At 46.4% G+C, this 144,179-nt stretch overlaps 1 protein-coding gene across 1 annotated transcript; it reads left to right on the plus strand.

The window, feature by feature from the left end:
- The first annotated feature begins 47,880 nt into the window (after positions 1 to 47,880).
- On the plus strand, positions 47,881 to 105,737 carry VSTM2A (V-set and transmembrane domain containing 2A). Its single transcript, XM_054992109.1, has 5 exons — positions 47,881 to 47,959; positions 50,049 to 50,215; positions 54,807 to 54,857; positions 78,285 to 78,618; positions 105,649 to 105,737. The coding sequence occupies exons 1-5, from the start codon at positions 47,881 to 47,883 to the stop codon at positions 105,735 to 105,737; spliced, it is 720 nt and encodes a 239-aa protein (XP_054848084.1).
- Positions 105,738 to 144,179: the final 38,442 nt, after the last annotated feature.

Below are 144,179 nucleotides of genomic sequence, written 5' to 3' on the forward strand. Positions count from 1 at the left end.
GATAAGAGCTTGTGTGCTGATCTGTGTGAAACCTGGGCTGGTGCTTTACTCCTGTTTATAGCAAGCCGTTTTGAAAGTTTATAGTTTATTCTAACCAGAGCATTTTTGGTTAAGATAAAAAAGGAGTAGTGCCAGTACCTTTCTACATAAAAGGCAAGCTGTATTGACGACGACTCGCTTTTTATTCTGGTCCACCTGCACAGGAGCACCAGGCTAAAAACTGAGTTGTCGCCAATATGGCCTCTGGAGGGCGCTACCGCAGCAGGAGGCCCAGTATTCCTGTGCTATGTTTTCTAGGGCCCTTTTTTAAAAAAACAGGCTCTTTTGCTAGTTCATGTATAAGTTTGCACCAATTTCCACCAATTCATCCTCAGGACTTGGGAGAGGCTCCCCCTCCAAAATCAATTCCTTTCGGTTTGGATGAGTCAAATATTCTCAAAATATTTTCTAAACACTTGAATACATGTTGAATAGTCAGTTAATGTTTAACATCCATTTTTAACATCCTATGCTATTTGAGCTCAGTATTTTATGTTTGAGTAACAACAACAACAACATTTAATTTATATACCACCCGTCAGGACAACTTTACGCTCACCCAGAGCAATTTACAAAAGGTGTCATTATTATCCTCTCAATCGCCCTGTGAGGTGGGAAGGCTGAGAGAGCTCAGAGAAGCTGTAACTAACCCAAGGCCACCCAGCGGGCTTCAAGCAGAGGAGTGAGGATTCAAACCCGGATCTCTAGATTAGAGTCCTGCTGCTTTTAACCACTGCCACCAAAAAGCTCTGATATTTGATGGAATCTCATAGTTGGCATGTAATGATGGTTACTATTTTACAGCTGAAATCATAGGAGGATTCATATTTGGTGTCTGCGAAAACAAGTAAGGTAGTGCTGCACTGAATGCTCACCCATTTCACTTTTGAGTTCAAAACCAGGGCCGTTTCCACACAGCTTACCTTATTCTGCAAAATAGCGAAATCTCATGATAAATCTCGCGAGAAGACGCTGTTATCACATCTTCTCGCATGATAACAGCGTCTTCTCGTGTGATAACAGCGTCTTCTCGCGAGATTTCACGCGAGATTTCGCTATTTTGCAGAATCAGGTAAGCCGTGTGGAAACAGCCCAGAGCTTTTAGAAAGGCCAAATATTTCCCAGAGTGGCTGTATTCTACCAGTTTTTGCAATGGTGCAAGAAGAGTCCCCTTTTGAACCACAAAAATTTTACCCTGTGCCAGTTCCAGGTTTTGTTGGGCCCTGACCGAGGGCCAAGCTACAAGTGACAAATGACACTTGAATGGCAAGTGTATTTCTCCCTGTTCACTTGCCCTCCACACAATCCACTTGCCATTCAAGTGTCATTTGTCACTTGTAGCTTGGCCCCGAGAGAGTATAACCAGGTCCCCTTTCCCCTTTGGTGTAACCTCTTTCTCCTCTAACCACCCCCTTTCCATTTGGCCCTTCCCCCTTTTTTAAACACTCCCTTGTCCATTTTAATTTGCTTACTCTCATAAAGGGCAGGCAACTTGCCCCTTGGTGCCTGGATAAGAGCTTAGCATCTGTCTCCATGAAGTAAGAAGGATGCCATTCTCCCTTTTATTGCAATAGTGTGAAGTTTGAAATGTGAAGGGGAAAAACACAAATAATTTCACAGCAGGGGTGGGCCTTGGCATCTGCCCCACTCCATGCACTGCTGACGCCAGCACTGATCTTATACTAGAGATCATGAGACTGTGTGAACAATAAGCTATGCAGGATGGGCTGAAGTGAGAAGGAGAAGAAATGAGTGAGGCTGCATTTCCTCCCTCTTGGTCTGCAGAAGAATTTAGTAGGATCCAACCCAAGATCTTTTCATTTCAACAGCCCTGCAGTGATTTTACTTCCTGATTTATTATTGGCATTTTTGACTGTAAAGATTTTCTTCTTTCAAGCGTGCTTTTTATTGTTTTATTGTTGCAGCTTCTTATGCCATTGTCAGTCCCTGGCAGTTAGGCCCCCAAGTTCTCCACAGTTAACACACCTGTGTTCCAGTTGAAGTAACTTTATTAGAGATCCATTCAGTACAAGGTGCATAGATGTGGAAATTGGCAGAAGTGACATATGTTGGGCTAGCAATGTTAGTTATAGGGAATCTTCATGCCTTGGGAAAGAGGACTGTTAATGGGGGGTTGGGGTTGGAGTGAGACATTGTTTTAGAGTAGATGGTGAGAAAGATGAATTTCTCTTTGGTTCTCAAAGAAGGATGCATTTGAGCCAGTTTCAGCTGGCAGTCAAGGACACTGGCTCAGCGGAGCAAGAAAGAGAAAGTAAACATTTGCGAGATAACCTACTGGCATTGCAGCAATAAAGAACTTCCCACACTCTCAGAGACCAGAGGCAGAGCCCATATACATTCATGGTAGATATGCAGGAGGCATATATGACAGCCATTTTTGATGGTGTGTGGTATAAATGATCCTTACGCAAAAACATACTTCTCAAAGGAAGTGACAAACCCGTGACTGGACTGGTCCATGTTAGATTGGGTGGGGGGGGGGCATCCAAAACATTTCCTGTACATAAAAAAGTCAATAGGGTTGTGAACCTTCAGGTGGGGATCTCAAGGAATTACAACTGATCTCCAGGCTACAAAGAGCAGTTCCTGAGGAGAAAATGGGAGGTCCCTCCCTTCCCCAAACCTTATCCTTCCCATGCTTAACAGCTAAATCTTCAGGAATTTTCCTGACTTCGACATGGCCACCTTGGAGGTCAGAGAAAAGCGCTTCATGCTATTCATCTCTCTCTTGCTCTCTTGCTCTCTCTTTTTTGACATGGTGTCAAGATGATGATAATTGGTTAAGTTTTTAAAAAGACCTCATAAAGAAACAGTTCTTGACCAAAGAATGGTGTGGTGTTCACCAGAGGCTTCAGACCAGGCAGGACACCCTCTCAGTTCCTCTTTGGCCTTTCATACCTAGTACTCCCCACAGAACTATCCCAGCGCCCCCTCACCTGCGGTCAGTGGCTAGCTGGCCACGTCCCTCTCCTTGCAGTCCTTTTGTGGTTCTCTAGCTGTATGGGAGGAGAGGAGGAAGGCCAGGCCAGGCCAGGCCCTTCTTTGGGCTGTCAGCTCCCAATTGAACCTTGCCCAGCATACCCCACCCTCCGGGCAGCATGCCAATGCCACTTCTGGTCTGGCTGTGTTTACATCTGGCCAGGCTGTTGGAAGCTTGGTGATGCTGCCTGGGACCCATAGACCATCATGGAGGGTCGTGCTGCCTCAACAGAATTCATTGCAGTGAAGAGCCAGTTTGGTGTAGTGGTTAAAAGCGACAGAACTCTAATCTGGATAGCCCACTCCTCTGCTTGAAGCCAGCTCTCTCAGAGCTCTCTCAGACCCACCCACCTCACAGGGTGATTGTAGTGTGGATAAAAATAACAGACTTTGTAAACCGCTCTGAGTGGGTATTAAGTAGTCCTGAAGGGCAGTATATAAATCGAATGCTGCTGCTGCTGTTGTTGTTATTGAAGAGAGTTACACAGAACAGGTGCTACCACTGAAAGGGCCCTGCCTAGTATCCTACCAATTTTCACTTCATGTACAAGATGAACATTGAGCAGAATCTCAGGGGTGTGTGTGTGGGGGGGGGGGATCTGATGACATGTGCCATTCCACACTTTGAATTGATCTCAGGATTTAGCTGGGCAGGCAGGACTGCCGTGCCAGAACAGTTGTAATATTTGCTCTGTTATAGAATTATGTCCCAGCAGAAGTTTCAGAACTAACTTTCAAGATAGTCCCACACCGAAGTGCATCCCATTCATCCTAGCTGTGTGTGTGGTGGGGTATTCAGCAGGCTGAGTGTTACTAGGTATGAAGGAACGGTAGAGGCGAGGAGAGTGGCTGCGAACCAAAGAGTTTGTTTGAGAATGGAAACCCCAACGGGGGCAGGAGGGCAGATGGGAAGAAAGGGGCATTTCAGCCTTTCCTTTCCTTGCTCACTTTCTTTTAGCCAAGCCCTCCTCCCTTTTGGCATTTCCCCTGGTGAGATTACAAAAGTGTGTTGTTAGGGCAGAACCTACAGAAGAAACAGCACCATGGGGGTGGAGAACTGGAGAAAAGGTGGGTAAGGCAAGATTTATAAATGCCACAATGTATGCCTCTCCCACCACTTTTAATTGCTCCTCTCAAAGGTATTTTCCATTTAAAAACCGGTTCAGGGCTCAGTTATGTATCGTGAGTAGGCATATAAATTAGTTAGATATTCAGTTAATGGGTTTTTAAAGAAATGTAGACATCTAAAGGCAATGAGAAAGGCACAAGTACCCCTCTCCTACCCCAGTAAAGTGGTGAGAACAAGTACCCAGCACAGTATAATGATAGGTTCTCTTGCCTCGTATGTGGGCTTGTGAAAGACTCTTTTGTGGCTTGGGAAATACAATGTGAAATCTTTCCTGGCCAGTGAGGAACTGGCGTAGTTACAGAACTGATTTAGCAGGATTTCTTGCTGTTGCATCTTTTACTCCCCTGCTCAGAAGGAGGACATTGGAGGGGACTCTGAAAAGGCAGGAGGTCTGCAGAAGAAAATCGCCTCTGGCTCTGCTTCATGCAGGCTTGTTAATTTGGTGTCACTGATGCGCTCTCTCTCTCTCTCTCTCTCTCTCTCTCTCTCTCTCTCTCTTCTTGTTTCCCTTGTTCAGTCCCTGGGAAGTTCTGCTCTCACTGCAGAAGAGGTGAAAAGGGTTTCGAGTGTTCTTTACCCTCAAATTACCTGGAATTATACACTCATTGTTTATTAAGATGTAGGTTGGGGAGCAGATCATCACAGCAGTGGCCAAAAGCAGTACACCTACATTTACTTGTGGGGTGCTCCTTCTGTGCACAATGAATTCTGAATTCTTAAAATGAGACCCGCACAGCAAGTTGGAGTATGTTGGGGTAAGCCACAAAAAAGACATGCATCTTTTAAAGGGCTTTGTAACATTAGACAACACACAATAGTTCTACTTTTTATCACCTAATTAAGTTTGGCCATAACTTCCAAGCTCTTAATCTAGAGTTCTTCACTTCATGTTGGGTCGTGAAAACAGCATAAACAACTGACAGTTCAGTCCTTCCCCTGGCGTTATTTATTTGTTACAAAAACACTGTCTGGATGAGGGAGGACTGCCTTTAACTAGCAATAGAAAAGAATTAAACTTATATCATGCCTTTCAGTGTAGTCCACCAGTGAGTCTTTGAGTCGACAATGCCACACTCTAGCTGCCTGGAAGGACTGCAGCAATTATGGAATCACAAATGCTGGAAAGCTGTTTGACCTCCGTAGTGCTGGCAAGAAGCATTCTGATGGGGAGAAATGCAGCAAGACAAAGCCCTTCCTTGAAAAGAGCAAGAGCCCAGTAGCACCTAGAAGACTAACAAAATTTGTGGCAGGGTATGAGCTTTCGTGAGGCACAGCATGCCTCACGAAAGTTCATACCCTACCACAAATTTTGTTAGTCTTATAGGTGCTACTTAGGGTTGCCAGCTCCAAGTTGGGAAATTCCTGGAGATCTAGGGGGTGAAACCTGGAGAAAGAGGGTTTGGGGAGGGAAAGGACGTTGGCATGGCATAATTCCATAGAGTCCACCCCCAAAATTAGCCATTTTCAGTTGTAATTCCGGGAGATCTCCAGCTACTACCTGGAGGCTGGCAACCCTAGTGCTACTGGACTCTTGCTCTTTTGGGCTGCTGTAGACAGACTAACAAGGCTACCCATCTTGATCCCCTTCCTTGAAGAATGGCAAAGGGAGGGGGTGTAATTGTTCTTGCCCCTGTTAAAAAGGGAACTCGGCACCTGAAGGGCAGGACTGGGTTGGATGCCTCCTGAAGCCCAGCCAATCCTGTGGGGTCTAAGAGTGTTCCTCCTCCAAATCAGCATGCAGCCCCCCCCCATTGCAACATGGGAGTAGCCCATCGTCATTTGGCACCAAGGAGGAATGTTTGGGTTGGGGTCCAATTGGCTTGGAAGGGGACTTTGTTTACATGCTTTTCATTATGGTAATGGTTTGACTCTTACTATGTTGATGGGAGAAAAGAGCAAAAGTCCAGTAGAACCTATAAGACTAAGAGAATTAGACCAGCAGGAATACTGTGGGCAATTGGAAGTTGTTTTGCTATATTTATTGATGTTGTTATCTGGTTCAACAGGTTGCTGTTTGGATTCTGCAGTAGGAAATGTATAGGCTGCAGGATTGGAGAAATCTATGATGCTCTTGAAAAAGATGGTTGTTCAAAACAGGATAAGAGCTAGCAACCTGTTGAACATGGTGGGTATTTAATTTGAGAGACAACAACTTGATGGCTAAAGCATGGTTCCTTGAGACACGAGAATTGAAATTCATCTGGTCAACCTGGAAATTCAGGTGAATGGGGGAATCTGAAAAGATAAATACGTAATAAGGAAAGTTTTGAAGGAAACATAAATTATTCAACTTAAATTTAGAAACTGTTGCAGCATATTTATGCTTTTTTGTTGGACGTGCTTTCAAATTGATGAAGACAAGCACAGCATATTATGGACATACTAGCAACAAAGCACATTGTGGGAAGAAAGACAACGGGCTCTAGAAAGGGAAGGGTAGGGAGGTGGGCATTGCTTCCTCCTCCATGACTGATCCCAGCTGGGAGAAAGTGGGGAAGGGGGGCGGCATTGCTGCCTGCTCCGCTTCTGATCCCAGCTGGGTGTAGGAGGGGGGCACTGCCACCTGTTCCACTCCTGATCCTAGCCGAGTGAAGGGGGAGTGGGCATTGTCTTCTGCACTGCACCTGATTCTGGCTGGGTGAAGATGGACAAGCATTGCCACCTGCTCTGCTCCTGATCCCAACTGGGTGATGGCAGGGGGCGGGCATTGCCACCTGCTCCCCTCCTTATCCTGGCCTGGGCTTCCTGCGTGGCACGCTCTCTGGAGTGACAGGCTGCTTCACTTGGGCTTCCCTCCATGGCAGTGCCATCTGGTGGCGCACCAGGATAGGGAGTCATCCGGAACATGCTTACTCTTTTATGTAGTAGGATGAAGGGTTTACCTAATACTTAGTGTATTTATCGTAGTATTTATGATAGGATTATTTATTCACTGTAAGCACTGTGCACTTTATTAAACTGATTAGATTATAAATTACTTCTGTTTCTTTGCCACAGAAGATTTACATCTTACAACTGGTAGCTTGAATCCGTGGAACCCCTTTATTATTTGTGACCATACCCGGAAGATGGCAAAAAACCTCTAGGATCCCGAGCCATACAGAAAACTGCTTCCAGACTCCAAAGTGGTGATCCTTACCCTGGGCGTGTAAGAAGGGGCCACGAGAACTAAGCACTGATGTAATCCTTCCTGCCCTCCCTCTCATGATCTGCCTAGGTTTACATTGCTACCAGATGGCCATCTAGCCTCTGCTTAAAAACTTCCAAAGAAGGAGAGCCCACGACCTCCCGAGGAAGCCTGTTCCACTGAGGGTAATGGTTGAGAGGTGGGGAACAGGGATGGGAAAGGAAGTGTGGGAACCTGCCTGGTCAGATTTTGAGCATTAGAAGACAGAGCAAACCTTTCCCCCCAGCGTTCCTGGGTGATGTTCATTATTTGCACACAAATTGCCATGCAAATAAAGGAGTGAGCAAGCAGCCCTGATCTGGAAGAATTTCCTCCCTCAGGTGTTTCTGAGGGTGTGATTCCATAACACCCCAATCCTGCTCCGTTCTCACCCAGTACATATATCAGGCCAGACCGTGTGGATACAAGGAGTCACAAGTATCTGGAATGTGTGGGAGCACCACTGAGAGCCAAGCTACAAGTCACGCCTTACACAGGTTGGACACTTGTCAGCTTCCCCCAAGTTTTGGTGGGAAATGTAGGCATCCTGATTCTACAGCTTGGCTCTCCATTACAGCTGCAAGACCAGGATGCCTGCATTTCCCATCAAAACCTGAGGGAAGCTGACAAGTGTCCAACCTGTGTCAGGCGTCACTTGTAGCTTGGCTCTGAGCCATGCCAGAAAAGATACATGCAAATGCTACATCGTGGATAAACAAATCACAGCAGTCCTTTTGGCTTGGCACCCAGGGCCAGATCTCTGCACAAGCGATCAAGCTACTAGCAGCACTGATGTGGCCAGGAGTGTGGGAGAAGGGAAGAGGCATGGCTTATGCCCATCCTCCCCTCCCAGACCTGCACAACCATCAGCCAAGTCCAAGGTGAATGCACTGCTGGGGCGTGGCTTGCTTCCAGTGTATCCTGCCACTATTACCTTTGTCTCCTCCCACACCCACCCTGCCCCCATTTTGTTTCTGGCACACCAGCGTCTTCACAGGTAGGCATTCTGGGGTGGGGTCAAAAAGGTTGCTCTGTCCTTTGCTATATGACCTGTCACAGACAGGTGAAAATCAGCCTTTAATTCACCCCTTTGCGTTTCTCTTTGAGCCCCTTCACATATTTTTGCCTAGTAAATTGCTCGAATGTGTCCCTAGACTATTCCTGAAGTGCAATCTAGGACACAAGCTAAATAAAACAAAGAGCAGGAAAACATTATAAAAACTCATTCTGTTAACTGCCAGGCACTTTCAAATTGCCTGCAACAACAGAAAACATGTTTATGGCTTCTTTAGGAGGCTGCACTGCTTAATGCTGGGAGGTCAACATACAAGAACTTTTTTCTTAAAGGCAGTTTAGTGCAATCTTGTTTTTGCCAATATACCTGTCCAAGCAGGAGCACAAAATACAAAATAATCCACCAAAAGGTAGACTCCCCTTCGCATATTTTCATCTCAACCAAGGAATGGGAAATATCTTTTCACTTAAATTGTGCGAGCCTTTTTGAAAAGTATGACACCCATTCATTCCCTCTTGTGGTGAACCAGGCCTATTTTGGAAACAGGTGCTTTCTTCCACCACGTGTAATGGGAAATAGCTGGTGCAGGTCTCAGTCCAATAGACCTGATTGTGGAATCTGCCTCTAAAGCTTTCTCCCATCTGCCCCCCCCCCCAAAAATATGAGTCCCACCAGTAAAAAATGAATAGGGGAAACATCAGTCTAGTTTTTTTCTCTCTCAAAATATTCTTCATCCAGTTAAGAACACCAGGCTTTTCCTAGTCAATGACTCCCAGTTACTGTGGATGAAAATTGGATTTGAATTGTTTGCCAAGGTGGTTTTAGGTTAACCTTGGAGTGTAAATAGCCTGTAAGGTAAAAATGTTCCCTGTCCAAAGATGTGGTGTTTACACAGATTATCTGTGGGTGAAGTGCAATTTCACTACAGAGATGAACTAAACCTTCCTGGAAAATGGTCTCATTGAAACACTTCTATTTTCCTTCCAAATTCCTCAGATGTTTCACCTGAGAAGAGGCCTCCGGAAGCTCTTCAATTTTGCTGAGCTGGGCAAACTGAGTCCCCTGCCCCCCCCCCCCCGCCCCTTTCACAGCATGATTGGGTGTACAATCTGGAAGCCTCTCCCAGAAGTCTTCAGGCCCCTCCCAACCAAGGTGTGCAGAATCCTTGTGCTGGGGAGAGGGCTGGATGTTCTCAGCAGCATCCAAAGAGCCTGGGGAAAAACCGGTTCTGGCATAGCAGAGGCTCCTGTTGCAGTCCGAGGGGAGGTTTAAATTCTGAGCCTAAAAGAAAAAAGAAAAACTGTCCTTCTGTGTACGTGGGGGGGGGGGGGGCTGCTTCCTATTCTGTGGCAGGTACCTACAGAATCTGATACCCTTACTAGGGGAAGGCTAGGAATGCAGAGAATTTCTCTTAGAAAGTTCATAAATCTATCACCTCTCTTGTGGATACTCACAAAATGCCTCATTTCCACCAGCTGTTGCTTTGACTGCAGTTTTTTATTTAGTTAATATTTTGTTGGCAACTCCAGAGAACTGGAATTTCCACATCCAAAGACAGTCTATCTCTGAATAGCAGGCACAGGGGGCAATAAAGATGGGAGGCCACAGTAAGGTCTGGAGATTTCTTGAGATTACTGATGTCAGACCAAAATGACCAGTTCCTGTTACCTGAATTGGTCTCCTTGCAAGTAAGAGAATGTGGGGGAATTAGCAGCAAGGAGTAAGGCTATACGAGAGGGGTAACTATGGGAAATCTCCACCAATGTTTATGGGCCCTTTCCTCAAGATAGCAGAAGAGACTGGTGCTTTTATGGTTTAAAGAGCAATCTTTTAGTCAAAGAGGAAAATACCCACGCACACAGGAGTAAATAATTAAAATGGTTACACACAGAGAGAGTCCTAGGAAGCTAGGCAGAAGGTAGAATGGAGGGAGGGAGGGGAAGTATATTTACTGATCCTGGAGACTAGAGTAGTCCATGGAGGAAGAGAGCTCCAAACTCCCAGTGTTCTCGGCCAGGAGAGAGAGAGAGGCTTAGGGAAGTGACCCCAAGGGTACGATGCTCAGATCTGGAGGCACAGCATGCCCAGTTGGAATGGGGCTAGAGCCCTGGTTCTTATAGGACAAAACGTGTCCTAAGGCTGTGAGAGTCCCCTCAGCCGTTGGAACAAAGACTGAAAAGATCCATCTCTGGGAATTACAAAGGTTTGATTACCTTGATTACTGGCTGCCAGGGTGTGTGAAAGGAAATGCAAAGTCTCTCCTAGAGCTGCACAGAAGGGGCAGTTTGCTAATGGTTCTACCAGAGCTGAGTTGATGAATTTAGATATGAGAAAATATAGGCTACAAGAGAGAAATTAATGTATTGATGCTGATTGATTGCTCACAAGCTTGAGGTAAGAAATGTAATCATGGGAAGAGGGCATTGGAATGTGTTAATGGGATGACACAGCAAAGCTGTAAGTGGATAACTTGAATTGCTGCTATATGCCAATAAAGGCTAACTTGACTTGACTTGACTTGACACAGCAAAGCCCACTATTGTGATTATCTCATTCCAGTTGCTGAGGAGATAGTCAATCCAATCACCCTCGTCCTTTGCATTTATGTGCACGTTCCTGGCATTCCTGAATCTCTTGGGCTGGGTCCAGCAACATTCTGCTTACCTGGCTTGGAATTTCCCCCTGAAGCAGACCAAGCTGCATTAATCCAGGGGCCCTGTGACCTTTTATATCACAGGCCTGTATTAAAGTTGTATCAAATATGGCGAAGGCCAGGGCGGACAGCTTACATTCCCCTGGAGAAAATGGCAGCTTTGGTGGGTGGTCCCTATAGCATCACATCCCTGTTGAGCTCCGGCCCCATGGTCCACCCCCCCCCCAATCTTCAAGAATTTCCCAAGCCAGAGATGGCAACCATAGGCCTTGGTGCCCTGCGCGCTGGATACAAAAGGTGGGGGACCCAGCAAGGCGTATCTTGAAGGCATATCTTGTGTTCTTGCAGTGAGTAGGGCCACAGTATGGTAATTTGGGCTGCCATTATCCTCTGCACCACTTTCCCTCATCTATCCTATGATTTCCCCACAGTAAGAGCTGGCGTGGGAGCAGCGGCAATGCAATAAGGGGAGATTTGGAACCGAAGCCGCAGGTTCTAAACACTGGTAGCAATTGAGAAAGAGGGAGAGAGACCGAGACAGAGAGAGAAGGTTGAAAATGTCTTGTGGAAGTTGTCATTTCTCCAGGGCCTATTTGAAAATGAGGTGAAGCCACCCAATTCATTTCCGTTTAAAGCTTTGCCCAGGCTCTTCAAAGGCAGCGAGGCCAGAGTCATTGTCCTTTACTCCATCGTACTTCCCAGGCTCCACAGTTGATGGTGAATATTCCTCCCTTGGCTCTCTCTAACAATGTGGAGAACTGCGTGAGGCTTCCTTTGAAATACATTTTCAAACCACCTCATTACTGGAAAGATTCCTGCTGGTTTCAGTGTCTCTTTCCCATCTTAATTAGACTTTATTTGCAGCCTACATGTTTGTATCTTAATGGAGGCATCTCAGGCTCCGTCGCTTTGGAAAACGACTCAGTTCTGAAAACTACACACACACACACACCCCACTGGTCCGCCCAAGTGCTGTGAAAATGTTGCACTTCTTGGAATGGCCCCAATTTTAAAGGGTTTTTTTTTGGGGGGGGGGAGCAGCATTTTAAAGACATAAAAATGTTCACAAGTTTGTTTGTAGTTATATTTACTGTCCCTGTGGAAAAATAATACAAATCTCAATGGGAAAAAAGAGCAGGCATTTATGAGTATCAGTGCCCCTCATTCATGCTTTTAATAAGAGCGCATGAAGTGCTGCACTGCTACACATTCCTTGGTTGTTTAGTAAGGGTCTTTTAAGAGGCCTTGGCACACAACCTGGTGGCTTTACAAAGCAGGATAAGGATGGCCTGTCAAGTGAAAAAAGACACAAAACTGGCATCGTATCAAGGAACCATGGCTGCAAAGCGCACACAGATGGCTGGTGGGGTGGAGGAATTGTGAAAGAGTTGGAAGAAAGATTTTTTTTCACTGTAGCACAGTGGTCTGGTTGCAAATCAGCACTCTGCTGGTTCAAATCCCACTCCTGCCATGAGCTCAGCAGGTGGCCTGGGTCAGCCACTCCTCTCAGCCCCAGCTCCCTAGTTGAATTGTGGGGATAATAATGACACGAACATGTTCATTGCTCCAAACCCCACCCTCCCCAGGCCCCGCCCCCCAAATCCAAGGATTACCCAACCCAGAGTTGGCAACCTACACCTGAGGCTGGAAATAAGACAAGGTGACTTCTTCAGGCTCTCTCTGAATTTGCCAGATTGCCAGTCTTCCAAGAACAGGGATTTTATCTGCCATACTCAGCCTAGAGAACCAAGGGGGCCACACAACTCCACAGGATGGGTTGGTGAACTCTGGGTTGAGAAATTAATGAAGATTTGGGGGCAGAACCTGGGATGGCAGAGTTTGAGGAGGGGAGGGAGTTCAACGTGGTCTGGAGACGCCATTTCCTCCAGGGGAACTGATCTCTGTAGCTTGGAGATCCGTTAGAATCCTGGGAGAACTTCAGTCCTCCCACCTCCAGCCTGGGAACCTTAACCCAAGAGCAGAGCCTGAGTGGAATCCCCCAGGCTTGCCAGGGAGCAAGAACCCCTGGAAGAAAGAGCCAAGCAGGGGGCACAGTGAGAAGAGCTGGGGGCCCTTCCCTGGGCCATCACTTGGAGGGGAAGGGGTGGCCAAACCTCCTTTGCCCCTCCCCTCTTCTGCCATCCCCTCTTCACCTTTTTCTCAGCTGTGCCTATTTCACAATGCCCTTTTTCTTAGTTTTGTAATTGTGTTTAAGAAAAGAATCCACTCAAATATCAAACATTGTTTGAATGTTTAAACATGAACGAGTTCAGAGTCCATCTGGCCCAAACACACCCTCTTATCCAGGGGTCATTTCGTAAAAAAAGAGCTGCAGGAACTCATAAGCATAACTCATTAGCATAACTCATTAGCATATGCCACGCTCCTTGACCAGGCTGAAATGGCCAGGATTCGGCTGCTGCCGGCGGGGGCGGGGGGTGTTCCCCCACCTGGCAGTGGTCCGATCAGGGCCATTTTAGCCCCAATCCAGGCTGACAGGGGCCCAAAATGACCATTTGGGGCATGTTCTGGCCTGGATCAGGCAAAAAATGGCCTGGATTGGGTCAGTGCCAGGCAGGGGAAGGGTTCCCCACCAGGCACCAACCCAATCCTGGCGGTTTTGGCCCTGAACCCAGCTGAAACAGGCCTGGAATGGCCATTTGGGGCCCATTTGGGCCTGGATCAGGGCTGAAACAGCCCAGACCAAGCCAGTGCCATGGAGAGGAGGGTTCCTTCGCCTGGCACCTACCTGATCCCGGCCATTCCAGCCCCAATCCCAGTGGGAAAAGGGGCCAAAATGGCCAAAAATGGCAATTGTGGGCCTGAATCAGGGCTGAAATGGCTGGAACCAGGTCGATGCCAAGCAGGGGAGGATTCCCTCTCCCAGCACCAACCCGATCCAGATGGTTTTGGCCCCAATCCAGGCCAAAACGGGCCCAAAATGGCCATTTTTGACCCGGATTGGGACCTAAATGGCCAGGATCGGGTTGGTGCCAGGCAGGGGAGTGTTCCCCCTACTGGCACTGACCTGATCCATGCCGTTTCGGTCCCAATTGAGGCCTAAACGGCCCAAAATTTTTCAAAGTCTGTTGGGCGGGGCCGCCTGACTGTTTGGGGAACTACTGGAATGGTGTTCTGGTGCGTTCCCGCTCCAAATGAGCCCTGTTCTTATCTATGATCAGTTCTGCTGCTGGTTTGTGTTAAGAAAAATGAACCTGTCGACATGCTCCAGCATCAGGCAATGATCCGTAAGACCAGCCTCCGAAAAGACAGGTTCCACAGGCAGAAGTGATCCTGGAATGCACAGGCCATGCCGTGGAAAACACTTGAATGTTTACAGCAATGTATCAAGGGTTAAAAAAAACCCAACCTTTGCTGGATAACCATTGAATTATTTGATGCTTTACAGCTCTGCTTTCTTTACACTCTGGTAGCCCACCTGCTTCTTCTTCCTTGCTGACAAGCAGCTTCTGCTCTTCAGGAAAGTCTTCAGGAGTCCCCCCCTGCCTTTGCAATGACGTTGTTCATGAAGATTATCTGCTGACTTCCCCAGTCACTGGTACAACTCCTCTTCTTCTTCCTCAGTTCCGATAGTTAGGGCTGGCTGCTCTGCAACCTGTCAGCCTGCCAGGGTTGGGGAGACTAATCAGATTGCCTGCATACGTGGGCCATAGAGCATGGGAGACATTGATATGCATGTTCTAGGCCTGCTGGCTCCTGCCTACATTACAGCAAGTGTGGAGAGCCAGTTTGGTGTAGTGGTTAGGAGCGTGGGACTCTAATCTGGAGAGCCGGGTTTGATTCCTCACTCCTTCATTTGAAGCCAGTTGGGTGACCTTGGGCTAGTCACGGCTCTCTGGAGCTCTGTCAGCCCCATCCACCACACAGGGTGTTTTGTTGTGGGGATAATAATGACATACTTTGTAAACTGCTCTGAGTGGGCATTAAGTTGTCCTGAAGGGAGGGGGTGGAAAGATGCAAAACTTTATGGATACAGAATCTAGGAAATAACATTGACTCAGCACAATGGAGCAAAATATGGAAAATGAATGTAAAAATAACTAAATCTGTTGTGTTTAAAGAGAATTTATACAAGATGTTTTACAGGTGGTATCTAACACTGGATAGATTGGCTAAAATGTATAAAAATGTATCAAATAAATGTGGGAAATGTGGGAAACATACAGGGACATTTTTTCATATGTGGTTGTCCTGTAAGGAGGTGCATAAGTACTGGATAATGCCTTGATACAAACTGTGTTACAAATTTCAATTGCTCTCAAACCAGAGAGTTTTTTGTTAAATTGTACGCCGGACGTAAACAAAGAACAGATGCATTTTACTATTCATGTAGTAACTGCAGCTAGAATTCTACTTGCGTCCTACTGGAAACAACAAGCAATATCTAAACAGGAGGAACTAATAGAGAAGGTAATGAAAATTGCAGAAATGGACAAACTAACTTCCATATTGAATGGACAAATCTACAAACTCTTACTTTAATATCATATAGAAACAGAATAAATTAAAATGTTGAAATGGATCCAGAATTTTGGAGAAGAGATAGCATTTCAAAAGGGAACATTTATGGATGAAAGATAGAAAATTTACTGCAAGTCAAACATTAATAGAAAATTGGTATCAGATGTTTTATCAATGGCATATTACCCCAAAAGATATTGAAAAAAATGGATGAAAAATACATAGGGATGTGTTGGGAGTGCAACAAAACTGATTTTGCCATGAAAGCTGAGACTATGCTGTTGGGAATTTTGCCTGAAAATGTTGAAAGAACATTACATGAACCGTTCAGGTACATGTTGACAGCAGCCAGAGTAGTAATGGCAAACAACTGGAAAGAGCAAGAATGTCCAACTAGAGAAAACTGGAAAGACAAAGGGGCAGAATATGCTGTAAGGACAAAATTAACAAATTACATAAATAGAAGACCGATTAAATAATTTGAAAAGAAACGGGAAATTTACTATTCCTATTATGGATAAAGATGGGAAATAAGTGATGCAGGCTAAATTGGTTATGAGTTTTGAATTGCATAAAGTTATAGAAATGATGTTTGTTCTAAATTTTTGATACAGTGTCAATTATAGATATATATGTTACTTAACTGATCAGTATAATACAATAATTTTTATGATATAATATCTTATATATAACTAGTTTTAAATGTAAGATAAGTTTATTAGTATACCTTTTTGAAATATTTTAAACTGCATTTCTTATTGTTTCTGAACCAATAATCATAAGATATAATTGTCATTATTGTAAAAATATTTCAATATATAACGTTAAATATTTTACAATTTATAATAGTTAAAGATAATTGTTTTTACATTTTAAACCAGTTTGATTATATACTTTACTAGCGTGATGCCCGTGCTTTACTACGGTATTTAACTACTTATAATACTTATGGGTATGTAATATTTTTTGGTTTTGGTTTTATTGAGTTGGTTTTGTAGTGTAATAGCATAGTACCACAGCTTCACAAAAGTGTTTGAATAAAGCAAAAGGTGTTGATGCCGAAAACTGATGAAGTGAATTTTGAAATGTAACATTTATTGAAGAGATTTTAAAAGGAAAAGATTGTAGTGCAATAAATAAAGTGAAAAATACGTACAACCATATTTTTCTACAGAAGGACCTATTTGTAGACTTCATTGGTGGTTTTCCACCACTTTGGAGCCCCCACTTTGAGGAGAAGCTTGTGGGCTGGGAAGCCAGGAGGGTTGAGCATGTTGAGGAACTCCTCAGGGTAGTGGACTGCATCATCCATTGGCACCACTGAGTCCTCAGATCTGTACTCCATTTCTGCCCCTTTGAGGGAGTGACGTTTCATTAATGATGGCAGCCTTGTCTTTCTTGGGGGGGGGGTCAGAGTGGTACACTTGCACAGCCCGTCCATGGACTTCTTCGTGATAGTGATGATATCAGAGTATATCGTGGCTGTTAGGTCTGCTATGGCGGTCACTACTGTGCCCAGGCCTGCAGGGATTGCCACCTTACCCTTGGACTCAGAACTTGCCCACTGCTGCTCAGTGCATTGCAGGAGAATGATGTGCATATTTCTTTGCCGCATCTCTAATTTGCTTCCTCCTTTTAGTATCAGTATATCTTGCACAATGTCTGCCAGGAGGCTTCTTGGAGGCAGTAAGTGGTCATAGCTGCAAGAGGTGTGAGGTGGAATTGGACTCAGGGAGGGGTAGTATAGTGGGCCTTTCAGCAGGTTCTCATTGAAATGACCCCTAGAAAGGTCATGCACCATCTCCCCATGAACATAAAACTCAGCTGCCATACTGACTTGTATACAAAATCTCTTTTCAGGAGTCTTCCACCGTCTTTCTTCAACTGTCAGCAGTTTCCTTGACCTAATTTTTACTTCAGAACACAGTTCCACAGCTGATCCATCAGCCTGCCAGCCACACAGGAAAGCCAGGCCCCACAGGGAGATTGGCAACCCTAGGGGGGAGTTGTATTTTTACCTCAGGACACATTCAATGACTGGGAGTCATTGAATGTGTCCTGAGTATATATATATATATATATACTAAAACTTGCTAAAACATCTCAAAATACAGATGATGGTACAGTGCAATGACCAACACAAATAGACCAAGGTACAGTAAAAACTGACCAGACGCGTTTCAGCCCTAAGGCCTTCCCCAGTGGTCAATTGTAAACAATTTATGATCAAACACACCCACACATATGGAAACCAATCATGCAATGCTCCCGGTGTTTTATCTAGAGTTCTAGTATTGTAGGATAAACTACAAATATTGCAGTAGATCCAGGACTGCATTCACACACTGCTCTTCGTTTATTGTTGCACTCTGAGGCTTGGTTTCCAGTGTATAGGAGTGTGTTACATCAATCTGCAGTAAAGATAAAATGGCACTTTAACCTAAGAAAGTTCAGCTATATGAAAAGGTAGAAGGGTGATGCAATGTCTCCCATGTGATAAGAAGATATGCTCTCAAAGGAGGGGGAGGGGAGGGGGGAAAGGAGAGAGACAAGGAAGGGAACACTGGAATGGCAAAGACACAGCACATATTCAGTTGGGGCAATAGTCCAAATCAAATCAAATCCATCTCAGACACAGCAAGTCCAGTCCACCTCTTCATTAAGTCCCCAAGGCATCAATGTGTGGAGGTGGTGAATCCAAAACACTTCTCTTTTCTGCAGGAGTTTGTGAGAGCCTGAAGATGTGTTCTGTATAACTTCCACAGCCCAAAACTGCAGCTGTTTCTCCGTATGGCCGGCAGTGAGATAGGCTTTTTGACCATCTTTGATAAAGAACTGAGACGGGACCTGTAACGAACCGGTCAACCCATTAGATGGTTTCCTTTCCATCCTGCACACCTTGACCTACAATTGGTATTGATGGACTTTATGTACCTTATATCAAGAATTGTTTACAAAAAGCAATATTGAATGTTGTTAAATGGCTATTCATCCATTGTATTGAATGCACTAGCACTTTGTGTATAGGTCTGAAGGTGGGAAGATCGCGTGTACTGGTATGTTGATGGTAAATTGTGCACAGATGAAATAAGAACAAGTTAATTATTTTGTAATTATCTTGTTAATTTTAAGAAATTTGTAATTGTAGTAGTACTTTATATCGTTAGAACATCATGACATTTTGATTTTAAGAAATTTGCCCCCTAAGGGGATAAAAGGGAGTAAAATGAGTTTTCCCATAGGGATACAGATCCCCCCCCTCACCAACTGCCACTCTTCCCTGAGGTAATTTGCATACGTGGCCTTGATTGGTCATCTCTTCAACATTCTAAAGAGTATATGCTTGCTATTGGGAGCCACTGAATGTGTCCTGAAGGAAAAATACACCTCCCCTCACGGGTTGCCAATCTCCCTGCGGGGCCTGGCTTTCCTGTGTGGCTGGCAGGCTGATGGGTCAGCTGTGGAACTCTGTGTTCTGAGGAAAAAAATCAGGCAAAGGAAATTGCAGACAGTTGAAGAAAGACAGTACAAGACTCCTGAATAGGGATTTTATATAAAAGTCAGTATGGCAACTGAGGTTTTTAAATGTTCATGGGGAGATGGTACACAACCTTTCTAGGGGCCATTTCAATGTGAACCTCTCACAGGAGAGTTATGCTCAGTGCCTCGAAACACCCCTTGTGCGCCATGGTGCTCTCATCCCAAACAATAAGCTTACAGTTCCACAGCACTTGGGCCATGTTGCTTTGTTTTGAGATGCTGAACAGGGGTATTTCTGCATGGATGAGGTTAAGAGGTAGCTTGAAGGTAGTGAAGAATCATCTGCCATGCCTGAGTGAGTCTTGACCTTCCATGGAAGTGAGCACCTCTCTACTTGTCTTCCAGGATTGGTTTTCTCATAGACAGACGCTGCTGCTCTGTGCCCTTTGGAGTGATCTTACTGGTACTTGGCCACTGCTGTTTGGTGCACCACAGGAGCAGGACGTGCATATTTCCTTGCCACATCTCTAAGTTGTTTACTCTTTTTAGCGTCAGTGTATCTTGCATGTCATCTGCCGGAAGTCTTCTTGGTGGCAGTAAGAGGTGATGGCTGCAAGAGGTGTGAGGTGGAGTTGGACTGAGGGAGGGATGGTGTGGTGAGCACTTTGGCAGGTTCATGTGAGAGGTTCACATTGAAATGGCCCCAAGGTATTTTTACCTCAGGACACATTCAGTGACTCCCAATAGCAAGTATATACTCTTTAGAATGTTGGAGAGATGACCAATCAAGGCCACATATGCTCTTTCCTATTCCATGCAAAAACCATTTTCTACCATATTTAGTGTGCTTTTCATTGCATCATTCCAAGGAAGTGGGGAATAGTGATAGAAGATAATTCAACTCCCTGAGAATCACAGTTTTCATTTGAAAACAGAACAAAAGTGTGTTTCTAGCCCTTATGCTCACGTAAGATACGCTCAGCAATCCCTTAGCATAAGCAATGCTTGCTGCAGTCTGGGGAGTTTTGAATAAAATGCCAGTGGGTGGAAATCCTGCATAGCTCCTTGTCCCTCTCTATGACTAATGAAACCAGAGTAAGAGAAAGCGCGATAATGTGCTCAAATTACACAGTTTAGGCAGGATGTGGGATCCAGCTTTTCTTGATGCAGAATCAGGTTGTCTTTCACATATTTTATTTATTTATTTTAGCATGGAATACTCACAGCTCTATAGTTCGGTAATCTCTGCTCCAGGATGGTGGTAGAAAAGGAGAAGAAAGAGGAAAGGAGTTTTCCTTTATTCCTTTACAGTGTTTATCACAATCCTTAGCACTAACCAGTAACTAAAGTAAGCCAACGCACCAACCTCACTGAATTGTGTAGAATTCTGCCCTCTAACATATACATTGGATTTTACATATGCTATGCATCTGATGAAGAGAACTTGATTCTCAAAAGCTTATGCTGCAATAAAATTGGTTAGTCTTAAAGGTGCTACTGGACTCTTTTTGATTTTGCTACTACAGACTAACACAGCTAACTCCTCTGGATCTACATATGCTAAGTATCCTGTCTACTGCAGTGGGGATGCAGGTCAGTGTTACTGCAGTGGTTTTAACTAGGGCATAGATAACTACCCAAGTGAAGAATTTAAATTCCTTTCAATGCACCGTGCATTTTAATCATCTGTATCGGTTGTCTCTGTTACTCTAGGACTGTGACTGTTGAAAGAATCAATTCTTACCCTGGCAGAGGGTCAGCCCCTGCACTTCGCTTTGCAGCAGGGACCGTGATGGGTAGTGATGGGCTTACCTACCTCTAATGTTAAAGACAGAAGTAAAAGAGCAAGGAGAAGATCCAGAGGAGAAGCCACTGGCCAGTGGGTGTGGCTCATTGAGTTTTTGTCTGGCCAGGGGTGGAGTTTATAGGTTTTGACACGTCACTATGTGGACTATGAAAGGTTAAGCTGTATAGGCTCAGAACACCAGGTTTCTTCAACGATACACCTCATACAGAAGAATCATAGACTCATAGTGTTGGAGGGACCTCTAGGGTCATCTAGTCCAACCCCCTGCACAATGCAGGAAATTCACAAATACCCCCATCACACATACACACCCAGTGATCCTTACTTCATGTCCAGAAGATGGCAAAACATTGTCAGGATCCCTAGCCAAACTGGCCTGGGGAAAATTGCTACCTGACTTCAAGGTGACAATTAAGAAAGGGCCACGAGAACTAGGTACCGATGTAACCCTTCCTGTCCTCCCTTTCATGATCTGCCCAGGTCCACAGAATTAGCATTGCTGTCAAATGGCCATCTTAAGATATCAAAAACACATATGAAATACCTGGCAACATGGGGAGAAGGATTGTAACCAAATCAATACATATTTTTACCTTATTGCATTGTTTATTGAACATCCCATTCTTGTTGATTTAAAATGTCCTGTGCTGCGTGATTCACCTAGAGTTTCAATATGAAAGCTGGTCTATAAATGACTGACCTAAATAAATAAATATTCATTAGCTTGGCGTCATTCATTAATATGCATTTGATTTCCTTTTGGGCCAACATTTACAAAAAGCCACAGTAAGTACATTTCCTTTGTCCATTGACTTCTAAGAAGGCTATAAAGGGAACTATGCCCAAGTACCAAAGTGTGCATTTGATTTAATTCTAAATATATCATGAACGTTTGCTGATGGAAGTGAGGCTACAAAATATATATGACCAGGGGTCATTTTGTAGAAAAAGAGCTGGAGGAACTCATTAGCATAACTTATTAGCATAACTCATTAGCATATGCCACACCCCTTGCCATCACTGGAAGTGTGTCATTAGCATGACTGATCTGCATATGCCACACCCCCTGACATAACCTATCCTGGCCGTTTTGAACCTGGCCATTCAGGGCCGAAATTGGACCCAAATGGCAAAAAAGGGCTGAAAATGGCCGAAAAGGGGCCCAAAATGGTCAGGACCGGGCTGTGGCTGAGCAGGAGAGTGATCTAAGACCCGTCAGAGGCCCGATCCAGGCTGAAACGGGCCCAAAATGGCCGAGAGTCAGGTGGGCGGGGCCACCTGACATGTGACCTCTTTGGGGAACAGCCGCAACTGCATTCCTGTACGCTCCCCCTCAAAATGAGCCCTGTATATGACTATTAGATGAGATCCGAGGCTGAGGATGTGAATCTGTTAGGGCAGCTCTGGTGGATGCCCAATCAGCTTGGAAATCGGGGCAGTCAGCAAATCTCATGAAGCACATGAGTGAGGCTTTCTTAGATCCGCTGCCGCTGCTAGGACTCCTCTTTTAATGCGTTATAATCAAAAGCTTCTGTTCAGACATCCACGTTCATCATACCCTGAAGGTGGATTCGGGTAGGTAGTCCTGTTGGTCTGCAGTAGAACAGCAGGCTCAGAGTCCAGAGACCACCAAGACCATTATGTAGATGAATGGAGATGAGCAACAATAGATCCGTATCATCACAGTTTCCCACTTCTTGTCCCTCACATTGGAAACACCATTCCTTCCAGTGGAGCCAGCTCACACAGCCGGTCCTCCCTAACCAAGCCAAAGCAAAATGCCTCCCACCCTAGAATCCATCCCATTAGAACTACGCTCTGCTCATGAACTGGAGGCTGGCTGCCAACTTGTAGCTGGCAGAAAGGAAGGGGCAGGGATGAGTGATGAAGCGCCAAGCAAAGGCAGCAGGACAAGAGGCACCCCAGGGAAAGCCTAGACTCAGCAGATCAAAGGAAAAATCCACACCTGCGGGCATATGGTAAGGTAACTCTCAATAACTGCAGAAGACAATGCATCCAGGTAATCAAGCTTTTAATTTTTTAAAAATAAGTGCTGTTAATTATTAAAGTATCTAGTGCATACAATGAATACTTATGCAATAAATAGTTATAATTATCTTAAAACATATACAAAAGTCCTATCCAATTTCATCAGTATAAATCTGTACATTCATAATGGCATTTAGAAATATATATGATAATAATCTTCTTTGTTCAATAGTCCACGGTCGTGCAGAACCGTGATGAATGGTAGCAGGTAAGTCCTGTATTATAATTAATCGATGTCTGTTTCTTTTCTTACTGGTATGCCATAGATGAACTCTCATTCAGCCATCCATAGAACAATGGTAAACAGACTCTTGATACAGACTCAAAGGCAAGAGTCTAAAGTAACACTGTTATATTTCTTTTCCAGAATGGACCATTATATTATCAGGGGGCATGAAATCAAGACTCAGTGGCCCCCAGCCCAACGAGAAGCTAGCTAATATGATTAGCTCATTTCGGATTACTGCTTTATCAAGGGCATCAAGATGGTCCTTTTATTTCTAAACCATGTCCAGGAAAAATTCAAAGTTTGAACTGGTGAAACACCAAAGGACGGCTGTACACTGCTGTTGTGGCAGGGCCCCCAGTTTAAATCTCTGCATATCTAGGAGACACGTCCACAGCTGCTTCTCAAACTTCATTTGCCTTAGGAAGTTTTGCCTCCATGTACAGCCTTATGGGTTGTTGGGGTTCAGGTTTTGAGCAATATCAGCTCATTTTATGCAAGTAATCAGTGTACAAACCCGTCATACTCTGTGGGGGACCAAGAGATCTCAGGGCCCAGTGGGGCTCACAGAGGACAAGTGCCCAGTGATAACCTGTTTAAATCGAGAAACAGGGTACAGGAAGATTGCATAAGATGGGCCACAGACTATACACCATATTCCAATCAAATTAAACACATTGTCCTCAAACATTGGCACCATATAGAGGACATCCCAGGATGTGATAAGCCGCCTGCCACGGGGTTCAGAAGGACTAAAAATTTGAGAGACCTGTTGATACATTCTGACCAATATAAACCTGAAAATGAATCTTTAGGTGTTATTGGACACCCTGCATGTGGTCATTGTAAAGTTTGTAGGCTTGTATATCCTGGTGATACTGTGTCTTTAAGAAATGGAGAGGTGTCTGTTAAAGTGAAACATTTTTCTACGTGCCAAACAGCAGGAACTGTGTACATGATTATTTGTGATTGTTAAAAATGCTATATTGGCAGTTCAGGTCATCCTGTCAGGGTAAGGATCCTAGAACACATCTCCAGAATTAGAAACAGATTCTTAGAGGTACCCCAAGTTGAACACTTTATAAGGAGGATACTTTTAAGTTTACTACATTGTTTATTGCAGCCAGTGTAAAAAGTGATAGAGTTCACAAGACTGTTTCAGAAGGACGCATTCTGGATGAGCCATTTACACACTTTAGAACCGAATGGATTGAATTATGAATGTAATCTTAGTTGTTTTTTGTAAACAAATATGACTTGACTGTACCTTTAATACTTTGCATGTTACTTGACTGTACTTTACTTCTTTGCCTGCTACAAGATATATCAACATGACAATGACTAAGCATTTTGCGCATGGCCAAAGCATAGGTTGCGCCTTACACTGCCACACGAGAAGGTGCATGTGTGCCAGTGGGTGAGTGTTCATTATTATATTATGAAATAAGAGTCTTGCTTGTTTTTCAGAATGTTTATTATATTAGCTTTTTGTTACAGATGCATGATGGATTATTTGTATTCCCTGATGAAGTTAATTAGATGCAACAAGAAACTGATTAGCCGGCTCCTTGTTGGAATGTGATGTCTTCTTTCCTATACCCTGGCTCCACCTGCAATGAAAAAAGAAATATAATCAAGATTTGTATGATTATTGATACCTTGAGAGATATTTACCTGACAGAGACTCTTTGGAAGTTTCTTCTGTTGTTCTGTCTCCACCTATAGAGAGAATACAGAGATATCAGCTTAGACTTTACTGCGTTTAGTCATACATTTGGATACTCATCACTTTGAAGATTGTTTATACATTTCTTGCTCTAACCTGTTGAATTTCCGGCTGAATGACTTGACTGTATTACTATTTATTGTATTTTTGGCTGTCTTACCCATTTTGGGACTATGGTAGTTTTGTATATGTCTTAGATATTTATTATACTATTTCTTAGAATTTGATATATTACTAGTAGCACCTTGCACTTTTTCACTGATTAAATTATTACATTATATTACTATATCTCCCACTTCTGGGATACCATTCTTGGTTTAGGTTTGTTTGTCTGGGAGAACTTCTCTTTTTTTGGGATCAGGAGCAGAGCAGGTGGTAATGCCCATCCTTTGCCATCACCCACCCATCAGTAGCGGGGCAGGTGCAATGCCTGCCCACCCCTTCACCCAGCTGGGATCAGGAGCAGAGCAGGTGGCAATGCCCGCTCTCCCTTAAACCTTCCGGAATCAGGTGTGGAGCAAGCAGCAATGCCTGCTCCCCCTTCACCCAGCTGGGATGAGGAGCGGGGCAGGTGTCAATGCCTACACACCCACCCCTCCACATTCACCCGGCCAGGAACAGGCATGATGCAGGAGGCAATGCCCACTCCCCTTTCCCCAGCCAGGATCAGATGTGCAGCAGGAGGCAATTTCCACCCCACCCCACCCTTCACCCAGCTGGGATCTGTCATGGAGGAGGAGGCAATCCCCACCTGCCCACCCTCCCCTTTCTAGAGCCTGTTTTTTTCCCCCACAGTGGGCTTTTTTACTAGTGAGTTAATGATTGCCAAACTTCAAAGAAACAAAGGAATATTGCAAGAGAAGGAAATCTGCACAATTTCCCCTACATCTAGATGGCGCAGCCATGGAGGACAGACTGTCCTCTTGTCCTCCTGAACTCAGCTCCAGACCATGTGATGCTAATGTGTTCTAAGCATCTTTTGCTACCCCGAGTACCTTCTTCCCATGCCACCCTGGTGTGTCCAGGGAAGAAGCAGCATGGGCTGGGAAGTGTCTGTTCCTGTGCTGCCTTTGTGTGGTGTAGGTGGGCTTTGGAGACCATACCTCTGGACCGGGACTCAGGTAACATGGGGTTTCCCAGTCCCCTGCTACAGTGGGAGACTCCTGCCAGCCACACACCGCCACCTGCCACCCCGCCACCTGCTGCTGCTCAGTAGGCCAGTGGGAAGTAAAAATAAAGGGAAATTGCCATTGCATTGATGGGGTGGTGTCATTTCTGAGCTGTAACCCAGCAATGATGTCACAGTGCTCTAAGATTCACTGTAAAACCATAGAGTTTCTACTGAATCCTAGAGTTGCATGACATCACTTCCAGGTTCAACCCAGAAATGACATCATGTTGTTCATGTGACAGCACCTCCGATGTTGCTTCCCCTGGTCTTCCACCAGGTACCAGCCACTGGCTAGCAACCCCAGGGCAGCAGCAGCATGGGCTCTAGGAGGCAGTGACAGGCACAAGCCATGAGAGAAAAACGCCTCTGGAAGAAGAGTCTCAGCCGCAGATCCACCCCGATGGATGGGGCAGCAGAGTAGAAGAGCAGGCCACTCACCTCACACCGGGCTGCAAGTGGCTGCTGCAAGTGGCCTCACAGATTGCAGTGGCTCACGTCTGGCTTGCATGTGGCAAGGACCACAAGCTCATGGTGGCTTCTGCTGGCCCTTTGCAGAGCTGGGGCTGCTGACCTTGCCCTCCTCGTGCTAGGCAGTGGCTGCCAGTTTGCAGCAGTGTCCAACACCTGCCTTGCATGTGGTGAGGCTGCCAACCTGCATTGGACCATCCTGTGTAAGGAGAGTCTTGCCTTGCTCAGGGCTGGGGCATCCCTCCAGCCAATCTGCTCCCGCAAGCCACACCTAACAACAACAACAACAACAACATTTGTTTTATATACCATTCCTCAGGACAACTTAACACCCACTCAGAGCGGTTTACAAAGTGTGTTATTATTATCCTCACGACAAGCACCCTGTGATGTGGGTGGGGCTGAGAGAGCTCTGAGAGAGCTGTGACTGACCCAAAGTCACCCAGCTGGCTTGAAGCGGAGGAGTGGGGAATCAAACCCAGTTCTTCTGATTAAGGTCCTGCTGCTCTTAACCACTACACCAATCTGGCTCTCTCCCTATTGCCTCCACTCCCGTCACTTTCCATCCACTGACTTGGTGCCCGAGTAGCCCCTTGGGTCAACTGGGCAGTGGACTGGCCCTGCACACACACAACACCGCAGAGGAGCTGGTTAAGGAAGTGGGGCAGGGTGGCATCACCAACAGCGCTCATTCTAGAGAAATCATGTTTAGAAAAGAAGGCGTGTTTTGACCTCTCGCTCTGCCCAGGCCAGTGGCCTCAGTGATCAACAGGGGAGCAGGAACAAGACTGGAAGCCATCATCAGGACAGCCTTTTTGTGCCAACTTTCAGGAAGTGGGCAGGGAGGGGCAGTGCTGGCAGCAAGCAGCATGTTAGAGGGAGCATATGAATGCAGCCCCCCCCACACACACACACACACCTCGTTCCTGCTCACCACTGCTGGTGTGAACTGAGAGTGGGTTCTTAACAGAGCAAATTTCTTTCTCTGCTCAGCTGAGAGTGGTACAAAATCTTTGCACTGTCAGGTTCCCAGAAATACACAGTAATGGCCTCAGTCTAGGAAGATCACCATTCTTGGTCTTCAGAACAGCCTTCTCCTTTGCAAGCAAGAGCAAGACTTCTGCATGAAGGCTGCTTAGCTTCAGGCTGGCATTTGCACCAGGCCCTCTATGCTGCGGTGACATCGTGTACAATATGATTTCCCCGGTGGAATATCTAACTGTGCTGGAAATGATTTTTCACTTCTTTGATTTTCCAGGTGCTGCATATTTGCAGCTTTGTCCCAAAGAGTCAGCAGTTTGGGAATACTGTCAAATCCTGAAAAAGAGCTGTATATAGATATGTAACCTGATGCCCATATAAGGGAATTGCAGACTCGACAGTGCGCATGCGTAGGCATTATTTGGAGCTGCGTTTCAAAAATTACACAGTAATTTTCAGTGCGCAGTGCCAGCCTCTGGAAAGGGCAACAGAAGAGTGTGCGATTTGCTTGTCTCCAGCCTCAGAGTCAATCTGATGCATCTCCTGATAAAAGGCTCTAGTATTGTCATGGGGTGACAGATTTCTTTTTTTCTGAAATCCACTTCTTTAGTTTTAGCCATGGATTCCTCTTACTCTCTCTTTTTCCTTTCATTTCTCTTCAAAGAGATATCAAGGCACCCTTTTGTATGTTCGGCCTTGCAGTTTTCTGTTACAGCCCTCCGGGTGGTTCTTTAGCAGAAAGATAGGAAAGCTTCAGAAGACATTGCCTCTGAGCATCTACAGAGTGAAATCCTGCAGACCCTCCCTTCCTGCCCCTCCTCTCTTCAAGTCTCTCTTTGCTCAAAAAGGAATTGATTAGAAACAGACTCCAAGTTCCTAAAAAGAGGGAAGGAAAAGCATGGTTGGATTTCAGGGAGACACAAAGTAAAGAGGAATTAAGAGAACTTCTTTTATCAGCCCTAATGATCTGTGCCAATGCTTGGCAGGCAGGCGGTTCCAACTTCCGTCTGAGTATTGGCAAAAAAGGGTTCTCAGGCTGTAGAGCTCCCAAAGACCTGCTGCCTGTTGGAGAAGCATCAGGGATGCTTTAGGCTGATCCTGCACTGGGCAGAGGGTTGGACTAGAAGGTCTGTATGGCCCCTTCCAACTCTGTGGTTCTGTGATTCTGAAGCCAGCACAAGCCTCAGGTGGATCAATGGCCTAACTCACCCTTGGCAGAGGCCCAGACCTGCACACTCACTCACATTGAAAGAGAATGCCTAATACTGTAACACTGAGAGTCTCTCAAGACACCTCAGTGCATATTCATCAAGTGCAGGGAGATGCAATGTTAGCCAGGAAGTGTAGTTTAAAAAGACAGAGCCAATGGAGATCACTCCTCAGAGGGTTTGTTAATTTTAAGGCTGAAGGCTCTGTCAATTAAACCTCCCCAGTCTAAAATGGTGTGGGATCACAACCAGAGGGTAGCAAGGAATGGAAATGCGCTGGAGCTGCCTTCTAGAGCCGGGCTTGGACCTGAAGAGGTTATCATGGGCTGAATTTTCCCTTCTGGCATTTCACAGCCCCTTCACACAGCTCCAGTGTATATCAAAGCCTTTGCCCTGCTGCTGGCTCTGTCATTTTAAACTACCCTTCTCAGCTAACATTGCATCTCCCGAAATGTGTTCTTCATGTGTCAGATGTCTTCTGTAGAGAGACTCTCAGACACTAACAAGAAAAGGACAATAAAACGAGGGTGAAGAAAATATACGAGCTTGCCCTGAAGAGGGAGGAAGTCTTGGAAGGTCTGAAGAAGGAAGTGGAATGGCACACGGCAGCTCTTTGGTGCTGGGTGGTCCTGGGTGGCAATCAGGTGCAGAGCGAAAAGGAAAGCTGGGCGGAGGCCAAGGGCCACTCAAAGTCTTTGAGGATCCTGTGCAGAGTCACAGGGGCAGCCGTAGGAGAGTCCAAGAAAAATATCTGCAAAGTGCCAGGGTTTCAGGGGCTATTCTTATAAACCATAAGTCCTGGGAGTACGAGGATCTGGGTGCTTCAGGACCGGATCGAGTTGAGATGGAAAGGATTTAGGTTCTAACTTCTAGGCAGGAAAGGTTCGTCATTGGAGTCAATAAAATGCTGAGAGTCCAGAATGACAGCTGGAGCCAGAGGATCCAAAGGTAACAAAAAATTGGGAGCAAGATTCAGGTCCAGTAGCACTTTAAAGACCAAGTAGATTTCCAGGGGATGAGCTGTCAAGAGCTGGATCTCAAAAGCTCATCCCCTGGAAATCTAATTGGTCTTCAAGGTGTTACCGGACCCGAATCTTGCTCTTCGACTACTCCGGCATGGCCGTGTGCCTGAAAAGACGGCGAGTGTCTGGTGGCTGTTGCTGAAGATGCTGATGGGTTTATGATCAGAGTGATTGCCTGCGGGATCCTTCTATGGATTAGGACCATTATTCAGACTCATTATTGAGACATCACGATCGTTTTGGTTTGGCTGGGGAAGGGGATGGAGTGATGTGATTATCTCTAGGCAGACCTTTCAATACAACGGGCCAGATCGCTGGCCTTTGGAATCCCATCATTAATTTGCTATACATTTTAATTTGCTATGCATTTTATTCCAAAGCTCAGGAGAAACAAAATTAAGAAATAAATGTGCCGCACTCTCTTGGGGTTCCTGTATTGGGATCTAGGCAGCATGCTATCCGTAGTTGGGGAGACTTGCATTCTTTTTGTTTGTTTGGCATTCTAGCCGTTTTATACACAAAGACTCAATTTTCAAAATGTCAGCAGTCCTTGTATATTTCAAAGGCCAATATGGACGTGATGTTAAATGTGCAGCTGCCACTGAAAACAGCAGCCAACACCCCCCTTCTCAAGTGTAATGTACAGTTCAACTTACCCACGTCCTGAAGCCCTGCTGTCTCCTGCCAATGCTCCCTTACTGGTGTCAGGAGTCATGTGGGGATGGGGGTAATGAAATTCTGCATGTCACGATGCCAAAACATGGGAAAGTTTGACTAGAAATTTCAGAGGACAAACCTAGACAAGCAGTTGCCACTGTGTCTAGTCTGGATCTCAGAAAGAGAAAAAACGTCTCCAATTTCCATTTAGCATGTCCACTTGAACTTGGAAGCTTTTAAAATATGTTTTACTGAACTATCTATACTGTATTGCGTTTGTGGTGATGGAATGTCATTGGTTAAAAAGATATGATGGCACAGAATGTTCATGAACATCCCAGCTAGTGCAGTTGTAATGTACTGTTCTGTGAGGGGAGAAGAGGTACAGTCTGGATGGGAGTAAAATCCGACATGCCGACCAAGTCCCATGAGGGATGGTTGAAGGAGCTTGGTATGTTTAGCCAGGGCCGGTGCCAGTGTTTCTAGCCCGCTTCCCCACTCATCTCCTTGCTCACTGCTGGGGTGTCCGGCTTGCCGGGAGCTGAGCCAAGGCAGGCAGCAGCAGCAAAGGGGCAGAGAGGCGAGTGGGGTGGCCTGCTTCCCCACTCACCTTCCCACTCACTGCTGTGCCACCAGGGTGCCCGGCTTGCTGGGATCTGAGCAGCAGCGGTGAAGTGGGAGAAAGGTGAGCGGGGCAGCCCACTTCCCCATTCACCTCCCTGCTCGCTGCTGCGCCGCCGGAGCACCTGGCTCGCCGAGACCCAAGCTGAGGTGAGCAGCAGCAGTGAAGGGGCAGAGAGGCGAGCGGGGACGGCACCTCCTTCTAAGTTCAGTGCTCGAGGCGGCTGCCCCCACTGCCACAATGGATGCACCAGCCCTGTGTTTAACCTGGAGAGGAGACAACTGAGAGGTGATATGATAACCTTCTTCAAGTAGTTGAAGGGCTGTCATATAGAAGATGGCATGGAGTTGTTTTCCGCTGCCCCAGAAGGTCAGACCAGAACCAACAGCTTGAAATTAAATCAAAAGAGTTTGCAGCTTGGGGACTTCCTGTTTGGGATCCATGGAGGTCTAACGCAGCTCCACTTGCGGAGCTGACCGGACTGCCGTTTTAACCGGCCGGCGGGGTGAAAATAGCCCGCGGCCGACTGCTCTCAGGCGGGGAGCAGGCAAAGAACGCTCAAGACCCTAGGGTGAGCTAGATCTCGGACGAGGGGGGGCTCTACACAACGGGTCCCCTCCCGATCCTTGAGGTCCCACCTTGCGACGGGTCGGCTATAATCTCTGCGGCAGTTTTGGGGCCAATTCGGCTGGCATAAGACCTACATACCCAAGCTTCGATTGGGGGAAGAAGCTGAGAGGAGAACTTAAAATCGAAACAGCGATTACAACCCGAGAAAAGTGAAGAGAAGGTAAAGATCATTATCTTCTGAGACGGGACAGATTGATAAAAACAGAGAGGAAAAAAAGTAGATTTTTAAACTGCAACAGACTAGTGAAAAGGAGGGGAAGACTCGGCAGGAATTGAATTTAAAAAGAGACTAAGTTTAAAGAAGTTATTAAAGAAATGGGACTATTGTTTTGAATACCTGTGGCTTTGGAGCTGTGAGAAAAAGACACCATCGCGAGATCTGCTGTGGGAAGACGGGAGACAGGAAGTGCGTAATAACAATAGAGTGGCTGGAGAGAAGCGGCCCTTGCTGGAGGGCAGGAAGTAGGGAATCGCCATTTTTGAAAGGGGAAGGGTCACGGCTTCAGCGGAAGAGGAAGTAGGCCATCTTGGATTACAAAATCATAGAGAAACCATAGAGAAAAGACGCCCAACATTTTGGACTCTTTAAAATTTAATTTCTATAAGAAGACCGGGATATTTAAAATAGAAAAACGTTAAATTTTACGCCACGGAGTTAAGGAAGAGAGCGGATTCGTGGGAGCGAGCTAAAGCAAGCCCCACGATGTCAAAAAAAGAGTGGCAATCGGCAATAGAAAACCTGGATAAAAACCTGGACAAAAAACTTTTAGATATGATTAAAGAACTTAAGGACACGAAATTGGAGCTGATAAAAGAGGTTAAAGAGGTTACACAGACAGTAAAATCGGAGCTGTCAGAAGTGAAAAAAGGTATGGAAACAATACGAAGTGAATTACAAGGAACGCAGCAGAGAGTTAAAACAGTAGAAGACGCGATGGAGAATTTAGCAGACACGCAACAAACAGAGATGAGATTGGTGAAGGGGAGAATGTCAGTTGCAGAAACTAAACATATGGAGAAGCAGCTACGTTTTCGTGGCTTGCCAGAAGTGGAAGGAAAGTCAGCGCAAGAACAGATGACTGAGGTGTTGGCTGAGTACCTGGGGAAGGAGGAGGAGGAAGTTGTGGCTATCCTAGATGTGGCATACCGTGTGAATTCGAGAATAGCAACCCAGAGGAAACTACCAAGAGATGTGATTGTGCAGTTTACAACACGAAATATGAAAGAGAGGATTGTGACAAAACAGTTTCAAGATCCATTGGAGATTGATGGCAAGACGATTATTATAATGAAGGAACTGCCCAGATCAGTGTTACTGGACCGGAAAAAATATAAAGTGCTAATTCAGATTTTGAAGGACATGAAAATCAGGTACAGATGGGAGTTACCGGAAGGAGTGTCCTTTGAGTTTGGAGGGGCCAAAAAACGCATCAGATCTGAGCGAGAGATGGAGCGATTTATTAAGGACAATGAAAAAGACTTACCAACAAGATCATGAGTATGGAGTGTAAAGTATTATCTTGGAATGTAAATGGACTAAACTCACCGAATAAGAGGAAAAATACTTTTCACTGGCTACTAAAACAAAAATGTGACATTGTTTGTTTGCAAGAGACCCATATCAGAAAGCAGGATGTAAAATATTTAAAATCTGGAAAACTGGGCAAAGAATTTGTAGCGGCCTCCAACAAGAAAAAAAGAGGAGTGGTGTTGTACATAAAAGAGGAGCTACAGCCAAAATTTGTTATGAGAGATGTGGAAGCTAGATTTGTAGCAGTGGAATGTATTTGGAATTTAAAGAGAGTGTTGGTAGTCGGACTTTATGCACCTAACGGTGCAAAAGAAAGCTTCTTTGAGGATTTAAGGAAGCATTTAGACGATCTTGCATATGACCAGATAATTCTTGCTGGAGACTTCAATGGAGTGACAGACTTGGAACTAGACAAAAAGACTACAACGGCACAAAAGAAAAGAGGACTATTACCAAAGCTTTTTTTTGAGTTGATTCAACAAGAGACTCTTGAAGATGTATGGAGGAGAGAATATCCTAAAAGCAGACAGTTTACTTTTTATTCTGCAAGGCATTCTACATTATCAAGAATTGATATGATCTGGGCCTCAAAAGACTTAGCATTATGGACTAAGGAGGTAGAAATAATGCCTATGGTAGGCTCAGATCACAACCCAATTATGTGGAAATTTGGAAAAAAGAGAAAAAGGAAAGCATGGAGAATAAATGAGGACTTGTTACAGGAAAGAGAGAATATGGAAATATTGAGAAGAGAGACAAAGTTTTTTATACAATACAACGTGAATAAAGAAGTACCAACCAATAAAGTTTGGGATGCTTACAAGGCGGTTGTAAGGGGCATACTAATGGACTTAAATGGTAGAGCAAGAAAGAAGAAAGAGGAGAAAAGACAAGAGATTGAGGAGAAAATAAAAGCCAAAGAAATACAGCTAAAAAAGAGACCAGGGAAAAAGAAGGTATACCAGGAAATTAAAATACTTCAAGAACAGCTAACAGCAATGAGCAATAAAGAATTGGAGTGGAATCTCAAAAGACTGAATCAAAAAGCGTTTGAGGGTGCTAATAAACCTGGGAAGTACCTGGCATGGCAATTGAAGAAGAAAAGGGAAAAGAAGATAATAAATAAAATTTGCGAAGATAACAAAACGTATTTGGAGCAGGCTACCATTAGTAGAGCCTTTTATAAATTTTACGCTAAGCTGTATAATAAAAAAGAAGTAAACAAAGAATCAATAGCGTCATATTTGGAGAAAACCAAACTTCCAGAAATCTCGGAAGCTTGGAGAAATAAGTTGAATAGTGAAGTAACTGACGAGGAAATAAGTAAGGCAATACAATCTGCAAATCTAGGAAAGGCGCCAGGGCCAGATGGACTTATGGCTAAATTCTATAAGACAATGGCTAATGAACTGGCACCATTCCTAAAAGAGGTGATGAATGGGGTTTTAAGGGATCAAAGGATTCCAGAAACTTGGAGTGAAGCGAATATATCATTGATCCCAAAAGAGGGCCAAGACCTGACTAATGTGAAAAATTATAGACCTATATCGCTACTCAACAATGACTATAAAATTTTTGCGAAGATATTGGCGGAGAGATTGAAGGGGTGGCTCTCGGAAGTCATAGAGGAGGAACAAGCAGGCTTTTTGCCAGACAGACAAATAAGAGACAACTTAAGGACAGTGATCAATGCTATTGAATATTATGACAAGCGTTGTGACAAAGAGGTTGGTTTCTTCTTTGTAGACGCTGAAAAAGCGTTTGACAATTTAAACTGGGACTTTATGTTTGCCACTATGGAAAAGCTACAATTGGGAGAAAGATTCATCAGAGCAATTAAGGAAATTTATAGAGACCAGACTGCAGCAATCGTGGTGAATGATGAATTGACCAAGAAATTGACGATAAGTAAAGGAACAAGACAAGGTTGCCCGTTATCTCCATTGTTGTTCATTTTAGTATTGGAGATTCTGATGATACAAATACGTCAAGATGATGAAATTCGTGGAATAAAAATAAAGGACTATTCATACAAGGTCAGAGCATTTGCGGATGACATAATGTTAATTGTAGAGGACCCATTGGAGAACATGCCAAGAGTGATAGATAAGATCAAGGAGTTTGGAGACTTGGCAGGTTTCTTCATTAACAAAAAGAAGTCAAAGATATTATGCAAAAATATGACTAAGCAGAAACAACAATTGTTAATGGAAACAACGGATTGTGAAGTAACAAGTAAAGTGAAATATTTGGGAGTCGAATTAACTGCAAAGAACATAGATCTATTCAAAAACAATTATGAAAAACTATGGACTCAGATAGAGAGAGACTTGATTAAATGGAATAGATTGAATTTGTCATGGTTGGGCAGGATTGCAGCAGTTAAGATGAATGTGTTACCAAGAGTAATGTTTTTGCTACAGACAATACCAATCATCAGAGACTCCAAACAATTTGAAAAATGGCAGAGGAAAATATCAGATTTTGTTTGGGCAGGCAAGAAGCCTCGAGTGAAAGTGAAAGTTTTACAAGATGCAAAGGAAAGAGGCGGAATGCAACTGCCCAATCTGAGACTTTATCATGATGCAATCTGCCTAGTTTGGTTGAAAGAATGGATGACATTAAAGAACAAGAAACTATTAGCCCTAGAGGGATATAAAAAAATATTTGGATGGCACGCATATTTATGGCATGACAAAGTAAAGGTCAACTCGATGTTCCTGCATCACTTTGTTCGAAGAAGTCTATACATAATCTGGAAGAAGTACAGAATTTATCTACAAGAAGGAACCCCTTTGTGGGTGGTTCCATATGAGGTGATAGACCCGAGAGCTGTTGATAATGAACAACAATGTTTAACGTATAAAGAAATAACTAAAACTGAAGCATCCAAACTTAGAATAAAGACACAAGAGGAACTATCACCTAACTACGATTGGTTCCAGTATAGACAGATCAGAGACTTATATAATTCGGACTCTGTAAAGGGAGGTATACGAATAGAGAATTCGGAACTAGAGCAGACCCTTCTTAAAGAAGATAAGAAAAGAATATCCAAGGTATACCAAGTACTGTTGAAGTGGTATACCGAGGATGAGATAGTTAAAACACAAATGGTGAAATGGGCTATAAACTTTAATAAAGAAATAACAATGGAGGCATGGGAATACTTGTGGAAAACTACAATGAAGACAACGACATGTATTAATATCAAAGAGAACATTTACAAAATGATCTATCGTTGGTACATGACACCAAAGAAGATTGCGCTAGGGAATTTGAATACTTCTAATAAATGCTGGAAATGTAAGAAGCATGAGGGTTCCCTCTATCATATGTGGTGGTCGTGTGAGGTAGCCAGGCAGTACTGGGGGGAAATAATAAGAGAAATGAGTGAAATTTTACAATTTCAAATTAATAAGAACCCAGAACTCCTGCTACTGAACTTGGGAATGGAGGGAATTCCAGCCCAACACAGGACGTTGATATTTTATATGACAGCAGCAGCTAGACTTTTGTATGCGCAAAAATGGAAAGTACAAGAAGTGCCAACTATTGAAGATTGGACTTACAAATTGCTGTATATGGCTGAAATGGACAAGATGACAAGAAAACTGAGAGATCTGGACTCAGGGCAGTTCAACACAGACTGGGAGAAGCTGAAACAATACCTGGAGAAGAAATGGGAGGTGGGAGGAAAACTGTGGCAGTTTGAGAACTACTGAAGTATTGAAGTAGAGGGGGGAGACTTTACCGGGGGGAGAAGAGATAAATGTGAATTAATAAGCAGTCAGATTAATAGATTGACATATATATAGATATATATAGGTTAACAAACAGAACATAGAGAAAATAATTAATTATAAGGACTAAATATAAGGAGCGATTAACTAACAATATTTTCTTTTTTTCTGATAAGTTTTGTACCAAACTGAATGTCTGAAGATATAGATGGGTCAAATTGATTGACTATGTGAGGAGAGATATACAGAACTATTATAAAAAGATAGAATGAGTAATATATATAGAGAATAAGTCAAATTGTTTGATATAAACGAATGTATGATCTATATGGTTTATGATATATAGAAATATCTGAAATTGAAAAATTGGGATAAATTGTTTATCTAAGATGGAAACAAAGACTTACAGTTTGGGCATATAATGTTAAAAATAGTTAAGGATGTACTGCTTAGAATAATGGAGAATATATATTTGTTTTAGATAGAGGAAGTTAATAAAAGTAAGGGAAAGGGGACAAAGGGTTGGAAAGCTGTTGGAAGTCAACAAAAAGGGGGGGGAAAGGGAGGGGGTTAGAGATGAAAAAATTGGGGAAAATTGAATGTAAATGTGGAAATAATGGACTCTAACCCAATAAAAAATTTTCAAAAATAAAAGAGTTTGCAGCTTAACATTAGGAAGATCTTCCTGACAGTTAGTGGTCCCTCAGTGGAACAGGCCTCCTCAGGAGGTGGCGGGCTCTGTTTCTTTAGAGGTTTTTAAGCAGATGATAGTTGCGTCAAGATGATGGCAACATCTTGCCATACTTATACTTGGGGAGGGAGAAGCTTAGAGTTGTGATGTGATGTTTATCTTTTGCAGCTGGGACTCTCATCTCTTCCAGGATGTAGATTCTGTTTGAAGTTATGAAGATGGCCATCTGACAGCAGTGCTGACTCTGTGAACCTAGGCAGATCATGAGAGGGAGGGAAGGAAGAGTTACATCAGTGCTTTGTTCTCGTGGCCCCTTCTTACCTGCCCAGGGTAATACCATTTACCAGTTTAGGGTCAGGAAGCAATTTTCCCCAAGCCAATTTGGCTACGGATCCTGACAGTGTTTTGCCATCTTCTAGGTATGGAGAAGGGGTCACTGGGGGGAGATAGTTGTGAATTTCCCACATTGTGCAGGGGGTTAGACTAGATGACCCTGGAGACCCCTTTCAACCCTATGATTCTATGAATTGCTTTGAGATGGAGACAAATGATTAAAAGAACCATAAAGAATAGCAACAAGAGCCAAGAAGAAGTAGTGAAAAGCGTGGGGGGATTCACATTTGGGTTTCAGCCAATTGCTGTCTGAAAGCTTCTGATTTTATTTCATATGCCATCTTCAAGCAGGAACCATGAATGCCACTGGAACAGCATTCCTCAGAGAAAAAAATAAAAAGTGTGCGTGAACTAATGGCCTAAGCATATTGTGTTATCAAAGCATATTGCAAATAAGAGCAAACATATTAATCTGGCTATTTTAGACATGTGTTTTATTTTATAATTAAAGGGTTTTTATGCAACTACACTTACGAGTGAACCAGAGGGGTTGTTTTAAGTTCAAATCACGCTTGGTCACCACTTTGATTTAAATGGATAACTACTTTCCTTGAGTCTCACCAGAACTAAAGTTTCTAGCAAACAGTTGCTATTCAGTCTTTTCAACATCAAAATGTAATAATACATATCAAATACTACTTCAGGTAACATCACAAAAGATCTCAATGTATGCATGTTATAAGCTCAACTGTTTTTCTTCTCAGAGAAAGCCAGAGGTAGAATCTGTATTTAAAAGGGTTGTGAAGCCCACCCTTTCAGGAGGCAATGCTGTCCGGATGCTCCCATGTCTGTGGAAGAGACATGCAGTTGCTTTTTCTTCAGCCGTTTATCATTCTTGATAAGAGAATGATTGGAAGATACCCATTTGTGGCTCATTTGGTGCGGTCGATGGAAAGATTTACTGCCTGGACTGTGTCAGGGCAGTGTCCGATGTTGAAGTGCCAAGGACCGGGAATGCAACATCATTAGAAGCTGTGCTGGAGTGAATGGATGACCCCTCCCAATCATACCTACTAATTGCTTTCTTTGATTTCTTAATTACAGTTTAGAACCTGCAATACAGAATGATTCTATGCAGCTTTGGTGAGACAATTTCTCTCGCTTAAATCTCAGCTAGCCTGGAAGTCTTTTATATGTTGGAAAACAAGAATTAGAAGAAATGAATATACATGCAGACACTTGCTTTATTTATATTGAAAGAAGAAAGTTTCAAATGGACCTGAGGTGACTTTTTTGCTATGCAAGTGGAAGCCTGTGTGTCTTTTTTATGACTTGACAAGGTAAACAGTCTGGCGTGAGAAGCTGGAATGTAGTATGAAGTAACAGCCTTGAAGATAAGCTAGTCAAAGGACAACAAATCTTCCTGAGAGGCCCCTGTCTCTCTGAAATTATTTTATGTTTTTGGCTATAGAACTCTGGCTCAATAACACTAATTTCTGGATCTATGAGAAATAATACTGTGAAAACTAAGAAATTGGACTTTAATTACATTAAAATAATTGGATTTTATTGGAACTGAATAGGGAAAAAAATTAACTTAAGGGAACAATAATAATAAAAAGAATGGTTGAGGTTTTTGTTTGCCTCATATGATATACCCAAAGAGTGGACTGGACTGTTTGGAGCAGACAGTTGACCTAAAGGTGAAGTTGGAATAGGTAAAGTTTGTGCTGGATTGGCAACCTAACTGCGCAATCCCATGGTTGGCTGTGACGCCGGTGTGCCTGCAGAGGCAGAGCAGTGGTGCCACTGGGCTGGCTCCTGTGCTAGCAAAGTGAAGAGGTGGCGGCAGTGGCGGCAGTGCAGAATTGTGAAGCAGGAGTGTTGAAAAGCATAGTGGGTGGGGCAGATGTGCGAGCTCTGCTGCCCACAGCCAATAGGTGCTACTGCTGGCTAACAGCTGTGGGACAGGTGAGGAGAGGCGCAGACAGTGGGAAGCTCATGATCCAGGGCAGCCTTCAGAGTGACAGGCGCACAGCGCCCCTGCTGGCAGATCGCCCTGCCTCCCATCCTGGATGAGGCCAGCAATTGACAGGGATGGTGGTGGGCGTGGATGGGCTCACAAGCCGGTGGCTGTAGCCCAATCCGGCACGCCCTTGGAAGCTTCAGGCTAGTGACACCTGCTGCATTGGAGGGATGGGGCAAAGGGGGGGGATGAGGAGTGGCCAGGGAAGCTTTGCCGTCAGTGGCCACGATCATCCAGGAGACAGGTGGCATGGTGAGAACGGGGGTGGTGGGATGCCCAGGTGGCGGTCATGGTAGCAAGCCCCATGCCTCTCCTCAGTTTCCGGGCATTCATTGCACGCAGAGGCTGGCCCACTGACCAAACCTGGGGTCCAGAGCCAACTGGTGCATCAGATCACCTGGTGCATGTGAGGTGTCCATGCCCTCTGCCAGCATGTGGACAGGGGGCCATCTGGTCATCGGTCTTGGGCCCACAAGGATCATGCGCAGTCATAGGTCTGGTGGTAGCCAATCCGAGCAGCATGGGCAGTTCATTGAGGGGCAGTCTAGTGGAGGTTGGCAGGTTGCCATGTCCAGGTTGGGAAATTCCTGGAGATTTTTGGGGTAGACCCTGCAGGGGGCAGGGTTTGAGGAGGAGAGGAACCTCACTGGGGTAAAATGCCACAGAGTTCACCCTTCACGGCAGCCATTTCCTTCAGGGGAACTGATCTCTGTTGCCTGGAGATCAGTTGTAATTCCAGGAGATCTCCAGCCACCACCTGGAGACTGACAACCCTAATCAGACCCCAGGTTCCGGAGAGGTAAGTGGGTGGGCAGATTCTCCAATGGGTGATAGGAATGCCATTGAAAACCAAACAAGAAGCCAGAAGGCCGATTGGAGGCAAGGGGGAGTGAAAAGCACCCACAGACTCACAGCTGCTCCCTGCACCAGATTTCCCAAGTCCATCCCTGCTTCTGCAAACAGTGGAAATAAAAGTGGTCCAGCCTCCTGGAAGGGGATGCCCGGGGATCCCAAGATGTCACTTCACACCTCGCACCTTCTGGCAGCAAGTCCCTCCTTCCCTTGCATGCAGCGCTCATCTGCAATTCCCACCCCACTGCCTGAAGTTACGTTGAGGGGAAGAAGGGGGCAACGAACTTGGATGGGGCACCACTTGACACCTGCTCCTCCTGGCAGCATAGCCCACCTCATCCATCTCTGCCCTGAGCTGGGAAACATTTTGATGGGGAGTTGGGGTGCAGCTACTCAATGTCAGGCAAGCAAGAAAACACAGCAGTTTGTTGTTTTTCAACAAGTTTTATTAAACTGGAAAAATTGCCAATGTCCCTCAGCTGGGAAGGGAGCCAGGGCAGTTTGCACAGCCCTCATTTTGTGCTCCCAGGGGCAAGGCTGAGATGCGGGCTGCCTTGGGAAACTGCCCCCTGGGCTGGACCTGGATGGCACTCGTGGGGGTGAGACATGCTCTGTGGTCTCCCGGACAAGTTGTGACATACCTGCAAGGGAAAGAGACACGTGTTGCAAGTGACCCAGCCCAGTCCATGGCTGAGGCCAAGCCCAATTTGGGAAGACAGATGGGCAGCATCTGGGAAGATGCCCATAGTTGAAAGCAGCAGCTGCAGCCCCACAGGTGCAGCTAGTGACCAGATGATGCATGACCCTCTGGCGAGGAAATGCTCTGCATTGGGATGATCTTATCCTGTGAGGGAAAAAGTCAACAGGGAGTTACGAACACCCGGTCAACCTGACCCGTGACCTCACTTCCTCCTCCTCCCGGAGGATCCCTTGTTGAAGGAGTCTGAACAGAGCAGCCAGGTGGGTAGCTGATGCCCTCCCCCCAATGGCTGTGTCAAGAGTAGTCTCCTGGGCAACTGCCTCTATGGCAGGCAGGGGCTGCTAACACTGACCCCTCCCCCATCGAGCATCACCTGCAGAGGCTGGCCATCAGGAGAGTTCAGGTGAGGGGGCAGCTGACACGAATCAACAGGCTGGGTTAGCCGCCACCCCATCTCCTGGGGGCCAGTTTGGTGTAATGGTTAAGAGCAGTGAGACTCTGATCCGGAGAGCCAGGTTTGATTCCCCACTCCTCCACTTGAAGCCAGCTGGGTGACCTTGGGTCAGTCACAGCTTCTAGGAGCTCTCTCAGCTCCACCCACATCACAGGGTATTTGTTGTGGGGATAATAATAGCATACTTTTAAAACTGCTCTGAGTGGGCATTAAGTTGAACTGGAGGGCGGTATATAAATTGAATGTTGTTGTTGTTGTTGTTACCTGGAAGTGCTCCCTCGCTTCTTACTGAGCTGAACTTTCAGAGTCAGATAACCTGCAAGGAGTGGTTATTGTTAGCCAAATGTTCTGGACTTTGCCCTCCTTCCCTTGAGTGAGAGCAATGGGGAAAATGGGAGAAAATTGCACCCCAGTGCTCACCCTGGAAGCACACGTGGGTTGGCCCCCATGGTAGTTCCCAACCTATGTTCCTTCGGGCCACAGGGGCAGGGCTGGGTGCCAGGAGAGGGCTTGAGTTTTCCTGTTCAATGGGTGCATATGGGCTACGCCTCCTTTTTTTGTGGCATAACTTTCCACCACTGTTGGGGGCATTCCTGAGCCTAGAGTAGCTTTGGAAGTGGACTAACTCATGGCCTGCCCCCTGTACCACCCCCTCCAGTGCTGGAGTGGGAACTTGCACTGCACTTACACCTCTGCCTGGCCGCCAAGCGTGCCCGCTGGTGGCAACCCATCTGCGTTAGTGCACCTCGGGCGGGCACTGGTGGAAAGGGGTTTACATCGACGTAAGAACAATTTACGCCCGTGCGAGGCTTAGTTCTCTCCCTGTGCACTTTCTACCTCCCCCCTTTAGGCTTGAGCTGCCAATGCGGCAATGAAATGCACAATAATAAAAGAAAAATAAATTAACAAGAGAAGCCACAATTTAGGTTGTGAAGAGTTGACAGATACAATACCATCAGATTGTTCCCTGCCTACAAGACCATCAGATCCATCATATGGTGGTGAAAGGAGGTCTCCACACAATAATGGACAGAGGACCAACTCCTTTTGAATCCCTCTTAGTGAAAAGCAATTACACAGCCAAAGGAATGGCATCTATTATTTACAAATTGATAAATAAAACAACATGGACAACGCCTACAACACAACAAAAAGCATGGAATGTTGATTGTGAAAAAGAACTCAATGATAACGATTGGAACTCAATTTGGTCATCAGGTCTCTACGCATCCAAGTCACTAAACATTAGGATACAAATCTTTAAACTAGTAAACAGATGATTTGTAACACCTCTGAACTTATATCATTTCAAATCCAACAATAACCCCCAATGTTGGAAAGGCTGTAAGGAGAATGGCTCTTTTAGCCACTGCCGGTGGTCCTGTTGTAAAATACAAGACTACTGGAGAAAGGTTGCAAATCACATTGAAAAAATAACAGGGTGTAACATACCACTAAGGCATACCACTCATTTGATTAAATCTTTGGAACAATTTTCCTGTCCCACCACCGAGAAGAAATCTCATTTCATTACTTCTATATGCAGCCAAATCTTTAATTGCACAGAGCTGGAAATCTGAAAAAGTTCCCTCAATTACACAGTGGATACAAAAAATATGGGATGTAAGGGTAATGGATAAGATATCTGAACAGCTAATAATGAATGACAACTTCAATTTTCAACCTTGTTTCTTGGAAAAATGGTTTCCTTTTTTTGATCATGTAACTAATTATGCACCATCATATATTTCTTTAGCCAAAAAATACTCAGACTTTGTAAGGTATAGTTCAGCTCTGTACTTCTCCAATACTTTAATGGATATTGTATTTATTATGGCTGATTATTGGATTGTTAATAAGTTGTTTAAATTGTTGTTTGTATAAATATTTGGAAAATTAAATAAAAAGTATTTAAAAAAACATAAACAAAATGTGTTTCAACTAAATTCTCTTTTTCAAAACATTAGTGACTTTTGGTACTTTGGTCTGACCTCTCTTGAAGTAGCCAAGTCTTCTGACCTGGGTCAAGACGCGTCGCTCTTTCTTTGCACGTAGCAGCGCAATACATGCACCCGCAGGGAGCTGCTCTGTACTGCATCAGGCCCTCGCTCACCAACGTCTCAGGCAGAGATCTTTCACCCCACCTACAACCTGATCCCTTTAACCAGAGATGCTGAGGAGTGAATCTGGGACTGAGCCACGGACCCTCCCTGTGAAACTTCCCACCTCAACCAGAGAACTGAAAGGGGAAGGACTGTCTTGCACCAGAAGTATGATTCATCTAACACTTTTACAGTTTTTGGGCATCACTCTTAATCTAATGAGAAAAGATATAGCAACATATATATTGCAATGCACACAGTTCAAGTATATGACCTCGTTAAAACAACTAAGATTACCCCGGCAATGCATATGGGATGCTGGAGCATGGAGAGAACGGCTTGCCTCAGGATTCTTAATGAGTTCATGGCAGACATGAGATGTTAACCAACATAATTAAGAGGTGCCCTTCTGGAGCAGACCAGCTGCCCATCTAATCCAGCACCCTCGTTGATTTATCTGTCTACTTACTTATTTCATGCCCCAATGGGGACCCAAAGCCACTTGTATCATTATCATCCAGTTAATCCTCACAACAGCCCTCTGAGGTGGATGCGGCTAAGAGTATGTGGCTGGCCTAAGGTCACCAGCAAGCTTTCGTGGCAGAGAGGATTTGAACCTGGTGTCTCCCAAAATCTAGTCCAAGACTCTAACCACAATACCACACATTTCACACAGGAGCCTACCAGCTGCCCTATAGAGTCAACAGACAGGGCGTGGAGACTGAGAGCCAAGCTACAAGTGGCGTCTGACACAAGTTGGACACTTGTCAGCTTCCCTCAAGTTTTGATGGGAAATGTAGGCATCCTGCTCTTGCAGCTGTAATGGAGAGCCAAGCTGTAAAACCAGGACGCCTACATTTCCCATCAAAACTTGAGGTAAGCTGACAAGTGTCCAACCTGTATCACTTGTAGCTTGGCTCTAAGACGTCCCCTTCATATTGCCTCTTATCACTGACATGTAGTGGCTGAATGCCTCTGGATATGGAGGCTCCCTTTAGACTGCTTTCAAGCATTATTGGATAATGCAAGCTTGATGCACTAAAGCAATCATTTGGAACTGTTCCCCCCCGCATGGGAAACAGGTAAACCCAGTTGCAAACAAGTGCTGTAGTGCATTGATAGTACATTCTCCAATGATGTTTGAAAGCTGCCTTAGTCACTCCGCGTAGTACCAACCCATCTTCCATGAATCTGTCCAATTCTCTGTTAAAGCCATCTTATTTATTTATTTATTTTATTTATTTTATTTATTTACTTATTTACTTATTTACTTATTTACTTATTTACTTATTTACTTACATAGACAGACAGACAGACAGACAGACAGACAGACAGACAGACAGACAGACAGACAGACAGACAGACAGACAGACAGACAGACAGACAGACAGACAGACAGATAGATAGATAGATAGATAGATAGATAGATAGATAGATAGATAGATAGATAGATAGATAGATAGATAGATAGATAGATAGATAGATAGATAGATAGATAGATAGATAGAGTCTGCCTTTCTCACTGAGATCCAAGGCAGATCACAACAGTGCAAGTGAAAATACAACTATGTTAGTGGCCATTATTGCTTCCACTGGGAGTGACTCTCAGAGAGAGTCAGGCTCCTAGTCACAGCACGCCACCAGCATTCATGATACACGATGAGAGCCGGTTTGGTGTAGTAGTTAAGAGCATGGGACTCTAATCTGGAGAACCGGGTTTGATTCCCCACTCCTCCGCTTGAAGCCAGCTGGGTAACCTTGGGCTAGTCACAGCTCTTCCAGAACTCTCTCAGTCTCACCCACCTCACAGGGTGATTGTTGTTGTGGGGATAATAATGAAATACTTTGTAAACTGCTCTGAGTAGGTGTTAAGCTATCCTGAAGGTCAGTATATAAAATTGAATGTTGTTGTTGTTATAAGGAGCAGAGGAATGTTCTCTCTCTCTCTCTCTCTCTCTCTCTCTCTCTCTCTCTCTCTCTCTCTCTCTCTCACACACACACACACACACACACACACACACACTTCCAATACTTATGTGGGTTGCTTGGCCAAGCTAATGGAGGGTGGGGAGGAATTCCTTCCCAATGTCAAATAGGGAAATTTGTTAAACTATAAGCAAAACTTACCCGGTACTGGTTAGAAACTCTCTAATTGCCTGCAGGGGTTGCCCTTCCTCATTCCGGAGTCTCTGATTGGGAGGAAAGGAGACTGAACAGAGCACAGCCACCAGAGCTTCACTCATGCAGATAGTGCGTGGGTGCGCGTGTGTGCACGCATCCTGACTTGGTTGCTTTGGCCACCTTGTGTTCATTGGGAACTGGAAGAGAGAGCCACTCCTTGCTGATTTTGGCAGTCTGCTTTCTGCCTGGGTCAGGAGAAAGAGTTCCCGCAGGGCTGGTGGTTTCATAACCACTTGTTACGAAGAAATAAAAACATTAATTGGGAGTTTCAGATTGTAACTCCTCTGCATCAGATTGTAAGATTTCTTTAAAAATGTGGTCTCATTTACCTCTCCCTCAAACATCTCAAGCAACCTCATGCACAATGTGAATTATTTAAATGTATGTTGTAAAATTATGTGAAGCTCTGTTACCCATGAATGAACTATAACCATATTTCTCCCCCTCATAATAAGTATAGTTACCCTCCACTAAGCAATGTATCTATTAAGATGCTAGCACTGAAGGCTGCCTGGAAAAGCAGTAAGACAGATCAGGACTATCTGGAGTTGTTGAATGGCTGGAGGAAGATTGTGGAACATGCTCAGATTTGGGGTCAGGTAGCAATTTTCCCCAGGCCAGTTTGGCTAGGGATACTGATGGTGTTTTGCCATCTTCTGGACATGGAGCAGGGGTCACTGGGGTGTGTGTGTATGGGGGAGGTAGTTGTGAATGTACTACATTGTGCAAGGGGTTGGACTAGATGACCCTGGAGATCCCATCCAACCCTATGATTCTATCTGTTGGCTACTTTTAATTCACACATTCCTAGATAAAGCCTTGGTGCTGAAAACAGGTTCTGGGGCTGAGAGATGCTGCAATTAAGTTCTGTAGAGTGAGACGTTCTCATCCGCATTCAGAACGATCCGTGTAAACTCTGGCAGCGGTAACTCCGGACTCATCTGGAGTTAAAGGGTGTGATCTTAAGTAGCTGTGTGGAGTGGGGGGTGGGGGAGGGAGTTCGAGGAAACCCGACTCCCAATATATGCGCCAAACCTGTGTCAGTTTGAGTCTTTCACACTGGAACACGCGTGGGGCGTCGCGATGGCTTTGCCTTTGACCTGGGTCTGCGTGTGCGCGTGTGGATGAGGGAACGAGAGGGAGGACACGAGAAGAAAAGACCCCCGTCGCTGAAACCTCCGTCTTGACCTCTCCGTCTGCGGTGGGAGGAGGAAGACCCCGCAGCGGCAGCGTGAGCACCGGGGCCGTCCCCGTCCGCCGCTTTCAGCACCATGGACAGCGGGCGGGGGCCGGCAGCGCGGAGCCGGCGGTGAGGGCGCCGCGCAGCCATTCCGAGGGAGAGGGGGACGTCGGAGCGCGGCGAGCGCCGCCGAGCGCCCCTCGCTCTCCCTGCCCACTTTCCCAAGCTGGCTCGGTGCTGAGGGAGGGAGCTTCGCACGCAGTCCTGAGCAGCAGGGGCGGACGGAGCTGCCAGGTAGCGGCGGAGAAAGGCGTCGGGAAGACTCCGCTCTCCAGCCATCCCGAGGGCTCGACCCTCCGCCTCTCTCGCCCTCTCTGCCTCCCCCCCCCCGAAGCCAATCGTGCCCCATCCAGCCTTGCCAGGAATATGCTTGGGCTGGCGCAGCCGGGGCTCCGGTGCCTGATCGCCGCCTAACCGCCGCCGTCCTCCTTCCTTGCGGGAACGTGCTTTTCTTGGCATTACCCTGATGTGACTTTTCCCTCCCTCTCGCGCTGGAATGATGGGGGTCTTTGGGGCTTATGTTGGATTCCTTTTCTTGTCGGTGTTGTATATTCAGCAAGGACTTTCTTCTCAAGGTAAGACCAGCGTTTTTGCCCACTTTGGAGGGGTGGGTGGTGTGCTATGGTGGAAGGAAAGAGGCTGTCATCATAGGGGGTAGCCGTGCGGAATGGAAGCATCGCCCCCCACCCTGAAAAACAGGGAGAAGTTCGCCTGAAGTGAACGTGAATCGAACCTACTGCGCTCGACTTGTGAACGTGAAGACAGCACAGCCAGCTAGGGAGAGGCGACGTTGTTTGTGTACAATGTCTGTTTTTTTGTTTTTTTTTTAAAACTGGATATGTGGGTTTGAACTGTAAGTAGCATGCCGCGCTCAGCCCTTCTCTTCAGGGTTCATTCAACCAGAGACAGGAAAGCGATCTTTCTTGTCTCCCTTAAATATTGAAGTCTCTTGGAAATCCTCGCAACACCCCCCTCCCCCACCCCGGCCTCATTTCCCATATTTTCGAGCCTCGGTTTTCGTCTGGCGAGTCTCTTATTCCCCAAGACACACGCCCGCCCCCCCGCCCGCCCGCCCGCCCCCGCCACCCGGCCGAGGGCGCCTCTCGCATTCCAAGCAGCGCCTGCTCTGCAGAATCCACCCAGTTGCTTGAGAGTTCGAGGGCTGCAGTAATCATTTCAGCACCACGGACAGATCATATCAGGGCTACCCGCCGAACGCTGCGCCAGGCGGGAACCCCGTCGACGCGGCTCGCTCCCCGCCGCTTGTTTATTTGCTCTCCCTGTAGGCAGAGGCCGAGGGTGGCCGGGAAGAGGCAGGCGGAGAACGCAGACATGCCACCTCTTTCCCTTTTGAGAAGGTGGATATGCATCACAAACTGAAAACAGTGCTGGGGGGCGGAGAATCTTTGCAAAAATCGAAACAGCACGGAGAGGGTCTTCAAAAACCTCCTGCCTGCTTGGAAATGTATGTACTTAAAAAGTCAAGGCTGATCAGGTTTGATCTCAGTTCATCGTTCATCTCCAAGTCCCAATCTTCGATCGAGTGCCTTGAATAAAAGATTTTAACTCCAACTATTTCAGTCTTCTCTGCGTCAACCTGTAACAACACATAGTTGAAGGAAGTGGTTGCGTTTCTCTGTCTTTTCTAATCACTCTAAGTTGTTGCTGTTGATGATATCATTATTTATTATATTTGTATTTTCACTGAGGACTTCAAAGAGTTAGACTGGCTGGTTCTCATTCTATTCCTTGTAAAAAGGAGACGATGCCCAAGGAATGTTGAGGCAATTATGACTTCTGTTAAGACATATCCTAGGATTCTGAAATATGCTGTCAGATGTTATCCTGTATTGCATGTTCAGAAGGGGGTAGTCATATTGAAATGCTAGGGCTGAACTAAGGAGGTGAGCAATTTTTAGCTTGTGAATCTCTTAGACTAAAACAAGAACTTACCTTGAATTGACGGTACAAGCAAAATTTTTAAAAAATAAGCAGCTGATAGGACTCAGTGTGAAATATGCATCATGGCACTCTGCTGACTAGCGATCACCCCAAAAGCCTTTCCAGTTAGCTGGATCACATTTAATAATTCACAAGCTATAAGCTCACCTATGAAATGCTATAAATCGCCAAGCCTGAATTTCCAGATGGCTTTCCCCTGAACTCCTCATCAAGCATGCTGAAATATCGCCTTACAGTGAATAACTGGGTTTAATTAGTTGTAACTTTGCAAACCCAAATGAGAATGGGGGGAGAGGGACGTAGTTTTCCATTAGCCAGACTGGAGTGACTTACTAGACAATAAGGGAGCAAGAATTTTTGGTGGAGAAAGAAAAGATAAAGCACAACAAAAATATATGGTGTTGAAAAGAGATGAAAATAAGAATGAGTTAGAGGAAGGGCAATGAAGGCTGCAAGGTAAACACTTACACAACAACCATCGTAAACACTTACCTTGAAGTAAAATCCACTCCACCCTGAGCACAGGATAAATCTGTATATTTATTTATAAGGAAACCCTAATAACTACAATAGAATCTACTCCCAAGTAAATGCATGAGATTGCAGTCAAAGGAAAGGAGTTTAGAAACAAAGTAAGGGGGGCGGGAAAGTGGGGGAAACTGGGGAAAAGGAGTCCCATTAAGACATGCTTTTCTCTTGCAGCCAAATTTACTGAATTCCCTCGAAATGTCACAGCCACGGAGGGGCAGAATGTGGAGATGTCGTGTGCATTCCAGAGTGGCTCTGCCTCAGTGTATCTGGAAATCCAGTGGTGGTTTCTGCGGGCAGCTGAGGACCAAGAGCCCGGAGCAGAGGTGACCGGCACTCAGGTACCAGTCTGCAGCCCCAGACTGCCCCAAACCACACAAGGCTCAAGGGACCAGGAAAAGTCCTGAGTAATGAGGACTTCAGCAGCAGCAGCAGCAGCAGAAATCAACCTAGAAGCAGCCCCCATTAGGGGCTGGAACGATCAGCCCCTCCGTTGCTTAGTTTGGGGTAGATTTCAGAGCCTGAGAAATGTGTATGTCTAGATAACGCCCTCCTTATCGAGGAACCATTTCCACCCAATGGCAGAGTACAAGCAGATATCTCTCCCACACTGGATTCAATGCCATCTGAAACCTTAAGATGTGCAGATGTGCCGGAGGCCAAGACCTCATTTTGTCCTTCCATTAAGAAAACTGTTTGCTGTAATTATTTTCCTTCAGGCGATCCTTGTTCATCCTGCATTTTTCCAGGTTTACAGATATATGGGAACAAACTAGTCTTGCTCGCACACCCAATAACACCCTACTGTGTCTGTGATTTCTGAAAAACAGACAGGCTCTGTTTCCTCCGTTCTACCAATTTTGTCCTAGTTCTGAAAATCACCGTTTTCCAGTGCCGTTGTTTTTTCCTTCTGAACCATAGCTGAACAATTCACTCGTTATCTCTAAAATTTTCATTTCTTACACGCACACACATGCAAGTTTCTATGTTAAAAATTCCTTTGAGCTATACTGACTGCAGCAGAATTCAGTTTTCTGCTAGCAAAAGGCATGTGAACCTGCACACTTGTTTGCGAGGTGCCCCAGATTTGGAAGGCTGCCTGCACTGATAGGCATTAAATAATAGTGCATTTCAACCAATCAGCTTCCCTCCAAGCCATGCAGCAGACTAGCTAGCTGTAGCAGGGAAGAAGGGTCCCTTTCTGCCTATAGGTGGTGCACTGAGCATGCAAGTCTTCCCCGAGAAAGAATCCCTGATGTTAATCAGCCCTTTCCCAGCCATTAGTCCCCATAAGATTTCACTGTTCTGCACTTATGGGGAAGCGGTGCCTCCTCCTTGCTTGGTGCATCCAAGGCTTTGCAACCCTGCTCATTTCTAGTAAATGTCTAAGTGGTTAAAGAAATTATTTATCTACAGATAACTCTTCTTCTAATCCAGAAGGAACAAATGCCAGGTACTCTAAGGTATAAGAGAAATTTTGCAAAACCTAAGTGTGTACAATGAAAAACTCCTCAGACATCATTTGATGGGTGGATCTCCTTTGGGCTTAATCAAAACTAACAGATACATTTCCAGGATGTCTAGAAAATTCATTTGAGCTTCAGATGCCCTCGGCACCGGTTGGTGAAGGGAATGTCCCCTCCATACCGCAGTGCCAAGGAACTCAGACAAGTAGGAGGGGAGCCCCATTCATCGCAGAAATGCCACGGTGGGGCCAATATAGACCACTTTTGCATTGGGCTGTGCCCAAATTCAGCTGGTTTGAGGTCCAGCATGAAATGGATCTGGAACGCTGTGGGATGGATCCAACCATCCTTCAGCCTAAGAGCCCTTCCTCTACCTGAAACGACTCTCCTTTCAAAGGAAGAGCTCCTTGTTGGAGGAAGGCTTGAAACTTAGCTCAGTGGAGTGGTAGGACAGGGGTTGGAGACATCTCATGAAAATCCTGTGCATCTTCCCTCTCCGTTCAGAGCTTGGCCTAAATCTGGACACAATCCCAATTTAAACTTGGCCATTGATTTTTTAAAAAAAATCAGACATGAACTCTGTATCTCACATCCCCACTCGTGGAGTGTTTGACAAAACCCAGGACTGCTCTCTCTTTCCCAGGGAGTGATGACAGTAAACCCGTGAGAAACTCAGACCTTCTCAAAATTGCCTTACATACATCCAAATTACCTTTCAGAGTCATCTGAACAGATGTTCTAGTTTCACAGATGTTCTAGTTACCACCCGGGTCTCTTGCCCTTCTTCACATCTGTTCTCTCTGTATCTGCTTTGTTGTGCACAGTAAAGAGTAATTCTAACAAGAAACTACTGCTAGAAAAGGGGGCAGGGGTGGTCCTTGTGGAGCATTTACCTGTTTAAAGTGCCAAAAAAGAATTTTCTGCTATTTGGTTGTTCCCATCTCCCAAAATTCTATACACAACTAGGAAAGCCTTCCACGGATAATAGGAGGCCTGGCAGAAAGTCAAGAAATACCAGACTAAGGGGGAAGTCCTTCCCCACCCTTCTTTCCTAGAACTGAAATTATTTTCTTTTTTAAATCCCCTAAAATATGACAGCACTTCACATTTTGCCATTCAGGGGACTGTTTCTTGACTGGTCATAAGAAATCAGTGGAAGAAAATAATGAACTGAGAGCAGCTCGCAGTCACAAGGCGTCAAACGCCACCTGCTCTTCCATGGCAGCTCCTGGGCCGTGTTCTTTGCTGCTTGCGCCTCCTAAATGGCAATGGCGCATATTACGCATTCCCCACATTCAAATAAAATTCGCTACTGAAGTTCATAGAAGAGAGATTTGAGAAGACATTTGGAGGCAAAACGATTTCAGCTCTGCTCTCTCCTCATCCAGGCCAAAACATAACCCTAAAAATCTCTCCCTCCATCAGACCCAAGGGTCCAGTCAGCCTGGCATCCTGTGCCCAGAAATGGCTCCTGAGAGCCAGAGGAGGATGGCAACAGCCCTCCCTGGCTCTTTTTTCCTAGCATCTGGTCATCAGAGATGAACTGGCTTGGAACACCCTTTGGAAGACAGAGGCTCCGTGAATACAGCTAATCATTTCCTAAAGACTCTGAAGCAAGAGAACTTTGCCACGTTTTGTGGCAAGCAGGGCAGGCAGCTTCATGTCACCCTGAGCAGAGGCACAAGCACTTCCCTGGAACCTGAAAGTACTTGATAACTGTAATACCTGGAGGCCTGTTTCTCTGACTGGACCAGCTTAGCAGGTGTGGAACTCATTCAACAGCCTTTGAATCAGTTTCCAAAACCGTCCCTCCTTTTCAGGTGTGGCTTAACCTAAGCAACCTCACTGGAGCCCTATTCACTAATTACAGTGAATGCCCATATCATCTGTGTATGGTGCACACTGGACTGTTATCTGTACATGCATCGAGTAATTTTCATGTTACACTCCCTAGCCATACAGTTCAACATGTGATTGAAATTGCACATCTAACCAAGTACTGATCCCCGGTTTCAGTCATAAAGAGAATGCACATTGGATCTTTCTTACAAACAGATTTATGCATGTACAGGCATGATAGACGAGCATTTACTGTTACGTGTGAACAGATCTAGGGCTGTGGATTGGTCAGAGGGGAAAGGGAACCCATGGATGCCCCCCTGAGTCCCTGGAAGGAATGGAATGAATAAAGCCATTAAAAAGAACTCATAAGGCATTTCAAGGCGGAATGTGTGAGGCCTAATAAGCACAGCAGAAAGTGTCATGTTGTGTGGAAGGCCCATATTCAAGGAAGGCTCTGAGGCCGGAGACGTTAGCCATCTATTTAGGGCCCCAGACAAAATGGCTGCTTCCGCGTAAGCCCTCCTCCCTCAGCCAGAGGAAACTGCCCCTCCCTTTCCCCATTGCTGGCTCTTCATGGTCGGGCCTTGGAGGGGCAGGATCAAAACATACTATAGGGGCGTAGGAAGGAAGAAGTCTCCAGTTCCACCGCAGGGGAAGGGTTTTTATTGTTCTGTTTGAATATAAAGCCTCAGGAAAAGGACTGGCAAATCCTTTTCTCTGATGGGTTAGATTTCCACATAATTCATATTGAAAAGGTCTGGGGATTTGTTGGTTTGTTTTAGGATTGGTAACCCATGGCACTCTGAGGGGGCATGTCAATTGGGGAGCCATTGGCTGGACAGAGTTATGTCACTTACAGGGAAACCATGGAAGTGATGTCATATGGCTCTATGAACAGCTGGAAACACTATGATTTTCCCTTACTGTACCCTCCCAAGCTTTGCCCCAAAGCTCCAGGAATTTCCCAGCCTGGAGCTGGCAACCCTAGTTCTTCCACTCCCAGTGAGTAACTGGTAATCCTAGTTGGTTGGTTTGTTAACATGTAGGAACATTAAAAAGCACACCCCAACCTGGTGGAGTCTGAAGAGACTGGGCCTGGCCTGGCCTGGCCTGGCCTGCCCAGGTCAGCACCATCTCTGGGCCTTTGTGCCAGCTGCCGCTGAGCCTGGGCGTTGTCTACGGCCTTTGAGCTGCAATCAGGGCTCACACATGGTACAGCTTCAGTGGATGACTTGCACTGGAAGGCTAACTCTTCGTTTTGCTAATTTTAGTCAATTGGCTGGATGGCTTTTTCTTCTTTTCTGCAAGCCGTAGTACACTTTGACGCCCTTCCGCCCCAGCAGGTCCTTCACACTCTTAATCTGGCCTGGTCTTCTCCTACTCCACCCTAGAAACACCCTTGATCTAAACGGCACCTGGGACCTAAGGAGGAGCAGCCTTGGCCAACATAGACCATCACCACAGACTTAGAGCAGGGGGAAATATCAGGGTGGGACAGAGGACTAGAGGCTCTCAGGCAGTTGCAAGCGGGGAGCCGAGAAGGGAGGAAGGAAGTGATGCTGTGCCCTGACGCTGGCAATTTCTTGCTTCTTGTATGTAAAAACAAGTATCTATTCCCCAACAGGTGGAGCTCTTACCAGAGAGAGATCTGGACAATGACGGAACAAAAATAAGCGTGAGTATATAATCAAATAGACATCACTGTTAGGATCTCAGTTCTTTCCCATTTGTTTTGTTCGCCTTCGTTGGGAACCATCCTCGGGCACAGGGGAAGTGGGTCCATTCTGGTGCTTTCCTTCATCCTAGCCCCGTTGCATTGTTTTTGGAGGCTGTTGCTCTGATGGTATTGCTTTTTCATATTTCGTAATCCACCTCAGCAGAAGGGGATGCGTTGATGGCCAGTGAAGGAAAGACCCATCTCTTGCCCTGCGTAAACCATCAACTGCAGGCATCCGGAGCATCACGAGATTCCACACAGCCTATGGGGATCCAAAGGCCTCCCACGCTGCACACAGAGGCAGAGGCCTTTGTCCTGAGTGACCCCAGGGCCTCCTGCTCCTGCCTTTAGACTCTGATCATTCCTGGCCTTCTTCTGAGGCCAATTCTGCTCCAATCAGAAATCTTCCATTTAGTGCAAGTATCAATTCTGAAATTGTCATTCGTGACAATTTATGCAATAAATGTTGGAAGGAAGGAATCACGAGTGGCAGGTCAAGTGGTGGGCAACAAATATGAAAACATTTTTGGGGGCAGATGGGTTCCTTTAAAAAAATGATAAACTTTGAGGATATTCCATAGACTTAGAGAACAACAACATTAGATTCATATACTGCCCTTCAGGATGACTTAACTCCCACTCAGAGTGGTTTAGAAAGCATGTTATTATTATCCTCCTGACAATCACCCTGTGAGGTGGGTGGGGCTGAGAGAGCTCTGAGAGAGCTGTGACTGGCCCAAGGTCACCTAGCTGGCTTCAAGTGGAGGAGTGGGGAATCAAACCCGGATCTCCAGATTAGAGCCCTGCCGCTCTTAACCACTACACCAAACTGGCAAAGGTTAATGTTATCCTCCCAAATTTTGGACAATCTATCCAAAGGCCTCTTTCATAAATAAACGTGTCACATCAAATGCTGTTTAACAGAAGGAAAACTAGAGACTTTTCCACATGCGGCTGCACCCTGCCGTGGTGAAACTTGGTTTCTGCCACAATTTTCCTTTACTACGGCCCTCATCCGGCTCTCCCTCCACGAGAATCTGTGAGAAAGGAAGTACCGGGGCTTGCTTCTCTAACAGGAATTTTGTTTTAGGCAAATAGGCTGGGCAATGATGCCTCATTTCTGTTGCTGGCTGTACAATCATGTCTTAGATAGACGAATGTTGAGGGAAACCAAAAAAGTTACATGAAGACTAGTGAGATGTCATGTGCTCTTTCTGTGTGTGCATACACACCCACACACCCACAAATCCATCCCTGAGGCTCTCTCTAGACGTGCAGGTTTTTAAAGAGTTGGGTTCCCTGGACCCTACTCGAATTCCCTGCAGCTACACAGCAGCTTTGGGGAATAGCTGTTAAAAATAAAGGAGACCCTAAAGGGCCTCAGAATGCCTCCGTGGGGGGAGGGGCTCCTCCCACCCCCCTCAAGCCATTTTCCCTGTCAAAATAGCACAGGAGGGAGGTTCTTCCCCTGTTTCTTTCTGTTCCACATGGATTGTTCTGTGTTGTTTTCCACATCTAGACAGACCCTAAGTTATCACCATTATTGCTTAAAGCAAAATGTTACAGCAAACTTGGTTATGGAGGGTCTTCCTCAGACAAAACCTCTGAGGAGGTTAGAAGGAACCTAAAACCATTGTGATAAGATTAATGGAATTTCTTGGGGGAATTCATCGGTCTCTAGTCGTGGAATCAGTTCATATGGTCCACTGAAATAGCAGTAATTGAAAGTCAAGCTGTCTCCTGTAACAGCTGATATGTGAGAGCCATTTTATACAACCGAGCTATCATATGGTTGTGTAAATATCTATTATATTAACCTGCCTTTAATCTCTGCTTAGCCTATCAAAATTCACTCTGAACTGACTTGGCAATCAGGTAAATTTCTGCCTACATAAAGGCTTTGAGCTCTTCTGATCATATCACATAATAAATGCCTGTCTGGCAGTGACAGCAACGATACATGCAACACCCGGAAATTAACAAATAGTTGTGGCAAGGCTTCTAGGCACGGGGCTGCACTCCCAATGACGTCGGGTCCTAGTGACTTCTGAACCTACCTGCCTCTTCTGGCATGGACTTAGTCCTCTCCCTTCACCTCTGCAAAGCCGTCCAAAGAGGCAGAAGGGGCAGGGAAGCCCTAATTCACGCTAAGAGAAGTGTCTTCCGAAAGACCATCAGGGGCTCTTAGTGATCAGGAGTGTATCTGTGCTAGAGGCCTTTTGAATCTTTTCAGTCTCATTTCAGAGCTAAACACTAACGGTGCCAGCAAAGTGAATGTATCCAGATCATTTGTCTGAGAATGGCAGTATAAATAGCACTGTGTCCACTCAATATCGTGCCCAAATCTTTGTGGATCATATATGAATAGGAATGCGGATCAAACCCACAGTTCCTGGGCTCAAAATAGAAATGGACCCAGTCCATCAACCTGGATTTTGGAACGGCTGAATGGCATTTCCCTGCAAAGTTCTAAGTGGCTCAAATGATAACATGAGATTCTGTAGATGCACAGAATGGGCTGCTTAGTTTAGCTCTACTTTTGGTATTAGCCACAGACATTTGCTGAAGATCATACAGAGCTAAGTGTGATTTTATGGCTCTGCAGAACGACGGGCAGACCCAGGAGAGTTTCAGGAACAAAAAATATCCCTGGGGTTTCCCGTGTTCTAGGGTGGCCTGATCCTTATACCCTCCCAGTGGGGGGAGGGGACCTGACACTTACTTCATGCCTCTGGTGTGGTCCTCCTTGTGCATATGTGCTCCTGGCGCATGTGTGATGATGTCACTTCCAGGATGATGTCACCTCCTCCTGCACGTGTGTTCCTGGCGCATGTGTGATGATGTCACATGTTCCTGGGGTGCCTGCCAGTGGCAGGTGATCTCCAGGGGTTTTTCCACCTCCTGCCAATTGCTAGAGGATCGGCAGGCAGCAGGGCAAACTCCTGGCAGTTTGCCCACCACTGGCGGGCACCTGGGAACCCTAATGTTCTGGGACGCTTCTCTTCCCAGCATGCAGTGGTGTAAACAAAGGGGCTTGGATCATTCCCCTTTGGGCCATTTATTAGTTTATGTCATCTACACCCCACCATTCTCCCCAATGGGGACCCAAGACGGCTTACATCATCCTTCTCTCCTCCATATTATCTCCCCAAGAGCCAGTTTGGTGCAGTGGTTAAAAGCACGGGACTCTAATCTGATTCCCCACTCCTCCACTTGAAGCCAGCTGGGTGACCTTGGGCTAGTCACAACTTCTCAGAGCTCTCTCAGCCCCACCCACCTCACAGGGTGATTATTGTTGTGGGGATAATAATGACATACTTTGTAAACCGCTCTGAGTGGGTGTTAAGTTGTCCTGAAGGGCGGTATATAAATCAAATGTTATTATTATTATTATTCCTATCAAACTGTCGGAGACTGCCAGCTTAGATCTCAAATAACTTCACTGCATGAGTCCCAGGATGCATGAGTTAAAGCTTTTATTGATAACCTAAGAGTTCAGTACAGAAAGACTTTCCTGATAGGAATGGCTGTCCCCTCCCCTGTTAAGCATTAAATTCTTCAGGCACTACTCGCCCCTTCAGGCACTACCCACTTTACTACTACCCTCTCTAATCCCCCAGAAACTAAGCTCTGAGTTCACATCTAATAAGCTGCAGAAAGTAAAACGAAAGTAAACAAAGTTGTTGTTTTGACTAGGTCTCTGGGTCCTCTTCATCTCCCTGGTAACATAGATCACTGCATTCTCAGAGCTTCTCCCACAGATAACATTTCCCAGGCAGGATTAATGCACACAAGGCTGCAGGGCACAGATCTGGCCTGCAACAGTAACTCCCCCAATGAACCCCACGGACCCCTCAAAGTATGGCAGGGGCTACCCTGGCAATCCTGTGAGATAGGTTAGACTGACTGTGTGTGAGTGGCCCAAGCTCACCCAGCAGGCCTCCAGGCCAGACTGAGGATTGAATCGGGATCTCCTAGATCCTAGCCCAACACTCTAACTGCTCTTTTGAGCGATGACTTTAATATATGTAACAAAAAGTTCCCTGTGACTTCCCTTTGCTTGCTCATGACTTTGCAGGATTTGAGTCCAGCAGGACCTCAGAGCCCAACAAGATTTTCAGAGTGCGAGCTTTCGAGGGTCAGAGCTCCCTTCTTTGCACACCAAATCCGAAGAAGTGTCTGAAGAAGGGAGCTCTGAGTCTTGAAAGCTCACACTCTCTTGTTGGGCTCTAAGGTGCTGCTGGAGTCAAATCCTGCTGTTCTACTGCAGAACAACACGGCTACCCACCTACACGATCACCCTTCAAATATAATTTCATGCTAGGCTTGCCAACCTCTAGGTGGTGTCTGGAGATCTCCCAGAATTACAACTGTTCTCCAGATTACAGAGCAAATGACTGCTTTGGAGGGTGGGCTGTATGGCATTATCCCCTACTGAGGTCCCTCCTCTCCCCAAACTCTGCCCTCCCCAGGTTCCACCCCCAAATCTCCAGGAATTTCCCAACCTGGAGCTGGCAACCCTCCCCTGTGCCTAGGTCTGAGTGGCCAACAAATGGGCCATGGTTAAAGACCCAAGTAAACGTAAGTTAACAGTTTATTCTGCATATCTTCAGGCTCCCATTTTGCACGGCAGAACTCTCAATAAAAAGTGAGCTTTTATAAGGATTCAAGGATGGTGCTCATAAGCAATTCAGTTAGCATTTGAGAGGAAGGGATTGCTATCTACAATAAATAAAATGAGGCCTTTTTCTTCTTTGATCTACATAGCAAATTTCCATCAGTTTTAATGGAAGGGTTGCTGAGCCTGGGAAGGACAAAAGCTTTCTTACATACAAAGAGTTTCAGAACATTTTGTATTTCCCCCTGAAGAAATTAGGAACATTCAGGACCTGGGCTTGTTGTCAGTAGCCTTTTATGATCTGGCTGAAATGCAGTGATGTTAACACAAGACTGCTATCTTTGAAGGGCTACAACAACTGCATGGAACTGTGAGGGAAAACAGAGGTTGTGCCTGGTTCTTTGCCAATTGCATATGTATGTGCTTTTTTGGGGGGGGTGCTTTTGTATTTTAATCTATTACTTATCTTTGTACTTCTATGCAACCTTTCTGTCTTCAAGGTGGCTCCTAGAATGCAATTCTGTTTGCTAGAACACATCTAAAAATGTAAACAAAACCAGAAGGCACAGAGCCTCACCCTAAAAAGTGTGCAGAGATGTCTAGCTCATGCTCTTAGGTTTATTTTCACCTCCCTTAAAGGTTACTTCCATGCATGGATTACTCCCCAGATGGACATCAGAAATCTCCCGCATTAAAGTGAAATGTCTACACATGCATCTAAAGCACAGTGCATGCTGTTCCCAGGGCTTTCCTTTTCAAGCTTTATGGGAGGAAACTGCTTTCCTCAGGCTCAAAGGCAGATGTGCAGAGTGGCTGCAGGGAAGTGGTCGGGTGGACACGCCACTGTGAAGAGGGGGTGGAGCTAAACTCCACTTGTGTCATAGTACAGCCTGAGCTTGACGAGTCCTCTGAGGAGGAGGAACTGGAACAGCTGACGCTTGCTGACAGCCTTGCTCCTCCTGGGGAGGAGCAGCCTGTCTCCCAGCAGCCGACCACAGCTGAACAGTCAGAGGCTGAATCCCAGCCAGAAGCTCCCCTTCCCCACCCAGAGCCACCGGCCCAGATGCAGCCAGCTTCCTTATCCCCTCCAACATCTCCAGACTACCGAGAGCAACGTCGGCGTAGCAGGGACAGAAGAGACTTACAGACCCGACGTCAATCTGCACGCCTCCGGGCTCTGAACAGGCCAGCCTTCTCAGAGGAAGGAGGGGCTTCAGAGGAGGAGACTTGAAGCAGCTGTGCGAGCTGACCGAATGCCCTTAGATTATAAAAGCCAGAGGGAGGGCTCCCTTCAGCGTGGCTTCAACGAGTTCTCTAAGCTGCTCCTGTACTGCCTGTGTTTGCTCCTTGGAACTGTCTCTCTGACCTCCGACCCGGCCTGTCCTCGACTACTCCCTTGATTTACGGACTTTGCACATTCCTCGCCTTGCCAGCTGGACCTCGTTACCTGTCAGCAGCACTCTTAAGACTCGGCAACCTCTGGAAGCAGGACAGTTTGAAGCCACCCTCAAAATTCTCCAGCACAATGGAGGAAGGCACTGCTGTTGCTACTGACCTTGCTGCCCAGACCCAGTGGCTGCAGACACAGGTGCAGCAATTAACCCAGACCATAGCCTTGTTGCAGCAGCAGGTAACCCTGAGGCCAGGTCCTGCACCTCCCCGGAAATGCCCAGTGCAGCCTCCAGAGAAGTTTGCAGGGAATGTTGAAGAGTTCCCTGTATTCCTGGCACAGTGTCAGCTCTACATGGAGCTGCGGGCTCAAGATTTTCCTGATGACAAGACCAAGGTCGGTTTTGTATTAAGCCTCTTAAAGGGGAACGCTGCCAAATGGGTGACACCTTTACTGCTCATGAATTCACCACTGCTGAGTAGTTTTGCAGATTTTGTGGCACACTTGAAGGCTATCTTTGCAGACCCTCTGAAGGCAGAGCGGGCCAACCGCCGCATTCGGCGGCTGCGGCAGGGGCCAGGTACTCTTAGGGACTATACCACTGACTTCCAGCTATTGGCACAGGACCTGGGCTGGAATGAGGCCGCACTCATGGACCAGTACCTGGAGGGCTTGTCTGAGGAGGTGCTAGATGAAGTGGCCCGAGTTGAGCGCCCTCCAAATCTCCCAGCCCTGATCTTACTCTGCCTGCGTATCGACGGTCGCCTGGAGAGTCGACGGCAGGGCCGCAAGGAAGTACGTTGCCACTCCGAAAGCCAACCACCTGCTGTGGGATCCAACCCCTGCTCCTACTTGTCCCGAAGCCTGACCCCAGAGCCCAGGGAAGTGGAAGCCTCGGCTGTCAGCATTACACCCCAGGGTTTAAGGGGAGGCCACCCCTATCATTCTGGACCCCCCATAGAACACCAAAAGCCTCCTGACATTGGGCCCCAGCATCTTCTGATCCCCGTGAAGCTGCAGCTACCAGAGGGGCGCTGGTTGTTGGTGTACGCCATGGTGGATTCTGGAGCTGCCCAGTCCTATATGGATGCCCAATTTGTCAGGCAACACCAAGTGCCGACACGCACCAAAAAGACGCCAGTTTTGGTGGAAGCCATCGATGGTCGGCCTCTACGCTCGGGTCCAGTTACTCAGGAAACCCACCTTCTAGGTCTGCACATAGGGAACCATCAGGAGCAGCTCAGCTTTGACATCGCTGCCATGCCTCGCTTCCCGGTAGTGCTGGGGATGTCCTGGTTGAAGAAGCATGACCCCTTGATTGAGTGGAGCAAGCAGAACCTGCGCTTCCAGACCCCATGTCCCCATGAGGCGCCCTCTGTGCTCCTGGGAGGGAGCACCAGTTCAGATCTGTCTGCACTCCCAGCCAAATATGCAGAGTTCCAGGATGTCTTCCAAGAGAAAGGCGCCGACCGGTTGCCCCCACACCGGCCATATGATTGCGCCATCCACCTTATTCCTGATGCCCCCTTGCCCACTGGGCGGTTGTATTCCCTATCAGAACCTGAGCGAGGAGCCCTACAAGAGTTTTTGGCCAAGAATTTGCAAAGAGGATTCATCCATCCATCCACTTCCCCTACCTCAGCCCCTGTCTTGTTTGTAAAAAAGAAATCCGGGGAGTTGCGCCTATGTAATGATTACCGGGCCCTCAATCGCATCACCATAAGGGACCGCTACCCACTGCCACTGATCCCAGAACTACTGGACCGATTACGGGGGGCCCAAAGGTACACCAAGCTCGATCTGCGAGGCGCCTACAATTTGGTGCGTATACACCCTGGAGATGAGTGGAAGACTGCGTTTGGTACCCGGTATGGCCAGTATGAGTACTTAGTCATGCCCTTTGGCCTCTGTAATGCCCCAGCTGTGTTCCAGCGCTTCATGAATGATGTCTTCCGGGACTTGCTGGATCACTTTGTGATAATTTACCTTGATGATATCCTGATCTTCTCCCAGGACCCCGCTGAACACACCAAACATGTTCGGGCTGTCCTCCAACGCCTGAGGCAACATGGCCTGTATGCTAAGTTGGAGAAGTGTGCATTTGACTTAGACACTGTAGAATTTCTAGGGCATCTCATCACCCCACAGGGCATAAGGATGGACCCCCAAAAGGTGGAGGCAGTGCTGTCTTGGCAGGCACCTCGAAATCGGAAAGACATTCAGAGGTTCCTTGGCTTCGCCAACTACTATCGGCAATTCATCCCAAACTTTGCCCTCCTAACAGTGCCCCTCACCAAGTTGCTACGGCCCCGAGAACCCTTCTGCTGGACAGTAGAAGCGCAACAGGCCTTCCAGCAGCTAAAAACCCGGTTTGCAACGGAACCGCTCCTACGTTACCCAGACCCAAGCATACCCTTTGTGGTCGAGACTGATGCCTCCAGTGTCGCACTTGGCGCTGTGTTATCCCAGCAAGACACTGCCGTGGGCCCTCTACGACCCTGCGCCTACTACTCCCGGCAACTCAACGCAGCCGAGAAAAACTACACCATCTGGGAGAGGGAGCTCCTGGCGATTAAATCAGCGTTTGAGGTCTGGCGGCACCACCTAGAGGGTGCCCGGCACCCCGTGCAAGTTCGCACAGACCACCGGAATCTTGAGTATCTACAGACTGCTCGTAGATTGAACCAGAGGCAGATTCGATGGTCCCTGTTTTTCTCCCGTTTTAACTTTACCATTACCTACATTCCCAGCTCCCAGAACAAGCGGGCAGATGCCCTCTCTCGAAAACCTGAGTTCGCTTCTCCGTCCCTTAAGGAGCCGCTTCTATCCACAGTTCTACCGCCGGAAGTGTTTGCTGCCGTGCCCCCTACTGCCTCGCTCCAGGAACGGATCCAGGAACAACAGCTACGTGACCCCTTCGCCATGAAGATGCTCCAGTGTCTTCGTGATCCTACGCAGAATCCCCCCAGGGGTTACCGAGAGCAGGCGGGGATGCTCACCCACCAAGACCGGGTCTATGTGCCACCGGGGCCACTACGGACCGAAGTCCTGCAACTAGCGCATGACACCAAACCCGCTGGACACTTTGGTCGGTATAAGACAGCACATCTGCTGACCTGGGAGTTTTGGTGGCCCCATGTACAGACCGATGTAGCCCAGTACGTAGCCTCCTGCAGCACCTGCAGGCGAGCCAAAGATCTCCCTGGCAGGCCTACAGGACTATTGCTCCCCCTGCCCACTCCTAATGGCCCCTGGAAAGCTGTGTCCATGGACTTCGTCACGGACCTCCCTACTTCTGCAGGGAACACAAGCATCCTAGTGGTGGTGGACCTCCTGACTAAGATGGCTCACTTTGTTCCTTGTTCCGGACTCCCAACTGCCCGCGAAACTGCCCGGCTGTACTTACACCATGTTTTCCGCCTCCACGGATTGCCAGAACACCTGATCTCTGATCGGGGGACCCAGTTCACCTCCCGCTTCTGGCGCACCCTACACACCCTACTGGGCACCCAAGTACACTTATCTTCCGCTTATCACCCCCAGTCTGATGGCCAGACGGAACGCACCAATGCCACACTGGAACAGTATCTCAGGTGCTATGTAAACCACCAGCAGGATGACTGGGCCCCACTGCTCCCCCTGGCGGAGTTTGCATACAACAACTCAGTGCATACCTCAATCCGTCCGACCCCGTTCATGGCCAATTATGGGTTCCAACCCCGGTTTTTCCCGCCGGTCATGCCCACTGCACCAGTACCAGCTGTCAATGACTTTGTGGAGGAATTGCAGGCACTGCATAAGGTCCTGCAGGACCAACTACACCAGGCCAAAGAGGCATACAAAGAGGCTGCTGATCGTAGGCGTCAGCCAGGAGAGACTCTCAAGGTTGGGGACAAGGTGTGGCTCTCAACTCGACACCTCCGCAGTCAGAGGCCCTCCCGAAAGTTGGATGCCCGCTTTATTGGCCCATTCCTAGTTACTGCCCAAATCAACCCCGTGGCCTACCGGTTACAGCTACCCTCTACGCTCCGTATTCATCCTGTGTTTCATCGGTCCCTCCTTGTTCCCGTTGCCCCCCCACATCCTCTCCGAGATCCAGAGGCGCCACCACTACCTGTCATGATAGAGGGCCAGGAGGAATATGAAGTAGCGCAAATATTGGACTCCAGACAACGACGTGGCCAACTCCAGTATCTGGTGGACTGGAAGGGGTACGGACCCGAGGACTGCTCTTGGGAACCTGCGGAGAATCTTCATGCCCCCGACTTGGTGCGCCGCTTCCACCGGGCCTATCCACGGAAACCGGCCCCATCCAGTGTGGGGGGCCCTGGGGGAGGGGATGGTGTCATAGTACAGCCTGAGCTTGACGAGTCCTCTGAGGAGGAGGAACTGGAACAGCTGACGCTTGCTGACAGCCTTGCTCCTCCTGGGGAGGAGCAGCCTGTCTCCCAGCAGCCGACCACAGCTGAACAGTCAGAGGCTGAATCCCAGCCAGAAGCTCCCCTTCCCCACCCAGAGCCACCGGCCCAGATGCAGCCAGCTTCCTTATCCCCTCCAACATCTCCAGACTACCGAGAGCAACGTCGGCGTAGCAGGGACAGAAGAGACTTACAGACCCGACGTCAATCTGCACGCCTCCGGGCTCTGAACAGGCCAGCCTTCTCAGAGGAAGGAGGGGCTTCAGAGGAGGAGACTTGAAGCAGCTGTGCGAGCTGACCGAATGCCCTTAGATTATAAAAGCCAGAGGGAGGGCTCCCTTCAGCGTGGCTTCAACGAGTTCTCTAAGCTGCTCCCGTACTGCCTGTGTTTGCTCCTTGGAACTGTCTCTCTGACCTCCGACCCAGCCTGTCCTCGACTACTCCCTTGATTTACGGACTTTGCACATTCCTCGCCTTGCCAGCTGGACCTCGTTACCTGTCAGCAGCACTCTTAAGACTCGGCAACCTCTGGAAGCAGGACAACTTGCAAATGGCGTGGGGCTGCTTGCTGCTATTCCATCATTTCCATGCCCCACCATCAGGGCTTTTTTTCAGCAGGAATGCGGTGGAACGGAGTTCTGGAATGTCTTGAAAATGGACACATGGCCAGTGGCTCTGCCCCCTGATCTCCAGACAGAGGGGAGTTTAGATTGTTTAGAACTGTCTGGAGTTCAGGGGGCGGGGCCACCAGCCATGTGACCATTTTCACCGAGGGCAACCCACTGAGTTCCATCACCTCTTTTCCCAGGAAAAAAAGCCCTGCCCACCATTAACCCCTTTCCGCTGTTTTTGTACTGCTCCAGCAAGGGAAGGGGTTAGAGTTGCCAGCCTTCCGGTGGTGTCTGAAGATCTCCCAGAATTACAACTGATCTCCAGGTTCACAGAAATAAGTTCATCTGGAGAAAATGGCTGCTTTGGAGGGTGGACTCTATGGCATTATATCCCATTGAGGCTCCTCCTCCAAACTCCACTCTTTCCAGGCTCCATCCCCAAAATCTCCTGGAATTTCCCAACCTGGATCTGACAACCCTAATTCAAGGGGCAGTGAGGGAAAAGCAAAGGGAATATTGAGTCTGCGGGAGCTGCAACACAATCTGCACCGTACCTGTGCTTTTGTACAAGGGCAGCAGGAAAGGGGGGAGGGGGGAGAAGGTGCTGCGGAGGGTGCGGATGCCGTTCCCACCTGTCCTTCTGATGCTTGCTGCTCTTGCTGCTGCTGCTGCTGCCGCCGCCGTGATGGGCGCACATTTTCCTGTTCCCATCTAGAAGCATCAAAAATAAACCTCAGAAATGTTGCTATTCTTCTAAAAATCATTATTGCTTCCGTTGAAGTTTCTTAGAGGTTTTTGTTCCCCAAAGACCTTACAGAAATTTTAATGAAACAAAACTAAAAGCTACACAGAACCACAGCTGGCCTGCAAACAATGGTACACTGGCCCCAAAAAGGCTAGAGGGAGGGAGCCCAAAAGATTACAAAGAAAGGATATTGTTGGCACTGGAACAGAAAAAAATAATTATACATTTCAAACAGCTATTCTACCTTATCTTAAGAGCCCCGTGGCGCAGAGTGGTAAACCGCAGTACTGCAGTTCAAGCTCTGCTCACAACCCGAGTTCGATCCTGGCAGAAGCCAGGTTCAGGTAGCCGGCTCAAGGTTGACTCAGCCTTCCATCCTTCCGAGGTTGGTAAAATGAGTACCCAGTTTCCAGGGGGTAAAGTGTAGATGGTGTAGATGGCTGGGGAAGGCAATGGCAAACCACCCCGTAACAAAAGTCTGCCAAGAAAACGTCGTGATGCGACATCCCACCATGGGTCAGTAATGACTTGGTGTTTACCTACCTTTACCTACCTTATCGTATAAGCACAGGATGGAGTTGTTGTTGTTGTTGTTACAAAAACAACTTCTTCTTCTTCTTCTTCTTCTTCTTCTTCTTCTTCTTCTTCTTCTTCTTCTTCTTCTTCTTCTTCTTCTTCTTCTTCTTATTTACATTTCTAATCCGCCCTTCCTGCAAGTGGGCTCAGGGCGAGGTACAACAGTTATAAAAATACAATAAAATATTAAACAACAATTCATAAAAAAACAGTTCATATTATAAAATCAACAAACAGATAATAACTGTCCCAAGACAGAGTCAATTCCAGATTCCCACCCATCAACATACAAGGGGAGGGAAGTGGACAGATAATGTACTGCAACTTATATGTGGGTCAGCTAACAAATGGGCATTACATAGCCCCATGCTGTACCCATAAGTTGGGCAGTTGGCCGGTGGACACTGTATAACCCCCCACTTAGTGGGAGGCTGGTGGGAGGCTCAGCGAGGATCTTATGCTGGCCTCAACCATATGCCTGGTGGAACAATTCCATCTTACAGGCCCACTGAAATGATAGAAGATCCTGACGGGCCCGGGTGTCCTCAGACAGAGAGTTCCACCAGATTGGGGCCAGGACCAAAAAGGCCCTGGCCCTGGTTGAGGCCAACCAAGCCTCCCTGGGGCCAGGGACCACCAGCAGATGTTTTCTAGCTGATTGGATCATTCTCTGGGGCACATACGGGGAGAGGCGGTCCCTTAGGTATGCTGGTCCCAGTCCGTTTAGGGATTTATAGGTCCAAACCAGAACCTTGAAACGAATCCGGAATTTCACAAGGAGCCAGTGGAGCTGCTGCAGAATTCGTATATTATGTGTCCTATAAGGAACACCCATCAAAACACGTTCAGAAGCATTTTGGATCTGCTGTAGTCTCCAGATCATACCCAAGGGCAGCCCTGCATAGAGCGAGTTACAGTAATCCAACCTGGAGGTGAGCATTGCATGGACCACTGTCGTTAGGTCCTGAGCTGAGAGAGAGGGGGCTAGCTGCCTGGCCTGCCAAAGATGGAAAAAAGCAGCCTGGACAACCGTTATGATCTGGGCCTCCAAAGATAAGGAGGAATCCAGGTTCATGCCCAATCTCCTGACTGATGGTACAGGCACAAGTGGTGCCCTCCCCAAAGGCCAGGAGATGGATCCCCTCCTATGACAGCCCACGGCCCAAGTACAGGACCTCCGTCTTCATGGGATTTAACTTCAGCCTGCTCTGTGCCACCCATCCAGATATGGCCTCCAAAGCTCTCAACAGGGCATCAGGGGCAGAGTCAGGCCGATTGCCCATCAGCAGATACAACTGGGTGTCATCCGCATATTGATAACAACCCAGTCCAAACCTCTGCACCAGCTGGGCGAGGGGGCACATATAAAGACTGAACAACAGGGGAAAGAGTATCACCCTCTGAGAGACAACGCACACCAAAGACTGGCATGTGGACAACCTCTCCCCCAGTGCCACCCTCTGTCCCCAACTGTGGAAAAATGAGACAAGCCACTGCAAGGCTGTCCCTCGAATCCCCACGTCGGTGAGGCAGTGGGCCAACAACTCATGCTCAACTGTGTCAAACACCACTGAAAAGTCTAACAAAATCAGCAGCGCCGACCTGCCATGATCCAGGTGCCTACAAAGGTCGCCCATGAGGGCAACCAACACTGTCTCCATCCCATGGCCTGGACGGAAATCGGACTGATATGGGTCCAGGACAGAGGTCTCTTCCAGGAAAACCTGCAGCTGCTCCACCACCGCCCGTTCAATCACCTTTCCCAGAAATGAGAGGTTTGATACTGGGCAGTAACTGGATGGATCAGTGGGGTCCAAAGATGGTTTTTTCAAAAGAGGCCTCACTACAGCTTCCCTCAACACCCTGGGAAAAACCCCAGAGCTCAATGATGAATTAATAATATCCTCCAGTTGGCCCCCAACGCGTTGACACTGGCTTTCACCAGCCATAACGGGCAGGGGTCCAGGGAGCACGTAGTGGGCCTGACCAGCCGTGGGATCCTGTCCACTTCCCCCTGGTTGACCAGACTGAAGTGATCCAAAGTCAGACTGGAAGACAGCCAAGGGGTCTCCAGTTCCCTTACTGTATCAGTCGTGGCAGGCAGATCACAGTGGAGAGACAAGATTTTGTCTGCAAAAAAGCTCCCAAAAGCCTCACAGCTGATGGCCGAATTTCTAATTTGGCAGTCCCCCTGTGAAAGGGAGACCAAGGAGCGAACTACATGAAACAATTTTGCTGGGCGTGAGCTTGCAGGTGCTATGGAAGTGGTGATGTACTTCTTCTTCGTGACCTTCACAGCCACCTCATAGGCTTTCATCAACGCTCTATCAGATTATCTCGCATCTTCACCCCGATTCCACTGCCACACTCGCTCTAGCCGTCTCAGTTCCTGCTTCATCCAATGTAGCTCCTCTGTGTACCAGGGAGCCAGTCAGACACGGGAACAGAGAAGGCGATGGGGAGCGATTTTGTTGATGGCTTTCAAGAGACGGTCATGCCAATCCCCCCCCCCCCAGCTCATCTAACGAACCACCATCGGGTATTGGCTCCCGCAGAGCATTCTAGAAACCAATTGGATCCATAAGTCTCTGCAGGCGAGCATAAATTAGCTCACCACCTATGCCGGAAGTGGCTGGCATACCTAAAGGAGCCCTCAGGACATGGTGGTCCAACCACGGCACCGCTTTAATAGCATCTAGGTCCACCTGAATCCCTGCCCCAAAGATCAGATCCAGCATGTGACCCGCTTGATGCGTAGGAGCTGAAACAAATTGGGAGAGTCCCAGTGCTGCCATGGAAGACACAAGGTCCGCAGCCCGAGAAGAGGCGGCATCATCGACGTGGGCATTGAAATAGCCCAAGACCAACAGCCTGGGGTGCTCCTACACCCACCCTGATACCACCTCTAATAAGCTCGACAAGGTAGCTGCTGGTGCGCTAGGCAGTCAGTACACCAAGTAGATAGCCAAACTCTCCTCAGCATCCCATGCCAGACCAATACAATCAATGCCAGTGATCTTAGGAGCAGGGACTGTCCTGAAAGAGACTCTCGAACAAGTATTGCCACTCCCCCCCACCCTCTGGCCATCCATCCAGGACTGGTGAAGGACTTGCCAAACTCTAGAACAAAGAATGTAAATTTATATTATTTTTATACTAAGAATATATGTTCCTTTGGTCAAGAGTAGATATTAAGACACTACTGAATGTATCTCAGATTGTAGAAAAAGTAAATGTCCGTAGAAATTTGTGAATAAATGAAACAAACCCAGTGTTTTACATTGATGAAAGAAATAAAAGTAATTTTAAACTGAAAAAAACATAATAAAATGTAGAGTAGCTATAACCTCTTTCTGTTTGGGTTATATGGGGGTAATTGAGGAATAGAATCTGTAAGATAAAATCTGTAGAATCTGTAAGATAAAAGATCTGATAGAATCTGTAAGATAAAAGGAAAAACCCCCTCAAAATGCTCCAATATTCAGAATAGTACAAGATTTATATACTGAAACACATAGGTCAGTATTTCCCAAACTTTTTTCCATAGAGGATCCCCTAAATCAATTTTCCAAATTCCAAAGTACCCCTACCAATGAAAAAAATTGCAGGTCAGAAGTTGATGGCAGGGAATACAATTCGCATACATATCCATCCACATACATATCCACCATCACATACTATTAAATTTATTGACAAGAAAAAATATTTGTAAAGAGCTGATATATATATACTATATATATACTATATATATATAGTATAGTATATATATATATACTATATATATATACACTATATATATATAGTATAGTATATATATAGTATATATATATAGTATATATAGTATATATATAGTATATATATAGTATATATATATATATAGTATACTATATATATATATATATAGTATATATATATATATATATATATATATATATATATATATATATATATATATATATATATATATATATATATATATATATACACACACACATATATATATATATATATACACACTATATATATATAGTATAGTATATATATAGTATATATATATAGTATATATAGTATATATATAGTATATATATACTATATATATATATAGTATGTATATATATATACTATATATATATATACACACTAGTAACAAAGCCCATTGTGGGAAAAACTACAGCGGGCTCTAGAAAGGGGAGGATGGGCAGGTGGACATTGCCTCCTCCTCCGTGACTGATCCCAGCCGGGTGAAGGGGAGGTGGGCATTGCTGCCTGCTCCACGCCTAATCCCAGCTGGGTGAAGGGGGACGGGCATTGCAACTTGCTCCACATCTGATTCAGGCTGGGTGAAGAGGGGCGGATATTGCCACCTTCTCTGCGTCTGATTCCAGCAGGTTCAATGGGGGGTGGGCATTGCCACCTGCTCTGATCCTGGGTGGGTTAAAGGATCACCACCTGCTCCACTCCTGATCCCACCTTGGAGAAGGCAGTGTGTGGACATTGCCACCTTCTCCGCTTCTGATCCCAGCTGGGTGAAAGAGGGGGACTGGTATTGGCACCTCCTCTGCTTCTGACCCCAGCTGTGTGAAGGCGATGGGCAGGCATTGCCACCTGCTCTGCTCTTGATTCCAGTTAGGTGAAGGGGGGGCTGGCATTGCCACCTGCTCCACTTTTGATCCCAAATGTGTGAAGGCAGGGGCAGGCATTGCCACCTGCTCTGCTCCTGATCCTGGGTGGGTTAAAGGATCACCACCTGCTCCACTCCTGATCCCACCTTGGAGAAGGCAGTGTGTGGACATTGCCACCTTCTCCGCTTCTGATCCCAGCTGGGTGAAAGAGGGGGACTGGTATTGGCACCTCCTCTGCTTCTGACCCCAGCTGTGTGAAGGCGATGGGCAGGCATTGCCACCTGCTCTGCTCTTGATTCCAGTTAGGTGAAGGGGAGGCTGGCATTGCCACCTGCTCCACTTTTGATCCCAAATGTGTGAAGGCAGGGGCAGACATTGCCACCTGCTCTACTCCTGATCCCAGCTGGGTGAAGGTGGTGGGCAGGCATTGACACCTGCACCACACCTGATCCCAACCTGGCCTTCCCACCGCGGCGTGCTCTCTGGAGGGATGGGATACCTTTTCTGGGCTTCCCTCCACGGCAGCACCATCTAGAGGTGCACCAGAGTAGGAAGTGAGTTGTTAGGAATAAGGTTTGCCTTTTTAGTAGGATGTACATAGCAGCTTATATCCTAAGAAAAAAGTGAAGCATTTTGCCTGTCTTTTTTGTATTATATAATCTTTTTAAAAAATATCAAAATATCAAATCAAAATAAAGTTAACTTCAACAACAAAATGAAGTTCACATCCAAAGTCAATATATAGTTTACCTTCAGTCTGATATTTAGGCTTCTTTATTTTTCCACAAATGTAGAATTATTGGCTGATTTCTCAGAGAGATAAAAAGACAATTGGTGCAGGAGAAAAGAATCTTGAATAATTGTACGGCCCCTATGCATTTCACGTGCAGCTTTGTCAAGGGGAATCTTTCAGATTCTTTTTAGGTCCGTTCCCGTATATGCACTTTAGCAGAGTGACACTCTAACTAAAACATTCTCACAGAATCTAGCTTCCATTCATGGTCTCCCCCCTACTGGACTAAATCATTTAGTTCCTGGGGCTACATAACTTCTAGGGTGTGATCCCATTTCTTACTTCCTTTGTATCACAGGCAGTTCTTCATATGCGAGATTTCTGCTGACACCCCAAAACTATCCTCTGACAGCTGCTTCTCTCCCAACTGAGATGTCGGATTGTATTCCAGCACCACATATCTGAGGGTGGGGCCTTCCTCTGGAGTCAAGGCTCTCTTGCCAGAGGGGGGCTCCATGCTTAGGAGAGTGGAGTTGTTACAACACCCCTGCAGACATGTGGACATGAGTGTTCAGACCAGAATGGGAGAATTGGCTTGCTTGTTTTGCAGGGAATTAAAAACAGGGATCTTTTCCCTAAAGGAGCAGCCGTGAGGAGCTGTACAGATCTTGATTAAGTAGGAACAAGAAAACAGAATAGCTTTAAAGGTTTAAAGAGAAAAGTGGAGTTTATTGAGGAATTTGGTACAATGCTAGGACTGACCATGAGTAAATATTAGCAGATATTTAAAAAGCACAAGCAAATGGCACATTTCCTAACCACACCCAGAAAATATTAACCAGAGCAATACCAATTTGTATAGGGTTGCCAGGTCCCCTGACCCTCTGGGCAGGAGGTCAGAGGCCCAGCACCTACCTTCACCTTTTTCCTTTTCACCTCCCGGCTGGTGCAATGATGTAACTTCTGGGAAGTGATGTCATTGCGCTGGTAACATGCTCCACTGGGAGTGCTCCCACACTCCACAAGGGGCCAAATCAGTCCTGTTTTGGTCCTGATTTGGCCTGATTTAGGCTGAATCTGGCTGAATCCAGCCCGATTTGGGCCAAATCTGGCCCAAATTGGGATGCTGCAGTACACAGGAGCATGCCATGCTGCCTGGGAGTGCACCACACTACCTGGGAGCATGCTGTCTGGGGGCGCGCCCCAGGAGATGTGTTCCCCCCCAGCCAGGTAAGTGGGGCAGGGGTGGAGGGTGGGAGCGGGGGATCCCCCACCCACACCAGGGGACTAGCAACCCTATAATTTGGAACAGAAGTTACATTAACGTAGGAGTGTAAATATGGCAAGATGGGTAACAGAACAGAGGAGAAGTGAGTGTCTATCTAGTAGAAAGCAGCAAAATGTCAGCTCTCTGTGTGACGCAATCTGAATGGAAAATAATGAGAGAGAGACAAGAGGGGGGAAAATATTTACCTGACAAGTGGCCAGCGAAGGTCTATTGGACAACGGCTGGGTAGTGCCTGATTAGCCAAAGCCTGGAGATGGCTGATGTCCTGGCTAGGGTTGCCAGGTCCCCTTACCCTCCCAGTGGAGGTGGGACCCAGCACTCACCTTTGTGTCGTCTCAGGAAATGACATCATCATGCAGGCATGGTGGTCCACGCACACTTCGCAGCAGACTGATTTAGGCCCCAAACAGGCCCAGTTCAGCCTTTTAGGGGCCCAAATCAGCCTGCTGTGAAACATGGGAGTGGTCTTGGGGTGACACTCCTGGGAAGTGACGTCATTGCGCCACCCTGAGAGCATGCCTGGGAGGCCCATTCTCATACCTCCCCCACCCCACTGGCCGAGTGAGTGGTGATGAGGGGCAGAGAATGAAAGCGAGGGACCCCCCCCCCCATCCCCACCAGAGGACCTGAGATTTCTAGTCCTGGCCTCTGTTATGATTTGGTGTTCAAGGAGCTCTACATTGTAAGGCAAGTTCCTGGATGGTCCCAGAAGGTCCAGCAAACTCTGATCTTTAAATTATGGCCTGAATTATGATGACTTGCAGGAAGCAAAAGAATAGAAATATTGTCAAGGGAGTGTCCAGGCCCCCAAGGGGAGTTTGGCTGCCCTCTTGCCTGTGGGTCAGCTTTTCCATTTCTGCTGCCTGATCTTAATGTCACCATTTGAGATCAAGCATGGTCTCCCTCTCTCTCCTGCAATCTCCGACAGCGTATGGCCCAAGAACTCATGGAGGTGGACAGAAAACATGGCTTCTGCCCAGACTTCCTTTCAGGGTTGTAGCTGAGCACACGTATATTTGTTGGGGGCAGGAGCTGCTGCATTCAGGCTAATCAGGATCTCTTAGTTCCATGGCCTCTGAGACCCATAGTTAGCCAAAAGGGCTAATTTCTGAGTACAATTTGGGATAACCTGGTTTGCAGGGAAGTAATCAGAGGAATGGGGTGCTTACTGGTGTGAGGGAGAAGTGGCCTTCACTCTTGCTAAAGACAGCATATACAGGAAAGGGTATCAAACTTATCATTAAACTCTCATTAAACTTATTAAAGGATCATCAGGTAATTTTGATTAAAAACACAGATGATAGAAAATCACACACACAGCAAAAGGTCTGGTTGAGGAGGCAAGTAAAACTAGCCAGAGTTCACATTAAAGGGAGAGCCAGTTTGATGTAGTGGTTAAGACTAGAGATGGGCACGAACTGGAAAAAACCCAAACCACGTGGTTCGTGGTTCATCAAATTTCATGAACCACAGACTTTCACAAAACTGCCCCTGTTTACAAACCGGTTCATTCTGGTTTATGAAAACGTCACATCCAGGTCAGAAAATCATCACTTCCGGGTCAGCAGAAGGTCACTTCTGGGCCAGCAGAAGGTCACTTCCGAGTCCGCAGAAGGACTGCAGGAAGTCCATCCCCTGTTGCCTAGGAAACTGATTGATTGGCACCAGGCTGTCTGCAGTGATGAACCAAAAAACAAACCAAGCGAACCAGGCTAAAGTTTGTGGTAGTTCGTCAGATATGGGATCTGACAAACCGCTGGTTCGCGAACCACGAACTGGCCTGGTTCATGCTTAATTTTGGTTCATATTTCGGTTCATGCCCATCTCTAGTTAAGACTGGCAGGACTCTAATCTGGAGAACTAGGTTTGATTCCTCACTCCTCCGCTTGAAGCCAGCTGGGCAACCTGGGGTCAGTCACAGCTTCTAGGAGCTCTCTCAGCCCCACCCACCTAACAGAGTGATTATTGTTGTGTGGATAATAATAACACACTTTTTAAACTGCTCTGAGTGGGCATTAAGTTGTCCTGAAGGGAGGTATATAAATTGAATGTTGTTGTTGTTATTAACTGATACAGAGACAGCATTATGAAACTGTCCAACTCTAAATTGTATCTCTGACAGCAATTCTGGGAACCATGGGAAAATTTGATTCGGGGATCCTCAGCAGTCACAGAACACTTAATGTCCAGATTAGATTAATGGTCAGTGATTGCATATCATGTACAAGAAAACACAGGGAGTGGAGTCTTTTTCTTCAAGCTTGGTGGGGCTGGATTACATTGGTACATCAGGTGAGCTAAGAAGGGCTTGGAATGGCACTGCAGGGGGAGGAAAGCATCCTGCCCTCCCCAGAAATCTGTTTTCTTGCATGAAAATCACATGCAAGGGGAGTTATTTTGCTGATTTTGCAGCTCCGCATGGAGAATCTGTGCACACTGTTTTCGTGCAGAAAAATGACTTGGGGCGGGGGGGACAGGCGATTTCCCTCCCTTCACAGCTCATTTGAGCCTTTCTTTTTTTAAAAAGAGGCAGTTCCCCACAGCTGCATGTGACTGCATGGAGTACCTTCAAAGAAGTGCACGTCGTAAAGAAATGTATCGTCTAGAGCCACCCTTAATCACAACCCATTTTAACTGACCTGGGGACTTGGGAGTTTAAGAAGCTCAGGGGTGTAATATGGCAGTCTAATTAAAATTAGGTTTAATTAAAGAAGAGGAGCAATTTATTTATTTATTTAAAACAGCTCACTGGGCATTTTGATTCTGAAGGGATTCATTAAAATTAAAGACCGGTCTAGTGTGTGAGGCAGTGATTGGAGGTGAATGAGTATTATGTTGTCAAAACACATCTGGACTGATCTGATTGTTCATAGCAGTTCGACTGGATCAAGGCCTTTGGGGAGGGTCTGGTTTTCTATACCTGTATCTTCTACCTAAGGATATATTGTAAAATGTTGGTGCAGCCTTGAGGCTAAGAGCATGAGTGTTAATTGGAAGCATTCAATCATGGCTGCTATCGGGATGGGGCCACCAAAATTCTCAATGAGAGGCTGCTTCTGCACAGGGATTTCCCCTCCCAGGGAGAACAGGAAGTGCCCACCTTCAAAAAGAACACCCCCAGGTGGCCATGCCCCCTTTAAATGAGATCAACAATAACCCCCTCTTCGATCTGGTTCAAAGGGGCAACTGAGGGGTGGCTTAAGCTCTACTTTTGCTGCCATATGCCTTTTATCTCTGCTGTGCTCCTTTAAATGGCATTTCTTTCCCAGCCCAGCCACTCTGCACCCTTCTAATGTGGCTGGCCTGATAAAAGCAAAGAGAGGGGCCCACAACGATTACATCGCAAAGAATTATCACATTGCAGGGTCAGGGGCAACATGTTGGGTGGATCCTGTTCTTCTTCTTTGTGGCTCACTTGCTGCTGCCATAGCAGGGGTGCATTTTCATGCCTCCATATCAATACAACCATAATCTGATAGGGAAACATTAATGAAATCTAAAATATAAATGAGAAAACAGAAGCCATCTGGGGATTAACTGCTATGGGGGATGCTTGGTAAAATCTGGGGCAAGTTACGGATGGTCAATGTATTATTGGTAAATTACTAAATTCCCACACCAAAGACTCCTGCTTAGAAGCCACACAAGTCATCCAATTGGCATTCGATCACCTCACATTGCACCCATCTCTGATTTTTCTCTTCAGGCCTCTAAAAACAGTATCCAGAGCCCGAAGGTGATTGACAGGGTTAAGGCTGCAGGCAGGGTTGCCTCCTCTGGGCTGGGGAATTCCAGGTTGCTCACACCACCAGGCCAGGTCGTAAGTTGGCCAAACTTCGGGTGAGGCCTAGAGTTGTCCCCGAATTGCAACTGATCTCCAGACCACAGAAATCACTTCCCCTGGAGAAAAGGGCTGCTTTGGAGGATGGGCTCGATGGCAACATATCCCTGCTGGAGTCCCTCCCCTTCCTAAACGCTGCCCTTTCCAGGCTGCCCCCTGACGAATCTCCATGAGTTTGCCAAGTCTGAGTGTGCAACCCAGCCAAGTAAACAGAGAGGAAAGGGCCAATGGGAAAGAGACAGAAGCTTGGGGTGGGGGGTGGGGGGACTCAGTATGGTTGGAGGCCAGTTCAAACATGAGCTGTCACTGAGAATATGAATCAGTCTTGGAATAAATCAAGCTTTTTAGAAAACAGCTCTGCCTGCTAAGCCCATTACAGACTGAGCCAGGGGGAAGTGACACTTCCGCAATTATAAGGATTAGCATAATGGTGTACGTGAAGCCCTCTGAATGCTGGAAAGAGTCTTCTATTGATGCTTTGTGTTATTATATTGTCAGAATTGTAGGGACTGGTTTGATACGTCGTTTCTAAACATTTTGCAGACAGTGAAAGTACAGGGGAACGACATCTCCCACAAGCTGCAGATCTCCAAAGTCAGGAAAAAGGACGAGGGGTTGTACGAGTGCAGGGTGACAGACGCCAATTACGGGGACCTCCAGGAGTACAAAGCCCAGGCCTATCTCAAGGTCAGCGCCAACAGCCACTCCCGCCGGATGCAGGCCTTCGAAGCGTCTCCGATGTGGTTGCAGGATAAGCCTCGCAAGAACATCTCTGCGGCGGTTCCCAGCAGCATCCACAACTCTGCCAGCCAGCGCATGCGCCCCACGTCTAGCCCTCCAGCAGATGCCAAAGTCCCTAAACAAAGCCCACAATCAGGTACGAAAACCATTTTGAACACTTGAACGCTTTTGCTGCTGGTGACCTGGGCATGTGAGTCGAACACAGAGGAGGAACCTGCTGGAACCAGGGAAGGATTTATGCTTTGCGCATAGTTAGGGCTGCATGCGTATCGTGATGCTCCTGACAGGCTTCCCAGGTCCCTGTACCTTCCCAGGGGGAGATGAGAGCCTGGGGCTTACTGGGAGTTGATTCTTCATATGTGCAGAAAGAATGTGTGCGCTTCCAGCAAGGTGCGACGCCATCAGTTCTGGGAAGTGATATCATCACTCTGATCACGGGCCTGCTCCCACACTTTGTGCAGAGCTAATTCAGTCCATTTGGGGCCAGAATTGGCCCCAGCGAAGTGTGGGACTACACCCACGGTGGGCATGATGACATCACTTCGGGAAGTGATGTCATTGCACTCTGTCAGCGATTGGTGGGTCACAGGGCAAACACTCGGGAGGTTGCCTGCTACTGACAGGCAACTGAGAAGCCTAGTTCCCGATCGAACAAAGAACCTGCCCCCAACTTTAATATAATGAAAAGATGCTTCAACTTCAGCAGCCTGTAGTTCTTAACTATATTTGCATAATTTGTTTCCTCCTCAAGTACTTAAAGGGGTGTGTGTGTCAAGCAGGCTGACAAACATGGCCAGTCAGGGTCACCAGTTGTGCTGGACTGGTTAAAACCAGCTGCAGCACAATGGAACCCCAAACAAAGAATGCGCGGGGAATGTAAGTGATGCCCAGGCAGGAAGGAGTTCTGTCCAAATGGGTTTGCCGGGTGGGGCCTGGGGGTCTCGCGGAATCACAACTGATCTCTGCATGTCAGAGATGAGATCCCTTGGAGGAAGTGGCAGCTTTGGAGGGTGGGCTCGACGGCATTGTAGCCCAGTCATCTCCCTCTCCCCTCCAAGCGCCACCTCCAATTTCCCACGTATTTCCCAAGGTGGAGTTGGCAACTCTTTATCCAATGGTGTCAGAGAAAATCACTTTTAATTATTATTTTTTAAAATGCTGTTTTGACTTTCCTTTAAATAGCCTGAACATATTTGGGCTCACCAGTAGGTTTGCCAGATGGTTTCAGGAAAACTGGACACAATTCTGGTGAGAGAGAGTGGCCGTTTTCACACTGTTTACCGGCCTCGGAACATCGCACCAAGCTCCCAGAATGACAAATAGTGTGAAAACGGCCTGTGATGTTGGCTACAATTAGAGCAGTAGGCTTTGTACCTGCTTAAGGAAAGGCTATTGGACTGGCTAGCTTCCTATGGAAATATTGAGTTGAAAATAAACAAGAGGGAGATAACTCCTGAGGAAGATTTATTAAGAATAATTTCTGAGGAAGGTCTGCTATGAAACAAGCTTATATCTAGATGCCTGTCGACTCATCTTACTACAACTTATTTCAGAAACTGTTTCATAATATCACAAGAATGGGACTTTTCTAAATTTGTGATTCAGGATTAGAGATAGACACGAACAGCAATGCGAACAAAAAAATCCCCCACAAACAGCCCAATCTGCTGTTTGCGAATGAGCTGTTCGTGAGGCCCCATTCTAAACAAACAGGTGGTCGTTGCAAGCCTCGTTCGTTGCTGTTCATCAAGCCAGACAATCTGGCACCTGCAATCAATTCCCTTGGCAACTTAGGCAGGGATTGTCTGAACTCTGTCTGAACTCCTGCTGTTCCCCTGGAAACCCCAATGTAAGCCCAATTTAGCTTGATAGGCAGGTCTTCCTTTCAAGTGTGGAGCTCCAAATTTGTTACAAGAGAGCAAAGACCATGGGGGAGGGGGGGGGGCTCCCAGCTCTGGCTAGTCTTTGCAGACAGTGGAGAGGGAGAGACAGCTGTTGTTGGCATTTTGATAGAGAGACAGGGAGAGTGCATTGGAACTTGAATTTTCTTTGTGTGTGGTCAGATATGGATCGACCCCTTCAGGTTCCAGGGCTGCTGCCAGGCTCTGGGGCCAAGCTATTATTTAGTATTGGTACCTTTCCTGGTGCCTGCTCATTTCAGGTTTCTGGGAGTGGTGCAGTAGGGATCTTGACCAAACTTGGATGATGGCTGGAGGAGAGCCTGCTGGCCCCCACGAACATCCAACCACGAACATGTTCATGAACAGGTCATGCTCGTAAGTGTTTGTGAGTCCCTGTTCGTGGCTGGCAATGAACAACGAACATCATGTTCGGGTTTTTTTTCTGTTCGTGCCCATCTATATTCAGGATCACATTATTTGTTGTGATATTTTTCTGTCATTTATGTAATATGGTAGGACAATTTGTAATTTTATGACACAATATAGTAGCCATCTACTATATTTATTTCAACAAACCAGAATAATTTTACATTACTAGAAACTAGCAAAGTAGTGTCTGTATCTCTCCTTTGAGTTGCAAGAACAGAAGGGTATTTCTGGCTTTGGAAGAGAGGCGTGCCAATGGTTGCTGACGCCCCCTGCCCATGACTCCCTGCAAGCTTCCCTTTGCTCTCAGAGCTCTACATGAGGGTCTGCTGACCTCCAGGAACAAAACTAGGAGGATGCAAGCAAAGGAGGATTTGCCCTGCAAGCGAATCTTGTTGGCTACAATCCATTGTTAATATGACCGTCTGGATAGAATCATAGGGTTGGAAGGGACATTTAGGGTCATCTAGTCCAACCCCTTGCACACGCAGGAAATTCAGAACCTCCCCCCCACACACACACACCTGCTCCTTGCCCAGAAGATGACAAAACACTGTCAGGATCCCTACCCAAACTGGCCTGGGGAAAATTGCTTCATTACTCCAAAGAGGCAATTAGCCTTGCCCTGGGCATGTAAGAAGGGGCAGGGGCCAGCTTCCCAGACCAGGGGCCTGCACCAGATGTGCCAGGGTGTGCTCTCCTGGTCCCCGGTCATTCCCCGCCCCTCCACAACATGGAGGCCACCATGCTGCCTCTCCACTCACCTCACCCCGCCTTGCCCACAACGTGGGCCCCCAGGTGAGTCTGGGAGCCGTTGTTTCTAGTCCTCCACATTTTATGCTGGCGTAAGCTAGTCTTTCAGGTGCCTTATGCCTCTGGTTTATTTCCCCTCAGATAGACTAACATGGCTCCCCTTCTGGAATTATTGCCATGGAGGGTGAAGGAAGGGACTGTAAATTGACCAGCATGTGCCACCACAAAGATGATCACATCACTGGCAGAGGTTTTGCCATGGGCCGAGTGGAGTGCCGCATGCCCAGCCTCCCACGGATTCAGAAGCCACTCCGTTGGCATTGGTTTCATTTGCACCTCCTGCTGCCTGCAAGGCTTTTTCATTTACAAGGTTTGGCTGGCACAATTGGACACTTCAGTTCCTGACACCTTGCTATGTGTGCCAGAAGGCCTTTGGGACTCACCCCCCTTTCCGTTTATTCATTTGAAACGGGTTGCCTCAAGCAAAAATATAGAAGCACACAGATTTTTAAAAACCAATAAACTACTGCATATGGACTGCTAACACAGGTCTGGCATCTTCTGCAGCTTTAAAATACTGTGAAATGAGGACATGCACAATGAGGAGTAAACAACACCCTCACTATCATGGCCCTTCATAAATCCTCCACTCAAATAAGCAGAAAAGAGATATGGAAAATGCCAAGGGGGAGATTCGTGAATGGTGTCGATTGAAATAATGACACAGTTTTTGGTGGGCCTTTGCTGAGCCCACCTCTGGAAGTACCTGGAGCCTATTCTGGTGCTCCAATATGGAGCCACAACCTGGTTTCAACGCTGTTGAGATACGATACTAAAAAGCAGGGTTATTAATAAACCGACGTATTCCAGGCTGGGAACTGTCTCACTTTTAGCCCAGGAGCTTTCTTACCAGGAATGCAGGCCTGCCCACTATTATCACAACAACCCTGTGAGGTTGGTGAGATTGAAGAAAAAAATGATTTGTTTGTGGCTGCCCAATAAGCTTCATGGCTGGGAGAAGATTTGAATCCAGTTGTCCCCTCTCTGTTTTTGTAAAATTCGTATCCCACCCTTCTTTCACGTTGCTCTGGGCATCATGCATGGCTGTCCTTTTCTTCATCACAACATCCCAGTTAGGTAGGTTAAACCAAGAGTGAATGGTTGGCCCAAGAGCATCCTAGGGGTTTTTTGTGGTGGAGAATTGAAGCCCTGACCTGGAAATTCTTGGCTAGCCCGATCTAATAAGATCTTGGAAGCTAAGCAGGATCCAGGGTTGCTGCACAGAGGCAGGCTATGGCAAACCACCTCTGGGCATCTCTTGCCTTGAAAACCTGATGGGGTCAGCTGTGGCATTGACAAAAGAGAGAGAGAGATAGAGAGAATTTAATATGTGATAGTTCATTTTGGTGAACGTTAGTTAGAAGCAATATGATGATTTTTTGACAACAGGATACACCACAGCTGTGGGAATTGTCTGTTGCAACCCCCTCGTATATTTGCCATGCCCCCCTGCACATTGCAGAGCATTCTGCTGCGAGCTTGACAATCTCTTCCTCCTGTCCATGTGGGGCAACACTGGCCTCAGAGTCCTGATCACCCATTGTAGACTAAAAGGGCATTCAGTCCGTGGCACTGCTGACACCCTGGGGGCCACTGGCTCCCTTTCCTAGTGGCTGCCAGTGGCCCTTCAGGGCTTTGTGCTCCAGATGGCCTCTGAATGCCAAATGACAAGATTTTTTAGAGGACACCCTGCCACTCTAGAGTCTTACAAATCTAATTATATGAGTTGCTTTGTCAACTTGGCTTTGAGGCATAGGGCTGCCAGCTCCCTAAATTCTCCTGGCAGGAAGGGAGGGACTTGGCACCTACCTCATGTTGGCAGCATGTTTCTTTTTGCACATGGACAAAGTGTGCATGCACTCTGGCGGCTGCACGATGGTCACTTCTGGAAGTGACATCATCACGCTAGCCTTGGGAGTGTCAGGCCTCGTTAGGGGATTCTCTCAGACTCTCCACTTCATCCAACAGAGTGGTATGAGTTAAAAGGGTCTTTATTCAGATAAAACTCCCTGATACATAGAGATTGCCCAGAATGCTGAAGCACAGTCTTCCCCGAGAGGTTATACTCCAGTTCCCCTCCCTCAGTCCAAACAAGTCAGTTGAAGTTAGCAAAAGTCCTGCAAAAGACACCCAGCCGAAGTTCCCATGTCTGGTTCCCACACAGCTGCACTGATAAGGTCTCTTAGCAAAGCATAAGCATAGTGAAGGAAGCTATACTACAGGAAGAAAGCCCATCCCCCCTTCAGTAGACATGCATTCACAGTTATGGCAGGCTGGCTGGCTTGCCTGCCTGACATTATCCCCCCCCAAAAACTACATCTATAACAGGTTCACCCCTCCCTCCGTTTCTCCGGATAACGTTTGTGAAAAGCTTTGATGAGGCTTTTAGCTTTTACATCTTTAGCTTGAGCCCACTCATTTTGACCCTGGTCAAAGCACTTCCATTTTATCAAGTAAAATAATTTTCCTCTTCTCTGTTTTGAGTCCAACACCTCTTCCACTTCATGATGAGGTCGTCCATTCACCATGAATGGGGGAGGAACTCCAGATTTTGGGTGCCAGGTGTTTGCTTCTGGGGCTTTCTTCAACAAGCTGCAGTTTAATACTGGATGGATATGTCTTAAATTCTTTAGCAGGTCTAGTTCCACATCTACCCCGTTTATGATGTTGACGACTTTTTAAGGTCCAATGTACTTCCATCCTAACTTTTTGCTTGGTTGTTCGCCCTTGAGGTTTTTTGTGGACACATAAAACTCATCTCCAGGAACATTTATAGTCTGCATGTTTTTTGTAACCCTATTTGGCTCTTTCCAGGGTTTTTGTTATTAGATCCCACTGTTCTACGATAGAGTTCCACCAAGTACTGAGATGCCCCCCACTCCTGGGCGGGGGGCTTTCACAAACAGCAAGGGTTTGTCTTCAAAGCCCTGTGTGATCTTAAATGGGGGTGCTCCTGTAGATTGAATGCTATTGTTGTAGCAATAGTCTGCAAATGCCAGGAAATCAGTCCAATTATCTTGTTGATAATTAATGTAACACCTTAAAAATTGCTCCAGGACTTGATTAACTCTTTTGGATTGCCCGTCAGTCTTGGGATGATATACTGAACTCAACCCTTAGGTCATGCCTGTTACTTTCATCAGCTCCCACCAAAACTTGCCAATGAATTGTGGGCCCCAATCTGATATTACCTTGTCCGGGAATGAATGGAGTCTTACTACATGCTGCATGAACAATGTGGCGAACTTTTGGGCTGTTGGCAACTTAAAGCACGGAACAAAATGAGCTTGCTTGGAAAACAAATCCACCACCACCCAAATCATTGTGTTTCCCTTACTCCGCGAGAGGTCAGTGATGAAGCCCATGGATAATATAGACCAGGGTCAGGGTGGGGTTTCCAGAGGTTGTAGTAGTCCTGGAGGTCCCCCCGCTTTTGCTCATTAAACAGGCCTGACAGGTGGATACATATTGTGACATATCCTTCCATATTCCTTACTTACAGGCCTGACACATGGATACATATTGTGACATATCCTTCCGTATTTCTTACTCAGAAATAGGACTCTCGGAGGTCTAAAACTGTCTTTGTATTAAGTGCAGTGTTTTTAAATAACCCAGATGCCCAGCCAACTTGGTATCATGACCATGTTTTAATATATCTCCCCATAGACCCTGCAGGATATATAGTTTGTTGTTCTTATACCAGCAATCATTTCCCCCCTTTTCTATATCCTCCAGCCGATTTTCCTCCCCCTCCTTTTCCAGTTCTGCCTTAACTTTTTCTTCCCACTCCAGGGGGTGGAGATAAGGGGGGAGGCGGTTCTACTTGGCCACTTGTTTTTTGGTAATCATGGCCCCTCACAACTGGGTGGGGGGAAACATTGTATCTACCACTTCCTCTTTCTGGCTGTTGTGTTGAGGAAGGTGGGACAGCGCATCTGCCAGGAAATTTGACTTTCCAGGGAAATGTTTAATCACAAAGTTGAATTTGAGAAAAATTCCACCCACCGCAGTTGCTTGGCTCCCAGTCTGTGAGTCTCTTGAAACACCTCTAGATTTCTATGATCAGTCCATACCTCAAATGGCACTTGAGCCCCCTCCAGCCAATGCCTCCATGTGCTTAGGGCCAGTTTGACCACTGCCACCTCCTTATCCCACACCGCCCAGTTCCTTTCAGCCTCTGAAAATTTCCTGGACACATAAGCACTGGGGTGTATTTTCCCATCCTCCCCCTCCTGCAGGAGGACTCCTCCCATGGCAGCATTGCTCGCGCCCACCTTTATCCCGAATGGGCGGCTCTCATCGGGATGACGCAATACAGGTTCAGAGGTGAAGCGAGTTTTTAATTCCTCAAAGGCCACTTGGCATTCCTTAGACCAGGCTGGTTTAGTGCTTGGTTTCACTTTCCCAGCACCCGTCCCCTTAGTTTTTAGTAAGTATCTAAGCGGCAAGGATACTTGAGCAACATTTTTTATGACGGGCCGGTAGAAGTTAGCAAACTCCTGAAGTGACTGTAGCTGCCACCTCATTTGAGGGGCTTCCCATCCAAGTACAGCTTCCACTTTGTTCAGATCCATCCCTAACCCTCTCCCCATACTCGATACCCTAGGAAATCCATCTTCTCTTTATGAAACTCACACTTGGACAGTTTTACATACAGTTTGTGTTGGTATAGGGTTTTTAGCATCTCCCACACCAATTTCACATGGTACTCATAATCCTCTGAATACACCATCCTGTCATCAAGGTAAATGATCACTCCCTTATAAAGGTACTTGTGGAGGACTTCATTAATTACATTCATAAACACCTCAGGGGCCCCTTGCAACCCAAAAGGCATGACTTGATATTCAAATTGCCCCAAGGGGCTATTAAAAGCTGTCTTCCACTCATCCCCCTCCTTTATTCTTACTCAGAAATAGGCCTCTCGGAGGTCCAGCTTTGTGAATATTTTCCCTTGAGCCGCTACCCCTAACAAGTCTCTGATCAACGGGATGGGGTAGGCATTTGACTTTGAGACCACATTGATTCCTATAGTCTGTGCACAATCGCAAGCCCCCATCCTTTTTCTTTCTGGACAGCACAGGGGCATCATGAGGGGAGCTAGCTGGACGGATAAAACCTCATCTCAGGTTTTTATCAATGAACTTACGCAACTCCGCCCTTTCTCCCAGGCTCATCGAGTAAATTTTCCCCTTTGGCAATTTAGTCCCTGGGATCACCTCGACTGCACAGGCTGTAGCTCTGTGAGGAGGTAATTCATCCACCTCCTCCTCTTCAAACACCCGGCTTAAGTCCTGGTATTCTGGAGGAATGCTCTCCCACTCCTCCATAGTTAAACACACAGTCTCTTGCCTGCATGACAGGGAGTGCTCACACACTCTGTGAGGGGTCTATTCAGCCCATTTGGAGCCAAAATTGGCCCCAAGCAATGTGCAGGAATGCTTCCATGGCTAGTGCGACAACATCACTTCCATAACTGACCTCACCATGCCTGTTGGGAACACATACCCCTGGGAGTTTGCCTGCCACCAGTGGGCACGGGCTGTGTCACCAAAGAAGGCTGTGGTTTTAAGACCAAGATGGCACTGCCAAGAAACCGTTGCCAAGAAAGGAAAGAGCACCTGCTAGCATGAAGGCAAATAGTATTGACAGACCATCAGCCAGTTTGGTGTACTGGTTAATAGTGCAGGACTCTAACCTGGACAACCAGGTTTGATTCCCACTTCAAGCCAGCTGGGTGACTTTGGGTAAGTCACCGCTTCTCGGAATTCTCTCAGCTCCACCCACCTTGCAGGGTGATTGTTATGAGGATAATAATAACATACTTTGTAAGCCACTCTGAGTGGGTGTTAAGTTGTCCTGAAGGGTGGAATATAAATCGAATGTTGTTATTCTTGTTATTATTATTATCTGTGAGGACTCCTGCTGTAGCAGGTTCCCCCCTCCCACCTTCAGATAAGGGAACAGCCTGGAATGTGGGAAGAGGGGAGCTGGCGTCATTCAGCTGGGCTTTGAACCTTCATTCATGTTGCGGTGGATCATTGTTGCTGTGTTGCCTGCTTAATTGTAAGGCAGCAGCTTGAGGCAAGGGGTGGAAAGATTTAAAATCTCTCTGCAGAAATACAGGCTGAATAAGTTCTCTGCACTGACACACCATGCACCAGCTCTGGAAGGACTGCTGGATGCACTCATGATCCTCTTCATCAATAGGAACTCAAATGGAATAGTGATGTCCAGTTGAGATCCAGCAGTTTCTGGCCATCCTTGTTTCTCTGCAGCTTTCACTCTTCGATTCTGCCCTTCAGCTTTGGTTGCAGAGCCCTCCTGCAACAGGGGAATCCCAGAGTAGGCAAAGTGGAAGGGAGCCCTCTTGTGGCCTCAGATCTGCCCCTCAGCCACAAAGCTCAGTGGGTGACTTGGGCAGAAACGTTGTCGGAAGGGTAAATGCAAGTGGGGGAAGGAAGGATGGGGTCATGAGGTAAGATGTGGTCGCTGGCTAGACTTTCTACAACCAGGGTCATAATAATAAAACCGAGACAAGAACCATGTCATTTTAAATATATATAATTTTATTTTATTAAAACAAAAAGAAAGGGAAATGGGACAAGCAAAGCAAATATAAGGCTGTATGCTACAAGGATTATTAAAATACAGAGTACAAAAATAATAACCTTTATAGATATTAGAATAATAATTAAGCCTATATATTTTTCCAAATAAATAACACGTGCAGAATTCAAACCTATTTCTACTCCTTATTTAAAAAAATAATTAAAAACTCATTATTCCATTCCATTATTCCCCCATCTTATCATTACTTTTTCTTAACAATAACAATTGTTAACAATTACAATGTTGATTACTTAAAATTGTCACAAACCATGCCATTTTTTAGAAGCAAATGTCATTAAAGGGTTGGAAAACTTAGGGATAGTGTTATGAGAATTTCTTTGGGATTTCTTTGTCACCTTTTAAAGCTATAGCCTCTTTTATACTCTTTTTCTCTTTCTAAAGAAGAATTTCTCTTTAATTTCTCTTTGTAGCTTTCTAATTTTCTAATTTGTTGAGATTGGGTGGGTCTGAGCAAAAGGCATTGCAGTTTTCTCATAGCCCTGTGCTATTTTAAAGGGAGAGGCACCTGTGGAGCTGTGGACTGAGTTGTTGTATGCGTATTCAGCAAAACTCAAAAAATCACTCCAATTATCTTGCTGATAATTAATGTAGCATCTTAAGAATTGGTTAGTTTTTTCTGATTGCCCATCAGTTTCTGGATGATGAGCGGAGCTAAATCCTTGTTCAATTCCCATTAATTGAAGTAGCTCCTGCCAGAAGTTGGCAACGAACTGTATTCCGCGGTCTGATGTGACCTTATTAGGAAACGAGTGGAGTCGGACAACATGCTGCATAAACAGAGCTGCAAGCTTCTTCTCTGTGGGGATGGTGGTGCAGGGTGTGAAAAGAGCCTGTTTAGAAAACAAATCCACCACCACCCAAATGACTGTATTTCCCTTCGAGCGGGGGGCGAGGGGCGGGGGGAGATTGGTGATAAAGTCCATTGAGATTACCGACCATGGTCTAGTAAGAGTTTCTAGTGGCTGCAATAATCCTGGGGGCTTTCCTTTCCTGGATTTCCCCATGAAACAGGTTTGACAAGAAGATACATATTGGGAAATGTCTTTTCTCATGTTTGGCCACAAGAACTGCCTTTGTACTAGGTGCAGAGTCTTTAAATATCCAAAATGCCCAGCTAATTTAGAATCATGACATTGTTTCAGTAATTCCCCTTTCAGGCTGGCTGGGATGTATAATTTATCTGCTTTGTACCAACAGCCATCTTCCCCTTTTTTCAGACTGGCTTTGGGTACATCCCCCCCGTTCCCCCCTCCTCTTTCACTTTTCTCTCCCAGTTGGAGAGATTTGGCTGGAGGGTGTCTTGTGGCTTTGCAGCTCAGCTGCAGGTGGTTACTGCCCCACCCAACTGGGATGGTGAGAACAGAGTATCAGTTACCTCCTCCCTCTGGCTGTCATGTTGGGGCACGTGCGAGAGCATGTCTGCCAGAAAGTTCGAATGGCCGGGTAGGTGGTTCAGCGTAAAATTGAACTTGGAAAAGAATTCAGCCCACCATAGCTGCTTGGTGTCTAATTTTCAGGGGGCATGCAAGGCTTCCAAGTTTTTATGGTCAGTCCATACCTCAAATGGTATTTTTGCCCACTCCAGCCAGTGCCTCCAAGTTGTAAGCACTAATTTGACCGCAAAAGCTTCTCTTTCCCACACAGTCCAGTTGTGCTCAGCTTCAGATAATTTTTTGGACACATATGCACAGGGATGTAATTTCCCCTCTTCATCAAATTGGAGCAATACTCCCCCAGTAGCAACATCAGACACATCCACTTGTACCACAAATTTATGGCTTTCATCTGGGTGCTGTAGCACCGGCTCTGAGGTAAACAGTTTTTTCAACTGATCAAAAAGGCATTCAGTAGTCCAATTCAACTTAGCACTGGGTTTCGTCCCTTGGAGTCCCTTCCCTTTCGTTTTCAGTAAGTCAGTTAAGGGTAGGGAGATTTGGGCAAAGTTCTTTATGAAAGGTCAATAGAAATTGGTGAAACCCAGGAATGATTGTAGTTGCCGCCTTGTTCTGGGGGGATCGCACCCCACTATGGCTTGAATTTTGGCTGGGTCCATTTTTGAGCCATGCTGTGACACCCGGTACCCCAAGAAATCCAATTCTTCTTTATGGAATTCACATTTGGATAATTTCACTGGTAGCTTATGCTTTTGCAGGGTGGCCAGCACTTTCCACACCAGTTCTATATGTAATTCATAATCTCTTGAATAAATCAGCACAACATCTAGATAAATGACCACACCTTTGTACAGGTACTCATGTAATACCTCATTAATTAAATTCATAAAAACACCTGGTGCCCCGTGTAAACCAAAAGGCACGACGAGATATTCAAATTGTCCCAACGGGGTGTTGAATGTAGTTTTCCATCCATCCCCCTCCCTTATTCTTACTCGGAAGTAAGCATCCTTTAAGTCCAGAGAAAACTTTCCCTTGTGCCACCACGCTCAATAAGTCTCTAATCAAGGGGAGGGAGTATGCATTAGACACTGACACTGCATTTATTCCATGATAACCCGTGCACAGTCTTAGCCCCACATCCTTTTTCTTGCGCAACAATACAGGCGTGGCATGGGGGAAGCTGGCCAGGCGGATGAATCCTCATGCCAGATTTTTGTCAATGAACTCTCATAACTCTTTCCTTTCTGATGGGCTCATAGAGTACAGTTTCCCTTTCAGCAGTTTCTCCCCTGGTATTAATTCAATGCCACAGTCTGAAGCTCTATGCGGGGGGAGCTCATCAGCTTCCTTTTCATCAAACACTTGTTTTAAATCCTGGTATTCGGAGGGAATTTGGTTCAGCTCCTCTCTGGTAAATAAAATCAAAAAGAGTCCAGTAGCACCTTTAAGACTAACCAACTTTACTGTAGCACAAGCTTTCGAGAATCACAGTTCTCTTCGTCAAATGCGTGGAGGGTAAGAAGAAACTGGTCAGATATATAGGTGGAGAGGGGAGGGGGGAGTAGATGCAATCAGTCGCTTCTGATAATGGGATCAGTTGGCTTCTGATAATGAAATCAGTTACTTCTAATAATGAGATAACCATTCATAGTCTCTATTCAACCGAAGCCTGACTGAATCAAATTTACATATGAATTCCAATTCAGCAGCTTCCCATTGGATCCTGTTTTTGAAAGGTTTCTGTTGAACTTCAGTGACCTTTAAGTCCTTGATGTACCCATGGGAAGGAAGCCCTTGAGAGACTTCATCAGGACTTCAACAACTTTCACCCTACTATCAACCTGAGCCTGGACCACTCTACACAACAGGTACACTTCCTGGACACCACTGTACAACTACATAATGGACGGATAAATACCACCTTATACCGGAAACCCACCGACCAATACTCATATCTACATGCCTCCAGCTACCACCCGAAACATACCACTTGGTTGATTGTCTACAGCCAAGCCTTAGTTACAATCATATCTGCTCCAATGCTCTTGATCGAAACTCTCACTTAAGAGATTTACAACAAGCATTTTGGGGGCTTCAGTACCCACCAAATGAAGTGAGGAAACAAATCAACAGGGCCAGACTAGTACCCAGAAACAGTCTGCTCCAGGACAAACCTAAAGGAACTAACAACAGAACACCACTGGTTGTCACCTATAGTTCCCAGCTCAAACCCATTCAACGTATCATCAGTGATCCATCCTGGATGCCTCTCTCTCACAAGCTCTGGGTGGAAGACTTCTCCTTGCCTACAGACAGCCCCCCAACCTTAAACTTCTCACTTATAACCATGAATCGGCTAGCAGAGTTACCAGCACAGGTACCAAACCCTGCAACAGACCCAGATGCCAGCTCTGCCCTCATATCTACCCAGGAAATACAATTACAGGACCAAATGGCATCAACTACACTATCTCTGGCTCTTACAGCTGCTCATCCTCCAATGTGATATATGCCCTTATGTGCCAACAATGTCCATCCATTCTGTACACTGGACAAATCAGCCAACCTCTGCGCAAAAGAATAAATGGACACAAATCTGACATTAGAAATGGCAACATCCAGAAACCAGTGGGAGAACACTTCAGTCTACCAGGACATTCCATCAAGGACTTAAAGGTCGCTGTAGTTCAACAGAAACCTTTCAAAAACAGAATCCAACGGGAAGCTGCTCAATTGGAATTCATATGTAAATTTGATTCAGTCAGGTTTGGATTGAATAGAGACTATGAATGGTTATCTCATTATCAGAAGTAACTGATTTCATTATCAGCAGCTACTGATTGCATCTATTCCCCCCTCCCCTCTCCCCCTATATATCTGACCAGTTTCTTCTTGCCCTCCATGCATCTGACGAAGAGAACTGTGAGCAGAACTACAAGTGACAAAAGGCACAGGTTGGACACTTGTCAGCTTCCCTCAAGTTTTGATGGGAAATGTAGGCCTCCTGGTCTCACAGCTTCGCTCTCTGACTGCTGTCCAACGGACTTTTCAACTGTCACTTTTCCAACATTCCGCCAAGCTGCCTACATTTCCCATCAAAACTTGAGGGAAGCTGACAAGGGTCCAATCTGTGCCTTTTGTCACTTGTGGTTCTGCTCTGAGATTCTTGAAAGCTTATGCTACAGTAAAGTTGGTTAGTCTTAAAGGTGCTACTGGACTCTTTTAGATTTTGCTACTACAGACTAACATGGCTAACTCCTCTGGATCTCTGGCAAGTAATACAGGCTCTAGAGGAGAGGGAGCATTTTGACCCCATTCATGGGCCCATACATGACCTGTACAAGTTTTATATATTGTCGAAGGCTTTCACGGCCGGAGAACAATAGTTGTTGTGGATTTTCCGGGCTGTATAGCCGTGGTCTTGGCATTGTAGTTCCTGACATTTCGCCAACAGCTGTGACTGGCATCTTCAGAGGTGTAGCACCAAAAGACAGAGATCTCTCAGTGTCACAGTGTGGAAAAGATGTAGGTCATTTGTATCTACTCAGGAGGGGTGGGGTTGGGTTGAGTCATCCTGTAAGAGTTTCCCAGGGTGTGGAATGCTAATGGAGGGAGGCTTCACTGTATGTACAAGTTTTTCCCCCATCAAAAAGTAGCTCGCCTGTTCTCCATTTAATATGGGGGTTGTGGTCCCACAGCCATCGGCTTGCTAACACAAGCGGGTAGTTAACTACAGCGCTAACAATAAGGATTCTGGATTCCCAGTGGGTCCTCATGCCCATGGGGACTGATTCAGTTTGATAGATGGCAGGATCTTTCATGTTAGATCTGTCCATTTGCTCAAATACTATGGGCTTATTTAGTTCTATCACATCATATCCCAATCCTGTAACCAGTGCTGGGTTTATTAAGTCCTGAGTGCAACCAGAGTCAATTAATGCCTACACTCATATGTGGGCCCTCTTTTTAGGGTTAACTAAAGTCACTGGTAGGAACAGTAGAGCCCCTTTCTCTCTCACCTTTCTTGGTGGTGCTTTTTGGGGGACCTGCCAGTGGGCTCTTTTTACAGCAGGTCTTCCTCATTTCCTGATGGCTGCTCAAGCTGGGTTTCTGTCTCCTCCTCAGGCGGTTCAGTAGCTTCCAAGCCAGTTTCGGAGCACCCACATTTTGGTGGTGTTTTTCTGCTTAAAGTTTTAGGTGGGCCCATCACCCTGCTAGGGAGCTGGCCTCTTCCCACAGGTTGTTTCTTCCCGGGGCATTGGGATGCAAAATGTCCAGTGCCTCCGCACTGCATGCACAAGCCTTGTCTCCAACGTAAGGCTTTCTGATTCGGGAGCAGGGTGTCTGGGCCCTACCGGTCCTCTCCCTCTGGGTACCGAGGGTGGTCTACGGGCTCCAGTTTGCTGTTGCATTCACACAAGTTTCACTACTTGCTCACAATTTTCAACCTAACATGCCGACTGGATCCATCCCAGCAACATACCAGGGTCATCTTGCACCAACGCTTTGGCTAAAAGATCTGCATTTAGTCCATTACGGAAAAACTCAATTTTAATCCCTTCATGATAGTCTCGTACTTTGGCCGCATGGCACCTAAACTCGGCTGCATATTCGTGGACGGGCCTCTGCCCTTGCCTTTTTGATTTTAGCTTTGTCCTGGCCCTCTCCTCATCCAGAGGATCTTTGAACTGGGCTCTTAAAGTGTACACAAAGGCATTTAAATCATATAATTCAGGCACTCTCATTTAATAGAGGGTTACATACCATTCAGCTGCGGGAGCCCCTAATCGGGATCCTAAGTGGCTCACCGTACTATGTTCATTTGCCCCCAGTCTTGGAAAAATTCCATGGCTTGTATAATGAAGAACCCCAAGTCTCCTGGGTTCCCATCAAATCAGGCTTCTAATTTGAACCACCCTTGTGGCACCCCCATCGCTGGAGCCTCAACTCTTTGCCCTCCCCTTTGTTTTGAGATGGGGACCATTGTGGGGCCCTGTTGCCCTTGGTCTCTCGGTACCCCATGAGCCATTTGATATGCGGCATAGTTCTCTTGGCCAACTGGAGCATTTTGTGGTGGGATAAAAGGGGCCAGTTGAGGTTGCAGTGCTTGGACCCCCAACGGTACTTGAGGGGGGTATACTGTACGACCTTCTGAATAGGGGTGACTAGTTTGTGTTCCCGTCCCCGTCGGGACATAAGTCACCCTTGCTGTGGAGTGTGGGGGGTGAAGGGCGGGGGCTCCCTGGTACAGAGAGCTCCTCGGCCATCTGTTCCTGGTGTGAGTGACCAGCACCGTTGTGCTCGTTGCTATGAGCGTGGTTGTGGTTGTCCTCTTCCCGGCTGAACTGTTACTGCCTGCTGGATTGTCAGCGGAGAGAAAGTTACTTGTTGCGAAGTTCCTCTGAGCACATCAGTCCCGGTAGTTTGTGCTTCTGTTGCGAGTGGCACAGCTCTTGGCGCGATTCCCCCAGCTGTCGTCCCTTCCGCAAGTGGTTGCAGGGTCCTAGTGGCTGGCACAAAGTTCCCTGGCGCTGGCAGAGAACTACCCCTCCCCGATGCACTGACAGGAGGTTTATGCCCGGGGGTAGGTTTGGTTATCCCCGGCTGGAGGGAGTTAATCCCATCGCATCCCACATTGCTGTAGTAACCGGGGGACTGTATCCAGTCCCTGTGGAGGTGCTTGAGGCAGAGGCAGTAGCTGTGACCAGTCCACTGGTTGCTCATTCGCGAGTTTAGGTGGTCCCGTAGGGATGCTCATCATTGTTTGCACCCCTTGGGCAGTTTGCCTCATTTCATGCTCATTCTTTCCATTTGGGCTTTGAGGGACTGTAGTTCTGCAGATAGGATCCTGCTCTGCAGGGCCTCCCCCACAGGATTGCTCAGTGGGGCATTATTCAGGCCCACTGTCTCTTCTGGTGCAGGTAGTTGCGGCATCTGGCCCCCTGATGGGTTTGTTAGCCCAGCCAGAGCACTCAATTCACACAAGTCCCAGGGGTCTACCACTTCCTCAGGTTTGACCCCCTGTGCGGTAACGCGGTGTAATCCTTGGGGCCCCGGCATTTGTATATCATCCAGTAGCTCATGCCTGACTCGGTGCTCGCTAGTCCTAGTCCACATGGGGTCTATCGGTGCACCCCCTCTCGCGCCCATCTCCTGCTCCATCAGGAGGTTTGTGGGCCCCAGCATAGGCTTCTCAATTTCCTCCTCACTGAGATGCTCCTCCGTTGCGAGGGGATGACGGCAGTACAGCGTCCCTCTTTTCCACTGTATTTTCTGATCAGCAGATAGGGAGTGGCGAGGGGCCCACTCTTGGGTAGGCATTTGATTCCAATGGCTATAGACCACCCCAGCCTTAGGGATGGCCCCCATCTCTCAATGTCTCCTGGTATCCCGATATCTCGGGAGAGTTCCTGAAACTCCAAGTCCACGCATCTCTGCTACATTTACATCCAGCCTCGGCTGAAGTGCTGGCATCAATGCTTTAGAATGTTCTGCAGGATTTGCACCTGGTCCCAGCCGGATATCTGGGCAATTAGCAGAGTCCTGTGGCTCTGTGGTCCTTGGGTTCAACTCCATCGACATGGTGCCGGCAGTCAAACTCCTGGGGTGTCGGGTTCAGAGGGAAAAAAGGGATTCCTGCCAAAATGTCAGTTCTGAGAATGGCAGTCCATGACAGATAGATCCTCAAACCCGTCACAGCGAGTACTCCAGCATCTTGGTTGAAAAGGTTTTATTATAGAGATCCATTAAGTTCATAGGTCCTTCAAAGATGAATAGGATTGGCAGGAATGAGAATACAAGTGTATGCACTTTGATATAAGGAGCAGGATTCCCCCTCCCCTGGGGCAGTTAGTAAAAAGGCGCGAAAGTCCCAATTCTCATGAGAAACACAATAGCTTTGTCTGGCCAGAGAAAGCCAGAAGATTACAAGGAATTCAACTTACTCTGTCTCTTGCAGAGAGTTGCATTTTAGTACAAGGTCAGTAGCAGGCTTCAGAGATAACAGTCTCAACATTATTGCTTTCATTTTTAGGCAAGCTCGAGATGGCTTCCTATCTCAACATGACCGATCTGACCATGAGCTTAATAAGAGAGCATATAGTATATGAGCATAGTAAGAAAGCATATAGTTACACAGTATGGTCAAATCAATACAGGGGACAGAGAACATATGAATGGCATGGATAAATGCTATGCAGACATGACAGGGACCCATGTTTGAACTCCCTGTCTCTGCACTATGGAAACTTGCTGGTTGACCTTCAGCCTAACTTTCCTTATAGGGTTGTTGCAAGAATAAATGAGAAACATTATTGTTTGTTTATTTATTTACATCATTGATAGTCTGTCTTTTTCATTGAGACTCAAGGCGGATTACTCAATGTGAGGGCCAAGCAAGAAGTGATGAATTACACTTGAATGGCAAGTGAACAGACGCACATGTATTCCTCCCTGTTCACTTGCACTCCACTTGCACTCCACTCGGTAGTGATCAAGTGGCGTGCAAGTGGAGCACAAGTGAACAGGGAGGAATACATGTGCGTCTGTTCACTTGCCACTCAAGCATAATTTGTCACTTTTAGCTTAGCTCTGAGTCAATACAGTCAATTTCAAGGACATTTCAATAAACAATGTAATAATGTATATAAATGCAGATTTGCAAAGATTTAAAAACCAGCAGAAATCCAGTACACAGATATATTGACCAATATAAGCCACTTTGGGTCCTCATCAGGGACAAAGGCAGGGTTTATTTATTTATGTCATGTCATGTCACATCATGTCATTTCTAGCCTACCTTTCTCACAAAGACTTGGCAGATTACATAGTGTGAGATTAGTACAGTCAATATCAAGGATATTTCACTAAACAATGACACAGGGTATATAAATGTGAATTTGAAAAGATGTAACATTAGTAAAAATCCAATACATAGTTGAAGAAATGCTGCAACTGAGCACAAGCGATTCTAAGGCTGGCATTAAACAGCAAAGAACTATCCAGTAGGATCATACTTAAGGCAACAGATAGTACATAGCAGCACTCAGTAGTGAAGTCTATGGTTCCCATCTTTAGTGAAGCATCTCTTTGAGACCACCTCTTTACAGTACAACCTTCCCATTTGAGTAAAAAAGCCCTCTTGAATAATTCAGTTTTGCAGAGTTTGCGGAAAGCTGAGAGAGTGGCGGCTTTTCTGACCTCTTTAGGTTGGCTGTTCGGTAGGATAGGAGCCAGCCGCCACAGGCAGCTGTTGATTTTGCCCATGTGCAGGGTGGCAGCTGCAGGAGACCCTGTTCAGATGAGTGAAGCTGTTGTGAAAGAAAATAGGGAGAGGAGCGGTCCTGTAGGTATGCCGGACCAAGGCCATGAAGAATTTTGTACATGATAACCAATACCTTGAACTGAGCCCAATAAGTGACAGGTGAGTGACATGGAGTGACAGCAGAATGGGGGTCATGTTCATAGTCCTGCTCACTCCTGATAATAATTGAGCTGCAGCATTCTACACCAACTGGAGTCTCCTAGTTGACTTAAATGAGAGACCTATGTATAGTGTATTACAAGAGTCAAGTCTTGCTGTTAGCATAGCGTAGATCCAGGTGGCTAGATTGGTCCTGTTGAGGTAGGAAGGCATCTTCCAGGATAGAGTGAGGTTGCAAAAAGCATGTTTTGCAGCTGCCTTAACTTGCTTTTCTAGCAGGAGTGCTGGGCCCAGTAGAACCCCTAGGTTCTTGACCTAGTCTGCAAGGGTCAGACAAACACCATCAAAAGTGGGGGCTGCAATGCCCTTCAGGATATCTGTCTTCCCAACAAGCATCACTTCTGTCCTATCTGGATTCAATTTCAATTTGTTCGTTTTCAGCCATTTGACCATAACTGTCAGGCAGCGACCCAAGATTTCTATTTCATCCTGTGGGTTTTTGGATATTGAGATATAGAGTTGGGTGTCATCTGCGTATTGATGGCATCCCACTCCGTAGCTGCAAAAGAGCTGCTAAAGGCTTTACATAGAGGTTGGATAACATGAGAGATAAGATTGCACTCTGGAAACCTGCAAGATAATTCCCATTCTGGAGACAGCTGATCTCCAATAGCAACCCTTTGAGTCTGTTTTCTGAGAAACAATTTTGAACAGTCCAAGGCACATCCTTTGATGCCCACTTCTGTCTCCAAACGCCTCAACAGGATGGCATGGTCTACTGTGTCAAAGGCTGCAGACAGATCCAGGAGGAGCAATAAGGAGGCATGGCCTTGGTCTATATTCAGATGGAGATCATCTTCCAGACAGAAAACTAAGTATGTATGTATGTATGTAGGTAGGTAGGTAGGTAGGTAGGTAGGTAGGTAACTAAAACACCCATTACCTCAAACATCCGTACAACAACCTTGGAAGGCCGTCCCTGTCACACACTGGGGACTCAGGCCGAAAAAGAATGGCTTGCTTAAGACTCCCCTGGTGAGTTCACAGCAGATATAAGGAAGAGCAAGAACTTCTTGCTCTCATTGCAGGCCTGGAGCCACTCCGCTTCGCCAGCCTGGACTGCAGCACTGTGGAGGCATGCCCGAAGGCCGGCTGGAATTGCTGGACGTGGAGCTGCAGAACTCCCCCCTCCCCACAGAAGCGCCTTCTTCTTCTCCTGCCAGCATCTGTTGAGCATCATCTACCTTCTTCTGATGGAAGAATCTCCAAGACTGGTTTTAATTATTGCTTTTGGTGAAATTCAGTCGCAAAGTAGGGAAGGGCAAGCTCCTTCCCGCAAGAGGGTTTGCTAACCTTACAAAATTCACTGGACTGATGGCTGAACTTGCTGGAGGAGGAACCCCAGATCAACCTTGTATTTTGCCTGAGCGCACCCGTGGGGCAAACTGAGTTTTATTTTCTGTCATTTTACAGTCATGGTGGTCCATAATGATCTTTTAGAGGGTTTCATTACTATGAAGAAAGGAGAACGTGGAAGTTGATTGTGAAGGAGATCTGGTTTGAAATGCCAGCTGGAGACCAGGCACCAGATTGAGGCTTTCATTTTATCACTTTCTAGATCAAACTTCACATTCTTACTTCAACAAATTCCAAAAACCTGAAGGACAAAAAAGGAGAGAGATACCAGGGAGGGAGGGAGGACTGAGCATCCACAGCCTGTGTGTTCCCTGGGAGAGAAGAAGAGAAAATGAACACAAAACAGAGCACTTGAACAGAGAGGGACTGAAAGACTCCCTATCTGCTATAAAGTAGCCAGGATCACCATCACGATCTGTTCTGCCTGCCCTTTTCAGAGCATAGCTAAAAATGGGTGGGTGGGTGGATGAGCCAGTTTGGTGTATTGGTTAAGAGCAGCAGGACTCTAACCTGGAGAACCAGGTTTGATTCCCTACTCCTCCACTTGAAGCCAGCTGGGTGACCTTGGGTCAGTCACAGCTCTCTCAGAGCTCTCTCAGCCACACCCACTTCACAGGGTGATTGTTGTGAGGATAATAATAACACACTTTGTAAACCACTCTGAGTGAGTGTTAAGTTGTTCTGAAGGGTAGTATATACCTTGAATATTATTATTATTGGATGTTATGATTCAGTAGGCGCATCATCCATCCTTGAAGTAGCCTTCCTCCAACGTAAGTGGCTCTTCCTCTAACTTAAGTGACTTTTCCCCCAAGGGAAGTTAGAAGAAGTTAGATGAAGACTGTTTGGACTGGAGAAAGATTTCAAACTTGTATCAAAATGAAAGGTGGGTTATAAATATTTTAATAAATGTACATAAACGAATAAACGTTGCTCATTTGGGGAGTAGGATTGTCTTCCCAGTGAAAAAGACAATTTGAACTGCAAGTCTTAATCTTGCTGCTGCAATCTTTTAACATGATGGCCTGCCTAGCGGAACGGTGGAGTTGCCAACTCTGGATTGAGAAGTTCATGGAGATTGGGGGGCCGGGCCTGCAGATGGCAGAGCCTGTGGGGGGCGAAGAGCTCGATGGGGATGTCAGGACACAGAGTCCACTCTCTTCCAAGCTGCCATTTTCTCCAGGGGGGACCGATGTCTGTAGTCTGGAGATCAGTAGTGACCCACCTAGAGGCAGGCAACCCTATGGGGAACAAACGGACTTTCAGAAATTCTACAAAACTCTTACTAGAAATGGTGAGTTCCAAATGGCCACTGCCAGAGCTTCCAGTTCGCCACTGCTGATGCTCCAGGGTGGCCTCTTCCCAGGACTCATTCCTTGGTCCTTCTCTCATTACCCTGACACCTTTTCAAAGGTCAGCAAAAGGCTGATGGGGAGGGGTGATTTCAAGCTCCAAGGGGAGGTGTTTGCAGATAAAGGCGAATTAAGCTAATGGAACATTAAGTGACATGAATAACCTGCTTGCATAGGTTTCTCTCTTATGCACAATGCTACAGTAACTGAGCTGACACAATGCACAATTGCACACATGCAATTCTGCTGATATTGCTGTGACAAAGGGTGGAACTTTGCTTCCTTAAAAAATAAAAGCAACATATTTTTATGAACATACCAAGAGAGCTATATAAGATAAGCAATACTGTCTCGTCAGTGATGACACTGATTAGAAGCAATATTGAGAAATGTAAAACTGATTAATAGAATCATAGGGCTGGAAGTGACCTCTAGGGTCATCTAGTCCAACCCCCTGCACAATGCAGGAAATTCACAAATACCTCCCCCCCTCTCCGACTGCCCCAGTGACCCCTTCTCCATGCCCCGAAGATGGCCAAATACCTCCAGGATCTCTAGCCAAACTGGCCTGTGGAACATTGCTACCTGATCCCAAGGTGGCAATAGGCATTACTCTGGGCATATAAGGCCACGAGAACAAAGCACTGATGTAACCCATTCTGCCCTCCCTCTCATGTTCTTCCCAGAATCACAGAATCAGCATTACTGTCAGATGGCCATATAGCCTCTGCTTAAAAACCTCCAAAGAAGGAGAGCCCACCACCTCCCGAGGAAGCCTGTTCCACTGGGGGACTGCTCTAACTGTCAGGAAGTTCCTCCTAATGTTTAGCCGAAAGCTCTTTTGATTTAATTTCAAGCTGTTGGTTCTGGTCTGACCTTCTGGGGCAGCGGAAAACAACTCCGCACCATCCTCTATATATGACAGCCCTTCAAGTACTTGAAGATGGTTATCATATCACCTCTCAGTTGCCTCCTCTCCAGGCTAAACATTCCGAGCTCCTGCAACCTTTCCTCATAGGACTTTGTCTCCAGACCCCTCACCATCTTCGTTGCCCTCCTTTGGACACGTTCCAGCTTGTCTATATCCTTAAATTGTGGTACTCAAAATTGAACACAATACTCTAAGTAGGTCTAACCAGAGCAGAGTAGAGTGATATTATCACTTCTCATGATCTTGACACTATGCTTCTGTTGACACAGCCCAAAACCACATTTGTCTTTTTAGCTACCACATCACACTGCTGGCTCATGTTCAGTGTATGGTCTACCAAGACCCCTAGATCCTTTTTGCATACACTACGGCCAAGACAAGTCTCCCCCATTCTATAATTATGCTTTTGCTTTTTTCCTTCCTACATGTAGAATTTTGCATTTATCTCTGTTGAAATTCATTTAATTTGTTTTAGCCCAGTTTTCCAGTCTGTAAAGATCATCCTGTATCCTTACTGTGTCTTTGACCGTATTTACCACCCCTCCTAATTTAGTATCATCTGCAAATTTAATAAGCATTCCCTCTGTTCCTTCATCCAAATCATCTATAAAAATGTTGAACAGAACAGTTCCCAGGACTGATCCCTGAGGAACTCCACTTGTCACTCTTCTCCAAGAGGATGAGGAACCACTAACTAGCACTCTTTGGGTGCGGTCTGTCAACCAGTTAAAAATCCATGTAATAATAATAGGATCCCAACCACATTTTACCAACTTGTCAGCAATGATATTATGTGGAACCTTATCAAAAGCCTTACTGAAATTGAGATAAACTATGTCTATAGCATTCCCCTAATCCAGCAAGGTAGTAACTTTCTCAACAAAAGAGATAAGGTTAGTCTGTCATGACTTGTTCTTGAAAAAACCCTGCTGGCTCTTAGTAATCACAACCATCCTTTCTCAATGCTCAAGGACTGACTGTTTGATGATTTGTTCTAAAACTTTTCCAGGTATAGATGTCAAGCTGATGAGTCGGTAGTTACCTGGATCCTCCTTTCCCCCCTTCTTGAGGATGGGGACAACATTTGCCCACCTCCAATCTTCTGGCACCTTGCCTGACTCTCAAAAATAATGGGCAGAGGCTCAGAAATTACATTTGCGAGTTCTTTTCGTACCCTTGGGTGCAATTCATCTGACCCTGAGGACTTAGTTCCATTTAAAGAAACTAGGTGCTTACGTAGTGCCTCTATGCTGATACTATGCTGTAGCTCCCTTCTGCCATCATGTGTTCTGTTATTGCCACGTTGAGCTCTTCATCGCCTGTTACAATTTCACTTCCCTGTTCCTGCAATGGACCTACCATGTCCTTGCTCTTTTTCTTACTTTGAATATAAGCAAAGAACCTTTTTTGTTGTATTGTCGAAGGCTTTCACGGCCGGAGAACGATGGTAGTTGTGGGTTTTCCGGGCTGTATTGCCGTGGTCTTGGCATTGTAGTTCCTGACGTTTCGCCAGCAGCTGCGGCTGGCATCTTCAGAGGTGTAGCACCAAAAGACAGAGAGATCTCTGTCTTTTGGTGCTACACCTCTGAAGATGCCAGCCGCAGCTGCTGGCGAAACGTCAGGAACTACAATGCCAAGACCACGGCAATACAGCCCAGAAAACCCACAACTACCAACCTTTTTTGTTGTTGTTGTTTTTAGCATCTCTTGCTAGCCTAAGCTCATACTGAGCTTTAGCTTTTCTAACACTCTCTACACACATTGGTTATTTGTTTATACTCATTCTTGGTTATAAGGCCCTCCTTCAATTTCCTAAATGAGTCTTTTTTTTATTTCTCAATTCATTAGAAAGCTGTTTATGGAGCCACCTTGGCTTCTTTAAGCTCCTCCCATTTTTCCTTCTCATAGGAATAGTTTGTGATTGTGCTTTCAATATTTCAATATTGTGCTTTCAATATTTTGCTTTTAAGAAACTCCCACCCCTCTTGAACTCCCTTTTCCTTAAGTATTTCTGACCAAGGGATTCTACCCAGCATAGCTTTCAGTTTGTTAAAATTTGCTTTCCTGAAGTCCAACCTGTATGTCTGACCACGTACAGCTTTTCCCTTCCCAAGGCTGTAAATTCCAAAATTACATGGTCACCACCACTACCCAGTAGGGTGCCCACTACTTTCACCTTGTCAGCCAGTTCTTCCCTGTTGGTGAGAATCAAGTCCAAGATAGAAGAACCCCTTGTTTCCCTCTCTGCTTTCTGAAAAATGAAACTGTCAGCAAGATAAGTCAGGAATTTATTCAACATTTCATTTTTAGCAGAGTTAGGCTTCCAGCAGATATCTGGGTAATTGAAATCTCCCATGATCGCTGTGTCCCGTCTCTTTGAGAACTGTAATTTTTTCTATGAGTTTCTCATCCAAGTCTTCTTCTTGGTTTGGTGGTCTATAGCAGACCCCCACTATAGTATCACTGTTATTTCGAATTCCTTTTGTTTTTACCTATAGACGCTCATCTGAACTTCCATGCTCAGATACATGTATTTCTTCACAAGTATATAATCCTTTACATATAATGCTACTCCTCCCCCCTTCCTTACTTGTCTATCTCTTTTGAACAAGTTGTACCTCTCTATCCTAGTATTCCAGCACAACATTGGACACAAGCCCATTGATTTCATTGCTTCTAACTCTGTTTTGAACTTGGGTTGAAGGCAGCCCGCCAGCCATATTAGGTGGCCTGCCAGGAAGTTGACACACATATTTTCCCCTGCTCTTGACTTTCTTGAGAGTGACTCCTAAGCAGGCAGCAATACTTGGGCATCCTCAGTCGCCATGGCTAGTGTGCTGTGTTTGGGTGGGTGGGTCATAAGATGTGCAGTCCTAATGCTAAATTGTGTAGATAGATGTTGACCATTCCTGATCAATAGCATCACTGTTGTTTGAGTGTTCCATTGTGTCCAGGCAGGTCTTCCTCCATTCTCAGTTGAAAAGAGCAAGCTCCGTTAACTGGAGACTACCCCTAGAGTATTATTGACCCTGCCAACTTTTTTGAAGGCTTCTAAAAAGGCAGAAGGGTACATCTTCCCCAGAATAGGTTTAAGAAACCACGTGCTACAGGCTTGTTTGCATGCTTGTTATTGAATGTATTGCCATTATTATCATCATCATTATTATTATAAAACTCTTTGGCCTCAGCCTACATATCTTGCATAGCACCAAGCCAAAACACATATGGAGGCTCATTAGAGGCAGGACAGCTGCAGACTGCAAGATGGGGGGGGGAGGAGTTTTTTGGATGCTGTAGTCAGCCCCAGCTGGCCTATGTTGTTCGGCTTGGTGGCCTGCAAGGTGGGCAGAGGTCCCTCAGCCTCTTGTTGGTTTCCTGAGGGACCTGTTTGTTAGTGGACAAGGGACAGCTTTGACAGGCACGGACATTGTCTTTGCAAAGTGACTTTACAGATTCTTTTGTCACGAATGCTTAGAGGCTGAAGGTGTTTTCATTGGTTCCTCTTGCCGTATGGTAATTGGATTACAGTTAAAAGAAAAAAAGAGACATGCAAGAAAACAAAGAACTTCGTTGTGGGACTGAAATCCTTTGTATGTGTTGTTATTTGCAGTGCATGCCAAGACAGTCATGGGCACAAGAGCCAAGCGGGCGAGCTAATTAAGTATATAAAATGTATATGTTTAAACAGCCTTATAAAGGAGCATTGGAAATCTGCAAGATGAGCGAATATCTTATAACTTCTTCCGCAGGTGCGAGGATAGCTACAAGCCATGGACTTTCTGTCCTGCTTCTTGTTTGTGGCTTTGTGAAGGGTGCTTTGCTTTAATCTAAAAAGTGCTGACTTTTTCCAATATCACTTTCTCTTCTTAAAGCAAAGAGCAAATCGCCTGTAAAACCTACGGAGCGGACAGCAAAGTTGACCCTAACTTCCAACCACCACCCTGCACCCAATGTACTCTAACTCTCTACTCAAAAGGAGCACCTTCTTCAGGACACACAAATAAAAATAAAATAAACAAAACATTAAACACATTTTTTAAAAGGAGAGAAGAGCAACCCAATTTTCTTCTTTTATGACTTTCTTTGGAACGTATCAATGGTCTTTTCCATGAGATGAACTCACATGGTGTAATAGAACACTACTTAGTGGGATGATGTTTTCTTTTCTTCTTTTTTGGTTCAGCAAAGAGAAGCATCAAATTTCCTTGACTGTTCAGGGCTTGACTGCAGTTTTTGGCGTTATCAAAACTGGATGTTTGCTTTTACACTTGAAAAAGCAATGTTCTAGGCAGAAGGCAAAACTCCAACTGTAAACTTGTTCGGCATACAAGACGTATGACAACAACTTCACCTCCATCACAATGGATGGAAATGCGGTTGTGAGAGTTTGGAAAGTTGTTTTATTTTTTCTCCCCTCTAGGTGGCAAATCCGTCAAGAATTCAAAGCTACTAATCATACACAAGAGCCTATTTCTGGAGGACAAGCAAGAAAGTGTTAAAGTCTCTCTCGGACATTCTTCGCTCAGTTGATTTTTTCTGTCCTTTTTTTTGGTTTCTTACTTTTGTTCCTGTTTGATGGTGGCATTTGCTAGCCTTGGCTTAACCCTGTGCAGCACTCAAAGGTTTCTATAAATACATTTTATTTGCGTGTGTTCTCTATTTCCGTGTGTTTTCTCTAATTTTGCAACCCCTGTATATGCAAATCTAACTTAAATTCTGTAAATTGCTTACAGTACGTGTAATATAACTTCAGAACAGACATTCTGTGGTTCATTCTGCAAACCAGTTTTGAATATTATCTCAGTGTGGTGCCACCAACTGACATCTCTGTTTCCTTTTCAACAAAGCATTCATTTTAATTTGTAATTCAGTACTGTATGGGATTTTGTAATTCATGCATTCACTTTCCACTGGTCTGAGCCCTTGCAGATGGCAATGGGGCCCCTCTGTTTACTCTGTAAAAATGCACATTAAAATTTGTTATGGTCTCTGAGCAGTAAATTATTTGAGTTGTATATATGCCATGTTAAAATTATTTGCTGAATACCTTTAATGTATTCTGTTTATGGTTATGAAGTGGTTATGTTGCCAGGAAAATGTAGCTCTACAAACATCCCACTTCATGCAGAAACAAGACCCAAAAGAAACAGGATTTTGTTATTAGGTGGCTTTTCTTTTTATGAAGATGATTGGGAAAGAGAATTTGCAAAGTTCACTCAGAAACATCGGGAATTAATGGGACTTCTAGTGGAATTTTCAGACCAGAATGTTTTGATCTTGTGTTCCTGACATGCAAGAATGTTTTGCTGGTGCCTATAAATGATTATTCATAGTGCAAACTGTACAGAAGAAATGAACCTGGAGGAAAAACAGTACTGTAAGACTTCTAAAAATTATTCTAACCTTTGTACTTCCAGAGCAAATGAGCAATATTAATAACAATATTAATATCAACAATATTAGTAATATGCAAGATATTAGAGGGCTTAGCAAATGATTCACACAACACTTTTCTTGAAATCCAAAGGGTGGATCTGCACTATTTAATATTGTCTGTATCTCTGGGTATATTTAGACTCCTGCAAAATAATTTCTTTATAGTCCACAATACTCCCATCCATCTGTACCTATATTTGGGTGGGACAGATGATTCTGTATTATTCAAAGACACGTTGTACACATCTCTATTGCACAGTGTTTGCTAATTCAATCTAGGCATTAGTAGCTCAGAGACTCAGTTTGGTTTCCAAAATTTTCTTTATATCCCCTTAATTCAAAAGCACCCATCTCCTTTGATGTATCCCCAAATCCTTCCTCCTCAGTGTCATGATGATCAGGCAAAAGGGTGACATCAGGCAAAGTCTGATATCACTTCTGAGGGAAACCTGGAATTATGAGAAGAACCTGTTGGTACATAAGCTTTCCTTTTTATGGCAATTAGTGAAAACTTGTGTGACTCCGGAGGAGGGAACTTGTGTTTGTCTGTCCCAGCGAGATGCTGAGGATCGAGTGGCTTTCAAGCAGCACTGGCAGGGGGTGGGAGAGGGAAAGGGCCAAGGGCTCTGCTGTTTAGATCATACAATTGCGTTTATGGGTTGGGGAGTCCATAATGCCATCTCCGCACTGGGCTGAAACCTGGAATTGACATCACACCTCTCTAAGAATCACCAGAAACTCTATGGTAAAACCAGCAAGTTTCTAGTGATTGCTAGAGAGGTGTAATATCACTTTCAAGGTTTTCCCTGGAAGAGATATCATTCTGTTGATGGCACCCTTCCTGTCCCCCAGACTCCCCTAGTTGCCGGGCCTGGAGCTTGGCAATTCTGCCTAGAAATCATATGACGTTGGGCTGGAATATTTTAAAACAAGGATTTTTCTTTCTTATTCTTACTTTGCTAAATGCAGTTGAGAGGAATATTTGCATTCGACCATGTTATCTGTAAATGTCAGCTGTTGTTTACAGAGCTAAAAACACGATGATTGAGGAATATGATCAACTCACACATTTCAAAGGTTAATCTACCATGATTAGTTTAGCCAAACAATGCTAAACACATAATAAATTGTTTAACGTCAAGCACTATGAATGGCTTAAACCACCTGGTCAAATATTTCTTCAATGGTAGTTTTGTTTTATTTCCTATATCTGAACATTTCAACAATGCCATTTGATTCTTATGTTCTTGAACAAATACTTCATTGCAGTTTGCTGGAGCTCTAAAAGGCCAGGCTTCTTGGCTTATCTGCCCAATTTATGACATGCCAAGCCATTGTGGGGCCGCTAGCCATATTGCACGGCAATCCAAAAATCTCGTCAGTTTGCCCGTCTGGCCCAGTTCGCTCCTGAGGTATGGCATTCACTGGAAACTCAAGCTCAGCAAAGCTGAAATGGTACCACCCTCCACACTTCCATGAAGTTCAGAAGTAACCTGAGAATGTTCCTCAGTTGGCAAAGTGTTGCCAATTAAATGGGCCCAAATTAGAGTGCTTTTGTCCCAAATCCCCACAACTCTGTGAGCTGGCATGGCAACTTGGTGACACTATCCTAAGCAGAAGAGCACCTTTCTAAGTCCATTGAAGTCAAAGGTTTTAGAAGGGTTGGACCGGAGATGGCACTTCCTGATGACGCAGAGTGGGCCTCCTCGACCCACCCCTGGGACACTGACATCAACCACTGCTCACCTGGCCTCCCCACAGCAGAAGTTGAATGCAGCACCAAGGCCCCTCCACCCCGTGGGGTGTGAGATGCTCTGGCCACTCAAGAGGCTCCAACACTCTCAGGCTACAAGGTTGTGATGCCAAGCCAGCCCTGAGCAGAGAAGGAGGGTGACTCCCAGAAGCTGACCACACTGAGGCTCCACCCAGCCTCCCACCCCTCCCACTCCAGCTGGCAAGCAGCTTTGACAGGGCAGGGCAATGCCCAGTGTCCCAGGAGGCCCTGATTGATGGGCATCAGGGCAGGCCTCACCCAGGGTGGAGGATCGCTGGGAGGCTGGTGCAGCCCATGGCCACAGCACTGGCCTAGCCTCAGGGGTGGGCTTAAGGGGGTGGGTTGGCGGTGAGCAGGGGAATAACGAAGGGATGCAAATGCAGGCCCCTGAGGAGAGGAGGAGCGGAGACTGCTCTGCCGGAGAGAGAGACTGGGAGCTGCTTGAGAATCAGGTGACAGACCCCCCCCCCCAAGCTCTCCCATTTCTGAGGCCCGTAGGGAACTCTAGAGTGAGGGGAGATGGGATGGTGGGCAGATGGCAGGAGGATCCCACCCAGCCAGTTGTGCCACACCTCTGCTTGAGATTGCACTCTAGGATCCCTACCTTATTTGGGCAGCAGGTAATGGATTGCACTTAATTTGATGGGTCAGAAGCTGTTAAATCTTTCTTTTCACTTCATGTGAGAAGAAGTCCTAGGTTCAAATCCCAAGCAACCCCATGTTCTTGGCGAGGCATACTTCCAAGGAGGGATGCCACAGTGGTACCAGCACATGCTTTGCTAGTTCAATCACTGGTATCAACAATTATATCACCTTCTTGGCCTTGGCGCCTGCCCGGTGGAACTCTCTGCCTGGTGACGTCCGTGCCCTGCGGGCTCTAATACTTCTGCAGGGTGTGTAAGACGGAGATCTTCCACCAGACTTACGGCTGAGGGCAGCAACGGTTACCACCATATCCAGCCCCATTATCTGTCCCCTTATGAAGGGAGGAAAGATATACTGTTTACTCAATCCATAGCTCAGATTGCACTATTTAAATGGTTTTTATCTTGATGGATTGATTCAATTTATAACTATTTGTACATTTAATTATGCAAATGTGATTATGCTGTTAGAACTGTATTATTTTTTTTTTAACAATTTTTATTTTTCAGTATACTACACAACACTACAATAACACTACACAAGACTATCACAAGGGAAGGGGATAGAGATGAAGAACTGTATTAGAATGTTGTACACTGCCCTGAGCTCGGTTCAGTGGAAGGGTGGTTTAGAAATCTAAATAAATAAATAAACAAGCAAACAAATAAATAGGATCTCTGGCAGCAGAGACAGCGAGAAACTTCTGGAATAACCAGTACTGGAACAGAGTTGATCACCTGGTCTAATCTAGAAAGCTGGTTAATATGGTTATGTCCATGTAATGCAGCAGTCTAAAGGAGCAAGCGAAGTGTCCCCTTGTCATAGTTTGGACCACAACGTGAACCACGATGTCAGGCTCAGTCACACGCTCTATACGGTGGCTGTTGAACAATTGTCCTCAGTTTCCAATTCCTGGCAAGCTGCAAAACCAAGAGGATTATTCTGTACCAGTGGGCTGTGATACATGGCAGGTCAGGTTCTTTTGACTTGGCAGGTAGGTCACAAATTGTGGCAGCCTACTTTATACGATTATAAGCAAGCATGAGCCAACTGTCCATAAATAAGCACCTCAGGAGAAATCTATAATGCATCATGATAGAAATGCAAGGGTCTTTAGGGTAAAGCACCGGTGTTCATTTTAACACATTCTTGAATGCTGCTTCCATTGCTACTGTAGCATGAAAGAAGCCACCAGAAACTACATCAGGCATATGTCTCAGAATGATCACTGGTGGGATCACTTTTCTTAAAGGTTGGTGGGTCAGGAGAAAGGGCTATAGCCAAAGGTTCATCACTGGGTCTTCTGTACAATCCCACATGGGAACGGGGCATGCGCAGATCAGCCTGCACATGCCCAGTTCCCATGTGTGCCTGCACAGAAGAACACTCGATGAACAACAGTTAGAGGTAAGTGCAGCCCTCTTTTCTCTGCAGGGATGCACATTCACATGTTTCTAAAGAATGCAAAATGGAACCGTAAGCTACAGCACTGTAGAAATATTCAAAAAGACAAACTCTGGTGCAGCACAGATCAGGAGACCACAAGGGCAGCAGGATGGCCTTCCAGAAGGTGGAACCCAATCTCTAGGCATACAAGGTAATTGTTCATGAAGACAAATCTGGGATGTTTGCTCATGCCTTAGCATTCTTCGGTAACTACACTCCTGAAAAAGCGCAATCACAAAGCACACCCAGCTGTTCATTGTAGCAGCTCATTTCAGTGCTAAAAACAAGAAGGATGCTGTGAATTCTAAACAATACAAACATCACCTTTTAAAAGTTTGCAGCATTCAATATATAGGGTGAGATCTGAGACACCAAGGTCTGAGTGAAGCTGGCTAAGCAGGACCCCTCCCCGACTGCTGCAGCCTAGCACGGAAAACCTGCTCCTTGGGGGCTAGAAACCCTCAGGAAGAGTGTGGAGCTCTGTCGTGGGAGAGGGAATTGGAAAAAGTTGCCCTTCCTCTCCCCACTGGAAGTGCTGTTATGCTAGCATAACAACCAGAGCTTTTTTTCAGCTGGAACGTGGTGGAACGGAGTTCTGGCACCTCTTGAAAATGGTCACATGGCCGGTGGCCCCGCCCCCTGATCTCCAGACAGAGGGGAGTTGAGATTGCCCTCAATCTAAACTCCCCTCTGTCTGGAGATCAGGGGGCGGGGTCACCGGCCATGTGACCATTTTCGCTGAGGGCGATTTAAACTTTAAAAAACTTCCCCCCTGTTCCGGCTGACCCAAAGTGACGTCATTGTTCGGTCCTGAGTTCCACCACCTCTTTTCCCAGGAAAAAAGCCCTGATAACAACCATTATATTTAGCCATCAGGAACCTTTGGAATTCTGCCACTAGGCAGCCACAAAATGTCCATGTGTGATGTCCTGCATAACTGTAATAGTAACTCTCCAACATTTCAGGAAGAAGCTCTGTTTAACAGGATGCCTTTCAAAATAAACATACTGTTTTAGAATATTTTCTCACATACACCCAATTTACACAATGTAGATCCTTGTGCTGTGGTAGTGGCAGCTGCTGCTGCTGAAGCGACGTTTCTAAATATTTGCACAGCCAATCAGATCTCCAATGGCCAATCAGAAGCCCTGCTGGGCAAAAGCCCCACCTGGTTCTACCCACTTTTTAAAAATACTTGATGGGTGCCAGGAAAGTTGTCAGCAGGCACCACGTTGGAGACCTCTGATCTATACTATTAGCTCACAAAAACAGCTCCATAAATCATTAAAGGGACTAAGAAATCAATGAAAGGGTAAGAAAGGTCCCAATTGAACTGGATGAAAGGCACGCAAGCAAGCAGGTGCCATGTGAGAGTTTCCACCCTGGAAAGCTCTGCCCTCTCCAGCCTCACTAAATGCTGTTCCAGAGCACCAAACATCAGCTGGGGAAGGGAGTGGAGGAAGTGGCTGCGATCAGACGTCCCCTCCATCTCCCAGCTGAACAAATGACTGGTGGTATTAAATACTATCTGATCAGCCACTCAGCTCTCCAGCTGAGATTTTTCAGTTGGGGGAGGTGCACACACCTGACAATGGCAGCTGAGAAGGTGAAGTGGGGCTAGCCCATCAAGTCAGCATGAATACCGTTCCTGTACACATTTGTGCCATCAGTGGGGAATCTTGCTAGCAGGGATGGGCTACCGTGGAATATAGAGAGCAAGGAAGCAAGGGGGGGGGGAAGAATGCAAAAAACGAGGGCAAATGGAGCTGCATCGTACCTTTCTGGCTCTTTTCCGCCACTGCCAGGAACGCAGGAGCCCAACTCTCTAGGCAGTAAAGGGGCTGCTTAACCATATCGATGCCTTCAGCAGGAGCCTCAGTTCGGAAGCTCCATTTGGGGGAGAAAGGAACAGGGAGTGAATCTTAAGCAGAGTTAAGCCCGTTTAAGCCCATTGACTTCAGACGCTTTAGAAAGGTGTAACTGTTTAGGATGGCACTGTTAATGTTTTACGACTGAGAAGGGCCCAATTGCAACGAGGGAAAAATGTAAATCAATTGGAGCAAAAATGAACCACAAGCTGATATGAAAATTAGGCAGATAATTAAACATTAGTTGAAGTTATTGGCACATTTGTATTTAAATGAGGACTATATCAGCTACAAACAAATGTTGATTAATCATGCGATTTGAACGGAGTTGCTTGCATTCATTTGGGCATTACCAAACTGGTACATTCCAGTCCAAAGGATTAGAAGCAAAAGAATTTTAAAAGGATAAAATCCCACTGGTCGGCTGCTTGGCGGGGAACGGGGAGTGAGGCAGGGCTGAATTCACTCTTTTTCTTCTCTCCTGATTTGCCGAGTGGCAGAAAAAGCAAATTTGAACATGCAGCCCTGATCAGGTCTATATTTTCAGTTCCCAGTTCTGCAGATAGTTCTTCATCCACCCGTGGCCCAGCACAGGAAAGCCCAAGCTGGATTTAGTCAACCATTCAGAGGTACCATCTGGAGGATACTAAGGGAAGTCTCCGATATTTTCCAGTCCAGTAAGCCAAAATTAACACTTATTGTAAGAGGCCATATTTTATTTTTCATTTCCCATTGCAAAAGCACACACAGAGGCCAAGTACCCTCAAAACAATACAAGTATGCCTTTAACTTTTGCTCATTAAAATGGACTCCCTGTCAATTAATCAATTACAGGTTTAATCAATTATCCTAGCATCATTAATTGTTTGGAATGGGACTCAAGAATGGAAAAAGGGCGACCTGTTGAATTTAAACACCATCACTTCTTGCAGGTTTGCATTCTAGAGTGATCAACAAAGACAAGGATTTCCGTCAGAAGAGGATTTGCCTTTGTTGATGATAGACAGGAAATCCAGTCATGTATCACATTGCAAGAGACAGTTCATTGCACCCAGAGAATTATCCAACATCAGCAAGTCAATTCAGTGATCGCCCCCTCCCCACCCGCCCTGGAATGGAGGATTCATGTCGGCACTTGCTCCTCCAAAGCAAGCAGCAGCTGCAGTCATTCTCCCAAACTACCTTGTCACTGAAATTGTTTGAGAACATGATGCTCTGATGGCCTTGACAATGCTGAGCCTTTGAAAAAGCAGGTATTAGGAAACGGGATTAATAATGCTGGAAAACGCCCGTTAGGCTCCACCTTGACAGTCTCTTCTTCAAGACTCTGTACAAGTTGCTCTTTTTGAAGAAGTCAGAAAGCACGTCTTCTTCTCAGTGGACCTGCAAAGAAAGAAGAAATAATCATAATGGATTTCTAATAATGATTGTTTAGGTATAAATTTGAGGAATTTATTGTACTAAACTCTTCAGGCTTTTTATATCATATTGTATATGGTGCGTGTTGATTAGAGATTGATGCATCTTTTTAGCTCTTCTCAAAAGCCTTACTGTTATATATTGCGGATTACATGAACTGAAAATGTCATATATATTGTTAGCACTTTGGAGCACTTGCAGCACTTTAAAAAGAACTGAAATATTGCATTTTCGAATTGTGATTCATTTTTGATAATTGTAACCCTCCGGTAGGCAGTGCCTTCTGAATCTGCAGGCTGGAGACTTTTGGCAGAGTCTGCCAGTATTCACAAGCGGAACTCGAGCTGATGAGGTTAGTGTGTGTGTCAAGGCATCATATTTGTGGCCCCCCATCAGGAAACTCTCACTAAGAAAGAACATGAGGGTCCACTTGAGAGGCGAGGGGTCCGCTGGGGAATTCTCTGAACTCCTACTAAAAATAGGGGACAGAGCATATCCCGAGTCCAAGGGAAAGGTGACCATCCCTGCAGGCCTGGGCACAGTAGTGACGACCCTAGCAGAACTAACAGCCACGATATACCCTGATATCGCCACTATCACGGAGAAGTCCATGGACTGGCTATGCAAGCATGCCATTCTGACCCCCAAGAATGACAAGGCTGCCATCATTAATGAAACACAACTTAACTCACTCAAAATGGAGTACCGTGTTAGTGACCAGTTTCTGTACCATGCATCTGACGAAGAGAACTTGATTCTCGAAAGCTTATGCTACAATAAAATTGGTTAGTCTTAAAGGTGCTACTGGACTCTTTTCAAAATGGAGTACAGAGCTGTGGACTCAGTGGTGCAAATGGATGATGTGGTCCACTATCCTGTGGAGTTCTTCAGTATGCTCAACCCTCCTGGCTCCCAGACCACAAGCTTCTCCTCAAGGTGGGGGCTCCAGTGATGCTGCTCTGGAACCTCAACCCACGCAAACTCTGCAATGGCACCAGACTACGAGTGAAAGTCTCCACAGGAACATCATCGAGGCCACATTGTTCATCAGTAGAGGTGGGCACGAACAGCAATACGAACAAAAAAAAGTCATGAACAGCCCGATCAGCTGTTCGCGAGCAAGCTGTTCATGAGGCCCCATTCTCGACAAACATGTGTTCGTTCCAAGCCCTGTTCATGGTGTTCATCAGCCGTTCGTCAAGCCAGACAGTCTGGCGCCTTTCAATCAATTCCCTTGGCAACAGTAGACACGGACTTTCTGAACTCTGTCTGAACTCCTGTTGTCCTAGAAACCTCAATCTAAGCCCAGGGGCACTTCACCCCCGACTCAGCCGCTTGTCAGGGAAAACCCTGACAAGGACTGATTGCAGCCTGCCGGGGTTTAAATTTCCCTCTCCCTGCTGCTGTGCAGTGCAGGAAGAGGGACATTTAAATCCCCCACTCAGCTGCTTGTCAGGGAAACCCCTGACAAGCAGCGGCTGAGTGCAGCCTGCCGGGGTTAAATGCACAGCAGCAGGGAGAGGGGCACTTCACCCCCAACTCAACCACTTGTCAGGGGTTTCCTGACAAAGTCTCCCCCCCTCCCTCCAGCTGGCTGGAAGGAGGGAGACTTTGAATGGAAGGAGGTTCCCCACGCTGTTTGCAAATGGCATGGGGACCCTTCTTCCTTTCAGAGTCACCCCCCCTCCCTCTAGCCAGCTGGAAGGAGGGAGACTTTGAATGGAAGGAGCTTTCCCACGGCATTTGCAAATGGTGCAGGGAACTTTCTTCCCTTCCAAGTCTCCCCCCTCCCTCCCACAAACAGCTAACCATGAACATGTTCGTGAACAGGGTTATGTTCGTGGTTGTTCGTGATTCCCTGTTCGTGGATGGCAATGAACAACGAACCTCGTGTTTGTTTTTCCTGTTCGTGCCCACCTCTATTTACCAGCAGTGCTCGGAAGTGGGGCGGGGAGTTGGTGTTCATACCATGTATACCACTCATATCATCAGAGAACCCCTTCACATTCAAGAGACAGCAGTTCCCCCTCAAGGTCTGTTTTTCTATGACGATGAACAAGTCCCAGGGGCAGACACTGAAGGTGGCAGGAATTGACTTGAGAGAGGGCTGCTTCTCACACGGGCACTTCTACGTGGCCTGCTCCAGAGTGAGCTCACCCAGCAGCCTGGTGATTCCCAGCACCTGAGGGGAAAACCACCCATGAGGTCTACAAAGAGGTCCTTCAGTAGAAAAAAAAAAGGTTGTAAGTATTTTTCACTTATTTACTGCAGTACAATCTTTTCCTTTTAAAAATCTCTTCAATAAATGTTACATTTCAAAATTCACTTCAACAGTTTTCAGCATCAACATACTTCGCTTTATTCAAACACCTTTGTGAAGCTTGGGTACTATGCTATTATACTACAAAACCAACTCAATAAAACCAAAACCAAAAAATATTACATACCCATAAGTATTATAACTGGATTTAAAGTAGTTAAATACTGTAGCAAAGCACGGGCATCAAGCTATTCTTTATATAGATTACAGTAGTCTAGACTACATGTTACTGTGGCATGAATCTAGGGGGCCAGATCGGCTGTGTCAAGGGAGGGGGCTATCTTCCAGGCTAGACTGAGTTGAGAGAAAGCCTTTTGTTGCAGCTGCATTTACTTGCTTCTCTAGGAGCAATGCTGGATCCAGTTTAACCCCTAGGCTCTTCACCAAGTCTGCAAGGGTTAGTTGAACCCCATCAAAAGTGGGGAGCACAAGATCTTCACCTTCCAAACCAGCATCACTTTCATCTTGTCTGGATTCAGTTGCAATTTGTTCACTTTCAGCCTTTGGCCCACAGCTGTTAGGCAACGGTTCAAGGCCTTTTCTCCACCTTCAGGGGCTTTGGATAGAGAGATACAAAGCTGAGTGTCTTCCACATATTGATGACATTCACCTACTTCTGCCTCCAACCGCCTCAACTGTCAGCTTGTGGCTAGATAAGGCTCTTCCTACAGGTTCCCTTTCAAAAGCAAACAGGAGTCCATTGATCGAATAAGGAAACTTTACTGCAGAAAAGGTCCATTATAGTCCACAGTCCTGAATAGGAGACTCAGGATGGTACACAGTCATTGTTACCAATGAAGGGCAAAGCATGAGGTACAAAGTAACAATACCCATCTGGATTTGCCTCCCCCCACAGTTCTCAAAACAACATCTCTCAGTCCTGGGAAGCTGCTCTCCTTCAAGGCCAATGCTTGGTGGAACGGTGTTAGACAAAACAGTCGCCTCCGATGGGAATGCTGCCTGGGAACTGGTGCACCTGGGAAGAAAGCACTTAAACACTAGAAGCATTAGAAAATGGAGTCAGTACAGTTTAGATATACACTGGACCTGACATTCTGCCCCCCTTAAAACAGATCCCCCCCTGGTTTATATGGGTAGCGAGTATGAAAAGCTTTGGTTAATCTAGGAGCATGAACATGTACAGAGTTCACCCACTCATCGTACCCAGAATCAAAGTCCTTCCATCTAATGAGGTAAAAAAGCTGATTACGTTTGAGTTTAGAGTCCAAAATTTGTTGCACCTCATAGTGTATTTGGTCGTCAATCAAAGTTGGAATGGGTGGAGCTTTGATGTGCCACTTGTCATCGGTAGGAGCTCTTTTTAAAAGACTGACATGGAACGTATCGTGTACGTGGCGTAAGTTCTTGGGCAAAGTTACAGCAACAGTCACTTTATTTATTATTTTGCGCACAGGGAAAGGTCCCAGGAATTTCAGAGCGAGTTTGCGGCTTGTCTGAGCTATTTTCAGGTTCTTTGTGGAAATATACACATGATCTCCAGGTTGTAAATCCCATTCGGCCACACGATGGCGATCTGCGTATTTTTTGTAATCCAGTTTGGCTTTTTCAAGATGTTTCTTAATAAGAGTCCATTGGTGCGCCGCCTCCCCCCACCACGAAGATACATCTGGCAAATTAGAGGAATGGAGAGGGGGAGCGTCCAACGGGAAGGGATTGAAGTGAGCTCCATAGACAATTTTGAAAGGGGCCTCTCCAGTTGAGGCGTGTACACTGTTGTTATATGAGAATTCGGCCAGAGGGAGAAGGTCTACCCAATTATCTTGTTGGAAATTAATGTAGCAACGAAGAAACTGTTCTAGTATCTGGTTTGTTTTTTCGGATTGTCCGTCGGTTTGTGGGTGGTGGCTTGAGCTGATGCCTTGCTCAATATTCAACATTCTCAAAAGCTCCCGCCAGAAGTTGGCAACGAACTGTCCGCCGCGATCCGAAATCACCTTGGACGGAAAAGAATGTAATTTTACGATGTGTTTTAAAAATAAATCTGCTAGTTTTCGAGCGGTGGGTATAGCAGTACAGGGAATAAAATGAGCTTGTTTGGAGAACAGATCTACCACGACTAAAATGCAATTATGTCCTTTTGAAACAGGTAGATCAGTGATAAAGTCCATAGATATTATTTCCCAGGGTCTGTTGGGTGTTTCCAATGGTTGCAGGAGACCCGGAGGTTTTCCTTTTCTGGTTTTGGCGCTGAGGCAAACGGGGCAGGAACTAACATATTGGGAAATGTCTTTGCGCATGCCCGGCCACCAGAACTGCCTTTGGATTAGATGCAATGTTTTCAGATACCCATAATGACCAGCAGTGGGAGCATCATGACAGCGTTGCAAAACCTCCAGCCGGAGGCTGTCTGGGACATAAAACTTGCTCCCAGCTAGCCAATCCCCCTGTGGGGATTGGACCAGTTTGTTTCGCGGAGCCTTATCCCCCTCCTTTTCCACCTCAGTTTTAAGTTTCGATTTCCACTCCTGGTTGGCCGGGAGGGGCTGTTTGGCTCGACTGCGAGTAGTCACCACGCCCCCAAGTTGCGTAGGCGAGAAGACCGTGTCGACAGTCTCCTCCCGTTTGCTCCTGTGTTGGGGCATGCGCGATAGGGCGTCCGCCAAAAAGTTAGTCTTGCCCGGGAGATAATTTAGAGTGAAGTTGAATTTGGAAAAGAATTCCGCCCATCGCAATTGCTTGGCATTCAGTCTGCGTGGGCTTCGGAGGGCCTCCAGATTTTTATGATCTGTCCAAACCTCGAAGGGGTATCGCGCCCCCTCCAGCCAATGTCTCCAATTAGTAAGGGCTGCTTTTACTGCAAAAGCCTCCTTCTCCCACACATTCCAATTCCTTTCCGCCTCCGAAAATTTTCTAGACAAGAACGCACAAGGCCGCAACTTTCCATCCTCCCCCTTCTGCAGTAAAACTCCCCCTATTGCCGTATCGCTGGCGTCGACTTGCACTACGAAAGGGGACTGTTCGTTGGGGTGGGAGAGGATGGGTTCCGTTACAAATTGCTTTTTCAGGCGTTCGAAAGCAGTTTGGCAATCGGAGGTCCATTGTAGTTTGGAGGAGGGTTTTTTAGCTTGGTCCCCTTTATCTTTTGTTTTCAACAATTCTGTTAAGGGGAGCGTGATTTGGGCGAAATTTGCTATAAAGTCTCTATAGAAGTTGGCAAAACCCAGGAAGGATTGTAGTTCTTTACGGGTGGTGGGTGTTTGCCATTCTTGAATCGCTTGTATTTTGGTTGGATCCATTTTTAAACCCTCTTGGGAGATGCAATACCCAAGGTAAGTGAGTTCGGTTTTATGGAATTCACATTTGGACAACTTGATGGGTAGTTTATTATTCATCAAGGTGGCCAGGACCTTTTGTACCATTTGAATATGTTCTTCCTCTGTGTCTGAATAAATTAAGACATCATCAAGGTACACCACCACCCCTTTGTACAGAAATTCGTGCAGAACTTCGTTTATCATGGACATAAATACAGACGGGGCTCCCGTCAATCCAAAAGGCATAACTAGGTATTCATATTGTCCGAGGGGCGTATTAAATGCGGTTTTCCACTCATCCCCTGCCTTGATACGGACGTGGAAGTAAGCATCTTTTAAGTCTAATTTTGTAAAGATCTTACCTTGGGCCACGACGTTGAGAAGGTCTCGGATGAGTGGTATAGGATAGGCGTTGTTGGTGGACACTGCATTAAGTCCTCGAAAGTCCGTGCACAGTCGTAGTCCCCCATCCTTCTTTTTCACGAAGAGAACCGGAGCGGCGTGGGGGCTGTTGGCTGGGCGGATGAACCCTCGATGGAGGTTGGTGTCGATGAATTTCCGGAGCTCTTCTCGTTCATGGAGACTCATAGGATAGAGTCGTCCTTTGGGCAGTGAGGCTCCGGGTAAAATTTCCACCGCACAGTCCGTTCGTCGGTGCGGGGGTAGAGTATCAGCTTCCTCCTCGGAAAAAGCGTTTAGAAAAGGCCAATACGGTTCGGGTATTTGGTTGATTTCTTCTTGAGTAAGAAGGGCCTTTTCAGTATGAGTTGGATCTTTGCCCCAGTTTTGGTTCCAACGGTGATTTTTGCAGTTGGCATGACTGAAGGTGATACATCCTTGTGCCCAGTCTATGTAGGGATTGTGATCACAGAGCCACTTGCTGCCTAGAATTAACGGGTATTTGGCAGTGGAGCTGATGACAAAAGACCTCTTTTCCCAATGTTGTCCCATGCCTGTGATCACTGGGATGGTCTCAGTGGTAACGGGGTTCATATTGGTGCCATCCATTTGTTCAAAGATTACTGGATTTTGTAATTCCCGAGTTGGTAAGACTAGTCCATTGACTAGAGCTGGGGCGATGATGTCTCTCGAACAGCCCGAGTCGATAAGGGCTTGCACTCGGATGTGCATTTTTCTCTCTGGGTTGATTAGAGTTACTGGCATGAATAAGATGGACCCAGGCGGCCGGTTCCGTGCAGGGACGGGCTTGGGGCGGATCTGTCGTTTGGGCCCTTTTACGACAGATCCATCTCGTTTCCCGACTGGGGGCTTTCTGGATTGACTTCTGCGTTTGGGGAAGCGGGGTCGTATTCCATAACTTCTTCCGCTTCCAGTCCTCTCTCTGAGGCGGGCCTTTGGGAAGCGCCGCGGCCTCTGTTCGCGCGTGGCGCGGGAATCGGGCGTTGGAGAGTAGGAAATGGAGCAAGGGTTGGGCGCCGTAGTTGAAGCGGAGGTCTTTGCACAGGCCGGTAGGGGCATTGTGCTGCAAAGTGACCGGCTTGTCCGCAGTGCAAACACAGCCCTTGTTGCCATCTAGCATCTCTCGCTCCACGGGTGGCGTACCCAGCTCCCCGTCCTCCCTTCTGTAAAGTCAAGGGTCTTCTCTGTCCCGTTTGTTGTTGTTGTTCAACCAAACGGACTTCCAAAATGCGATTCTCAACTTCGCACGCAAGTTGGATCCAACCTAACAACGTAGGGGGATTGTCCTGCATGAGGGCTCTGTCCAAAAGTCTCGGGTTTAGTCCTTGCTTGAACAGAATGATTTTGGTGGACTCCTCACACCTAGGGCATTTGGCGGCCAATTGTCGGAATTTCGTAATATAGTCTCTCGCCGACATACTGCCCTGTTTGAGGGCTTGCAATTCTGTTCGGGCCCTGGTTTCCTCTAAGGGGTCTTCATATTGCGCTCGGATAGCATCCACCAACCCCTGGAGAGTATCGAGTTCCGGGGCCCCGATATTGTACAGTCCTACATACCAGTCCGCTGCTTTGCCTTGTAAGCGGGAGCCGAGATGTTCAATTTGACTGGCCTCGCTGCCGAAGAGGTGTCCCCACCGGTTGAAGAATTGCACCACTTGCACTAAGAAAAATCCCAGTTTGGAGGGATCTCCATCAAAAGTGGCTTCCAGTTTCACCCAACCCATCGGGAGGTCTTGCCTCGGAGCCGGTGCTGGGTAGAAGTCTGTTGGAAGCATCAATGGCACTTGAGGTATGGGGGGACCCGGTTGTGGTAGCGGTGCTGGCGGCGGCCTCACCGGTTGAGCCGGGGGTGGCGGTCTCGGCTGGGCTGGCGGTGGTGCTCTCGGCTGGGCCGGTGGCTGCAGTCGTGGTTGGACAGGCGGCTGCAATCTCGGTCGGGCTGGTGGTGGCAATAGCGGTTGAGGTGGAGGTGGCCTGTGCGGCTGAGTAATGACCGGCCGCTGAGGGATGGGTTGGTGGGGTCGTAGTGGTGTAGGTCCCACCGGTTGGTTCGGAGGTGGTAATACGGGTTGATCAAGTGGCAAACGTATCGGTTGCTGCAACGGGGTTAACTGCGGTCGAAGCGGAAGGGGCCGCAGCGGCGAAGGTCTGATGGGTGGTGGGTCGCGCGGGCTTGCCCCTCCCGACGCCGTGATTCTGGGAAGCAGAGGCTGATCTTGAGGTGCCGGTAGGCCGTCCCTCGGGGTTAGTTGAATGGGGACCGTTTCTCTTGGTTGTTGTGGCAATTCCTCCCCAGGAGGAGCCGGAGGCTCTTCCGTCTGAGTCGGCCGTACCGTCGTTGTAGAAGCAGGAGGGGGTATCACCGTCGTCTCGGTTGGACGGGTTGGCCCTTCTTCCCCCTCTCCAGGCCGCTCAGCTGGAGTCTCCTCGCTAGGTGTATCCCCGTCTGATTTAGGGGTTTCAGTTGGAGTCTCTCCGGGTGCCTCAGCTGGAGTATCCCCGCTAGGCGGAATTTCGTCTAATCTAGGGGGTTCCTCGGGCGTTTCCCCCGGTTCTCCAACGTCCTCCACTGGATAGGACATAACGCTTTGGAGGGTGGCTATTTGTACAGCCATTTCTTCAGGTGAAAGCCTCTCTCCTGCCCCCATCGCTGAGATTAGGTGGATGGCATGAGCCAAACTTTCCTCCATATCAATCAGTCTAGCTTCCAACTGTTGCATTCGGCTTGGACCCGGTTGCCCCGTAGCGGAATCTCCCTCGGTTGTACTCACCGGGGAACACGGCCCCCAAGGCGGAGGATCTCCTTGATCGACTCTCGATCTCGCTGCTAAAATTCCTTTGGCTAGACCCGTCACTGCCGAGATCCCGGAATCTACAGCATGGGTGCGACTTTGCATCTGCACCCAACTTTGTTCAGGAACTTCCGTTGGTTCTTTCCATGGAGCAAGTTCCGAATAATCCCAACTCAGGGCGCCGCGGTGGGATGTATTCCCGTCCGTACGTTCGGTCGTCCTGTTCCAAAACAGCCACGGTTGGCTGCTATCCAGCTCAGGGACAGTTCCTAGGCTTCGGCGCCCGTCCATCGAAACTCTAGGATGTAGTCCTCCGGCCCGGCGCTCTCGCGTTTCTCGGGGTCTGGCTCCCCACTCCGACGGGGTGGGTAACGAGATCAAGGGGAGAGCGGTAGCCTTCGGCCTGGTCCCCTCACCGCCGAGGTCGATGAGAGGCGGTGTGGAGGTCGAAGCTCCGGCCCCGACCGACACCGGTTCTTGAGGTTGATTGTCGGGGGACGCATACGGGTCAAACAAGGGATCCTTGTCCGGGACTCCCTTGGATTCCGCTGGGCCCGACTCAGGCATGATTGGTAACAAAATGTCAGCTTGTGGCTAGATAAGGCTCTTCCTACAGGTTCCCTTTCAAAAGCAAACAGGAGTCCATTGATCGAATAAGGAAACTTTACTGCAGAAAAGGTCCATTATAGTCCACAGTCCTGAATAGGAGACTCAGGATGGTACACAGTCATTGTTACCAATGAAGGGCAAAGCATGAGGTACAAAGTAACAATACCCATCTGGATTTGCCTCCCCCCACAGTTCTCAAAACAACATCTCTCAGTCCTGGGAAGCTGCTCTCCTTCAAGGCCAATGCTTGGTGGAACGGTGTTAGACAAAACAGTCGCCTCCGATGGGAATGCTGCCTGGGAACTGGTGCACCTGGGAAGAAAGCACTTAAACACTAGAAGCATTAGAAAATGGAGTCAGTACAGTTTAGATATACACTGGACCTGACACTGGACCTGACAAGATGACGTGATCTACTGTATCAAAGGCTGCAGATATATCCAGGGGGATATATACTGTATGAAAGAACCATGGTCTGTCAACATTCACTCATAGGGTTGCCAGGTCTTTCTGGTAATCCGAAGGAGGATGGGTCAGTACTCATCTGGACTTCCCTCTTGAAGAATCGGGCTTGGCACAAAGCGCAAGTGCATCTCCAGGCCCCGTGAGATAATGTCACTTCCAGAGGTGATGTCATTCCTTGCTTGTCAGTGGCCTGCCTCCTCCCTCCTCTCCTGCAGTCTGTGGGCAAAGGGGCAAACTTCCAGCAGATTGCCCGTCACCAACAGACACTGACCCGATTCGTTCACTCATCCAGCCCCCCTCCTTCCCCCCCCAGAAGCCTCTGTGAGGACACTGTCCCTTTAAGAGATGGGTGGGAAGAGACAACTAGACGCCATCAAAGGGAGGGCTGTGGTTCTCAGGCAGTGAGCCTCAGCAGGGCAAGCAGAATGGCTGTCTCCAACTGGAATCCTCTACCGCATAATATTAATAAAGTATTGTTATAATAATATTGTATAATAATTCCTGCATAATTTACCAGCCAGAGAACACAACACCCTGCATTTTAAGCCTTGGCAAACATACTCTCAAAACCCCACCTTAATTAGCAGAAATAATACACACAAAGTATTTACATGGCAAAACATGACACTGGCACATCGGCAAGGCCTAGCCTACACATGAAGCGGGCGAGTTCGTATCTGGAGGCACAAAAGTAGATTGTACCACCTGAGAGTGCACTCACTTGAGAGCGCAGGGGGGATATGCCAAAGTACAACAACAACAACAACAAACACACACAAAGATTCTAGCCCAACCAGCTACAATAGTTTTCTACTTCGTTTTCTTACACAAAATATATTCTCCCAGTCTAGCCATTCTACCACATCATGGCTCCACCAGTTCATTCCCAGTTTGTTGCGTGAAATGCATAGGCCCAGCCTGACTTGGTGGCAAGTTTGCAACCAAGCTCATTGTAACAGACAGGTGAGACGGTTTTATTTTGTCTCTGATTTGCATATCATAAATTAACCTCGCTTCACTAAATCGACTTTTTGCCTCCTAGACCTGGTTGATTACAATCAAGCACAGTGTTGGTCTTTGTTTCCTCCTTAGCACTACGGCAGTTCAACAATCTTTCCATCCTTAACGGGACTTGATTTTTGCCTCCTTGTAATTAACTAATGTGCCAAGATCTTGGTCCATTTTTTTTTCTCTGTAGAGTATCAAGAGCACTCCTGCTGACCTCATATCATATATATTACGTATGTTACTAGAAACTGATAGTGCAGCCCTAAGCAGAGTTGCACCCTTCTAAGTGGCAGCCAAGGGGCTTAGAAGAGTGGGACTGCTTTGCACTAAGGATGAAGAATCGGCTGGTTCCTTCGAGTTTTGCCACAGAAAAAAAGAAATGTAAACAAAAAATTGTGATTTATTCTTTAATTATTTATTGAACAAACACACCACATTTCTGTCTGAAACAGACATAATCCAACTGTAATAAAGCAATAACTAAGAGCCAAGCTACAAGTGAGGAATGACACTGGGCTGGCAAGTGAACAGACTCACGTGTCTTCTTCCCTGTTCACTTGCCCTCCACTTGCGCTCCACTTGATCAAGCTCTAAGTTGATAAATACCTATCGAAGCATTAAGATTAAAAACAATAAAAATGAGAAATCAACCTTGTGACATTAAATAGCAAAAACTAACTTCTCAGCAGAGGCTTATCTGGCCAGAGTGATGCATGCTCTTCTCATTTCCAGGCTTGACTGCCGTAGCGTGCTCTATCTGGAGCTGTTCCTGAAGACAGCTTGAAAGCTTCACAGTGAAATCCTAAGCAGAGTTACTCCAGTCTAAGCCCATAGACTGGAGTAACTCTGCTTAGGATTTCACTGTCAGTTTGGAATGCAACCTCTCATGGGGCCTTTCCTGTCCTATGTGGTGTGCTGGACAGTGCCCTCAAGTCATAGCTGACTTATGACCCTGATGGGGTTTTCATGGCAAGAGACTAACAGAGGTAGTTTGCCATTGCCTACCTCTGCAATCCTGGTCCCATCCAAGTACTAACCAAGGCCGATCCTGCTTAGCTTCTGAGATGTGTCGAGATCAGGCTCACCAGGGCTATCCAGGTCAGGGCCCCTGTCCTAGGACAGGGATGGAAATATAACGTATGGCAATTTACACCTCTTCCCCCTCTTGTGCGCCAAATGGAGAGCAGAAGAAATGGAGAGCAAACAAAGCCCTCTGGCTTGCGAGTCCACCTCTCCCAAATCCGCCAGTTCGGCTCCCGTTTCTGTGCCCCGTGTCTCAAGGAGAAGCAGAACACAAACAGTGTGGCACTAATCAGTATCCTGTTTAACAGCCTTCCACACCACCTGGGCTGAAAGTGACAGGGTGCCCTCATGGTACGAGAAGACACAAAACAGACTGCTCTGAGATGCTGCCTTTTTAGCATTCCGTTTTAATTTTCTTTATTTAAATGGTAAACAATAAACATAAAAGTATAAACAATAAACCTAAAAGATAAAAACATAACATTCTAATGACATGCTAACAATGCATATAGACATACAATAACAAATTAGACAAATAACTCATAATAATAAGGGAAAATACAGTTTAAAAGGTAGGGAAAGGAAAAGACTAAAACTAAGCTACAAATCGAGTTCCGATTTTCTCCACAATAAATCACCCTGTGAGGTGGGTGGGGCTGATAGAGCTCCGAGAAGCTGTGACTGGCCCAAGGTCACCCAGCTGGCTTCAAGTGGAGGAGTGGGGAATCAAACCTGCCTCTCCAGATTAGAGTCCCAAGCTCTTAACCACTACACCAAACTGGCTCCCATCAAATCATTATTATCTATTTCATGTAAAAAGTCTATAAACGGTTTCCATTCAGCCACAAATGTATCTAATGTCTTTTCTCTAATCAGTGAAGTAAATTTTGCCATTGACACAAACTCCAAAATTTTTATCCTCCATTTTAGGCAATGAGTTTTCCATTTTTGTGCATACAGAACTCGCTGCCGTAATCAAATATAGAAACAAAGTTCCAAAACTTCTTTCCAACATGCTACCTTTTTAGCATTGTAGAGAGGGGAAGGCTAAGTGCTAGTACATCTGGACAGATTGTCTTGGGGAAAGAAAAGCGGGAGCTTAGGGGAGAAATCTGCACTTTGTGCATGTTCCACGCAACCTGTGGATCGAATGTCCCCAGCCAACTGAAAAGAGACACACAAAGAGTCCTGCGAGCGAGTGTAGGACTATTAACGTTTAATTAAATGGAGAAGAAGACTAGTACACAGAAGTAAGAACCCTTCTATGCCAGTCACTTTTCTGGGGCTCCAACAGCTGAGCAGGACCTTTTGTACCTTCTGGTTCATTAGCACAAATTTCAATATCGACGACCACATTGGTCCATACAAGTGACCACCCTAATGACTTGGCAGCCTTACATTGGGAGTTCAGTTCTGGACATCATCACAATATGCATATTTCTCAGTTAACATTGTTTATCATTTCAGAAATATTGTTTATAATTTCAAAGAACATCTCATTCTTCCCCTGTCACTTTCCAATCCATAAAGTTGTCGGTTGTTCCTGCCCCCCTCGAAATGTATCCCTTGCCAAGGGCGCCTGGATTGTCATGTTTCCTGATGCACTGTACTTCATAATCATTAAACAAACAATCTTCCCTTTGTATGTATCCATATAATGCTGTGGGAGCGATTTATCTATTTTCCGAGATGGTTTGAAGCTACCCATGTACCCCCTCTCTGATGCCTGAATGCCATGGGAGAACTGTTCAAGACCTTGAGGAGGTCTGCTGATATCAGGAATTGAAGCAAGTTTGTTTCATTCAACTGAGTTGTTTATGACCAGCCATCCTGGTTAGCCCTCTTCCCTTTATTCCAATTATCATTGTTTCTTCTCTGCCTTGCTTCAGATCAATGTTCAGCTAGTGTTCTCTTGCCTCTAAAAGCAACTTTCTTTGGTTCTTCTCAGAGCTGGTTTCTCTGCTCCAACCTACATCTACTTTAGCATGATTAGTTCAAAAGCATTCTTTTACTATCCCAAAAGTATAATGATATATGTGTATTGTACTACTCTTTAGGCTAATACACTGTGTCTATGTGGGTAGTTTTCTATTAAACTACAGGCTGCTGGCATTCAGGTACATTCCCTATAGTCGGCATCACACAAGTGCCTGATTCATTCACCTCAGAGCTTGCTTCCTGTCTTTCACAGTGAGGGTACAGTAAAGGCACATGAAAATATTCCAGTCCATTTCATTCACATCCCACATGCACAGTAAATCATTTTCAGGGCTTTGTTTCCAGGAAAAGAGGTGGTGGAACTCAGTGAGTTGCCAGCACAGGGGGCAACTCTTGGCAGGAGGTGGTGCGCACATGTGCACACATGTGCGCACGCAAAGTGCACGCATGCTCCCAGGGCCTATGACGTCACTTTGGGTCAGATGAAACAAAGGGGAGTTTTTAAAAGTTTAAATCGCCCTCGGTGAAAATGGTCACATGGCTGGTGGCCCCGCCCCCTGATCTCCAGACAGAGGGGAGTTTAGATTGCCCTCTGCGCCACTGGCACGGAGGGCAATCTCAACTCCCCTCTGTCTGGAGATCAGGGGGCGGGGCCACCAGCCATGTGACCATTTTCAAGAGGTTCCGGAACTCCGTTCCCCCGCGTTCCCCCTGAAAAAAAGCCCTGATCATTTTATTTCCTCTCTCCCTCTCTCCCTGCCCCCTCCACAGAAATTTGAAAAAATCACTAGATTCCAGAGATGGAGTCAGGGCATTCTGCAAAATTTCTCTGTCGCTCCATCCTGTAGTGGAACATTTCTGCCCTTTCGAGAGGGATTCTAAGAACAGAGTTACTGTCCTGACGGATACATTGTTAAAACAACTTTGGACCAGAGTGGACATTTGTGCATTTTGCTGAAAAGTACCCTGTTTCTAAACCTCAAAACCCACTATGTTCAATTCTGACAAATTTCTGGTGTTTAAAAACACTTGCAAGAGAAATAGTTATCCCCTGCAAATATGACATGGTCTGCATTTATTTAAAATAGTTCGCCAGGTAAGTGCTACCCCTGATATTCTTGCTGCTCAGACAAGAGGGGCAATGCCGTGTGTATGTGCAAAGTGCCATCCAGTCGCAGCTGACTCATGGCAACTCCAAAGGATTTTCAAGGCAAGAGACGTGCAGATGTGATCTGCCATTGCCTGCCTCTGTATAGCAACCCTAGATTTCCTTGGTGTCTCATACAAGTACTAACCAGATTAACCCTGCTTATCTTACAAAATCTAATGAGATTGAGTTAGCCTTTGCCATCCGGGTAAGGACAAACATAACAGCATTTTACAGTAAGTGATCATTGTCAGCTTTGTCGAGATATATACTACGGTTGGTAACCCCAGCACTTAAGAAGCAGGCTTGTTCCTAGCTATGTGTCTCAATTCTCAACTGTTCCCCCCACCCCCCGTTGCAAATTTATGGATACTCCAGGAAACCTTGAAATTATCCATTTAAACTCAGAGTCTTGCCCAGTCAGACGTTTTGTGCTTGCTGGCAACTGGGGCTCTGTGCTGCTACGTGCTGTGCTTGCCTTCGCCTCCTAGCTCCAGGGCTCAACCTCTGCAAGTTGGGAGAGCAACAGAGAATATGGAGGTATCGAAATGCTTAACAAGAATTTGGTTACCTGTTGAAAATAAAGACAAGGAGGAACACCCATTAGAAGGAACAGCTGGACTAGCAGTGCTGATTTGGAAACATGTCGCTACGTAAGTGCCAGAGGAACGTCAGAGTGGAGTGGTAATAATGACCTTCTTCAATACAATTTCCTCCATCACAAGGCGCAGCTTTACCAACTGTAGGGCAAGGTATTTTCTCTTTCTCTGTGCACATTTTTTGAGGAAGGCTTTTTGTAGAGAATGTAAATTGCCTGCTTCACAGGTCTGTGTTCATCATGGTTCCCCCCACCCAAAGTGCATATCCGAATCACTGCTGAATCCCAACCTCTTATGACAACAGTGAGGTAAGACATCTTGCACGTAAATGGAGGGGTGCTTTTGTCTAAAAAAGGAAAGGAGCAAGACAAATAACAAAACAAGAAACTAGCAGTACAATCCTAAGAATGTTTTCCTGAAAGTAAGTCCCCTTGAGCAGACCTGACTAGGATCCTGAGTAGACCTGTTTAGAATTGCTCTGTATATGGAGAAAATAGCTCAAGGTACACAGTAGCCCATGTTGAATTCCCGATGCTTGATTGTGATGGGATGTGGGGAATGAGCTAATCTAGAGAGCCAGAGAGATGAGCAGGGAAACGCAAAGGCTCCTTCGTTCCTGGCCATTTTCTGCCAGCTGCTCCGTTATGGCCTCAGGGGGAGGGTGTGGCTTTTGCCTTGTAATGATCTGCAGCTGTGACATGCTCAGCCTGCTCACTCCACGGGTGTGGATAAGCCTCGTTTGTAGCTGAAGCAGGTAATTAGCTAGTTGGAGGGGCCTTTTCTCCAAGTTTTTAGCATTAAGTCGGGAAGGGTCACGATGTAGCAGGCTTAGCTGTGCAGGGATACCTTGGGAGTTCCATTATGGAAAATTGGGGCCGTTGCTCAGAAAGTGAATTAACATTTGCCGAGAAAAGTGCTTCATAGCCCCTGCTTCTATGCAGGTGTGAAACACAGAATTGCGTAAGACACGGCTCTGTATCAACCGATGGCCAAACAGGAAGTTTGACTGGTAGTTGCTTTCCAAGCCTCCTCCGCTTTTCAAAGGCACACTGGATTTCAGCCCGAGGACAATTCTGGCAATGCAATTTGCGATCTGCAAGGGGCGGTGGCCGAGATCCTGAAAGGCAGGGAAGAGATTCGCAGCTTCACTTTTTCATGCTTTGTACCCCCACAAACCATCTCGTTCCTCTGCCCTGTCCTCCCTCCCTTCTGTTTTTTGTCCTGCCTTTAAAGGGACACCTTGTGTGGGCTGATAGGGAGTTCAGCCTCATACGTTTTATTAATTACTTCACTATCAGCAAAGCATTTGTAATCACTGCATTGGTATAGCTTCTTCCTATAAAATGTTCTATAAAACATATTCAGATGACACACTTTTAAATACTACTCAGAAATCTAGAAACTATGCAAAAGATTTTTTTAATTTCCCCAAGTTTTTAATTAGCAACTCTCACATTTGCTTTTATTTGAGTTTGCTGTTTTACTCCCCCGTTTTATCTGAGTCGATTTTATTTGACTTGTATTCTCTATTTTAACTGGATTTTATGATTTTGGATACTGTTTTACAGTTGTTGTTGTTGTAACTTACTTCAAGCACTTTATTGGGAAGTGCAAGATGTGTTTCCAATAAACAAATAGAATGGTTGTCAGAGAGGAAACCCCGGCTATGACATGAACTGCTGACTTCTGATATCCTGCCGCCTCAACACCGCCTCTCCACTTTTCATCGCAAAGCCTGCTTTCCAAAAGGGGCAGTGTAAACCCAGGGTGGCTCCTTAAACAAAAGATAGGCCCCATTTATTTATGTACCAACAGACAGATGGACAGACAGACAGATGCTCTTTTTATTTATTTATTTGATTTATATCTCGCTCTCCCCACAGATGGGCTCAGGGCAGCTAACAACATTAAAAAAATACATTAAAAGTCACAAAATCATAAAATCAATAACAATTTTTTAAAAGTCATTTAAATAGTCCAGGAGCAGGCTATTTAAACAAATATTGGGAGTCTGTATATAGGCATAGCAGATGGCCGAGGGCAGCCCCAGAAAAAGTGGCGGTCTTAGATGGAAGAAGGAGGACACCCGCTGGCACTCAGCCAAAGGCCCGGCGGAACATCTCTGTTTTACAGGCCCTGCGGAACTGTAACTGGTCCCGCAGGGCCCGGATCTCCAGCGGGAGAGCGTTCCACCAGGCCGGGGCCAGGGCAGAAAAAGCCCTGGCCCTGGTTGAGGCCAGACGGATGTCCTTCGGGCCGGGGACCACCAGGAGTTGCTTGTCTGCAGAGCGCAACACCCTGCAGGGGACATGTCCGACGACCAGGCCGGACTTGGGAACCCTCCCAGAGCCACACCCAGAACCCAGACTGGCAGCCCCACCATCCAGCCTTGCCACCCGTGGCACTCACCCGGCAAGGGGGAAACAAGCAGCAGCAAGGGGGAGACGGGCAGCAAAGGCACCAACAGAGAACTGGACCGCCAAAGAGGGCCCAGGTGTTGACAAGCCCTCATCAGCAGGAGGCAAGCTAGATGGCAGCTCCTGGGTCCTAGCCACTGCCCGCTTCCCATCCAGGCCCTTAGAGAGGCCCAGCCTAGCTGGAGGAAGAGGGCACAGGGGACACAGACAGTCAGCCCACGCCACCACAGGCAGCCCTTACCATGTTTCCGTCTTGCTGGGATAGTGAGGGCTTGAGCTTGCAAAAGCTCGTGTTTGAGAAGGGCCCACCCTTCACTCGCTCCTTTCCCTTCCAGGACACTCCCCCACGGAATGACTCTCATCAAGCCTCTGAGTTCATCGAAGTTGGCCCGAAGAAAATCTAACCTACGATTAGATTAGCTCAGTGGACAGATGGCTATGGATTATCTAAAGTTCAAGATTGAATGGCTCCTTCAAGTCTGGAAAATGTGAAGATGCCTGCAAACATGCCCAGGCTCATCTTGCAGGGGGCTTGAATGACCCCATTTTCCAAAATTACAATAGAGTTCAATTTGAGTTGTTCCATGTGGCTATGGATATAAGGGAAGCTTTGAGAGAGCTCAGACACAGGACTTTTACCTGTGCCTACTGTATACACAGCAATTCAGGTTGCAAACAGTGGTTTCCTTGGGGGTCATTGTGACCCCCAATTCCAAAAGTAGTGTAAAACCCCAAAGCCAAAAGTGATATTTTGCACAACAAATAGCTATGGATATAAATTATGGGGGGGGGATTTAATTTTCACTATTTTTTCCACTTTCCTATAAAATTGAGATAATAGATGTTAGTCCGTCTACTTATAAATGGAAACTGTGCTAAAATCGTTTTTCAGTATTTGGTGGGTAGAACTCCCAAATACAATTATGCGAAGTACTTCATTTTCAAACCAAGTCTATTGGGAGCCAGAATGACCCCCTTTACACTTTTGACGAACCTCAAACTTAAAAAAGGAAGGAAGTGTGGAGGGAAGAGAGGAACTTCAGGGCACTGAGTTCATTGAGGAGAAGGCATAACAGAGATTGGTGTCTGCAGAAAGTTTTGAATGGGTAAACTCCAATTTCTTTCAATGACTTCTGGGGTCAAAAGGCTTTTGGGTTCAGCTCCCAGTTTATTGGGTGGTTTGATCAACAGCGTGGTGTCCGACAAGACCCATTATCCCTGTTATTATTTAATACTGAGTTTGAAATCTTAGCGATCATGCTATGACAAGATGATGGCATATTAGGAATATTACATTCTGAGGGTAATGAAAAATTCTTTTGTATGCAGATGATGCAACATTTATAGTCTGTCAAACTCTTCCCCCAAAATAGATTTGTACAGGAATTCAAATTAGTCTCAGTTTAGGAATATCCATTTTAATGGGCCTAGAAATATCATAAAAGCAAAAAAACCCAGAGATTACCACATTAACAAGCTGCAACTAGCAGGAAGAAAAGACTGTGTGAAATATTTGGGAATCTAAATTTTGTTCAATATAGAGAACATTTGGATGGATAATTTCCAACATATATTACTGAAAATAGAATATAGTCTCAAAAAATGGGGAAAGTTTAAATTTCATGGTGGGGGGAAATATCTGTGGTTACAATGAAAATGTTGCCTAGACTTGCATTTGTATTTCTCAATATACCTTCTCAGTTGTTTTAGAAAGTTCCTCAATAAAATTCCATTAGTACTAAATAAATTTACTGAGAGTTATGAACATCCAAGAACAGGAAACGGGGCACTTCAGCAACAATATTCCAAACACAGGAAAATATTATGAAGCAGCAAGATTTGTGGCATTGTCATTATGGCTGAGGGAAGAAATTATGCACAGCATGGGATATAGATGGGATATATTAATACTGCACTTACCTTTTGGATGCGGTAAGAAAAGAAAGACAGGAGGGAATCTGGGTCCAACCTGATTCAAGAAGAATTAATTTCTGGGACAAATGCAAGTCACAAATTGCCCCTTTAATGTTGCCACTGGAATTGATTACTGATCATCCCAATTTTAAAGTGGCTCAACATTAGTAATTTCAGCATGTGGGTAAAAAAATGGTCTGATCAAGTTAACACATTTGCAAATAAATCAATTTACAGCCTTAGTTGTAGTGAAAGAAAAATGCAATCCAGATGATGATTCTTGAACATGTTATTATGAGAATCACAGAAAATTAGCCAGCCATGCTTCTCCTCACCCATCCTCTCAGGGCTGCAGTTGAGGATGTGAATGCTCGTACCCAAATCTAGATTGAGGTGACGTGTCTCAGGTCCTAGAGTGTGAAGGTCAAGATCCATGGCCAGGAAGCACTGCCTCATCAATCAGATGAGGTCTCAAAACCAACCCAGAAGTCTCATGCTGCTTGCCTATCACTGGGACCAAGAGATAGAGATGCACACTGAAATCATCATCATCATCATCATCATCATCATCATCATCATCATCATCATCATACCCACATCTGGGTATCAGGGATACCACAGAAATTCCGTATCCTTGAAATCTGGGACAGATTCTCTAAGCTAGTTCAGTAGACTGGGAAAGGAGCTGGCCAGCAGCAGGGGGAGCCATGAGGGCACAGGCCAACAGAGTCTGTCTTGCCTCCCCCCTGCCCCGCCCCGCCCCGATGCCTGGAAAGAAAAAAAGCCATCCTGCAGCGTTTGCTGGATTAAACCAAATAAAATCAGTTTAATCTGGTCCATTAGTATCCAGCTGCCCATATCTGATCCAGGATCCTCAATTTTGAACTGGCAGAGCTGGATTTTGCCCGTTCGGCATGCATCCAGTCAATTAGTCAGTTATACACATGCCAGATCGCACATCCCTACGCGTGGAATCTGCCTGTACTTTCTGGGCTCAAAGAGGTTTATGAGGCCTGAGCGTGCAGGTTAATGGGAAAAGGCTGAACTCCTATTACAACAGCTGAGAGAGAAGATTTGGATGGTGGCTTGCCAAAGCCCGGGCTTTGTGCACTAAAATAACATTAAATTAAAAATACAAGTCCAGGAAATCAAAACTATGCCAAAAGAAGTTTAATTCTGCAATCTCTTTACATTTTGCAAATTGAACTCATTCACATGTTTGCTGTTATTATTTATTACACAAAGACACGAGAATAAAAAGAGCCAAAAACTGCTCTGGATTAAAAAAAAGGAGCAGCAACATTATTAAAGTACAGCACAAAGGAGTTGCAATAGGCAGAAAACCTGTTTAATTTTTAGTAACTGACACTCCAGGGGTACAGTAGAGTCAGGCCTCCTCACAGCATGTTGACTCAGGGTCCATGGGCAGTTATGTACACATTGCTACGGGTGTCTGTTCCTTGACTATTGGAGCTTCCCCCTTCTGTGTCAAGCATAGACGTGTAATGGGGCCTGTCTAAGTATACCAGGATTTCAGATCTGCACAGTGCCTCATATTAGAGTGGGAAGATTCCCAGAAACAAGCAGGTGGAAGGCAGAATAAAATTTAAATCTTTATTGTGAAAACAATAGAACTTGGCGAGAGGCACACAAGAACACACACACACACCAACAAGCACACACACAATAAACATGCTAGATTTGACACCTATCACCTGAACAGTAAACCAGGGGGAAGGGGATGAGAGCACACAACCTGTCCTGCAGAGGGTGGAAATCCTGCAGAGGCCTGATTTGGAGAGCAGAAGAAAGGAGTGTAGAGACCGATCGCAGCTTTGTTGGGGTTTTTGCAGGTGCCCTACGTTCAGTCATGAAAGAGTTAAATTGTTATTCTGTTTGTTTAGTCAGATAGCTAGTTAGCATAGGACCACTTAGGCCTCAGTAAATGTTCTTGCCATAGAAAGGGGAGTCTTTAGTCTTGAAGGAATCTAGGATTGTCTATTGGACGAGCCAGTTTTATTGGGGGGGGGGGAAATTAGCTAGCAACATATACTAAGGTTTTATTGCTCTTTGTTCAGTTCTCAGTTCAGTCTCAGTCTCTTTCTCTCTCTAAGCTCCTAGCCGAGCCATCAAGATGTAGTTATTTAGCTACTCTTCTTTATTTTCTTACCAAATGTACCCTTTTTTCCTGTTATGTAGTAAAGTATTTTTATACCCCCCTTATCCCGCACCGGCTCAAAGTGCCAAGGGAGTGGCAACGTATGACTTACCATTCGTGGCTGTCGTACGGCTAAGTGTGTTGGGTTGGGGAAAGCAATGGTGGACTACCCTGTAAAAACTTCACTGCGAGGCTCTGCGGATCTCTCTTGACGCACTATAGGACAGAAAGGCCTGGAGGGGGATGATCTACGGAGTCGCCGGTGGTCGGTCGCGACTGTATGGCTTGGATCGGATCGGGATTTTTTATACAGCTAAACCCACAGAAGTCTTGTCTACTTATTTCCAATGTGCTATTATCAAACTCTGCGTTCTTATCCCTTTTTAATTCTCACCTGCCCACAAGCTTGCACCTCCGAGGGGCCTCTGCCAAGTCGTGCAGGGCTGTAGTAGCTGAACACTAAGGAAAAACTGCTGTCAAGTACTGGGGACTTGGAGGCTGCACTTATACTGCTGAGATCAGGGTGCTCCTTGCTCAGAACTGGGTTGCAGCTGAAAGGTTTAAATTCTATTGCCTGATTTCAGGTGAACTGGGGGGGCGGGGGGTGTTCAGGATCGTTCTGTCATCTCGTATGGATGTTCATAAGCTGGAATGTTCTGGTCTCAGGGCGAGGCAGTGACAAGTGAGCAAAAGACTGGAGAGACGGATGGCCGTGCCCGGGAGGATGATGAGTTTATGACAAGGCTGATTACCTGCTAGATCCTGCCTGGCATTAAGGCTATCAGATAGCCTTATTCTGGAGAATCGCCCAAATTTCCAGAGGGGAGGAAGCTGCTGTGAGAACATCTAGATAGAACCAATTAAGCCAGGCTGCTTCCTCTCTTGTCTGCTTGGTAGTGCTGGGGGGCTGTTGAGAGAAATACGGGAACCTTGCCCCTTTACTCGTACTGCACACAGTTTCTGTTGAATTCAGGGGATTCACAGTCTCAGCTGTGTGTGTAGCTGGAGTGTTTGAGGGTTCCCTAGCTTAGTCCTCTTGGCTGGGCATCAAGATTTCAGGCAAATGGCTTATTTATGCTTGAGGGAGGCGTGCCATTTCTATTTCCTGTAGCCATGAAGCCCCAAGTCAAAACAGCCCGAGCTGCTGGTCTGACAAAAGTCCCCTTCAACATACAATGGACAACTCGAGGTGCTGCTACCTGCAAACATCTCAGCAAGTTGGCATGGGCATCAAAGGCCGCCGATGTGTCCAGTAAAAGAAACAAAAAGATATGATGGCCCTTATCTACATTCAGATGGAGATCAACAAGTAGAGTCACTATCGATCTCCATCCCATAGCCTGTCCTGGAACAAGGCTCAAAGAGGTTTAGAGCAGATTAGTCATCCAGGAAGACTTGGAGTGGTTCTGCCACCACTTTTTTGATTATCTTGCCCTGGACAGGAAAAATAGAGACTGAGCAATATTGGCCACATCATTCTTCTGTAGTGATGGTTTTTAGGGAATGAACAGATAACTGCCCCTTTAAGTGGCTGAGGAAAGGCATCCTGAGTCAGTGATTCATTTATGACTCATTAATGTGACCCAGAAATGCTTTTATTAACCAGGATGGATAAGGATCCAGAATCCAAGTGGTGGCCTTCACAGATACTGAGATTCATCACAGTAACAGTACACAAATTGGAATGAATCTGCAAGATTTTAAAATAATAAAAAAAAAACTTTGCAAAAGCATCACAACCAATCACCTGTTCTGAAAAATTTAAAGAATGGGACTTAGGAGCCCAGGTGCTGAAATAAAGGGATTGGCACACATTTTCAAGGAGAAAAAGGTGCAGAGTCAGCCTTTTCAGTCTAGAAAAAAAATGAGCTAAAAGGAGACCATTATAAAATTGAGCATGGGGTGAAGAACAAGGACAGACGGAGGTTTTCTCACTCTACCATAATAGTAGCACTCAGGGGCACCCAAATTGTTGGGAAATAAATTCAGGACAGTCTCTCAGAGACTGCCAGCTTAGATCTCAAGTAACTTCACTGCACGAATCCAAGAATGCATGATTTAAAGATTTATTGATAATCTTAAGAGCTCAGTACAGTAGAGATTTTATTGACAGGAATAACCTTTCCCTCCTCCTGCTAAGCATTAAACTCTTCAAGTGCGACCCATTCTACTCCCCGCTTACTTACACTCTAGGCTAAGTTCTAAGTTCCCATCTAATTAACTGAAGAAGGTAAAGTGAAAGTAAACAAAGTTGTTGTTTTGACTAGGCCTCCCAGTCTCCTTCAGCCAACTGGCTGCGTCTCCCTGGCAACGCTGATAACCTTCCCACCGATAACATTCCTTCTCACAGCTGCTCTGACATGCAGCACTCAGTAGCACTCTTCAAGCAGGGCACTGGAGATCAGGCCTGCAACGCGATAGTGAACCTCCCCAAACCCTAGCAGGGCTCTGCTTATGGAACTGAACATTTCACAGTCACGACACTATGGACGTTTCCACAGGTCCACATAGGGATGGCCCACTCACGGAACGCGGGTGGCGTTTACTTGGTTATTACATTTTCAGTCTTGTAATATTGTTGGTAATGGTAAACAGTGGAATTGCTGCCACTAAAAGGAAATCCTCTCTGCATTTGTGGCAAAGTAGGCATTTCTTTGGCCGATGATAGATGCTCTAAGTGTCAATGCAATGACAATCCTTTGATAGTGTTTGGCTAGCATTTCGCAGACTTCAGTTTTCTCTCACGTCCTCTCTTATAATTCTTAAAGCAGAGCCAGCCGGGGTAAGCGGCAGTTGGGCTCCGAACAGTGATCAGAGCAGATGCTTCCGAGAGTTGTCGGGCCTGACTGCGGGGCCGCCTTCCCTGCCAGCTTGCTTCTTTGCCGCTGGCCCCGTCGCACTTTGCGAGCGTTGGAGGAAGTTTTTAAGTCCCTGCAGTGCATGGGGAGCATGGTGGGTGGCGCAGCAGGGCTGCAAGGCAACAAACTGTCAGCGGCTCTCCCTCTCCCTCTGGCAAGTAGGCGCAGCGACCTTAAGGTTGGGAGGGCTGTGCATTGCAGCGCGGCTAGCGTTGGGATGCTCCCCCCCCCTCTGCCAGGGTTGGGTGGGGATTGCTCTGAGTGGCAGCAGCTGCTGGAGATCCATTACCACCCCACTCCCTCTTTTGGGCAACATTGTTGCCCCCCTCCCCACTCAGTATGCCTTATAAGTAGGCTGCAAGGGCCTCCGGGGCCCAAAGGAAGCAGAGAGTGAGCAGCAGGGCCGCAGGGGGGAGCAGGGCCTCTAAACAGCCAGCACCCGGCGGGGCCTCTCAGGAAGCCTCTGGGTCAAGGTGCAGGGCCTCCATAGGGTGCAAGGCCTCGGGACGGCCTGCCCCTGGTAAGTCCACCCAGGAGCAGCCGGTAAGGCCTGCCAAGGCTGCCATGCAATGTGTCTCTGCACAAGGCAGAGTTAGGAGTGCCAGGGCTGCTTCCAGTAGGGGGCCACCAGTGAGCAGCACCGAGAGGGCTGATAGGCCTTCAAGGCCCAGGGCCCAGAGTGATATTGCCAATAGGGGGCCATTAGTCAGTCACCCTGAGAGAGATGCCAGGCCTTCTAGGCCCAGAGGGATTCTGGCAATACAGGCCCATCATTGAGTTGCCCTGAGAGGATTGCCCGGCTTCCAAGGCCTAGGGCCCGCAGTGATGCTAGCATGAAGAGGCCTTCACTATGGGGCCTTTCGGAGGTGTTACAACAGCTTTCACAGAGGGCAGATCAACTGGAGGCATCGGGGTGGGGGCAGAGTCTGGGTCGGCTGACTGTGCGTCTGAGGACACCAGTAGACAGGCCACCAATAGGGCGAGCAGGCGAGCCTCTCCTTCACGGGGGAGGAGAAGAGCCAGACCTCCAGTCAGCAGCATCTCCTCCAGCCCTGAGCAAAGGCATCACCCTGCTAAGAGGAAGAAGAGCAGGTCGAAGAAATCCAAGAAATTGCACCATATTGACGAATCTGATATCACGGAATCCTCAAGTGAATCTTCTTCTGGGGAGGAAGACAGAGATTCTGACGGGGACTACTGGGGGGTGGCCGCCAGGTCCCTGGTGTGCCAACTTGGGCCATTCATTGGTGTGTGGCCAGGGGGTCTGGTTCTACTGGTCCTAGTGCAGTTTGGGAGGCTGATTCAACTGAGGAGCAGCCCCATCCATCTGGGGGTTATGGGAAGGATGATGACCCTCCTGGGATTCACTTGTGCTGCAAGACATGGGCCCATATACTTGATAGGTATGTCGGTGTGTTTTCTTTATTGCACCCCAGGGCAGAGGATGGGGCCACTTCCAGGGACCGTAAGATCAAGAGCAAAAAAGCAGGGGTTGGCAGGATCTTTATCAACTGGTTACAGGGTTTTAACATGTTTATGGGGGTAGTTCAAGTTGCCTACCCAAAAAGGGGATGGCATCTTTGTAATCACCTTGCCAACATTCTTTGGGCTTGCACCCTAGCTGGAGAGGGGGCTGCCATAGATTATGACAAAACTTTTCCTAAGTGGGCATCACATAATGCCTGGACACATTAGGACCTTATCGGCCAAAAGCTCTGGCTATGGCTGGTAGGGCCTTGCATGAAGGAAAAATCTGAGGCTTCCCGGCTCAGCCAATGGGGTGTTAGGAAGGGTCGAGGTGCTTGCTGGGAGTACAACCAGCCACAACCGGCCCTATTGTATGTAACTGTCCTGTGAGCTTTGTATGAATTTTGAATGAACTAATTGTATACATATACACTTGTTTTGATACTACACGCACTCTGTCACTTTAAATCACTTAAATTTCTATAAACTATCTATAGTCAATTTGTAAGATTCTTTATTGGTACATTGGTTTTTGATCCCATGTATGTGGGTTTCCACTTGGGTAATTAAGGGAGTACAACCAGGGCAAGTGTCAATGGACACGTTGCAAATTTGAACATTAATGTGACAACTGCCCTGGGCCGTACCTTCGGCCCTCTTGCTCCCACCAAGTCAGCAGCCCTTTTGTGGTGGCCGTCCTTCCTCCACAGGGGCTCACAAGGAGGGAGGGTCCACCAGCTCCAGCAGGCCTGCCAACCAGCCCAAGGCCACCAATAAGTAGGGAGATGTCTTGGCACTCGGGATTGGCCCCCTCTCCCATTCAGAGCGAGGCCATTCCTGGCTGGATGACTACCTCAACAAAGCAGCAGTGAAATATTTGTGGGAGGGATTCACATCTGGCTTTTGCATCCCATTCACTGATCCCCGGGTGCCTACGTCACCTGGTAATCCGCCAAGGAATTGCCCGAGATCATAGCTACCAAGCTGTCTAAGGAAATTGGGGCAGACCGGGTTGCCAGTCCTTTCTCTTCCCCCTTCTACCTAATTTAAGAGTATCTCCTTTGGGGGTGGCCCCCCAAAAGGCTCCTGGAGAGTACCGTCTTATCCATCCTCTCTCATACCTGAAGGGCTCATCAGTTAACGATGCTATTCCACCAGAGCTCTGTTCCATGCTATATGCATCTTTCAATCACGCAGTGGGCTTGGTGAGGTCCTGTGGCCCTGGTGCACTTTAGCTACATCTTGACTGAACTATTGCAATGCACTGTACGTGGGGCTACCCTTGAAGATGTTTTGGAAGCTGTAACTTGTGCAAAATGGTGCAGCTAGACTGCTGATCGGAGCCAGGTCTCGGGAACATATAACTCCGGTATTACAGCAATGACCCTGGCTACCAATCTGCTCCTGAGTCCCATTCAAGGTGTTGGGAGCGGGACTATCCTTGAAAGCCGCCTGGGTCCAGGTTATCTAAAAGACCATCTTCTCCCATATGTTCCTGCCCAGGAGTTACGATCACAGGGAGGCCTTCCTGACTGTCCCTGCAAGCAAAGAAGCTCAAGCGGTGGGTCCATCGGAGAGGGCCTTTTTTGTGGCAGCCCCATGCTTCTAGAACAAACTCCCAGGGAGGTGCACATGGCCCCCCTCACTCAAGTTTCAGGAGACAGCTGAAGACTGCTGTATTTAGGACAGCTTTTAAACTCTGTTTTGTGTTTTAACTCTGTTTTTAACTGCATTTTAACTTTGTTTTAACTGTTGGTTTTGTTATATCTGTGTTAATATTGTAAGCTGCCTTCAGCACCTTTGGACAAAAGGTGGGTAACAAATATTTTAAATAACTAAATAAAGTAAATATCGCACATCTGTATGACAAATATAGCCCCGCACCCTGCTTGTTTGCCAGTTGTTGACAGGTGGGGATGGCTTGAGGTCAAAGTAAATACTAACTGTAAACCATTATGAACCTGAGCACAAGCGAATCTGAGCACTTCTTTTGGAATGGTACTATTTAATATAGTTTCTGTTTCTAGAGTCATGTCTGTGTTATGTACTATCAAGTCACTAACAACCTATGGTGACCCTATGAATGAAAGACTTCCAAACTGTCCTATCCATAACAGACTTACTCGGATCCTCCAAACTGGAGGATGTGGCTTCTTTTATTGAGTCAAACCATCTCATTTTAGGTCTTCCTCTTTTCCTATTGCTGTCCACTATTCCTAGCCTTACTGACTTTTCCAGAGAATCGTGTGACCAAAATACAATAGCCTCAGTTTTGTCATTTTAGCTTCTAGAGAGAATTCAGGCTTGATTTGATCTAGAACACACTTCTTTGTCTTTTTGGCCATCCATGGTACTGAAAAAACTCTCAGCACCACATGAAATGGTTTCATAGGAAGCAATTTTCTTTACTGTCCAACTTTCACATCTATACATAGGAATGGGAATACCATACTTTGGATTATCTTGGTCTCCAGAGAGACATCTTTATCTTTAAGGATCTTTTCTAGTTCCCTCACAGCTGCTCTTCCAAGTAACAAACTTCATCATTTCTTGGGTGCAGTCTCCCTTTTGGAACAGAAAATCTTGAACAAGATTTTGAGAGTTATACTCAAGCCTGTTTGAAACATCTGGTGCTTCCTTGACATTTCTTTGCTTGCTCTTAGGGTGGATTTTAAAAGGATATGTGTGTCATATGTATGAGCAGGGCTTTTTTTCTGGGAAAAGAGGTGGTGGAACTCAGGACCGCACAATGACGTCACTTTGGGTCAGCTGGAACAAGGGGGGAGTTTTTTAAAGTTTAAATCACCCTTGGCGAAAATGGTCACATGGCCAGTGACCCCCGCCCCTGATCTCCAGACAGATTGCCAATCTAAACTCCCCTCTGTCTGGAGATCGGGGGCAGGGCCACTGGCCATGTGACCATTTTCAAGGGGTGCCGGAACTCCATTCCACCATGTTCCAGCTGAAAAAAAGCCCTGTGTATGAGTACCGGCACTTTTTTTTTTTTTTTTTTACAAAAAAAGGCCTGCCCACTGGTGAGCAGGTTCATACCCTTCTGAAGTCCAAGCAGGACAGTGAGTGGTCCGAAGGAGGTGTGATATAGTAAGAACTCCCAGCGCCATCCTAAGCTGCGGTACACCCTTCTAAGTCCACTGGAACCTTAGGAAAGTGCTTAGGATGGCATTGTTAACATGGGACTGCCATTGAGGATGGCAGCTCCAAGTTTAGTAGACTGCGGGATCCCATTGGATCACCCTTGGCCCAAACGACTGCTTAAGAGAAGGTTATTTTAGTAATATCAAATTGCTATAACATGTATTGAAACTTTTTAATATAGGAACAAACATAAGGGGTAGAGGTGGAATAGAAAAGACATTAAAAATAATGAGTCAGTTGAGGGTTATA

Source organism: Eublepharis macularius, chromosome 11 (assembly GCF_028583425.1).
Source record: "Eublepharis macularius isolate TG4126 chromosome 11, MPM_Emac_v1.0, whole genome shotgun sequence".
In the NCBI taxonomy this organism is placed as follows: Eukaryota; Metazoa; Chordata; class Lepidosauria; order Squamata; family Eublepharidae; genus Eublepharis; species Eublepharis macularius.

Excerpts from the sequence above, each read along its gene's own strand:
- VSTM2A (XM_054992109.1), top strand. The coding sequence starts at position 47,881 with ATGATGGGGGTCTTTGGGGCTTATGTTGGATTCCTTTTCTTGTCGGTG. Across the intron at positions 50,216-54,806 it reads CAGAGGTGACCGGCACTCAG|GTGGAGCTCTTACCAGAGAG; the intron begins GTACCAGTCTGC and ends ATTCCCCAACAG. Across the intron at positions 54,858-78,284 it reads ATGACGGAACAAAAATAAGC|ACAGTGAAAGTACAGGGGAA; the intron begins GTGAGTATATAA and ends AACATTTTGCAG.